Below are 144,179 nucleotides of genomic sequence, written 5' to 3'. Positions count from 1 at the left end.
AGGGGGGGAATGGTTTCTTTGGTGCAGCTTGCGAGCGCTACGCTCGTGGTCAGCTTTCAGTGGCATTTTCGACAGGAGGGCGCATGCACAGATATAATCGGCGTTCAAGCACGCGCACCCGTACATCTGACTGCATAGCCATAGGACGTCCACAAAACGCGACGACTTTACCGACGCCGTGCTGGTTGCAAAGTGATACTCGTTCACTTCGTTTGATTATGCTGTTTTGTGTTACATATAAGTTAAATCGAATGGTTTACTTTTTACGCGCGGGGCGTACGCTTTACTTCTTGATTCGCCCTCTTTTAAGCTGAGGTAACGGTCAAAAACATCGACGCGTATTGAGTAAGTGCAGCCATCTTGAGATCTTAGCGATCACGCTAAGGACGCTGAGGGCAGTCCGCTCTACAACTTGTGAAGCAGAGCGCACGCTCACTCCGCTAACTATACGCTCCAACTCAAAGCGGGCCACGCATGCGCGGTGGGGACGATGCTTCCCGCAGAGCGTAAAGTAGTGCAAAGAGGGCTCATAAAAGTGGCCTACTAATACTCATAGATTACGAACGCGCTCGTCGTGACTTGTCCTGACACTGCCCATGTACACCTTTGGCGTATAGAAAAAAGTAACTTTTTACCAGACCGAGCACCTGTGCTAGAAACAATGGAAACGCGAAATTTACACAAACCATGCAGGGTCTCACCTGTGAGCACTGGCTCTAGTTTCGCCAGGGTCAACCACCTATGTATGTTCATGTCAGCGAGTAGGTGGCCGAACCCCTCGTTCATGTGACCCACGATGAGGTTCACAGAACTGAAGAACACCGACAAGTTCCGTCCAAACGCTCATCCAAGTACGAACAGACTGTTGGGATAGGCCAGTCGAGGAAGAACCATGCAAAGCGTGTCGCCAGATTGGCAACACCCTGCGCCGATCTGTCGGGTGCTGGTATTTGGAGGCCCCTTCTTTAAGCAGGATAGCTTCCTGAAGGGTTTCGTTTCTATGTTGGAAATATCCAGCAAACCGCGTTCGGAAAGGAAGCTTCGGCGCTTGATGGCGCGAGGGATACGAATCATAGATTCGATGTCTCGCCAGCTTAATCTCGTTAGTAGAAGTCTCCTTCCTTGAGAACAGCGGGGATTCATCGTCCAGATACCTTGCTAGGCTTGAGAAACACTGTACTCGTACTACGCAAAAGGATGTACTCGAAATGCGCAAACTTTGTTCTTTTCTCTTATTTTTCTACTTCGAATAAGTAAATCTGTTTCAGTTTTAATTCGAGTGGAGCAGAAGCTACAAGAGCGAGTGCCGGCCTTTCAGCGTCCTTGATAAGCACGCGCGCGCGTGCAGTGCAAGTACCGTTTAGAGCAACATGCTCATGCTTATACCTTCGGCTTCACTCGCACACAAGGTGGAACGATTATATTTATATTTTATAGCTTAATATTTCTTCAGGTGTGTGCCTACTCTTTTATGTTCATTACTGTCGCCTTCGTTTTTACTACCTCTACAAACACGCTCCCTTTCACTCTCTTGGTGTTAACGCTTAGGTTTTTTTTATCTTGCTAGTACTATAAACGTCCACTTGTGGGGCTACGCAAGCAAATTTTTTGAACCCGCTCAAAATGCTCTTACGCTGAAGAAAAACGCTTTGCTAAAACACGTTTTTGGACCTCCACTTTCCATTCCGGCGAAGCGGGCCGCGCATGCGCAGTTTGACACCCTCAGAGCGGAGCGGAAGATGAAAACGGTCTACTAAAACTCTCTAATGTAACAAGGTAAAAGAAAACCGTTACTAGTATTCCGTCAAGGCAGACGAAGATGAAGACGAGGAGTACAATGGTGCCTTTGTGAACGTTAAGTGGCATTCCGTCAGCCGCAACTGAAGTTGATTTCAGTGAGCCTGTAACATCTTGGTGGCAGCGGTGGGATCACTTCTAAACTTCGATGGCGAATCCACTGCACGTTGCGTCCCACTCCGGCGACACATTGCAGCGAGCAGCTGAAAATGGCTTCTTCATGAGCGTTCCAACGCCTTCAAACTGGCTTGAATGTTTTTCCAAGTGACATCAATGGACCACAAAGTACCGCTTTGGGAATTTCTGTGGGTGAACTCAACACCTTTCCACCGGCTTTGGATAGAGGTGAGATCATTTCAACAGCTAGCCCCTTGACGAATGTGAACCGAGGTAGCCGTGCAAGGACCAGTCCGTCACTGAAGTTAAAACCCTTCGACGGCAGTGTACCAGTTCAGCTTTATCCGTGCCAGGCTGAAAATATTGCACTAATCCAACGGCTGGAGGGGAGACGATGAAGTTTACGCGCTCGTCTCCCAGTTTCAAGTACCCAGCTCTAAACGTGCTTTACCAATTCGATGGCATCCACCTATCATTCTCGGCCCTACGTGAAGGACTAGAGCGACGTTTTGGAGAAAGGTATCTTCAACAAGTGCATAGCTCGAAGTTAAGTTTACGCCGTTAGCGCTCTCATGAAAGCCTTCAGGAGCTGGCTGCCGACATTCAGGCTTGATTTCAAGGCACATCTTGGAGCCCCAACAGACGCAAAAGATAAGATTGGTGCGTCCGCTTTTGTAGACGGAATAGCTGATCTAGAGGTTCAAGTATTTGTGTTTCTTTCACGACCTACATACATCAAAGGTGCCCTCGATCAAGCGTTAAGAGCGGCAACCGCCCAAAGGGCCACAGATTTCGTGCAGAGAACTAGGCATCTACAGGGCGCCATTATCGCCACTTTCTGCCTTATCTTCGGCGCCAAAAAGGCGGAATGGTAGAAAGAAATACAATCCTCCACAACATCCAGCCCGGTCTGAGGGCATTGATCAAGCTTCCAAGGTTAACGGTGGAGCGAGCACGGTGCTTTCTTTAGTGACTTCCCTAAAAATCCCTCTGACATCAGTGGCAAGCAAGCAATCGTCGGTTCCACCATTTACTGTTTGAATCGTTTGTTTTAAATACCAAGATGCTCTTCTTGACACTGGAGCAGCAGAGAACGTTCTCGCATCATCCCTGGTTCCAGCAAACGCACATCTTCGTCCGATGTCACTTGGATTGTTCATAGTGAACGGTACTGCAATTCCCACCCTGGGTATTCTCAACTTTGCAAGTGAAAACAGTTGAGAGTACATCACTAGTGGAGTTTGCGCGCTCTGTTTGTCCGGTAGTGCTTGGCTACGAGTGGTGCCGTAATAATAACTTTCTTACTAATGAGTTTCCGGATTCAAGAGACAACAGAACTGCAACCTCGGCAATTGATCACAGTAAGTTCTTATCAAGGCACAAGCTACATCTTGGTGCGCTCGAATTATCTTGAACGTAGGGAATGACACAACTGCACTTCTAATAGCGAATTCCACTGGTCGTTTTGGAGCGCGCCGGGATCGACTTTTCTGGAGTCGCCAGTTGCCCGGGCTTCCCGGGCTTCGTGCATGACGCTGTGCTCGCCTTGCCCGTTGTTTACTCATGTTGCGTTTTTACGTTATGGTTGAATGCATAGGTACTGATTGAGGTAAGAATTTCTTGTAAAATAAAAAGAATGTATTTGATAACCAACTTTTTACAATTCAATTCTAAAACACTTCTTACCGCTTGAAGGCCTATGACACATGTTGCGATGATTCAAGCCCGTGAGGAACTTTGGCAGTTTGATGTTTTAGAGCCATGTTATGGATAAAAAAAAACAGGAAGCGGGATGACCAAAAAAACATGTTTTTCGTTCAAGGCTCGTCAAATTATGAGGCGCTCGAGAAATGCAGCCTTCTGCGTTAAGTCCTTATTTCGAACTCTTTTTGTTCGCCTTCCGCCCATTGAAAAGTATGCGGGAAGAGCCTTAGAACGCACCTGGTATCGCTGCGCCGCAGCGTTCTTCGGCAACATAAAGTTCGTGTGCTTTTCTCGCCGTCACCATGGCAACGAACGCCAAATGAATGGAAGCACGCACGGTACCGCCGCGTGAAGCCAGCAACAGCTGACGCCATTTTACCGTCAGCAGTTGTGTCCGTCAGCATGCGGATGACGGACACAACTGCCAACAGGGATTATGGTGAGATTTCAAACCAGAGGTACAGAGCGCGACACTGTTTGCGCAAACAAGCGATCGCCGGTTTTTCCCTTTTTTTCTTTTTGGAAACCAAGGGATGTCATCCAAGTTGTTATTGCTACGGAAAAAGCTCATTCAGTTCTATAATGTAAGCGATAAAATTTCGTGCTCTCTAATACTATTTAGAAGTAAAATGCGAAAATGCGACGACGTCGCGTTCGCGCTAACAGTGTCCCGTTGTGTACGTCACTTGAAACAACCCTATAATATTAACGCCCTCCCAAAACAGAAAAAAAAAATTTGATCAATGCATATGTTTATTATATATATGCTGCATAAATTCTCTAGAAGTACTTGTGGGTGGCACAAAAAAAAAAAGAAACGGGGGTGATGTATGTAGTAATCGTTTATTTGTATACAAATGAGCGGGGTATGCATAGCGAGGCGATACTCTAATCACTGCGACGTTGTCTGTGTAACCTGTTCGATGACGCTTTTGTGTTTTACCGCCGCCCTTGTCAGCAGGCGAAAGTTCAACACACCCACTTGTCAGCTTTCATTTAGTTCCTTTCGTAATTAATCCAGGTTAACGAAATGTGTTAGAAATGTGCGGAGCATAGACATAAACATAGTGCATTAATTTCTTCCATATTGGATAAGCGGTTCAGAAGTTGACTGTTTTGGGGTAGTTTTCCCGCCCCGCACGACTCACGCGAAAACAAACCAACGGCATGCGAGAAAAAAAAAACAAGAAGAAAGCAATTTGTAAGCATGATGACCTGTGAGTCTGATGAGCTTGAGGGCCGTGAGGAGCTGTGAGTGTGAGAACCTGTTAGTGTGATGAGCATGATGACCTGTGAGTGTGAGGACCGTGAGGAGCTGTGAGTGTGTGTGCCGTGAGGACCGTGATGACCTGTAAGTGTGAGGACCCTGAGAACCTGTTAGTGTGATGACCTGTGAGTCTGATAGTCGTGATGACCTGTGAGTGTGATGACCGTGATGATCTGTGAGCGTGACCACCGTCATGATGACGGCGAGTGACTTTTGGCTTGTTTAAGGGGTAAAAGCGCTAAAAACAACGGACGAGTAGGAGATACACACGCCACAGGGCGCTATGGCTTTGTGTTGAACCGCAAGGGTGAGTCTGGGTGATGACCCGATTTTGAAGAAATCGTGATCGTGAGTGGGCGTGAATTTGTATTGCGGAAAAAATAGTGATCGTAAGTTTGATTGAGGACAGCTTAAAATCCCGACCTATGCTATTAGGTTGCTATGGCGGCGCTCTATTTGCTCTATTTTCGCCCGCGTGTCCTTCACCTGACGTCTACGAGGTGTCCCAAAGAGCGCTGGACATTCGGCTAACGCAGCGGGAGAAATGTAGGGGCTTCCGGAGGACATTTGTTTAGCCTGAGCGCTGTTCGAAGCTCTCGTTTCTAAAAATAATAACAAAAAGATTCGTGTTTAGCTCCTGCACCGAAGGACCCAGTTATTGCTAGAGTCATATAGTGAGCCTGAGGGTGCGGTAACTGCTTTCATTTCGCTTCTCACTCTTTGATTGGACAAAGCCGCTGTGTCTCTACCAAACACATTGCTCCTGTGTTCAAGTTAAATACGCTGATTAGCGTCTATACTTCGTCTCAACGTAACAGGAACTGTCACACAAGCTTCAATCAAGGCACTACTATGCTGATAGATTGGCATGCACTGTTCCACAAGGTTTGTCAAAGGAATTATTGTGTTTTCAACTGCTTTACTGTATGTGTAAATACCCTCCTGTTTAATCGCCAGCAAAGAAAAAACATTGTTTTTTTGGCGGCGTCTATAGTTCAGTAGATTATTTTCCAAATTCAATACTACCTAGCGGTTCAGTAAGGTATGTACCTGCTGCCATGATAGCAGCGGCAACAAAATATTGTTTTTACTTCATCAGCACCATTCACCTCTAGGTTTACGATAGACTGCAATACCTTTTTCGCTAATCAGAAATTTATTATTGATTCCTTTCAGTGCACACAAGGGTCCTGCGCATCAGTCATAGGTGATCGACATTTCGTGTCGATCACCTATGACACGAAATGTATGTGACAGAATCACCACGTGTGACGCGGTGATTCTGTCTTCTCTTTTTTCTAGAGCTTGTCAAAGAATGTCTCTATGCTCAAGCTTTTTGCTTTGGCTGTTGCGATGGATCTATTTTGTGCCACGCTACTGCTTTGTACTTGTTCTTGTGACCGTGAGCTCTTTGCATGGGGTACTACAAGCACTGCCCATTCCCTCACAACATCGACGCGCCCCAGTGTTAAAGGAAAGAACAGGCTAAGTCATAAAGTTATCAGTGCAGATAAAATTCTCTGATTTTAGTTGCACCTACATATTATTTTTTTGAATCCGGGCCCGAGACTATCGCTGACACTGTGATTGCTCTCAATGGGTGCGTCGTGTTTTGCTCATATCTGGAAAACACAGGCTTCGTGCAATTCACTTGGCGACATGCCTTCAACGTTGTTTCTTATGAGCCACCGCAATGCCTCCGTTTGTATCACGCATACAACGTACATTTTGATAGCGATTAAAATCAAAATTGTTAAAATAAATTTTATTCACGGACTATTCAGTTTGTTCATTTTCTTTTCATTTTGTTTTACCACTGCATATGCTTATTTAATGCTGCCCTCAACGTGCCTTCAATTTATCATTAGATGGTCAGTATCCTTCCCGCCGACGGGAACACTTTTTATTACCAAAAGATACGAGCGTGAACACTGAGCGGGCGCCTTAGCTTCACCGTTTCAGAAATCGGTAACTGCGTGTGCGGACTGTGGGCACAGCACGCTGTGCGCGCTTGGGAACGCACAGAATTTTCAGCTGAAACGTCGAAAGAAAATTGTATTCCGGCTCGGAATTTCGCCCAACCAAAGTGTCAAAAAAAAACAACTAAGCTTTCATCGGAAAAAAAGCCTGAACAAAAGGTGTAATAACAGCAAAGAGTAAATATATAAAGACACATATACGTGACAAGCAAAGATCGATACAACAAATGTATATATATAAAAAAAAAAGAATCTATGTGTGTTCCTTAAACGGTGGCTAGAGCAGGCGTCTACTGAGCAGCGCGATGTTGTTTTGTTTCTTCTCGCCGCGAATAAAAGCAGGGGGCTCTGATGAGACAGGAGCGTACAGATTAGCAAGGCGCGCTTCGCTCTGTGAAATATGACTTCGGTCACGTCGGATTCGGAGTACGGAGAAAGCCCGGCTGGCGGGGCAGCCGCCGCTGCACCCACCTAGGCTGACAAATGAGCTTTAAAATAAAGCACATCCAAAACAAAAACGAGGAAAGAGAGGCAAAGGAAGCTCGTACCACATACGCGGTCAGACGTTTTTCTCGCGAACCTTCGAACAGGCATTGCTTTCCGAATCCAAGATATGTTTTGATCACTTTTTATTAGAATCTAATGTATGTTTTTTTACTTGCTCCTTCCCCCTTCGTGGAAAACTCTTAAGATCAATAAATAATAAACTAAAACCTCTCTGCGGGAAATTATGAGGTTCGAAGCAGGAAGCAGAAACCTCGCGAGCGTGACGAAGCCTGCAGAACCAAAGTCAAGCATTTTAAATTTCGTTTAACTACGCCGTAACGCAAGACGGACGTCAATGTAACCCAGTAAACAAAAGTAAATTATGAAACTAAAGGTGCCAAAACTCGGCGGTGCGGCGAGTGCGAAGAAAGAAGTATAAAATGCGAGACGGACGCACTAAAATGAAATCAGAGAAGGAAAGAAGGGAGGAGGTTAATCAAGAGGGATTAATTAATAACGCATTTGATTAATTGAAGTAGTCTGTATAATGTCACAAATTTGTTACTCACGTTTTTATTTCAAACTTGCATTTATTATTTTTGTATTAATTAGTTACCGATTCACTCTGAAGGGTTATTAGAAGGCTATGATGCCTGTAACACTTGATTAACCGTTACAAATTGTATTGGGTATTGAGGCATGCGCGGAGATGTATTTGTGCGATGTGTCAAGACCAAATTGATGCCACGCACACTCTCGCAAAATAAAACACACACACACACAAAAAGAGAAGGTGCCTGCAGGCGTGCATGCGTCCGCGTGGGGTATCTGTGTTCTCAAGATTTATGGTCGCGAGACGCAGCCCACTGAGGTGAGACGCGATAAGGTGCGGGAACGGCACTTTGCAAGGCTCCAATTGGTTGCGTAACAAGCCAATAAGAAAAAAAAAAAGAAGAAAGAGAGAGTGTTAGTGTTTGTTTGTTCTGCGTGATGACGAGAATGATTCATTTACGTCGGCGCACCGTTACTTGTATATAATCCGTTCCAAGTAACGAATTTACTTTAATCCCTTACATTTTTTAGTAATTTAGTGACGAAATAATTACATATCTGCGAGAATAATTGTAAAGTGATTGCTTTATATATTTACGTAACGGATTCGCTGTAGTCCCTTACAATTTTGCGCCCCCCCCCCCCCCCCCCCCCCCCCCAAGGAAAGAGAAAAGGTTGTTTTTTATTTCGATAAAGTCGAGCGCGGTCACGCTGTCACGCGCATTGACCAGCGCAAAGGGAGGCTTAGCATGCTTCAGTTCCCCAAAAGCCTCTCCTTAAAACACCAGGCCCCTTAATTTATTAGAGTTCATATTCTTTTAAAAACTAACAACAATGTCAGAAAATCCAGATGGGTATTCCTACAAAAAAAGAGGGTGGAGGGGGGGCGCAAGCCATATCCGCTTTTCTTAGTCCCTTTGTTCTTTCTCTGCGATCGAAGACGGGGAGGGGAGGACACCAAGTGATTGTGTGACTTTTCGAGTAGCTCGAGGGGGTAAGTGCACAGAAAATAATTAACAATGTCCTTCTCGGTTATAGTGACTACGACCATTTTCCTAATGTCACAACAGGAGAGAACCCTTTGTCTACCCTAAAGTCCACTAAAAGAGAGGTGATAATATGTGAAGGTATTATTGCCACATACACCCTAGTTCGTTGCTGCACACTTCTCATCTTCTCTTAGGACTTAACGCAGTTGGTTGATTTTGCACAGCGCCTAATATCCTGACGAGCATTACACAAGAAGTGTGCTTTTAGCTCGCAATTTAGACGAGGTTTGTTGTGCTATCACATGGCGCTATGCTACCGATATGCCGGAGAAGGAACACAAGTTGACTGTAATGCAGAGGCTTGTGACTGCTCTCGACGAGAGATTAACCCTAGAAGCTTGCTGAGCGCAGCTCTTAGGCACCCGTTTCCAGCTTGAACGGCGTCGGCGTCGGCGTAATCTCGAGTGCTTTATGGGAAATGTCCCACAATGCAACGCGCGGGAGTCGTGACGTCACACGTGACGGCACGAGGGTCCCGCGCGATGCATTATGGGAAACATCCCATGATGCAACGCGCGGGCAGGAGGAGGAGGGGAAGGAGCAGGAGGGAGAAGGGGAGGGAGGTGGAGGGGAGGAGGAGGAGGGGAGAGAGGATGATGAAGGAGGGGGAGGGGAAGGATGAGAAGGGAAGAGGGGAGGAGGAGATGAGGAGGAGAGGAGGAGGGGCATACCCTCTCGTCAGTACCCTCCCCTCCTCCTCCTCCTCCTGAAGAGCTGCGCTCTAATTCGGCGTTACATAAAGTTGTAAACGTCTTTCATTCCTTTATATTCGTGTAACTAGAGCGAAGGTTTAGCAGTGTTTGCAATATCAAATCTACGTGCTCCTTATATATACCACCCAATTATTCATTGAAATATGAAGACCTTGGTGCCCTTTTTAGACAACTTTCCACATCAATTTCTTATTCTTGGTGACCAAAATGCCCCCAGTTCCTCGTGTGGAAGTACCAGACGGGACACGCGGAGAGTAATAATAGGATTCCTGCTCTCATCAGATTTTTGCTTGATCAATAAAAAAGATTCCACGCACTACATTTTTTCTTCAAACACTTTTACGTGTATTGATCTTGCTATTGCTAATCTCAGCGTATTTCCTCTCTCTTTACGTGGTGAATTATACAGAATCCGTACGCAAACGGTCACTTTCCAGTCCTCTTTCAGCGTTGACTCCCACCTCCGACACTGTCATTAAGGGCACCGCGTTGGAAGTTCGACAAAGCTGATTTGGTACATTTTACCCAGTCCTCACTTCTAGCTTGCAAAACTGAATGAGATCTCAATCTGCGAAGTAAACGAATTACTCGCGCAAGGTATTATTGCTGCAGCCACGCAGAACAAGTTAATAACATCCACGCCTCCCCGTGCGCCCATAGCCTGGTGGAATCAGGATTGCCGTTAAGTAAATACGAACCAAAACCGAACATGAGGATAGTTTAGATGATATCCTACTTCAAGTAATTTAATTTCATTAAAGAATATGATAGCCCAACCTATTTTTATTCAGAGGCAATCAAAACGTCGGAGTTTTCAAAAGTACGTTTCCTCAATTAACAGCACCAAAACACCCAAGAAAGTGTGGAACAGAATTCATAAAGAGAATGGCACCTATCGTGCACTATCTGTTTTACTCCTGACCAGGAATGGGTGCTACCCTGCAAATTTGAAGGAGGAGGCTAACATTATGGGGGAGCACTTTCAATTTGTCTCCAGCTCTCAATATTATCCAGCAGTATTGCAAAGACATAAGCTCCAAGCAGAAAGAGAAATTGTAAAGGCGGGTGAGAAGGTGGGTGAGAGGGAACCTTAGAATTTTCTTTTCCCATTACATTAACTCCAGCTGGTATTTAAATATTTTGAACTTGATATTAATTGCAAGTTACTGAACTATTTTCATCTTTCTACAGTATAACTAATTTTGTACCCTTTTAACCAAATCCTGAACGAAGGGCACTTTCCGCTCAAATGGAAAAACGTTTTCTACTTCAGTAATAACATCATTCCTGTATTAAAACCAAGAAATGATGGGCTGTGACCACTGCAACCAACGATGCAAAGACTACAATGCTGTGACGCTACGAGAACTGCGAGCGAGTTGTGGCTCTTCGAGGTCCCTTGTTCTCGTTACCACCGTGCAGCGACTGTGATGTGTGTTTTTTCTGTGCCTCTTCTGTGCAACGTTCTGAGTTTTCACCCCTTACCGTTTATCAACCGACCATCACCTTAATTCTGTGTTTCCGGAGCTGCAGCTGGCAGTGCTGCTGTTGTGAACAAAAACGCGAACGGTCGTTGACGTTTCATGTGTGCAAGGGCGCCCGGAGTTGCGGGTGCATGGAGGGGTGTGAGAAAGTTGCAGAGTTTTACTTCTGGAAAGGACGCACGAAAACAAGGGGGTTTTCTTTTCTCCTCCGGCCCCTGTGGTTGGCTAGCAGACGCACAAGCGTACGGGTTCTCGCCTTTCTGTTCTAGCCGAGCAAGCCGCTCGGGGTAAATCTTCTCTGCAAATAAATATTAATATTATTATTATTATTATTATCCTTCCTCCAGGAATATTTCTGTGGGCGCTCATGACTGTGTGCCGTGGTATCCGGCCAACTTGTTGAAAGGCAGTTGGTCAAAGGACAGTTTGTCGATAGACAACTGTAAAATAGGCCACTGCATCATAGGCCAATATGCAGATCCCAACTCGTCGCAGACCAGTTTCTTCAGTAGAATTCAGAGGTTTTAAGAGAAGCCCTCTTATTATTGTCATTTCTTGTTCCATATTTTTTTGCCCTCAATGCTATTTTGCACCCTTTGCATGTCCAAGTACAAGGTACTATCGGGAGAATGATAAATGCGAAGTGCGGAATATGTGGTTTTCGATACACACTGCGTCACCTTGCAGATCTCTTGGGAACTCATGAAAATGTGTGTTAGGAGTGAGGGTACGACACCTATTCACCCTATTATCTACTGGGAAGTACTATACCAAGGCTGTACAACTAAAAAATTAGGCGGGCCAAAATTACGTGTATTCAAACTGTGCAGGGCAGCACATAGTGTGACGTGTTGCATATTTCAGCTGCGGTCAGACCTCCCATATCAGGTGTCATCGCACTCCGAGGTCCCGTGACGTCAATTTCCCCGCTACATTTAGCAGTAAAAGTGACGTCACGTGACCTCAGCATCAATTCAGTTCCCCGCTAAATTTAGCGGGGAAACTGTGACCTCCCATAATGCGATGCGCGCGGTTACGCCGACGCCACTCAACCAGGAAACGAGCGCCTAAGAGCTGTGCTCTAAAATACGTGAACACGTGCTGAAGCGAGGCGGACACTCCCTCGACCAGAGAAGCAAGATCAAGCTGGCTTTATTGAGCTGATGCGACCTAGATCATTGGGCTCCCCCAGAGTCTCCTTTCCGGCTTATCCTTTCATGCCCCGGAGTACATTCTCTTAAGACGCTCCTTCCTTCTCCTTTCTCATCCGCGAATTGTTCGCGTATTCTGTACCAAAACGTCTTGAACCGGCAACTTTCTGAAATTGTCCATATAGACCTATGGCAAAGTTCCCAAAGGACCCCGCGCGAAGTCCTGCGTGCTCGTGTTTGCAATGAAAGAGAGAAAGAGAGGGGTAGCGCGGTTACTCGTCTGCTGGCCTGCGTATCCTCCATCGTCTCCCTCACTTCTGTCGCCCGCTACAACCTGTTCTGTACCTACCGCCGTTTCCGGAACTCTTTTCGGCACCGCGAACGGCGCTGCATGTTTTGCAACGGGCCTGATGATGACTCTTTGAGACGTTAGCGAGTAGGAAGAATGACAGAGGCGAGCTGTGCGAAGAGGGCGCTTCTGCCGTCACGCATCTTGCACCATCAAAGGCCGCATCGGGCCCTGCGTCGACTAAGGAGCATTTATCGAGGGGAATGCATTCTTATCGCCCATAAAAACGAGAGAAATGGGAAAACGCAAAGATTAGATAGAAAGAGGGGAAAATGAGAGAGCTTAGGGCTTGGGGAGTCGTGGGAAAGAAGAGATTGGTGGAGCGTACGGGGGAAAACGAAGTCCCGGAGAATGGAAAGTTTAGGAGAAGACGAAAACAAATAAAAAAAGAGAGGGATCAAATCCTAGTAAAGATAATCAACGGAAGAAATAGGAAAATTGACGTGAAAAGGAATGTTGGGGGGGGGGGGGGGAGGGAGGGGGGGGAGTGAGTTAAATCTTGGAAATGATACCTAAAAACGTTTTAGAAAGGTAATAAATATCTAAAATTACTTGAGGCGAATAGGTAAAGTTTAAAGATTGCAAGATGTCTGGAAAAATTAATGCGAGCGGTAAAGATCGAGTAAGTAAATAAATACAAGAATGATAGAGGAATGAACGTTCACGGGCGAGGAGTTTTTAAACTACAAGAAAAAAAAATGAAGTGAAAGGGATAATTGGAGTCAAAGGTTTTGTTGTTTTTTTTTGGCTGGAGAGAATTGAAAACAGGGGGACACGAATATTAGACCTATGTGCGTCAGGATTCGTCCCCATATTTATGAATAATCCTTCAACTTCTTGCTTGTTTTTTTTTTTTTTCTTCTGAACTTTCCTTTTTTTTTGTTACGATGAATAAATAGATGAGGAAACAAATTTACTTCTTTGCCGAAAAAATGAGACAAGTGCAGGGTTAAAAATAAATTCTTAATAAATTCATAAAATCTTCGGGCGAAGCGTTTGACATGCATACAGGATGTTGGGAATACAAAGGAAGACGCGAAAAAAAAAAAAGGAGACACAATACGTAAAGGGTATGTGCGGCGTAGGAGAGTAAGAACAAACGAGGGAGACACTTGAGGAGATGGAAAAAGATGCGGGTGGTTCGTTCGCGTGGATGTGATGGGATTTCTGTCGCCGTCCAGCCTCTTTCATCCCAAGAGCGATCGCGTCTCCCGCGTGCCGTCTGTGATGCGGCGGAGGTGATGATCGCCTCTTGGCTCGCGGTGTGGTGCCTCGACGCCGCAAAGCGCGATGAGCCTGTGGAAAATGATGGATGGCGTTGTATCCGTCGGCATCATGCGGATATATTGCAGGCGGTTGTTTTATTTGTCTACTCTTTTTGTTCGCACTTCGGCCTCTCCTTTTAATTTTAACATCGCTATCAATACATGAAAATAAAAGCCGCGTCGATGTTGTGGGCAGCGGTTATATTTCCCCAATATGTAGGATACATTGGAGCGAACTTCTGCATTTGTGTGCTCTCGGCAAACGCGCCAATGATTTTGTGGAGGTTCGATGTTTCGAGACCTTTCTTAGATTCGATTGATAGGATTTGAAAAAGATAAAAAAAATGTTTGAAGTTATTTTGATTTTGACGAATATCAGCGTCTTTGTTCATGCTGCCTTGTGGGGCGGATGTCTGGCATTGAGGATGGAAGTTGAGTCTCGTAAGTCGTAGAAACAGGAGCAGACTTCTTTATTATTTCCCACTGCTTAAGAAACACAGGGTGGGTGAAACCTATACTGTTCGCGGTTATTGCTTCGTGATTGGTTGTTTGGCGTCCGTAGGGGCTAATGCTGCAATCCCATTGGGTACGAAGTGATAATTAGACTCCCGGAACTCGCTACGCCCTGCGTATTCTTTAAGCTGCCGTCGACTTTATGCATGATACCTTAAATTCGCATTATGCGTGGTTTAATTTGGCATACAATATTAGTTGAGACATCGAAACTACAAATTTAGGTGCGGTTGAAAATCAGAAAGTCACCGATTGGCGCATAACCAAACTATATACCTCTGATGACAGAACAAATACATATTGAAAAAGTTTGAAAATAATCTCCTAACCGGAAATTCATTTAGAATCTACCCATTCCTGATCTTTTTTGCAACTCTTCTTACAAAAACCAAACAAAAAGCTTCTGAATCTGAATGCATTATTCCGAATAGGCATCTAACCCTTATGTAGAATCGAGATTCTTCAACATTCGCGACGGAGGAGTTAATGATCTCTCATGAATGTGAACATAAAAACTCCGGAATTTCTTGCGTCCAAATGTCACGTAGACTCAGTTATTTTCGGACAGTTCGCGTGAAGGTCGTCCTCGGCTTGAAACATTCGTGTTTTTGGAACTCGATTAGCAAACACTGAGGCTGTCTGACGGTTTCGGTTTCGAGGTAAGTGTCGCAGCACGTACTGTACAGCAACGGCGGATCATTCCAATTAAAATTATATAGTTGCCACAACAAACCCTCCTTTGAAAAAACTTAAGTAATTTTGTTTTTGTTTAAATTTGTTGGCGACGGTGATCTTCAGGTCATGAAGAAGTGAGGTTCGCCATAGACTGACGCAATTCAAAAGCTTTTTAAAACATTCATCGCGTAGATTTTGATTTTTGTACATGTATCTACCTGTTTAAAGATGTCTTTGTGTATGAATTTTAGTATGTACGTTGGCATGTGTGGGCGCATGCAAACGTTTGTATTCGTATGTGTGTATGTGTTTCTGCCTATGCGTGCGAACACACAAACAAACTTGCGCAGGCAAGTCGCAGGCAGCGATATCGGTTTTGCCGCACCAGTTCCCGCTTGGAGAGCCATGCGCCTTGTGGAGTGGCCACGAGCATTTTTAGCTTACTGCCTTCTCAGCACCGCCTGTGTCGTCACCGGCGTAGTGTCGTATACTACTCGCATCTTGTATAACGGTAGCTACCTTGCACATACATACGCAAGTACTGCCCAGTAGACATTAAATGACAAGAAAGGCACCTAAAGGAGGGAAAGAAAAAAGAAATTAAAAATGTGATACAAGAAGTTGGGTGGCTTGACGTCATTTACGACTCAGCCCCGTTAAGTTATACTATCATCTCTGCGGCTGTAAAAATAAAATGGAAAGGATGAGCCAGACCCGATAGGACCGAATAATAAAAATGTGCACTGCCTCTTCTTATTCATGAATTAAAAAAGAAAGCGGTTTCAGTTCTATGCGGGGTGCATGCAGTGAAGATGCCACAGACAGCGACTATCGATGCCTGTTCCCCGTTTTTATTTACTCTTTTTCTCGTTCTCTTAAGCTATCTCATTTACCTCTTGACATATTTATATTTCCTTCTGCTGCAGTTCACATTTTTATCGCCGTCAATGATGTGACTCTTTCGCTGCAGGACGGCAGCGAAATGCAGCACAGGCGTCGCGGTAGCTTCCTTATGGCCTGCTTCCATTTACGTCTTGCAAAGTCCAAAGTCGAATATCTCTGGTCGCGATATATATATATATATATATATATATATATATATATATATATATATATATATATATATATATATATATATATATATATATATATATATATATATATATATATATATATATATATATATATTATATAGATAGATAGATAAATATATATAATATCGAAACTCAAAGTGCGCATCACTCGCAAATTTTTATTTGCTTTTTTTATTAACGGTTTCATACTGTTTTTTTTTTTCTGCTCACCGGTGTACGCATCCAGTCCTAAACAAAAATTACCAATTCGGCCTTTCCAAAGGAAAAAATAATGAGCGTTGTATTTCGTGTTGCCTTTTTTTTATATATATAAAACTGTTTTTCCGCAAATTTTTTTTTTAATTCTTACACTTTGAATATTCGACTTTTTTCAGTCTTACCCAGCGTTTTATTTTTTTTTAATTATTATTAATCATGAGAATTCGGTGTACACCATAGCTAAGCCAAAATATAAGATGCGCTTCTCAGCATGCACACTTCAGCCATTGCATTTAACTCCATTGCATTCTTTGGCTTCCACATGGTTCATCTAAGGGTTTAAAACAATTGCTAACAGTTATCTATAGCTTTATTTGAAATCAAAGAAAAACGCGTTTTCTGTCCTTTGAAATTATTTTGATAAAAGGTTCACAACGAAGCAAAATAATATGTCGCCTACGCATTCTGACAGCTTATTTATATTCCAAAAACCCGTTTTTTTTTATGTTTTTTTTTTTTATTTATGACGCTTGCTACTGGCACTTACCCTGTACGGATTAAGAAAATATCGGCGCGCGCGACAATATTTAGGAATGAAGTGGGGATCCACTGAGCGTCTCCGGCGCAAGGCTGGTGGCGCACAAAACGCAGATGTTAAGATTGTCACCACATTTTCACAGAACCAGCCTTGTGCCTGTTACACGAGTGGTAACTTTAGATCACCCCCGCGCTTCCCGTATACCTGCTTCGATTGTTTCTAAAACTCATCGATTTAGGAATTTTCGATGACGGTCGGCAAGATTCTAACTGGAACCATACCTTAATTTCTCTAATTTAAAAGTGAATAATCGTCCTTTCTATTGAGACGATTAGCTCTACCGTATTATGTCTCTCTGGCCGTGTAACTCGACTACACAAAACGCATTAGCTTTGATTATATGGCTTTTTTACAAGAAAAGTTTCTCAAGCCGAGAAAAACACTCGGTATAATATTTTTGTGATCTGGAGTCAAGCAGGCCTTAAAATCTATTGCCCCGGTGAAAATTCGAGAAGAGACGAAGGCCCTTGAGTGCGATGAACACTGAAGTCACCTGCTTCCGGCTCGTATTGCAAACGCTGTTTATAAACTATACGTGACTTCGATCGGGCAGTCGGAAACATCCTGGAATCTAGGCAGACCACTTAGACCTACATAGCGATAAAGTAAAAAAGATTGTCGGAGACTTGTGCATAAGAAGCAGATTACTTACTTGTTGCTGCAGACATGCGGTAGACCGTTTATGTGTTAATTATTATGTGCGAATTTCGCGAGTGCCACAGGCTGCAATGCAAGTTTAAAAAAGAATACAAGGAGCGTCTTTGACATCTAAAAATTTCATATTATGATACAAATATTTGAGCTTTTTTAACAATAAACAGCCCCACAGTTGAACAAAAAAAGTTTGAGTCATAATAGTGTTTTATACCTGAAAATACCATCGAAACGTTTTATGTAACTCGAGAGTATTGAATAATTTATTTAAACATAACTCCTAGATAACATATGATCATTGAGCAGTGTTTTGCTGCAAAACGTCTATTATCGCAAGCCCGGTTTAAGTATTGCTTTACATAATTTCAACGTTGTGTCGGTTTTCGAACTTTTGTACCATCCTGTCTTCACCAGTATTTTACGAAATGTGCAAGTTGTCATGCATTTATGAGTAGAAGAATTATTTAAAACAATTGATTCGCCTAAAAAGTGATTTAACGCCAAGGGCCGTTTGGCGGCGCACGTTTGGACAATGTGCGGTGTTTTTAAACTGTTTACTAGTGAGTTTAATATCTAAATGCTTATTACATTGTGTCACGTTGAGGTACACAGTGCAAGAACCATTCGAAGAACGTGGTGTCCGATCGCTCCTGTGATCGCACGCGAGAGTGTGTGACGTCTTCTTTATTTTCTTTTGGTCCCCAGTGCTGGTATATCCAGATTGGAAAGTGATATACACACACCGACAGTATCTGTTAACGGCGGGCTCTCGAGCGTTTGGACAATGTGCGGTGTTGTTAAACTGTATACTAGTGGATTTAATATTTACATGCTTATTACATTGAGTTACGTTGAGGTACACAGTGCAAGAACCATTCGAAGAACATGGTGTCCGATCGCTCCTGTGATCGCACGCGAGAGTGTGTGACGTCTTCTTTATTTTTTTTCGGTCCCCAGTGCTGGTATATTCAGATTAGAAAGTGATATATACACACCAAGAGTATCTATTAATGCTGGGCTCTCGAGCGGACACGACACCACTTTACCCAATGAGGAGCTGCTGTACCTTGCGGGTGGGCGTCTCGTCCTTATCGATTTAAGCAACACAGGTTCTGCAGATGACGTCAGGTAGTTACTTTATTGTTCGTATTTACACTTCCGGATCTGGTTGAAGTGTTGGCGAACTGTCCCTTCCTATTACTGTGCCAGCCATGAGAATCGAGCGAATTTCCTACTAAACTACCGTGAATCCATTCAGGTTTCTTCAGGAACTGTCGAATCATGATCTGTTCTCCCGCCTGTAGCTGGCGATGTCTCAGTAGCTTCTCCGTGGCTACTGGTGTCGCTTTGTGGGTACGGTATGCTCCAGAAGAGTCGGTAAATCGCTTACAAATATTTCTTCGGCCGGGGTGATGTGAGTCGTCCGGTGAACTCCGCAGTGCTGACGGAAAAAGGATCGCGACAGCCGGAAGTTCACAAACCAAGATTGCTCCCGTGCTAGCGCCTTCTTCAGTTCGCCCATGTAGCGTTCTGCCTCCCCGTTTGTGACAGGAAAAGAGGAAGATGTTACGTGCTGAATTTCATTGTTCTTGTAGAACGTTTCAATCTCGCCAGAGACGAAAGTTGTCCCGTTATCCGACACTATTTTGTGGGGATTACCAAACTCCTCAAACAGAAACCACAGCACATCGATGACTGCCGCTGACATAGGATGGCTTACTTGATGGACCTCTACACATTTGGAAAAGGCATCTACAACCACTAAGAAAGTATGTCCTTCCACGGGACTCGCAAAATCTACATGCAGTGTGAGCCACACTGCATCTACATGCAGTGTGGCTCAGTCCACAACGGAATCGGGGATTTTTCTGAGTTACTCTGTGTCCGCTGATATGAATCACAAGATTTAACAGTTGTCTGAATTTCTTCGTCCAAGCCTGGCCACAACAATAAGCTTCGCGCGCAAACCTTGATCGCTACAAATCCTCGATATCCTGCGTGGACCAGGTTCATGGTTTGCTCCCGTGCAGCTGTAGGTATGACGACGCTTGTTCCACAGGTGATGCGACCGCGAAGAATAGCCAGCTCCGCGGCGCTTCTGCGGTATGGCTAGAATTCATCGTCTTTTATCGGCTGCCCCGTACCTTCTTGTATCGCTGTGTGGAGCTTTGATCAGTAGGACGTCCGCTTGCGTTGTTCTCGCTATAACGTTTGCTCAAAGGGGTGGTTGTGACAAGGCCTCGAACATTACGATGTCGCCGGGAACATAGTGTTATTCGATGTGGTCTGGTTGTGGCAAACTACTGAGTACGTTATCGCTCTGGTACAGCTTCCCGGTCCGGCGCTTAAGGTCGTAGTCGTACGCTGCAAGCTTCAGTCACCAGATCGCCATGCAGGGGAAAGCATCTGAGTTTCCGGTTATCGAGGTCCCAGAATTCCCAGTAATGGCTGATGGTCCGCAATGAAAGTCACGTAGCGACCCGTAATATACTAGTGGAAGTGATTTGCTGCGAACATCATTGCAAGGCCTTAACGGTCCAGATCAGCGTAATTGCGGTCTGCTGCACCTAATGCACGTGAGGAAAAAGCTATGGGTGCGGTACGGTGTTAGCGCAGCTGTCCTGCTGCACCAACACCGTACCGGGGCCATAACACGAGGAATCACACGAGACGACGAGAGGCTTTTTCTTATCGTAGTAAGTCATGGTAGTCTTCTTCAAAATCAGCTGTTTTAGCTCGTCAAAACCTTCCTGATGTCTATCTTTCCATTTCCGAGGCTTGTCTTTCTGTAGTAACTCATATAGGCCTGATGCTACTGTAGCTTTTTGTTAAAGAAAACGGTAATAGAAGGCTAGTAAGCCGGGAAAGGTTTGCAGAGTTTGCTTACTTGTTGGCGCTGGTGCCTCCACAATGGCTCGCACGCTGTGTTTTGTCGTGTGTAGTCCCTCAGCACCAATCCAGTGGCCCAGGAACTGCGCTTCCAGTAGGCTGATACGGTACTTTGCCTCATTCAGTCGCAAAATCCGCTTCAACAGGTCGATGTAGCACCTTTTCAGCCTTTCTCTGTGCTCCTGCCCCGTCGTGCAACTGACGATAAGGTTGTCGAGGTACACACAGAGCCCGGGCATCCACGTCATGAAAGTTTGGTAAATGGCTATGCCAGCTCCTACACCAAAGGGAAGTCTCCCTATCTTGTAAAGCCCCGTGAGTATGCTTACGGTGAGTACTTCGGTTGTAGCTGAAGTCACGTGAAGTTGCTAGTATGCCTGTGCGAGGTCCAGCGTGCTGAATGTGGTCCCTCGCCGTAGACTGCTCAACACGAGCTCTCTCTTAAAGAAAGAGGGTAAAACGTTGCAGGAAAAGCGCTAAAGTAGACTCACTCACCCTCACATTCACACTCACACTCACACCAGAAAAACGGTCACTCACGTCGCGCTCTGAGTGACCGTTTTTCTGGTGTGAGTGTGAATGTGAGGGTGAGTGAGTCTACTTTAGCGCCTCTCCTGCAACATGTATATCCAACTCGCCCAAGCATCCATTCTAAGGGTAAAACGCCTTCTCTGTTGCTTCATTTACGGTGCTCTGATAGTCGCCGCAGAGTCGAAGATTTCCGTCCTTTTTTTTCGCAGCAGTACTAACGGAGTAGCCCAGTCGGAGTGTTGTATACGCTCCTGAAGTCGGCCAAGCTACGCTTCAACTTTAGAACGGAGGACAAACGAAACATGCCGTGCTTTGAAAAACTTAGGCCTCGCTTCTTTTGTCAACACCAGGTGTTCGAGTGCTCCCGCATGGCCCATGATCTCTTCGGAAAAGACTGAGTTAAAATCCTGTAGGAACTGTGTAATGTCGGAGCCTTCTTTCGTCCGGTCACTACCACTGACCTTGATGCCCAGCGTTCCAAACCAGACTACATCCAAGTAAGCTGCATCCAGAGCCTTTAACCACAAAGAGAAGTAGCTGGTACGTTTTGTCTTTGTGCCGAACAGTCACCATTGTTGCAGCGAGGACTTGCAGTGAGTGCCGGACCAGGCGCGAAGGTGAAGGTAGTCCTGTTAAAGCTTCGGTGAGCTGGTGGGCCATGCTGCCAGAAATGTTTCAATGCTGACCATTGTACAAGCGGCAACTGAATCACCTTGAAATGTCACAGGTTTGTCGTTTGCGTGAAGAGTCATTGTGATCCTGGAAGCGGTGTACTCATTTGCTACCGCGTGGACGTCATGCAGCGATGACACCTTTCGCTCAGCATGGTCCGCTCCTTGAATTTCTCGTGATGTGTCAACGTGGTTTCTGCGTTGGGACCCTTCCTTTGCAGTTACCTTCTTTGAAATCCATGTTTTTTTTTTTGCGTGTTTTTTTTTAATGTGGCTTTGTTTATAGCAGTTGTGGCACTTTGCTGTCGCGAACTTGCACGTTTTCGGGCTGTGATGTTCGTCACAGCGCCAACAGCGTTGTTCCACTTTTGATCTCTTGTAAGATGTCTCTCCCGAAACCGCGCTGGTAGACGCATTGTTTATCTCCGGTGCCTTGGACACTTCTTCGATTGCTGCCTGCTGCTTGTTCGCATATTACGTTGCCAGGGTGATGTTCTAAGCTCGTTGAAAAGTCAGTTCTCGTTCAGTGAAGAGTCGTTGTTGCAGGCGTTCATCCCGGACGCCATACACCTCCGTTCTTGATACCACTTCTCGCCGCCAATGTTTGCTACCTGACTTAATATTTTCTTGCCTTTTCACACTGTGTTACGCTGAGGTACACAGTACATGAGTCGTTCGAAGCAGATAATGTGCGATCGCCCCTGTGATCGCACACGAAAGAGTGCGTCTTTTTCATCTGATTTGGTTCCCAGTGCTAGTATATCGAAAATGGAAAGCGATATACGCATTTCGACGGAATCTGTTGACGGCGGACTGTCAAGCGGAAACAACAGAAACATCATTGATCCACCCTTAGCCGGTGGTGGGTTAACGGGCTTACAGTCTTACTCGTTTACAAAGTCATGTTCAGCGACTTAGGCAAAACATTTGCAGTGTAAAAAGCCTTTGAATTTACCTCCAATATTTGATGTGTTACAAATTAAAACCTGATGATGTAAGAAGTCATATTTAGCAACTTAGGAATGAGGTTTACACTGTAGAGAGTCAAATTATTTATCTCAAATATTGATGCGTAAAAAATAAAACCAAAAACCGAAACTGTAACCTTCTCAGAAAATTTAACGAGAAATAGATTATGGTAGTTGGCAGATCGATAATGGCAGAACAAACTTCACACCCTCCCTCCCAACTTCGCACCAAATACACTCTCTTTCATCAACAGCTATGCTCATACATACTTGAATACTTGAAGGTGAAGAGTGTGGAAGAACTGATTTGTAAATATTACGTGTGTTGCGATTCTTCCAATTAAACTTTTGACCACAAAGCCGGTTTTCAACCATTAGCTGTCGTTTGACGTAGCATAAATCATTTGTAATTTTTTTAAATTACTCTGACGGACAATTTAGCTTACTATGCAAGTACTTTCACTGACGTAATATCTTTTTTTTTAATTTTAAATCAATTTAAAGTCGACGTCAAAAGCAAACCGTCAGCCAGGAATTTTTAGTTTGACAGCTTTGTAATCGTTTGAAGGGATTTAAAATATAATTGAAAGGAATGGCCTAACTCTAGATAAAAAAAAAAAGGCTCGTGGTCAACCGGAATGTCCTCCAGTGAAGTGATTCTATCGAAAATGCATGGCTCTTCTCAAAAACAGTCTTCAGCCGCAGGCACTTTTACTATAAATGAACCAGCGTAGTCAGTCTCAAGTAACACAAAAAAAAAGATTTGAAACATGATCTTCTTTTTATTTAAAGCGAAAGGAACGAGACCATCCTTTGTCTTCGCACGACGTAGCGAAGAGTATGCTACAATTCTCGTCAGCCCGTCGCGCTTCGCCCGTTTTACCCAAGTTCCCCGAAAAAAATTTCATTGTACCAAATCAGGCGCCAACGCTGACTGGAGGCCGAAGCTGACGCGGCCGATGCATATTTAAAGATCGTCTTCGCGTAAACAGGCGGACACTTGCTCCTGCGATCGGAGGTACAGAAACTCTCTTTTTTTTTTTGTTATCATGCGCGAAGACTGCCCCTGTAACATTGAATTAGTGTCTTGCTTACCTTATATTAAATGGCAGTTTTTCTTGTAATATAAATAATGAGCAGAATGAAGGACGTTGACAAATCTCTGCAATGCGAAATTAGAGCGCAGCTCTAGAGGAGGAAGTGGGGAGGGTATGCCCTACTCCTCCTCCGTACCCTCTACTCCTCCTCTCCTACTAATCCTTCTTCTCCTCATCCTCATCCTCCTCCTTTTCTCCAACTTCTCTCCTCCTCCTTTCCACCTCCTCGTCTCCTTCTCCTCCTCCCCTCTTGCTCCCCTCCCCTCCTCTCCTCTTCTTCGTACCCTCCCCCTCATCAGCACCTCTTCCTCCCCTCCTTTCCTCACCCTCCTCCCTTACTCCTCTCCTTTCTCATCTTTTCCCTCCTCCTCCCCTTCTCTCCTCCTTCTCCTTCCCTCTTCCTCCTCTCCCCTCCTCCACCTCTGTACCCTCCCCTCCTCCTCCATACCCTCACCTCTTCCCACAGTTTCCCAGCAAAATTTAGCTGGAAAATTCATGCCTTGTGACCTAAACACTAATTCAGTTTCTCCGCTAACTTTAGCGGAGAAAATGACGTCACATGACTTCGTGTCACGTAACCCATGAACAAATTCAGTTTCTCCGCTAATTTTAGTGGGAAAATTTACGCCCCAGGACATCAACTCCAGTTCAATTCCCCGCTGCACGCCAATTCAATTTTCCCCGTATAGCGGTGACGGCGATGCCGCTGTACGCTGGAACGGGCGCCTAAGAGCTGCGCTCTAAAAAGGGCGATTATTGGAAAGGTCGTGGGTCATGGCCAGAAAGAAAGGCGTGAAGGTAAAACGTTTTCACTCTGGAGGGTTTCAAATGAATATATTTGTGTTCCTTTAGGATATAGCTTGTTGCATTTTGGGGTGGCTGCACAGTGCACGCCAATTAACTTTTCCGGCTCAAGCAATCAAAAGCAAAAGTTAAATATTTTAACGTCACAGGTATATAGATTTATATTATTTCATCAACATCCATAGGTTGCATAACTCGTGATTTTTCTAAAACTCAGATGAAAGTGACTGGAGGTCTAATTTTAACCTTCTATGGCCTTAAATTAAATTAAATAACCACACAAGGTATGGCTGAGTAATGGAAAGAAAAAATAATATATCAAAAAGTACAGGGGTCACTTTGGCCAGATGGCGCTCTTTGGCTGCCCTGTGCGACGACTTAATATGCTTCCATACTAGAAAATATACATAATCGGGAAATCTTTTGGAAAACATTTAAATCCGACGCTAACAAAATATATTTAAACGTACACAGCAATACCGCTGAGTACAAATTACAAAAAGGAGGCATATCAAAACAGCTCAAATGATTTTCCTCCGAGCAGTTTGTAAGTGTAAATTGTGTTCGGTGAGAGCGATGGGCCCTGCAAGTAGACTTCTGTGAAAAGAGACTGACTGTGCATTACACCTTCTTTTGCCTTTTTCTTTTAGAAGAAAAATGGCTCTTTCCGGGAGTGAACAACAAAACGAGCTCATTTTGTTATTTTAGAGCAATGCAAAACAAAGAAAATTTTATATTTTACTCTTTTTGTTTCCGCCGTCAAGAATATTGTTTTAGAGCCCAGCTGTAAGACGGTCCTTCCTGTGTTTCGTGGCGTCGACGTCGCCGTTGGCGTAATCGCACGCATTGCGTTATGGGACGTCACAGACCTAGTCACTAATTTAGTTCCCCGCTAAATTTAGCGGGGTAAAATGACGCCACATGACTTCGTGTCATGTCACCTATGGACAAATTCAGTTTCACCGCTAAATTTAACGGGAAAACTGACATCCCATGGCCTCAACACCAATTCAGTTTCCCCGCTAAATTTAGCGGGAAATTAAATTGGTGTTCAGGTAACAGGACGTCAATTTTTCCACTAAATCTAGCGGAGAAACTGAATTCTATCAAGACCCTACACCTCGTGACAGAAAAGCGTCCCTACACAAGTAAAGTTCCAAGCTCAACATACATCGCACATACGCTATGATACAAATGATGATGGTCACACAAACGCATGCACATACACAGTACAGTCAAATAGTTGCACTACTACATCGGAGTACTTGCTTAAGTTTTTTTAGTGAGTCCACTGTGCAAACATCGTCCGGTAGGCTATTAAATATGGAGGGAACATAAAAATTCTAATTCCGCACTTTGTCACAACAAAAGGCACTTTATAGCGCGCGGTGTGCTGAAACGATATAGTCTGGACATGGTGGTACCTTTAAATTATCGCATCAAAAGTGTTTCGTTACAATGGTCTTAACCAATAAAGAGTTGAACAATAGCAAGCCCAAAACTGCTATCATCTCTTGTTCAGGTTGCGATATTGAACCATAAACAATGCTTTTAAATATTTATTTTAAGATTGAGTAAATTTTTTGACCCAATCGTCCTGGGCTGTGACCAAAAACGGTTATTCCGTAACGCAAAACACTGTATGCCAAACGGTGAGCTATTGTCTTTTACGTTGAATAAGATATTGGGGACCTGGTTTTATACAGTAAACAAGATACATTTCTGAGTCGTTTACAAGGTTTTGACAAATGGGAATTCCACGACATATCACTTTCAAATTGAATTCCTAAATATTTAATATGATCTATGTAAGATATGGGAAAACAGTTAAAATATGTAGAAAGAGAGGTATGCATGTAGAGAGGATAATTCGGCGTTAAGATTTTAAGAGGATTACGAAAGCAGGCAAGCTCAGTTTTATATAAGTTTATTGTAGGACAATCTGTCTTAAACCAGTCATGAAGTCGACAAGTGTCATCTTGGGGTAAAGCAATTGCTACAGGAAATAATAATAATATTAATAATAATAATAATAATAATAATCAGTCAAGAATCAATCAATATTCTGCTTTATTTGTTGCTTAAGAACAACCTTTTGGTCTTAGTACTAGCACGCCCAAACACTTTTTATACATAAACCACATGAAGTAGTAAATGCATAACCCAATAAAAAATTAAGGCAAGAAATGAACACTTTTACAATGGCGTAAAGTCGCACATCGGCAATACAATCAGTGAAGAGATGTGTGCCTGGAAAGACAGCGACAGCTTCATATTCAGCAGACATAAGAACAGCATCAGCGACAAACGTCCACGGAAGTATTATCTGGAATCGTACAAAAGACACAAGGGTTTTTAAAAAAAATGTCTTTACGTCCACAAAAGATGTCCAGGCGACTGGCAAGACCATTGTAGGTCTTTCCCATACGAAACACTGGACTGTGTACACTTGACGCGACTGGAACATAAAAGGCATAGGCGCGCGGGTAGCTTTTTGTCAAAAATCGAAAGGATATCTGAGCACTCAAGTCAGGACAGTCAATAAAGCTGTGAATGGCTTTAAATAAAAAATGAAAGATCAGCTTTTTCACGGCGTTGATGTAAGCTAGACAAATATAGGGCGCTCATTAAACAATCATTGCGTAACAAACATGAGTTATCGCGAAAGTAACCATGTGTATAGATTCACAGGAATTTATTTTGCACTCGCTCTAGCCTGAAGGATCTGATGGGACAGATGCTGTACCAGACCCCCGAGGCGTAATCCAGATGGGATCGAGCCAACGCACAGTAGAGAACAAAGAACGATTTCGGGTTCAAAAATACTCTAGACATCCTTCAGGCAACACCCAGAGTACGCAAGTTGGACATGAAATTTTGATCTATATGGGTGTCAAAGCGGAGAGAAGAATCAAACATCACACCAAGGTCTCGAACTTCGCTAACACGACTTAGAACCTCTGAGTGAACACAGTAGGACATTACTTTAGTTTTAGCCTTATTTAAGATGAGGTTATTAGTCGTACACCAATTATAAAATGAACAGCAAAACCTCCTGATGCATCTTATAATCCCTGACACTGCGAATTTCACGAATGATCTTTTTTTTATTTTTTCCAGTAATTCCTTCTTTTTTTCTTTTTTTGTCCTAAGTCCTGCCAAAGGGATTTCCCGGTAGAGGTTATAGATAGTATTGTCACGAATGACAATTGATGATGCGATGATAACAGAAGAAACTAAATGTTTAATGGGGTGAACTTGTGCCCAAAACAAAGAGGGAAGAGATGAAAACAGCAGAGCGTCGCGGGCGTCCATGTCGGCGAAACCGCAGGATCGAGCGCTGGGGCGAGACTGACTGCGGCTAGCCACGCGGAGTCCCTTTTGTACACGCGTGGGCTTCTCGAATAATCGGCGTAGAAAGATCGCGCATAGAACATTCTAACCTCGAACATGCAATGGAGTTCTTGAATTTAGAGGAAGAGTAAATTGCAAGAACAAATAAAAGACGCGTCGCGCCCAGGGATCGAACCCTGGTTCTTTGCGTGGGAGGCTAGCACGATAATCGTTAGGCCACGGCCGCGCTATCCACTTGACCAGCAACGCGCGCGGCATTACTCCCCCCTTTAAAAGTGCATCGCCCCGATGCAACGCAAAACAGAAGCAAATAAAAGCAACGGCAAACCAAAGAGTCATTTAGCACACATAAGGCCCACAGTCCTATCGCGCATAGTAGGGTTTCAGGCGCACGACGTGGACGACTTCAGGTCGTGGTGGGCGGCGTGATAATGTTCTCGTTCCGTCGAGCATCACCTCGTAGTTCTGATCCCCGAGTCGACGAAGCACTTTGTGGGGTCCGAAGTAGCGCTTCAGGAGTTTCTCGCTGAGACCACGGCGGCGGATCGGTGTCCACACCCACACCCTGTCTCCGGGCTGGAAGTGGACGTCCCGACGACGAAGGTTGTAGCGGCCAGTGTCGACACGTTGTTGTGCTTGAATACAGTGTCGGGCGAGCTGGCCAACTTCTGCCCGTTGGGCAACCACCTGGGCGTCGTCGCTTCCGTCGACAGCCGGTTCATGGGGTAACATCGCGTGCAGCATTGTCATTACTTTGCGACCATGAACCAGTTGGAAGTGTGTCACTCCGTTTGTCGCTTGCACGGCCGTGTTGTAGGCAAATTTTACGTACGGCAACACCTCCTCCCATATCTTGTGCTCCACGTCGACATACATGGAGATCATGTCGGCGATGGTCTTGTTGAGTCTCTCCCTCAGCCCGTTGGTCTGCGGGTGGTACGCCGTGGTGCGACGATGGCTGCTGTGGCTGAGACAAAGGATTTCTTGCGTGAGCTGGGCCATGAATGATGATCCACGGTCTGAGATCAGAACTTCGGGAGCGCCGTGCCGGAGCACGATGGACTCGATAAAAAAACTTGGCGACTTCCCGACGTGAACCTCCAGCGCCGCAGTACCCCCGACGCCAGGACGATCGGGCGCACGTCCGCCCAGAACAAGCTGCGCCAAGAAAGACCGACGTGTGGAGGACGGTTGATCGACGCCCGTTGTGCTACCACTGCGGGGAAGCCGGCCACATTTACCGTCGATGCCCCTACAGACAACTGGGGCTGCGCGGGTTCCACCCGAACGACCCGCGCCCAAGATACGACGAACGCCCTCGTGACATAGAGGAGCACCTCCGACGTTCGCCATCGTCAACGCCTACTTTTTTGCCGTGAATCCCGCTAAACGTCGCCCAGACGTTCAGCGTCTCCAGCGCCACGACCCCGCCGAGAGAGCCTGTCTCCCCTGCGTCGCCGGGAAAACAAAGTGCGGCAACACCTGGAGGTGGCGTTGCCGAAGACGACCGAAGTAAAGAGCCTCCAAGAACCACGGAGCGCTTCCACACTCCCGACGCTACGCACTACAATGAGGCCCCTGCCATCAGTGTCTAACAACCTAAACGTTATTATCGACAGCCACGACGCATCGGCACTCGTGAACACCGGAGCAGGCTACTCAGTTTTGAGTGGGGGGGCTCTCTCGCCGCCTACGAAAAGTGACAACGACGTGGAAAGGCCCTCAGATACGAACCGCCGGTGGGCACCTTATCACACCAGTGGGGAGATGACTGAGTAGTCTGCTCCCGACTGGTGCGATGAGGCGCCCACCGGCGGTTCGTTCAATAGTTTCAATAACATCACTTGCAAATAACGTGTTACAAATATAGGTACGTGAAAATATTTTACAGTCCTGCAAAATTGGTTGCCGAACAAATGCACACATCTACATAATTAAAATGTGTCGAGCACTGAACTTCCATAATTTTTGCAAAATATAAACGCCATCTGGTTCAACGTTCTTAGAAGTTTTCCTTCAGTTTCTTTCAAAAACGCTACGTTGACCTTTTTTTCTAATACGCTCTGTTCGTACCGCGTGTTGTGAAGGTTGCTTCAAAATCACCTTCGCGTTATCTGAGTGATTTCGGCATCCCACCTGAGATACAATCGCCTCACCAATAAACAGAAGGACTGAGAAGAGCATACCCACGAACCAAGCTAGAAAGAACGGTCTCAGATCGCCGAAGTTCAGAACCAGTTCTTGGACGTGCTCCGAACTACCCTCGTGAAAGAATCTACTCTTGTAGTCGGCAAGGGCAGCATACCTTTCGTATATGCCCGCCTGAATCGCCCAACTCAGTGTTGTACCGAAGTCATGTCGGTAGACCGAAGATGATCTCATTTCTGGTCCTACTGGGTACGAGAACACGGTGCCTTCGGTTTCGATGTAACCTCTTCGGAGAAGCTCTCGCCTCAATGCCTCGCTGGGACCCGTTCGCGAGTTGTAGGTGAAGAACGTATCCCTTCCGTCAGCGGATATTTTAATCGAGCGAGGACTCCGCGATGCGAAGTTCGATGATTTGTAGCATTCATATTTTGTCCGGATTGGTCCACCCTTTTTAAAGAGAATTTGCGGTTCAATTGTACCAAGGATGCCAGGGTCTTCAAGGAAGCAGAGACGACGTCCTGTTCCTACAAGATGCCTAAAAGACACGAACGGAATGGCCTCTCCCTCGAGAGGAAGGTCATTCAGAAGCGAAGTGAGACGGCCTTTGAATGCTGTTGACATGACGACAAACATTAAGGCCATTACACCACACAACAACCGGTACGGAGACGTGTTCAGCAGGCTTGTGTGGAGCTCAATGCTCTGCTGAAAAAATGCCGCCCCCATGTAAAAAACGAATAGGAAAAGATTCACATTTGCCCTCAGCATAACCTTCGCAATGAGGCCATACGTCAAGGCGAGTAACAAACAAGATGCGAGAAATGCTACCCATACCTCCAATGTAAACGGCAAGATAAATATTTTCTCCTTAGAAACTGGATCACCCTTGCGAACATAAAATGAAAAACCGGCCGATCCGAAATGATGAAGAGAGTCATATATGCCGAGACTATCTTTATCTGCGTAGTAGTTAAAGCTGTTTATAACTCTGCCAAAAATCAACTCCGAAGTGTGTTTATAGCGATTAACACTAACCGAAGCATTCCGGTGCGTCAACAGGTCTAAGGTAACGTTGAAGCTTGGGTGCTGACAGGCGTAAGGGCTCAAACATAAGAGGCCTATGACGCTCTCATTCAGCGTCCGTTGCCGTTCTAACAGATCCCTCGTAAGAGTTTGGTGTTCGATTGGTTTTCTTTCGAATTCGCTAGTCAAGAAGAGACTGCCGTTGTCGAAACTCATTACGTATCTACCGCTGGCTCTAGGGTACGGTGGCTGAAATGGATTTCTAAAATAAATTTGATAATTGTCCGGAAGGTTACTTTCGTGTTCCGCCACGGCGAAAGCACTAATGAAGTAAAGTGTTTGGAGGCTACGCAAGAGGTTATCATTATCATATTTGCCGCATATAAAATAAACTATTCGAAAAAACGACTTCCTAAATGAGTGGCATATCTTGCGCATGCAAAGATTTGAGTGCATCCTGCCGTCTGTCCATAACGTGACCGGTTTCGCTCGGGAGTCCAGGAAATCCTTGATCATCGCAGTGTTGTCCTTGAGGCACTCTGCGGGCACGAAGACGTCCATGAAGTCGTTCCAAGACCCAAAAGAGAGGATGAACTCGATGGGTATGTCTTGGATGGTCTTGAGGACATTGCCTGTGCTTTTTGACCTGAAACTGTCCGAGGCCGTTGGTTCCTGCAAGAGCACAAGCAGCAATACGATCCCGTGTAATGATGGAAACATTTCAGGATGAGCCCTGGACATTGTCAGGGTCCATGTTGAAGGGACACGGGCGTAGGATACCCTAAACTCCAAGGAACAGAAACGTGACCCGAACACTTGCAAATCGTTTCTGTACCAACAAGATAAGAAAACAAGAAAAGGTGTGTTGTGCCTGAGGATTGAAGCAGCGTCGAGTCCAGTTCAGTCTGAGCTGTGTTCCCTGTCAACACAAAGTAATGCTCAAGCAAGAGATTTCTTTCTGGGTAGGGCGAAATTTCCACATTCAAGGGCATCTTTTACTCTGGGTTTTTAGGGTGCTTTCGATCTTGATAAATCCCATTCGGGGGTTAATTTTCATCGTATTTCTGGGAATGCAGAAAGATAAAGCTTAATTATGGGCCACATGTATCTTGCGTTGACGACTTCGAGAGGACGTGGTTTTGCAGAACTGGGTTATGCAAAAGTAGATTTCCGTTTTTCCAACTCCAACCCCCTCCCAACTTCAACGTCCTTAAAGTAGCATGTTCACCACCGCGGACGGCTGGTTGTGTTGTGCATCGTCACGGCAACACTAGGTCAACTGTTTACCGAGACCGGAGAGCCCCGTCCCCAGTGGACGGCGGGGAAACACCCACGGAAGAAAAGGCAAGGGTAGGGTTTCGTCGCACAATTCTTCCCATTCCTTTATCTTGTTGTTTTTTTCGTGTTATCTACTAGCCAATCTACAAATGTGAGGAAACAATTTTGTTGTTTTGAATTTAAAAAAAAAAGTGCATCGATCTTTTTTTTTTTTTTTTAATGTTGCATTCCGTTGTTATTTTGCTTGTTAGAAAAGCTACATTCACCACTCTTGCTCCCCGAGAAGTAGATGCAATCTGCCTTGGGAAAACAAGTACTCTTTCGCGTTACTTTGCCGACGCCCATGAGATAATGGATCACACATTAAAAGGGAAGCTCCTTAGGCGAAATCCTTTATTCGTTCCGCCCAACGACGACACGAACCCGGCGTACAATTTCTCGAGATCGAACTTTACTCTCCCAAGCTAGCCTCGGCGACATCGCTTCCGAATAAAGATAGCGAATTTCTCACATATGCACCAATACACGCAAGAGCCGTTTTGCTTTTGCATATTCGATTTTGAGCACAAAATCTCATTATTTGTTACACACATATATATATTGCAATTAGCACTATTGAGCAGAAAACAACTTCAACGATCACCGGGAGAACACAGTATAGCCTAAGTAAACAAAATTTCGATAATAATTTTTTTTTTCAATCTGTAAATTGTGACTGTACCTCTGAAGGTATAGGGTCTATCTGCTAATTCCTCTATGTGGCTCCCGATTCTACGTTTTATCTTTCGGCTACCTTTGTGTTTCCGACATGTTATATCGCCTTTTCCAGAAAATGGGCTAGGACGCATATTTCGACGATCACAGTAGAACACCCTGAACGCCACAATCCTTCAGAACTACATGGCTCCAGAGTAGCGGTAAACTGCTTCCATTATATTGAGAGCCCAAGTAGAGAGAGTCTGAGAGACGCAGCACACATTGGTACAGCGACCGGCAGACATATCTTGTAAAACCTAATAGTCACAGGAAAGGTGAGAACGGTTGGGAGGACCTTGGTAGGCCCGCCTCTAGCTTGTGATGCATGGTTTATTTCCCCGGGGCCGAAAAACACGGTTCCCGTTTCTCGGAAACTCCTGTACTGGCCTTAAGGCTGAGGCCCTACGGCGGCCATCTTAAAGAAGCTTAAAATTTGACCTCTAGATGGTGACACTGATTCGTGTTGCCGAGAAACTGTTGTATGCTCGTGACATTGGTGTTCACGGTCGCCTCGTGCTCTCGTCCGCGTCACGTGGTGCCAGCGCTGGCCAGTTTCCTCTGCTGCTAACAAGCTAGCGGAACCTGCTTACCTATCGGAGGATGTTAAGCTGCGCACATGCTATTCTCTGATGTGGGCTTTTTGTGCATGACATCACGAAGTGAGAAAAATATATTGCAGCTTGAATTGTTAATTTTTTACTGACAAAAAGTATTAATTACCGATTATTGGGTGCGCTATTGGGTCATTCCATGTCAAACGTCCCAGGCGTCGCGCTCGACCTCCTTCGATTTCTAAAAAAAAAATTCATGGCCTTTTGCCGCATTGTACGTAGCCACGCCCTAAAATATTTTTGATGATAACATGTTTTTGTATGGCATGAGCGCGGTTTTAACTTTTAAAAATTGGGTGAAACTAGGTGTCACTCCATAACTTATAAAAAATCTGCTCTTTTATGAAACATTCAACAATTTTTTTTCTTAAATCTGCATGGCTTTTGACTTGGAATGTGGTTGGGCTCGTGCAGTTTTGTTTAATTTACAAATTGTTTTTAAACAGAATTAAAAAAAAATCATATTTCTTATTTTATTAAAAATGGTTAATTGATCCGCGGACTAATAAAACGTTTTGCCGGCTGCCCTGCAGGTATGTAATCTATAAAAAAAATGTTTAAAACGCCCAATTAAATGTCTCACAGTAAAAAAAAATCCCGAAGTTGCCAAAAAGTGCGTTTTGACGCATAAACAGCCGTTTATTTCACCCTGAGTTGGTCCAAGTAAAAATACAAAATATGGTGGGTTTGGAAGAACAATCGAATGTTTTTGTTTTGTTTTATTCTGACAGTTTAATCCAAGTAGTTTGTGTTTAAAGCGAGAAAACAATTTTTGAAGTTGAACTCTCGCACCACAACCTGGCGTCGCTTCTTAACGCCTCTTCGCCGCACAACACGCAACCTGCGACGATAGCTGACACGAATAGGTCCAAAGAAAGAACGGAGTTTAGTGCCACTTCCCCTGTCTGTCCTTTCAGCTGCAAGGGAAGAAACGGCGGGCACCGTGTTGATAATCGGAGGTGCCGCCAGTGCGTAGCCATAGCAGGCCCGTTGCGCCCTTTGTATCCGCGAGCGGCTCCTCAAACTCCGAAACGCGATGCCTAATAGACGGGCGGCATCAGCTGACGTGGACTTCTTCTAAAAGAGAAACGCGACAACACCGCCACGAAATCTAGCCGTCACGCATACTGCGGTTAAAAGCGGAACTATTCAGCGACGCGACGCAAGAATGTGTCGTTTCAATGCCGATTTAAACACAAACGCGGCGTGAGCCTCCAACGGCACGCATTCGTTACCACCACATCGCCTCGTCGTTTGAGATTGCTCGTACACTGGGCTTTTGTGTTGCTGTTTTAAATAGTGCCCTGACGTTGACAATAGAGAGTGATTGCGATGTGTACTTAAGAAACAGCAAGCTTACTAGTGGATGCTCTGATCCGGCAGCGCCAAGCGCTGATATCAAGACAGTGGAAGACCGCAGGAGGACACCGCCGAGCAAAACAGTTGAAATAGGAAATTTCATAAAGCAACAAGAGTGGAAAATAGTTTCTTCCCACCAAGATGTACCCGACAACTCAAAGTCCTGCTGTCTACCTGCGTGCGCAAACCGTGGCACCGTCGCACGCTTTGCCATGTTCGACGGTGGCGTGCTGTGCAGAGAAGAGGCGCAAGAAACGACGCCAGGTTGCGGCGCGAGAGCTCAACTTCGAAATGTTTTTTTTTCCTCTTTAAAACAAAATTATTTTATTTAACATTTCAAGAACAAAAGGCAATAAACACTTCTGTAAAATCACCACGTTCCGTTTTCTTTTCTTTTTTTCTTTTTTTTCTTAAGGCAGATTTGACGGCTCTTGAGACGGCAAAACGCAATTTTGCACAAATTTACTTGTTTTTCTGCATGATATTTAATTGTAAGGCCTGAAACCTTTTTTTTTCTTTTGTGCAGTATACCTACAGGGCTGTCAATAAGAATTTTTACGGTCAGCTGCAGCAACGAGATAGTTTGTTTGTAACAAAACAATCAAAAATGCTAAAATTCTTACATGTTCATTTTTTTAATTGCTTCAAGCCAATATTCCTGATGCTTATTACATAGCAATCCAAATAGCGTGTGGTTTATAAAAGAAATATTCCACCTTTACATAAATATATCTTACTTTTCATGAAGAAGTAAGATATATTTAAGGAGAAGTCTACGTCGCCTGACACATTGAGAAGTCCACGTCAGCTGATGCCGCCCGTCGATTAGGCATCTCGTTTCGGGGTGTGAGGAGCCACTCTTGGATACAAAGGGCACAACGGGCCTGCCGTTGCTACGCACTGGCGGCACCTCCGATTATCAACACGACGCCCGCCGTCTCTTTTCTTGCAGCTGAAAAGACGGGCAAGGGGAAACCGCAGTAAACTCCGTTCTTTCTTTGGACCTAATTGTGTCAGCTATCGGCGCCGGTGGCATGCTGTGCGGCAAAGAGGCGTTAAGCGACGCCGGGTTGTGGTGCCAGAGTTCAACTTCGAAAATTGTTTTTCTCCCTTTGAACAACAATTTGTTCAATTAAACTTTGAGAATATAAAGACAATCGATTGTTCTTCTAAACCCACCATATTTTGTATTTTTAATTGGAACACCTCAGGGTGAAATACTCGGCTGTATATGGGTCAAACGCACTTTTTAGCAACTTCAGGATTTTTTTTTTACTGCAAGATATTTATTTGAGCAGTTTAAACACTTTTTATAGATTATATACCTGCAGGGAAGCCGGTAAAAATTTATATTAAGTCCCCGGAGCAATTAGATATTTTATAATGAAATACCAAGTGCTAACATTGAAAAAAGTGTTTTTAAAAAAATATTTAAATTAAACAAAACTGCACAAGCCCAACCACATTGCAAATCGAAAGCCGTGCAGATTTCAGAAAAAAAATTGTTGCGTGTTTTATAAAAGAGCTGATTTTTCACAAATAATGGAGCGATACCTAGTTTCACGCTATTTGTAAAAGTTAAAAACAGCGCTCACGCCATCAAAAACTTTTTTTCGACAAAAATATTTTAGGGCATCGCTACGCACAATGCAACAAAAGGCCATAAAACTTTTTTTTTTATAAATCGAAGTTGGTTCGCAAATCGCAAATGCGGCACATTACGCAATAACCCCCTGGATTAAACATTTTTTTCTTCGTATCTATAAAAGTTAAGGTCTTCCAAATTTGCCAGTGTGTTGCCCTGTATTTAGTTTATCTGTGCGTGAAATACTGTTGTCCTGGTTAGCGGGAGAAATTTACAAGAATTGCTCACACAGGGGCATTTAACTAAATATGCATTACTTTGAAATTCATTTAAAAAAAGGCAATCTTTAACATTCTTTGAACTCTTCGAAATTGATGTCTACAATATATGCTAAAAAACTCTGTAAAACATAATGCAATATGTGCGTGCCTTTGAGGTTATAAAGCGGAAAATATGGCCAAATTAACGCTAAGGCGGTTGCCATAAATGGGGCGTGCACATACCCGTTCTTCACGATTTCATTATTATTTAAAAACGTAAAAATGCTACGGGGTGGTCAGGAAAAGACAAACTGACAGCACGGAGGTGGACGGCAGTTTTGAAGGGAAACTTCGTAATACATCTTTGTACAACCGACCCAAAAATGCCCATGGGCCGGCGCGATCTCCTGTAACATGCTTCGCGGTGCCTGTTTCAACAGCCGGCGTGTAGCGTCTCCGTCTACGCGACGCAAAGGAAGCAACCGGAGCGACTTTGCGAAAAGATCAGCCTACAACCTTGACGGTAACATGCTATAGGAGGTAGGGCGCGGCAGAACCTGAGCATGCGCCGCCTGTGAGTGCCAATAGATCCGCCAAAATAAAAAACCGCACAACGCAAAAAAAAAAAAAAATACTGCAAAAAAAATAGAATTGCGATTGAAGGAAATTGTCTGTAACTTTGTTTATATGACAACGCTTTGGAGAATCGTGAAATTCAATATGGGTATGCTCATGCCACCTACGTTAGTAATAGTGCAGCAAGCCACTTTAAGAACAAGTACCAACTACACGATCTGCAGAGCCACAAGTACACGTCAGCGAGGTGTATTTTTTCCGCAACTGGACATGGCAAGAGTGCCTGTGATGAAATCGGGGGTCGTGCCAAGCACACGGCAACATTGTACAACCTCCGACGGCCCACCATGTTGGTGATCAAGTCGGCGTCAAAGATGGTTCCCAACTGAACACTAAACTGCCCAACGTGAAGCTAGTACACCCGCCGAAAGCTGATGTCAAAGCATTCAGTCACATGAAAGCAAAAGAGTGGTCCTCTGCTTCTGTTGTGCGCGGAATTCAGTCATATCACTTGTGGCAGTGTACGCTGGCCGACACTTCACAACCTCAGCTGTTTTAACAAGAACAGTAGACAGAAGAAAAGATATACAGGGTGTTTTTTTTTAGGTTAACAGATTTGTTTTAAAAAAGCCGTGAAATTTACACTTATGCCGCTTGTGGGGGTGAGTTAGACGGCCAGGGGGACATATTATAGGGGGCTAATCGTAACGATCAGTCGTCTAATTAATTATAATTCGTTAATTAACCTTTTAATTAATGAAAATAGACATATGGTTCTAATTAGAAACTTGCTCAGCGTCATCGAAAACCACTAAATCAGTCATTTTCAGAAAGACTTTCGGCGCGTGAGAAGCGTAGTATTGTACTAAAGTTACCTCTCGTGGAGCAGGTACAAGGCTGGGGCTAGATAAGGGACTGAAAAATCGCGCGGGCGCCTTATCGCAACCGCTAGCTGTGTACCTGCTCCACGAGTGGTAACTTTAGTGCACTACTGCGCTTCTCACGCGCTCAAAGTCTTTTTGAAAATTACAGATTTAGTGGTTTTCGATGACGCTGAGCAAGTTTCTAATTGGAACCATATGTATATTTTCATTATTTAAAAAGTTAACTAACGAATTTTAGTCAATTAGTCGACTGATTGTTACGATTAGCCCCCTATAATATGTCCTCCTGGCCATATATCTCACCTCCAAAAGCGGCATAAGTGTAACTTTCACGGCTTTTTTTAAACAAATCTGCTAAGCTTAAAAAAAACACCCTGTATATTTGAAAGTAAAGTCTCCTATAGTTGTGAAAAGCAGATCGAGGTCGCGAGCTTGTGGTGCCACTGAGAAGAAAAGAACGGTGGTCGCTACAGGCGAAACGGAGAAAAAAAATTTTCCTCCTCGGAGTGCCAGGAGAGCGCCGTGACCGACTCAGGTCAGCGTCCGGAAGAAAGAATGCACGCGACAAGCTCCGAATGTACGCTCAGGTTCTTGATTAATTAAACTCGCGTTTAAATTGTACCACTTTAAACATTTGTTCTTTCTTATCTCTATTTAAACTGGTCATCAGCAGCGTAGCCTCCCTACGAAGGGTAGGCTATGAAATTCACTGAGCCGAGAAATATGTACCTAAATTGTTGCCTTGTGCTTCAAACTCGCCTGTAACCTTTTGTAGGAATTCTTAATTTTTGCGAACTCCTCTCACAGTGCTTTTTCTTCCGGCCTTCATTTTTCGACTTCTTTTTTTTTTTTTTGCCCTTGTTTTAAGTTGGCAAAGTTCTATCTTTCTCTTCTCCCGTAACGGCGATTCTTGAAATAGTTTCACAGAAATGCGCTGCATATTGGTTAACTTGAAGGGCCTAAATAAAATCTCTGCCTAAAGACAACGGTATTTTATGAGGTGCAAATTAATTAGATAGTTTGTGTAGATCTTTGCCCTAACTCAGGTATGTACTGAATACTTCGTCGCGCCTTTGCTCGAGCATGCCACATAGTTATCAAAGTATATAAACTATCTGGATGTTTTCATCTCAATTCGAGCACGGTGTTAAAGACTATAATTAAATTTTTAGAAAAAATATTACCGTATTTTCCGGTGTATAAGGCGCACCCCCCACTTTTCGCAAGTTTCTATGTAAAAATTAGTATATAAGGCGCACCTGTGTATAAGACGCACCGCAGAAAATTGTGGAAAAAAGTCCGTTTTCTACACCGGAAAATACGTTATTTTTGTGTTTCCCCTTCAAACGAAAGAGAACGCAAACGGTAAGTTTGGCGAATTTTGTTGTTTTTAACTTACTTATCATTAAAGCGGCCGAGGATAGAACTGTCTTTTCTCCGTTGTCGAGGATCGCAAGCTTATCCGGTCGATATTTTGTTAGTTCTCAAGCAATTACGCTATAGGGCTCTTCTCTGACAATTTCAAAATATATTTCATTAGAATACCTTATTTTTTAAGAAAACGACAGCCATGTATTTTAAAGTAATGGGAAAAAATGTCTAGCAATCTCCTGTTCGTGATGTTCGGCAGTTTTCCAAGTTCTTACGTGAGGCCTACTTAAAATATTTTAATTACCTTGGTATCACGACAAAAGTCAAACTTAGCTACATTTATTTATTATAATTTTAATATACGTACAAATCATTAATTTTATATAAAATATCTTCTTTTATATCAATACCAAGGTATGATCGTGATCTATCAAAATATAAATAGAATATACGGTATTTTGTGTGTATAACCAGATATAAAGCTTGAATCTTATTAAACGTGCTTTCAAAAACGGCAACCATTGCTGCAGAGCAAAACAACTTACTTGGGGTTACGCACAATTTCAGGTGATTTAAAGCTTACGTCTCAAGTATTTGAGAAAATTAGCCATATTAATGCCGCACTACCGTCCCGAATATACCGTAACCGAGGACGCCGTCACAAGGCGCTATACTGATATGTTTCAATCGCAGTATAGACACAAAATACGATACTCTGTATTTATATTTTTTGATAAGACACAATCATACGTTGTTACTAGCAAAGTGCGAGGCAAATAAACCGTTTTTTTATTATGAAAATAGGTTTTAAGTTTGCTAGGTTTTCGAAACATTGCTCATTCAAGTCACAGCGTGTTGCCCCCCCCCCCCCCCCCCTCACCCGCAAAAAAAAAATATTTTGTTATTTTTATTGCAAAAAGAAACTACGCGTTTAGATAGCTGTTTAAAAAGAGCAAAGGACTAAGGAGAGAAGGATGGGACAGGACAAAGCGCTTATTTACAACCTTAGGCGTAGACTATGGGGGGGGGGGGGGGGGGGCATGCGCCCCCACTGGTGAGATCCGGGGGGGGGGGGGGCAGAGCCCTCTCCGGGTTCGTGCCATGATCCTTACCAAGACGCTGTTGAAGTGCCATGTAACGGGTCTCTAGTAGTGGCGTGTAAACAAAATAATGCCCACGTTGCCTTTATTGACAAAATACATGGGAAATGGAATCCCAGCGTGCCTCCCGGGGGGGGGGGGGGGGGGGGGGCGGAGAGCTTCTCAGCCTGCCCCCCCCCCCCCAGAAAATGGAAAGTCTACGCTGTTTACAACTGTCAAATTTAATAGATCATCTCAAGAACGACAAGGTGGAAGTGAAAAAAGAGAAAAGAAAGATAAAAACAAAACTCACTGCTGCTACAAAGAAAACATATTTAGTTTAAAGAATCGAGATAAAAATTATTTTAACTTCAGCTAAAAGCAAAGTACTTGTAACGTAAAAAAAAACAAAAAAACATTGTCTTTAAAAAAAATAAAAAGAAGAAAAAAAGAAAGAAGGAAAAAGAAAAAGGGACTCGGAGCGAACGGCTAAAACGTCGTCAGGGACGCGTCGCACCTCACGTATTTTCCACCCAAATGTAGCACTCACGGTCCGAACCAAAGGCCAAACTTTCAGCACTAACTGTTATTTTATTCAAAAGTTGTGTGATTTCTAAAACATTTAAAGAAAAAAGGGGGCTCATTTTTTTTTTTTTTTGCCGTTTTTAGGGACACTCTATACACGCTGTGCGACGCGACCGATGCGTCACCACGCGGCCGTTACAGAAAGTAGACAGTGAGAACCCCAGCGGAACGAATCCACGCCGCGTACATTAGTACGCATTGAAGTCGGAGCGGTGCGGTTGCGCTGGGTTGACAGCATGAACTGCTACGTCGTTAAGTGCTACAATAGTCATTCGTAGTATTTCCTGGGGACAAGGTTGCACAGTCTTTCACCACGCCGATGTTTGGTGAGACAGCGACAGCGATGGACCCGTGCCGCATGACGCGAGAAATTTGGTCTCCCGATCTTGTCTGCCACTGTCGGCACGGCTGACATATTCTACACCGCCGCTTTGCGCTCAGAGTTTGTTTTTGTACCAGTAACGCCCACATATATTAGCGCAGATGCGACGAACTGAAATACTATCCCACACTCGTGGGGGCCCATTTAATTGGAAGAATGCCCTCCAAAGAAGTTTCGTCTCCATTATACGGGCACACGTCGAACAGTGGCGTGGGCCGGAAGGGGGGGGGGGGGGGGGGGGGAGGAGGTTTGGGGGTTCAACCCCCCCCCCCCCCCCCTCCGGTGCCCCATTGGGCCCGCTCGCTACGCTGCTCACGCAGTCGGTGTTGCATAGGGCACGGAGCAAAGGGTGAGCGTGCGTGGACTATCTCCAGCTTATATGCTTTCAGATGGAAGGTTTGTGGGGTAGAAGATGCTCAAATAAATAAAATAGTCAATATTTCTTCATTCATGCTTATTTGATGGGATGCGGAACTTGATTTTAGATATATAGAGAACGGATATTTAGAAACATTTGCGAGGTGAAAGGTGGCAACTTATATCATTGACGCAGCAAGGATTGCACGGCTTAAAAGGGTCATGATACAATATCCTGTTGGAGTGCTCATGACTTTTAGAGGCGTACTTGTACAGTCGCACAGATCGCCACTGATTCAGACGCTTCTTTGTTGCGGTGAAATTGCGAGAATAAAAGGGGTCTATACCCTTCAGTCTTGCCTTTGCCAAACTTGATTACCTAACTGTGTGATCGAAACAATTGATTGACGACTGTCGAGTGCGGTTCATGGATTGGTCAGGAGAACTGCGTAAGCACTCGACTTCGGCTCGTAACAATCAATGCCTGGGCAGACACTCGTGGCTCGTGTCCAAGTACTCCGGTGATGAGAGACGCCGAACTCTTAACAATGAATGGAGCTCAGCACGTGTTTTCTACTTTAACAATCCCAGCGCATGTCTATGATTAACGTTGACGGCATAGTATAGGCACGAGGCCACATGGCCGATTGTCCTGGCTCCAAGTTGAAGGGACGAGCGACGCTCATATTTCTCGATTTTTTCTGGCGACTGCCATTGCCCAGAAAGAAAAGCTAACACATGTGTATCTTGGTATAAACGTTATGGAGTGATTTTAAGTGGTATTTAGCCAAAGACAAAACATCGTTTCATGGCCCTTTGAATGATGCGCGTGTCAGTGCCACACCTTTGACGCTATCAAACAAATAGCTGGAGTCTTTGGCAAAGGGAGTGATGAGACGCCAGCGAGACACGGAGAAATATTGTTGCACCTCTAGTGAAGACGAAGAATACCAAGCAGTATTGCTATCCTTCTCGTTCCTCGAGCAAAATAACCCCAAAATACAATTGAGTTGTACGTCAGCGCGTTGTGTCTGTTGGGCGTATGTCCTGTGTGTGCGGTGTTGCCTTGCGCCGTTGTTGTATTGATGCTTTACCAATTTCTCCAAGCTCCCATCTTTACAAGAGCCGATAAGTGCATCAGTGAGCCGTCTGTGGCCCTGTTAGAACAGGAAATTTCGTTTTTAGAGAGAAAGTGAGGTGGCTGGAAGTGGTGTGGTTTTGTTAAGGTATATAGGTCAGAGTGTTTTCTAATAAACCTTCAGTCTTCTAGTGCGGTCTTTGTTGTCGTTACATTCTTCACTTTGTCCCTGCACCAGAAGAGGAAATTAAAGTATCCTCACTCTGGGTTGTGAAAATATTCCACCAGGCGGCGATACTCAAACTTCTCGCCGCGAATACAAGAAATGCACCTCAACATTGCGTGCAGCTTGACATTTGATTGACGTATGAGCAGTTCAAACGCTGCTTTAGGAAAGCCAATCGCCGCAACCAACACAAAAAGTGGGGGAGGAGAAGGGGGAGCACGGTGAATTACCTGGCTGTACGTTCGAAAGTCAAATTTGGAGTATTTTCCGTGCCAAACCAACGAACAGCGTCTGGCACCTCCCAGCGGAGGACTGAGGCCTAACTCGACCACCTTAGGATCTTTTGACGCGCAACTAAAATCTCAATTGCTCGGCGCATTCTCCACAATAAGCCTCCGTCAGATTGCGAATAACTCGGCCGGGATTCGAACCTGCCACCTGGGGATCCGTAGGCCGGCGCTTTGCCTTGGAGCCGCCGGTACGGCTAGCTGGATATTTATCGAACTTCTTTTTTTTTTCGCTTAAGTTTTTGATGCAAATGTGTCTGTTGAAGCATAAAAAAAAAACAGTGGTACTGAGCCACTTCGAGAACTGCAAGTGGGTTCAAGTAAAAACTAATTCATTTTTTACGAAAACCTTATGATGCATCTGATCACGTCCGTCGTTGAGTTCGGCCAGGTTCAGAGTCGAACCGACTGAACTGATGTCAAGGTATGACGCATTCACGGCCGTACCCGCTGACCTTGCTTCAAAAAAAAACTAATACAGGGACAAATGCATGACTACACTGTTAAAAAGTCGGTCGATAATCTCAATTGATAATCTGCTGAATCGCTAACAGATTAACTCCAAATTTTACTGCACAGTTATTTATTTTCGCGGACACCGACTTCTTGATAACTTGGTAGGCTTGAAAGGGCTCCCATAGTGACGAAGAATATCTCAAAAAGAAGTGATATTGTCTTGACCTGTATTCTTTAAGAAATGAAGTAGTATAAAAATATTTGCATAGTTCATCCTAGGCCGAATACGAAACCGGCCTTGCTAATGTACTATTAAGAGCATTTCACAATGCTCGCCAAAAAGAAAATAAAGCACCAACCGTGCTTTCTTTTCTTATACAGACCTTTACTTACACAGACCTTTACTTTACAGACCTTTACTTACACAGACCTTCACCTACGGCGTGCTAAGGATATAAGTGGCAGGCCAGTCAAGCGAAGCCTGACATTTGTTTTCTTTCAAAGTTGCCTTATGAAATTAAAGGGCGCAAAAGAAATTATCTCCTGCAAATGCCAGGAACAGGGCCTGTGTAGACAGATCATTATATAGTTATACAGAGAGCTTTGTAGATTGGAATTAAATCCCTATACCGCATCGACAATGCTGCACTCTGATGATTTCTATAGACACTTCTTTTTGGCGTCACATTTTGCGAGCCCCAGGCGCTCTTAAACCGTCTCTGACAACCATTTCCGGTTTCTAGACCGGAAAAAAGAAGAAACGGTTTCTCAAACCGTTTCTTTTTTTTTTTTTTTACAATGGGAGCTCGGATTTTTTCCTAAAATCAAATAATTTAATTTAAAGTTCATATCCTAAAATAATTATTAAATCCTCCGAACCATAGCAGATATGTGACCAAGCTGTAAGTGTACAGTTTCTTTAAATATATAAATAAACCGATCAAGCGAATGTTTCTGTCTCAAGAACGATGAACATCGATAAAATACTTATCTACCTTGTATATCCAATATAATCAAAAGCAGCTGCCTTCAATTTCTTATGAAGCCAAAGCGTGATGCTTTCAGGGAACAAACAGAGTGGCTTCATGCAACGATTAGTTTTATTACCTTCCCGAAGATGCTTATAACGCTCTCATAAATGAGCCTGGCGCTTGTTAATGCGAATCTTCCGACACTATCAATGTGCAAACCTGAGTTGTCATAAGTGATGGACCTTTGAACCCTAATGCTGTCTTAGTCACCTCATACATACTCAACCTGCCTTAATGCTAACGTTGATTCCTCTGCCCCTCAAACCTGCTCACATGTATCTGGTGCGCCGACGGTGAAAATAGTCAAAGCGTGTTGTAAACTTAACCAAAGAAGTTATGCGCATAATGATAGAATGCGGTTAAGTAGTAAAAGTAAACAATAGACTACGCTTTACAACGTGATGCACGATTTACGTTATCCAATTTTATTTGCGATTTCGCAGTTGCGACGTCGCTAGTGCGGCAAAAGAAAACTCGGGGTGGAAGCTGTGGGGTCAAACGTCGTAACTGCAAAGTCGCAAGCAAATTCGCTGAAACGCGACGAAAAACACGAATACAAGGCATTTGCCAAGGCGCGGAGGGGAGAGCGGAGCGACGAAATGTAACCGGCTCATGGCTGCCGCGTAATGTGATACCAATATGGCAGCGCCCATGATGAGGCATTTCATTTTTGTTTCAGGTATCCACCTCTCCCAAGAGAGACTGACTTTCTCTGCTTGAACCATCATTCCGGCGAAGGGGACTACCGAAATATCTGGAAAGGGCAGACTTTTGAGAAAATGGCTTGGATGGCCTATCGCTAAACATAAACCGTTAGTTTTTTTGTTTTTTTGTTGTTGTTTTTTTTCAATTTAGAACGCGTTTAAGGGCTCGATTTAGTGCGAAATGTAACGCAAAACAGTTTTACGCAGGCCGAGACAGCACAAAGGATTCAAAGCCCACAGCAGGCTATGCGTAAGCACAAAAAAGCACAGAGGTAATCTTCCTCCTAATTATTTCTGTGTTATCAGAATTAAACTCAATTATTTGTAATTAGCATGATTTAGCAAGTGGCACAGAGGGAATTAACTCTGGCTACGGATCGTGCAATCCGTAGCCAGACGCATTTCTCAGCCCTACGCCACGAGGACGAGGCAAACGAGAGCGCAAGCAGCCGGACTATGACGACTCGCAGAAACCTGCAGTAGCAGTACACTGTAGTAGCAGGCTCCCGTAAGCATACGCAGCTGGCTCCCGAATGACGCAGTGTAGCTCTCCCACACGTAATCTCACGACCTCGCCTGAATCAAATTTGAGCTTGTCTCAATCAGCCGAACAAACTCGAAGATCGCATGAGTGTGTCGTGCGTGCAACGCGTCACCGTGACCATCCGAAACATTCATTAACTATGCATAAAGCCGCGGTCGAACTGTGCTAACACATCATACAAAAGACAGTCTGCAGATGATGTCTGAGGCGTGTCTCTTCCTCGTATGAACGTAACATCGGTGATACAAACTCTGCCTGCAGCCACGTTCGAAGCGTATATGAAGCAAAGCATGCTTCGGACATTTCTGAGGCGTATCCGCAGATATTTCTGTAATCGTGTCTGCGGAGAAAGTCCGTGTCTCTCGTACAATGTAGCGTGATTGCAGCTTCAGGAATCACAACGGGCAGATGACGCATGCACGCCACTCTCCGAGCTCCCCTGGTGTGTCAGAATGATCGAGACAAGTTTAATTTTAATCAAAATTCGAATAGCGATTTTGTTTCCCCGTGGCAATGCTTAAAACTACAATGCTGACATAATTGCCAAGTCGCGCAGGCTAATTGTCAGTTTATTGCACTATATTCAATCGCGTCAGACCTTGCCTCGTTGCAATGACTTCTGTACTGGCTGATAGCTTATTAGGGGGATGTTGGGCTTTAGAATAATTTTCTTATTTATTAAAAAAAATACTTATAATATTATACGTTGAGATCACACATCTTGCACCTATTTCAAACATGCTATCAGATATTGAATGTATTTACTAAATCCCGAGTTATATTATGGGAGATCAGTCTAATTTAATTAGGCCATTTTCTACGGGTCGTTAAAAATGATTCGTAAATTATTAAAATGTTTGATGCAACTGCATTTACAAAGGTGTAATTTGCGCGTTGATGCTATATTATATCTAATCCGAGGGGTTATGTTACTAAAAAAACTGTTGGAATTATTCCGTAAAAGACATGCTTTCTCGTTATTTAAGAAACTAATTAATTGGATAGAGCTCTTGAGTTGTAAGACTATAAAATTAAAATTAGAATCACCGCGCAGCTCAATTCTTCCCAATTAAAATGGCACCAAACGTGTTAATATTGTCCAAGACAAATTAAAAAGACGCCTGTAAGGCATCGCTACTTGTGACAGAAAAGATTGTGCATTTATATTGAATGTTTATAGAAAATTAAGACTTCGTATTTTCTTTCATATTTGAAGATTAGATATAGCAATAATATTTTGTACAAAGCTTGGTGGGCATGTCTAAAAATCAGAAACGCCATTTTCTCATAAATGACTTTTCCCCAACTTTTTACCATTTAAAGACCAGCCCCCTCCCTTAAGAAATGCAGGACGTGGTTTATTACGTTCACACTTTATGCTTTTTACGCTATTAACAGCTAATGTCACAATTTTATCGGCTGTGGACTGATAATAAAGGGATCAGGACTTGCCACGCGCACTGTTAAGCCGTCAGTTCACTAAGCCCACTTGGCATCAAAATCCGCCAACGCTTTTTTATAAATCTTGCTGTACACTTTAGCTTCCGCAGTCTATTGTTTTCGTAGGTCGGTGACTGCACGCACTCCGAGGCTAGCAAAAGCATCATATTTCAGGAAGCAAACCTTTCCTGACGTCATCTACAGGGTCATGAATGGTCGTACATTCTCCCCTTGAGAAATCCAAGAGGCAGAGCACCTGTCAGAGTATTTCATTGCGGTGAGCCTCGTGAAAGAAAGTTCACCTAAAATTCAACTTAAGTTCAATTCGTCCTAGCATTTACATCCGGATGCATAGCGGTGCAGCACCTAAACCAATGAGAGACTCAGTTGCAAGTTGAAACACTCATGTGGAGTCTTTTTTCTGCGTTCTACGTGGCAGTTTTATAGACGCAACAGTAAGCTACAAGTTTGAGAATCAACGAAGAGGATCATCACAGCGTTTCCCGACACAGCGCTTGCACTCGCAGCTTCTAGTCGTCAGAAAACAGTATAATACGCGAGCTTAATTAATTTAAGTTGCCTCAGAAATGAGCCCGGTTGGTATGACAATTACTATTTTGACATTGCTAGTAACTGCGAGTCAGCTCGTATGGGCACGAGAGTCGATGCCATCGAGTATACCAGAAGGTAAGTCTAGTTGTTCTTTTGTGTAGGACTAATGGCAGCAAAAAATACCACAAAGTCTATTGCGCGATTAACAAGACCTTTTAACTAAGCATGTGGTATCCACGTCTTCAGATATTCAGCTTTTGTAAATAATCAATTAATTTTTTTTATTTTTTATTTTTTTCTTGGTATTCCGGCCCTACCAAAAAAAAAATTGCGCACGCGCAAAAATCACATTACTAAAATATAAAAAAATAACATCGTGAGTGGCATCCCTGGAGTCAAACTCGGACGAAACTGGTATAAAATTAATTAAACCAGCCACAAATCCAGGATGGGTTCCAAGGTTCCCAAGGTGCCGTGATCGCTGGCTAAGTTTAAAAAAAATGTTGATCTTGGCACTTGCGGCGTTTTTATTCCGTGGTCGTGAAAAGGTCTACCGGCCCTATTGAAAAAGCCCAATTAGATATCGTATTATAGAAATTGTAAATCCAATACAATATAGTTAATTGTATTTGGGATACAATAAGTGCTCTTGGTGGCCAATCAATTACTGTACCCAATAAGTGTATTTTATGGTTTTTAGCGAATTATGGAAAATGGCATTTCCAGTACGTACGTGGCAATTGCGATTACCAATATTGTAGCCAATAGGCATTGGTTACAATATTGGTAAACCCAGTCAGCACGTTCTGAGATTATCAATACTGGTAACCCTTAATGTTGAAATTCCGTTCCGAGCCACATCTCTTAGAAATGTCGAGGTTCTTGTTTCTTTTGTTTGTCAAGTTAGAAAAAGAGTCGAACTGTCAACTCATAAGAGAAGCACTGGACTCAAGTAAAAAATATATCGAATATGCAGTAAAAGGTGAAGATCAAAGAAACTAGAAGAGATTGTTAGGTAATTAGAGTCTGCAGTTTTGTGCTCAAAATGCAACTTACCTTTCAACAGGACGAGGCTAACTTGCGGTGGAATCATGGGAACTGTGGAAAAAGGTTAACAATCAGGGTTTATGCAAAGAATTAGAGTCGCTAGGTAGTAATATCTAAACTACATTTTCAAGACAGTTTCCCGATTATTTACAAAAGTTTTCGTCCATTAGTGCAGAATGCACACGTACACAATCGAGCACATTAAAAGTATGTTAGAAAACTCCGATCAAGGTTTAGTCTGTCGTTCACCACGAAGTAAACAACAAAATACCCACATGCTCATTTGAATTCATTACCCTTATTTCACAATGGAGTAGCAGGATATGAAACGCTCACGTAATTCTTGAAACAACTAAGTTACAGACCCAGCTGTCATCTGAGGTACTGCAAGAAAGGTGTCCAAAAGGTATCCAATTAGTGTGTGCGCAAGACGGTGTCATATTTTCGTTTTGGATTGGGGGACATAACGCAACAGAGATTTCAAATTCAAACCTACAAGAGAGTGCCCTCACTAGGGGGACAAGACACATGAATCCAGGCACGTCGATAAAATATTGACCGTAACATCCTGACTTAATGACTATCCCTAAATATTCGGTAACCACCCTTTCAGAAAACAATATAGATTTTTTTAAGAAAACACCGAGTCATCGCCCACTCCTACAAAAGCCTGAACCAAATATACTCGTACCGTGGCCTGTTTGCCCCCTGCTGCCCCCGAGTTAACTCGGCCTGACAATATTTTTTTAATGCACCCACGTTTTTAGTTTTGGTTCCACTTGTTGAGGCAAGTGGATACTTTTGTAAAGCTTCCTCCCTATGCGATACCGAGTCAACACTTTTGCAATGGCGAACCCCCGGGCTTTGATTTCGCGCTCCTTGACGAATGCTGACACTCTTATAGGCGGGCTATAGCTAACCTTGAGAATACTTGCTCTTATTGGCCGAGAAAAAACTCGTGTACCTGATTGGCAGTCACTTCCTGCCAAGAATTGCTTCACATATCCGAAAGAACCCAGTCTTAATCTAATACAGACGCTTTGGCCAGACACAAAAGCCTGACATAAGACCACTATTAAACAGGAAATAGTGTCTCTGAGGAATGAAATACACAACTCAGATAGGCATCAAACACTCAACTTGAAAACAATTGCCATGAGCGGCATAGAGCAAACTTCTGGCCTTGATTGGCTGGTGTTTGCCACCAATACATGCATGTATAAGAAAGAACGCGGTCTTAGTAGAAGTTGGGTGTTTTTGCGGAAAAGAGACAACAAGATACTAATGCAAGACCACTACACATAGGAAACAGCATTCAAGAGGAATGCTGTTTCCTATGTGTAGTAGGAAACAGCATCAAACACTCATATAGGCGGGCAATAGCTCACTTTAAAAATACTTGCTCTTGGTAGCCGAAAAAAAAACCCGTCTTTCTGATTGGCAGCCCTTTGCTGCGAAGAATACCTGCACATATCCGAAAAAACCCAGTCTTAGTCTAACACAGATGCTTCGGCCGGACAGAGACACAAACGCCTGATACAAGACCGCGAAAAGCAGGAAGTAGTGACGAAACTAATCCGTGGCGAAGGTGAACAAGAGGGACAAAGGACAAACACAAATCTCCAAACACAGCTAGGTGGCTGGTGAGCGACCGAAAAAGTCTGCCTGGTCCAGGTATCGAACCCGGGACCTCCATTACAGGTGGAGCGCTCTACCTTCTGAGCTAACCAGGGGTTGTACGTCGGTAGAGCAAACAGGTTTTATCAACTGCCACCAGTCCAACACCAACAAGGGGGAAGCTTGCAATTTAAGGTTATGATTATAATGCAATTAAATGCAAAGGTGCAAGCGAGCTGGACAAGAATGACGAAAATAATCCCTGGAGAAGGGGAACAAGAGGGACAAAGGACAAACAAAAATCTCCAAACAGAGCTAGGTGACTGGTGCCCGACCGAAAAAATCCGCCTGGTCCGGGTATCGAACCCGGGACATCCCCATTACAGGTGGAGCGCTCTACCAACGTAGCTAACAAGGGGTTGTACGTCAGTAGAGCAAACAGGTTTTATCAACTGCCACCAGTCCAACACCAACAAGGGGGAAGCTTGCAATTTAAGGTTATGATTATAATGCAATTAAATGCAAAGGTGCAAGCGAGCTGGACAACAATGACTAAAATAATCCCTGGAGAAAAGGAACAAGAGGGACAAAGGACAAACACAAATCTCCAAACACAGCTAAGTGACTGGTGCGCAACCGAAAAAATCTGTTCTTGTCATCCCATGCTGCCATCCCATGCTGGAGGCGGCCATCCGGGCCGCCGACGATCCCAAGCTGCGGCGCACGAACGTGACGTCAACGCCGACGGCCCCGAAGTACGCAGATATTACTGTGACGCGGCCGCGGATTCCGAATCCGGATCTACTGCCGCAGCAGCCTGTTGCCTGTCCTTGGGATCGACCACTGGTGTCCGGCTTCCACCGGGCCTTGACTCGCTGGGGGCTGAGCTCCGGGCGATCCTGCTGGGAGCGGAACTGGCGCTCCGCGACACCGCCACCAGAGGGCTATCTCCCACCGAGATCATCCTGCACACAGACTCTGCGGAAGCGGTCAAGGCATGTGTTTCTTCGGCCCCCCCTCGCTCTCCAACGGTCTGCTCCATCCGGGCGGCTGTAGCGGGACTCGAGTTGGTCCTGGGATCGGCCGCACACATCAGGGTCGCTTGGGTTCCGGGCCACGCGGGCATAGAGGGCAATGAAGCGGCGCACCGGCTGGCAAGGGCGTTCTTGTCTCTCCCCTCGGCCGGTCAGCCGCTTCAGAGACCCTTGGATGCGCCGTCTGGCTTCGACGCTAGCACAGGCCCTTCACCGCCACAGCACCCGCGCACCAAAACTAAGCGGCGCCTGTCCACCCGGCTGCCTGAGTGCCCGACCTCCATCCCTAGGGGATACCCGCGGGCGGCCGAGGTCCGGCTACGCCGAATCACAACCGGCTGTGCATGGACACCGTATCGCCTGGCCCGCTTCGGGCTACGTTCGCCAGAGTATGCAATATGCGACCGGTGTAGTTCGACTTCTACATCGCCACCTCAAGCCAGTCAAACCGCCGGGCTAATCCCCGATACTTCCATTAACACCCAGTCTTCAGCGCATCTCGCCACCCTACGCCACCTGCTCTGGGAGTGCCCGGCAAGGCGAAAGGAAAGGGACATAGCACTCGCGCAGCTCGGTCCACCGCCAGGAATGACGTTCGAGGCCTGGACGGCACCGACAGGCCCCACAGACGTCAAGAGGCGCGTCTTCAACTCACTCTTGGCTTACGTGAGGACGGCCGGTCTGGCCAGCCTTCTGTAAGCCCTCTCCCCCTCCCGCCCTCGCACCCCCTCTCCCATTCCTGCATCCTTATTCCCTTCCCCTTCACGACAAGGCATGAAACCGGTCGCGTCGTACCCCTTCTAAATATGAATAAAACGTATCCAACAACAACAACAACCTAAACCTGTCCCTTTCTCTGGAAAAGATGTTCCTTGCATGTATCTTGGAAATCAGGCTTAACAACCGCCTGTATCTCATTGCCGTTGACGTAAGAAACGGACACACGAAGCGAGGGCTGCTACTCTGCACGGTGCTCTGTGGAATCAAAGTCAGAGCGTATGAGCCTCTTCCCAGACATTGCGCCACAGGTGTAATCAGGGACGTAGACATCACGCTGACTGACGAAGAAATCGCCAACAACTTAAGGTCCCCTGAAAACAGTGTTGCTCGACTTCGACGACTAGGCAAAAGTTCAGAAGGTCTTCTGTGGATCGACGTTGCCAAGCTACGTTAACCTCGTTCATGTCCGGCATGCAGTTTCACAATTCAAAGAAATTCCACGCACGAGGACAGACTTTTGCTCTGTTCAAGAAAAGTGCATTAACTGCGGTGACCCACACTCGGCTACATCACCATCCTGTTCAAAATGCCACAAGGAAAAAAAGCCAAAAAATTACGCCAGACAGCACGCAGTCGATTTCCGCACTGCCAGAACTGCAGTTCATGAATCCGAATGGCGTGAGCTGCCCAGAAAAAAACGAAGGGCCTTCTCTAAAAGCGCAGGACACCTTGGCTACCATGACCGAAAACCAGGCGCCAGAGAGTCCTACATATGCTGCACTACCAGAGGCACCTCCGACTAAGCAAGGGCCTATTTCACGTGACCTAATGCGACTCGAAGATTCGACAACGTCAGAAAACACACCCGCCGATCCAAGAAAGCGAAGTACACCAAAGCGTAAAACTCCGTCCGTTTCAACAGACACATCTTCAAGCAAGGAACGGATCCCGATGCGTTAAGCAGCCTCAAACATAATTGGCAATCTTTTGGAATCTATTGACGCAGAATGGGCCCGTAGCAAAATTACACTTCTTCAAATGGCACTTCCCCTTATTAGATCATTGTAAATGCCAACTGCCGCGCCACACTGCTCATCAGAACTTGCGGTGTGGGAGTGGAATTGTAGCCTCCGAAAAAAGCGCGACAGCCTCATAGAGTATCTTCAATCACACGCTTCCCAGCCCGACATCATCTTTCTACAGGAACCTCGCACCCTTCCTAATCTTCCTGGATATGTGACACGTATGGCACATGACGATCCCAAATAGGACCACCTTCTGGCCACCCTAGTCAAACGCGTTCACACCGCGGTCGACTTCACTTCAGACAACCAGGCCGTTCCACATGTCATACTTGAACTCCTCCCGACTCCCCCCGGAAGCGTAATACCCAACATCTACGCCTACTCAATGTCTATTGCCGCCCCCAACACCGCTGCCCACGGTTTTATACGCTGTTTGAAGCCGCACGGCGTAAAAATTGCGCAATATTCATTGAAGGCGACTTCAACGCTCCTCATCCCACTTAGGGCTACCCTCGCGACACACCTAAGGGGCGCAAGCTTCTCACTTTGATCCAACAACACAATATCAATCTACTTACTGATTCATCGACACCTACACGTCTTGGGACCAGCGTTGCACGGGACACGTGTCCTGACCTCACCCTGTACCGTGGAACAAAACCCTGCACCTGGCACAACCCTGAGGAACAGCTCGGCAGTGACCATTCCTTTCTTGTCACCCATATCAACACTAAATACTTCGCGCGGGACGCACGCAAAATCCGCATCACGGACTGACCTGCCTTCCGCGCATCTTCCTCTTCTACATCACCCGATACACTAACTGATTGGGTGCAGACACTGCAAACCCGGTTAGACCAACGCACGCGCACCCTTACCACCACTCCCGAAGCACCAGATATAGACGCCCACCTTCTTCACCTGTAGGAAGCGCGCCGCGGTCTAACCAAAGGGTGGCGACGTCAACGCCACAACCGGAAGCTCAAACTACGTATTGCACAACTCACTATAGAGGCAGCTACCTATGCTGCCAACCTCACTGGTCAAAACTGGTATACGCTCTGCTACAAGCTCAATGGTACGCTCGGTACTGCACGAACATGATCCCTACTCCGTCATCTAACACAACCAGGGCAAGCCGAATCCGACAGGGCCAAGGGCATTTACAAACTGCTCCATTCCACTAACCTAACAGACTCCCAATTCCTCGCACAGTTACGACAGCGTTACCTTCCTCGTCCTGACACTCCACGCTACGCGGACCCCCCTGCACGGGTTCCTGCCCCCTCCACAATCTTCCTTATCTTAACACGCCCATCACGGGTATTGAGATTCGCGCTGGACTCACTGACATTCGCAACAACACGTCCCCTGGTCCTGACAAGATTCGCTACTCTCTTCTGTAGAACCTCTCTGATTGTGGTACCACACAACTTACTACCTACTTAAATGAGGCGTGGGAGTCAGGTACTCTCCCCAAGGAATGGAAGGAAGCCACAGTCGTTCTGATTCCAAAGCCAGGCAAACCCCGCTTACTTGGAGAACTTGCGTCCGATTTCCCTTACCTTATTTCTGGACAAACTGCTCGAGAAGGTTCTATAGCTTGGCCTACACAATTTTTTCGCCGACACCTCCACCCTTTCCCACACCGTCTATGGCTACCGCAGTCGTATTTCCACTCAGGGTGTACTGCTCCGCCTCAAACACGATATTCTGGACGCTCCCAGCACTGCCCAATATAACGCTGTCCTTGCCGCAGACGTTAAAAGGGCATTCGACAACCTGTCCCACAACCTGGTCCTTGAACAGTTGGCTGCCACTGGCTGCGGAGCGAAGGTGTACAATTACATCTGCAATTTCCTCCGCGACAGATCTGCCTACCTTGTTATTTATTTATTTATTTATTTATTTATTTATTTCAGATACCCTCAGGGCCAAAGGCATTAGAGAGGGGAGTGGGTACAATGTATAAGTATAAAGTTAAAAAATGCAGTGGTTATTAGTACAGTAAATTGACTCTTATTTATACAATGTTAGCTATGGCGTTCTTGAACTGCTGGGGATCTTTGATTGTTGCTGTCGGGGCGGGAAGGCCATTCCACTCCACTGATGTGCGAGGAAAGAATGACTGAAAAAAAGCATTAGTTCTACACGATGGAATCCCGACTTTATGAACATGATCTAATCTAGATGAGATGTATTGGGGGGGTAAAATATGTTCGGCGCGCAAGGAGGGATGAAGAAACAGTTTGTGAAAGAGACAAAGACGAGAGATTTTGCGGCGGGATGTTAGGGATGGCAGATCAAGGTTAGATTTCATTGTACTGATGCTTGCAGTTATATTATAGTTAGACAATATGAAACGAACAGAATTATTTTGAACCATTTCAAGTGAGTGTATCAAGTTTTCGTGGCTTGGATCCCAAACCGAAACGGAATATTCGAGTTTAGAGCGAATGAGGACCTTGTAGAGTAGTAGTTTTAGGGATGAAGGTGCTTTAGCAAAGTTACGTCGAAGATAACCCAGCATGCGGTTAGCGTTATTAATGACGTACGAGGTGTGAACGCTCCAAGTTAGGTTAGATGAAATGTGGACACCAAGGTATTTATAAGAAGATACGGCGTCCAAAGGCACATTATTAAGAGAGTAGACGGGCGAGTTAATATTTTTTCTAGAGACACGCATAAGTTTACATTTGTTAATGTTTAGTTCCATGCACCATGTTTTGCACCATACAGAGATGGCGTTAAGGTCAGATTGAAGAGTGGTTATATCGTTATCACATAAAATTTCCCGGAAAATTACACAATCATCTGCAAACAAATGAATATGGGAAGAAACACAAGAAGAGAGGTCATTAATGTAGATAAGAAAAAGGAGAGGGCCAAGCACAGAGCCTTGGGGCACGCCGGAGTGGACGCCACTTGGGGGAGATGTGAGGCTGTTAGCTGAAACGAACTGAGAACGGTTAATGAGGAAGTATTCGAGCCATAAAAGTCACCTTCGCTCCCCTTCCGCACCGGTGGCGAGCCGTGGCACTCCGCAAGGCTCTGTACTCTCTTCCCTCCTGTTCAACCTTGTTATGCGAGGTCTCCCTTCCCATGTGGATAAGATCTCGGATGTCCGTCATGCACTTTATGCGGATGATATTACTGTCTGGGTAACGACAGGCTCCCTCGGACACATCAAAGCTCAATTACAAGAAGCTGCCACTACCATCGAGTAATATACCCGGCGTGGAGGCCTCACATGCTCCCCCACTAAGTCGGAGTTACCAGTCGTGACAAAACACACTCGCGGACAAACCGATTGTCCCCTTTCTATCACACAAGATGACAAACCCGTCCCGCGTAAATCGGCCATACGGGTGCTTGGCTTTACGTTGCAATCCAACGCTAAGGCAACACAAACGCTTCATCAACTCACCATTCAGTGCAACCAAATAATGCACAGGCTACGCCACGTCTCTTACCACCGAAATCGTCTTAAAAAGGCAGATGCCTTACGCCTTGCCTAGGCATTGATTCATACACGCTTACTCTACCACCTACCTTGCCACAATCTCACCCAGACCGAACACAAATATATGTGTATCCTACTACGGAAGGCGAAGAAACCGGCACTCGGTCTCCCCGTTCGCACAGCGACCGTTTGCCTAGAGCGGCTTGGGGTGGCCAACACCCTGGAGAAACTTATAGAAGCGAATCAGGCTGCCAGTAGAAACACTTGCGCTAGACGGCTCAAGGACAGAGCCTCCTTGCCACCTTTGGTTTCCCACCGTGTACTGCTTCCCTTACAGCTGCGGGTTTCTCCCCCGCGGCCCGTGTCAAACTTATTGTGGCTCCTATTCCCCGCCATATGCATCCTACCTGTCACTCGGCCCGGCATGACCATCGCTCGTGCTACCTCCGACGCGCGTATCCCGAAGGCTGAGATACCGTTTGTGCCCTTTTTACGGACGCCAGTCCGCAGGATGCACGCGGGGAGTCACGGAACGTGATCTCAGGTTGTGATCTCAGGCCGGTCCACGCTGCCACGGAACGTGGTCTCACCGACGTGCCCCTCCTGGAGGAGCGCGCGGTTGCCAGGGCAATGCTTTCAACCTCCACTCCCTCCTTTTCCACAAACACTCACATTCTGTCTGACTCCCAGACGGCCGATCGCCACTTCCTTTACAACAGCCCACATCCCTCGACTGCGTTCCTACTCGACTCTTTTCTATCCTCTACCTCCCACATTTTCCGGTTGGTCTGGATGTCTGGGCACGCAACCATTCCCGCTAATGAGTGCGCTCATGCACTCACCCAAAACCTATCAAACCGGGCAACCGGAGAGGACTCCGCCACCATTTAACCAGCCCCTTTTTCATACTCAACTCACCTAGCTGAGCTACACTTCGCTCGACAACATTATTTTCCTCCTCAGCCTTCCCTTACTCGCAGACAGAACGTCCTATGGCGGCAACTCCAAACCAACACCTTCCCGACGCCGCTTTTCTACTCTTACGTGTACCCCTCCCGCGGTCCGCCTGAGTGCACGCACTGCGCCGATCGTCCCACCCTTCTTCATATGATCTGGCAATGCCAAGCCATTCCCTCTGTCTGGCTTTTTCCCAGCCCCTCCCCCACCTTCTGGGAGGAGCGGCTGACCGATGACACGGTCACCGGCCAGCAATGGCTGGTGGACCATGCGGAGTTGGTGGCCACTACGTATGGGGCCCGGACTAGGGGCTCCACTTGGGTGTTCTGGAACCCATACCTGCAATAAAGTTCATTTATTCATTCAATGCGTCTTCGCTAAAGGGAAGTAGAGATTCGTTTCCCGGCTGGACGTGCTCCGCATGGGCTCCGCTTCCACCTGGTTAGAGCCTTGTACCATCGCAACCAAACCAATTGAATTTATACGAAAGTGTTCCTATACGTCACCAGGACCACATTGGTGCCAACATCTTCGCCCACCGATACCGGGTACGTGAATTATCACCGAATCACCACCGACCACGCCGGCACTCCTCGCTAAGCCTAACGTTGCCTTCGCCCGGCGAGGTGGCCGCCGCCTCGACGTCGGCCCATAGCGATAGAGGCAGAACCACCTGCGCAACTGCGGTTCGATCCACTCAACGCACCGACAAGAGCGCCTCCCAACCAGCCGCCGAAGCGGGAACTTCAAACTCTTCGCCGTCGCCTGCCCCCAACTCGCCGCCGCAGCAGCTCCGAACTTCTCCGGCTAACAACTACATCCTAATCACGCCAACGGGTGTCGTATACATGGTTGAAGGGGAAGAAATTGATCCCGATATCCTGCGTGAACAAGTATGAAAGACAATCCGCTCCCGCATTGCAGCAACAACCGCTACTTCAGCCTCCACCACACCCGTTGCTGACCTCACCAAGCCCATACAAAAACGCCGACATTATCGCAAGAAACCTACCACCCCACAAAAAGACCCGCTCCCACCTGGTGACTTCAAGGCTGTCATTCGTCCTCAGGGCGGTCTAGACCTCAGCAAAATTAATGCAGCCCTGCTAGCCGACTGCATCTTCCACCAAACCAAGATAACAGACTTCGCTGAAGACCAAGTACGGATAAATAGCCGTTCAAACTTCATCGTAGTAAGTAGTCCTTACTACGATGGCTGGCCACAGGCGAGATGTCTGTCCCAAACCTTCACCGAAACCCCATTGTACTATTTGTGGTACACTGGGCCCCACACCAAATCACCCCTGCCAGCCTCGCTGCATCTTCTGGGGACAAGATCACCTGACAGGTGCAGCGGGATGTCCAAAACACTTGCAGCCTCCGCGCATTCTACCGAAAATCCTACCCAACATACCCACCACCACTTCCGGGACCGGCCCTGACCGCATCACCACGACGTTCACAACACCCGAACTCACCTACAGCAGAGTCGCTCAGGGCCAGGTACACGCAGCTCTGCTCTTAACTCCCCCAATTCACCCACCCCGACCCCCGCCCTCCACATGGCAGGACAAAATGCGGCAAATTTGCCAGGAAATGCAGCAACTGCGTACCACTATTACCCTCGTTCACGCAGATAATGAACACCTACAAGCGGAAAACCGCCTCCCTAAACAACAACTCCAAACCACCCACAAACCTCCAGCTCCGTCACCCGATCAACTAACCATCCCCCCCCCCCCCCCCCCCCGAATAAGAAACGAGCACTGCCCCCCACTACTGACCCTCACCCCACATTCTCAGGCAATGTAGAAATAGCCACCCTACGCGCCGAAATAGAAACGGCTTTCAATGACCACCGCCAACACATCTCTGCCGAAATCAATTCAATCCAGGAATCGGTACACTCCCTACATCAAGAAGTCCTTCAATGGATGCACCTTGCTGACCTAACTATCACCCCCCCCCCCCCCCAACCTATAACCCCCTAAAAATGACCCGGAACTCTAACCCACAATGCATCTGGCAATGAAACTACCGCGATTTTCGAAATAAAAAAGCCAACCTCCAAGCACACACTGCATCCATACACAACCTCCCCATGCTCATAGCGCTACAAGAAACATACCACTCACCCAAGCTCAAAGACAATGCATCTCATTCCCCATTGGATTTCCCCCAGATAGCCACCCTTGTACATCGCAATATTGCCCTCCCAGCACCAAACTTTCGCCTCACCGATCCCGCACATACTCACCACACTTCACCTTCCCAAATCTTCTGTCACACGCCTGCACGTTCTTAATATCTATAGCCCCCCTAAATCCAAACACATATCCTTCAAATACATCCTTCAGCAGGCCCTCGCTCTCACTAAACGCGACCCTCTAATAATTGTAGGTGACTTTAACGCCTCTAACATAAAGTGGGGCTACTCTTATACCACTCGCAAAGGCCGCCTACTTTCTGAACTTACCCACTCCCTGCACCTCACACTCCACAACGACTTTTCCTCCCCCGCACGCATTGGCAACAGTGCCCAGCGCGATACCACTCCCGACCTCACCTTTAGCACCGGACAACTCACCAACTCACCCATCACACTTCCACAACACCACACACACTTGGCAGCGATCACTACATCATCAGCACGTGTCTTACCCTCAAAGGCATCTCCACAACCCCCGCCCCCCCCACTTTTACCACCAAAACACAGATTGGGATATTTTCCGTACCGAATGCCCACTCCCACCCACCACCACCTGTGACTCCACCCTAGAACAATGAATGACCGGCCTTCTCTCAGCTAAACAGGCTGCAACCAAAACTATCGACCCTGCTCCCCTAGCGGAATATGTAGATAGCCACCTCCGTAACCTCTGGGAGGCCTACACCAGGCTAGCGCGGCGCTGGCGGAAACATAAACACCGACGCAACCTTCGCCTCAAGCTACAAACCCTCAGCAGTAAGATAGAGACGCACGCACTGACATCAGCCAGGGACCACCGGAACAACACTTGCGACGAAATGCGAGGTCAGCTCTCCACTAAGAAAGTCTGGCACATCCTCCGAGCCCTAGTCGATCCGCGCACTACTAAGACCCAATCTCGCCACCAAACCACACTAATTATAGCGGACACTCAACTCTCACCCACCGCCCTATGCGACACCCTCCGCTCCATATACATACCACCTCCCTCATCACACCCTGTTGGTCCTCTAGAATACACTGGCAACCCCAACCCACAGCTCGACGCCCCCGTCACCTTTGCAGAATTACACGCGGCGGTGCAAGCCCTCCCCTGATGCGCTCCTCAGGAAGACATATAGACATGCACTCCTACTCCCCCCTCACGCCCGAACTCAGCGCCTGCTCGACCATGGGATAAACAAAACAATACGCGAACACCTAGACGCCCACCACATGTCCCAACTAACCCGCCACATTCCACCACACATACGTAACCGCATCCGAGTCCACCCAATCCCTCGCCACATGCACCCAACTTTCCATGTAGCCCGGCGACTAGCACGAGCCAACACCCACTCCAAACTACTGTAACCGACTTAATTTTCGCGAGGACTTAATTTTCGCGAATTTCGCAAATCGCCTAGAATTCGCGAAAAATACATCCCGCGAACAATTCGGGTAAAATGTATACACATTGGAATCTATATTGAGATCCCACCGCGTCGCGAAAATTAGAACCCGCGAATGATCCCAAAACTTCAGCTTTGAGCTAAATCGTGAAATATTGAGCCCGCGAAAAATAAGTCGTTTATACAGTATACCCACCATCACCATGCACCCTATACACTGATGCCACACCCTAGCCTCACAAACCTGCACACTGTGTAACTGTCCTGGGCCAACACCCACCACCAAACATCACGGCGGCCACCATCCTCACTGCGAACACAACTACGGCAGAAAAAGCGGCCATTGCCCTTGCGCTCGCCCAGAGTCCCGCCCCAAAATCGTCTTATTTGACTCTCAGCAGGCCATCCGCAACTTTATTCGCAGCAATATCTCACCTATGGCATTCCAAATTCTCAACACTAACCCTCCATCCGACACCGTGACCCTGCTGTTGACACCAGCCCACACTGGCGTAGGCGCTAATGAGGTGGTGCACGATCGTGGTGGCGAACTTATCGACCGAGCCGCCATTTCAACTACGACTGCACACTAATCCCCTGAAGGCAAGCCTACCTCCCTCCTGCAATACAGGAATATTAACCTGCACTGCCGCCTCCTCCGTAGCCAATACCCACCCCCGCACCCACAACTCTCCCAGGAGGAAGCACACATGCTGCGCCTCCTACAAACACACACTTTCCCCCACCGAACACAACTAATACACACTCACCCATTCCTATTTACCACCCCCGCCTGTCCTGCCTACGGGGCACTCGACACTCACCATTCCCTTGGCGAATGTCCCGCAGACCCATAGCCCCCTCTTCCCTCCTCTCACCTCTGGGAGCAGATATGCGACACGGAGGAGTCAGGCAGTCCTGACCACCTCCCGGGCCTCCACCACCCCCAATACCTGATATCGGAAGACCAATAAAGTTTCCTCCTCCTCTTCGCAAAAAGATGTATATGTTGCCCAAGAGTTTACTGCCAAGGATGCCTGCACACCAGAACAAGTAAGACTTAGTCAGTTTTTTTTTTTTTTCTTTTGATGAGTGATAACAGAATCCTACACGGGTGATGAAACAAAATTTAAGCCCAGCAAGCCAGGCTTGTTCACTTTAATGCAAGCACAGTGCCTCGGCCGACAAACGAGGTTCTATTCTTGGTCACTTGTCATATTTGGTGGGAATAGTCAAGTAAATGACAATAAGGCAATCTTTCCTGCAGCCGAAAGCTGCAAACGAAATTCATATACCTTAATAAATGACCTGGAAATAATATTGGGGTGGTGGCCGAGTGGTTTGAGGTCTCAAATTTTGAACTTACAGACTGTGTCGTTCTGGTTTAAGTCCTTTTGGTGTATATTTTCATCCTTATTTATTATATTTAACTTGCTTTTTGCTATTTCTAAGGCACGACTACATAATTTATACGATAATGCACCTTTAAAAGTGTTTTAATTATACTCTGCGGCTTCCTAGCGCTCGTAATAAGTTCTCGGTGAGGGCGGTTTTAAATTTTCTTTTCTTGCTGTAGCGGCTTGCTTTTTCATCCTTAAAAGGTTGACAACTCGACAAAAAAGTAATAAAAAATGTATTTCAAATGTGAAGAACATCAGCATTTCCAAATTCCACCCCTGCTTCATGCCGACCATGCCATCGTACCGTAGCTGAGTACAGTGACGAATAGTCCCAGGAGCTGCGACCTGACCGTATATGGTCCTACGGTGTGGCACAACTCATGCAGCACCTGTGCTTCGTGATGGAGCCAGTGAGCGAGGTGCGACCTGCTATACCCTGTTTCACCTTATGATGTACCGCAGGAAAGGCTACAGGCGCCAGCTCCTTGCTCCAGGGCACATCTCGGCGGCACAAGCTCTCGTGCATTAAGAACAGCTCCCAACTCTAAGAGCTCGCGCTTCTAGCCTTCTCTGTGGTAAAACAGAAGGTGAAACGGAGTATAGAGCTTCGCAAGCCACAGCTTTATAGCCTGCGAAGCGTGGGAATATGCCACTCCCTTTGCAAAGCTTGCAATAGCTCCCCAAGATGCTATTACAAGCACTAGGGAGCCAGAGAGTGTGAATAAGAGCGCTTCTGAATGGGGGTAATTAGTGTGTAAATTACGCGTCTATACGTTAAAACAAAAAAGGTGTAGATATGTATATATATATATATACTAAACAAAAAATGAAAGCCGTTTACAAATCCCTGTAACGCCGGGCTAGAACGCAGCTCTTGAGGAGGAGGATGGAACGGTACTCAGGGGTAATTGACTCCCTGACGTCAGGTGACCTTAGAAGGGTTACGGGACCTCAGGGGGGGTTACGTGAGGGTAACTCTCACAACCCTCGTGACTCTCGTGAGAGTAACCCTCGTGACCCTCGTGAGAGTAACCCTCGTGACCCTCGTGAGGGTAACCCTTTTGAGAGTAATGAACCCTCGCAACACTCGTGAGGGTAACGCTCGTGACCCTCGTGAGGGTAACCCTCGCGATTCTCGTGAGGGCAACCCTCGTAACCCTCGTGAGAGTAACCCTCTTAACCCTCGTAACCCTCACAAAGACAACCCTCGTGACGTCATTATGGGTAACTACCCATAATGCAACGCGCGGTTACGTTATTGCATGCAAGCTTCGCATGCGCATTGCATTCAACGCGTGGCTTGCATGCAACACTTGTTCACGCCGCTTGCACGCAACGCGTTGCATGCAAGCTTTGCATGCGCGTTACATACAACGCGCGGTTAGGCCGACGCCGACGCTGACGCCGACGGTGACGCCGCTCAAGCCGGAAACGGGCGCCTAAGAGCTGCGCTCTAAAACAAACAAGACGGTGTTTCTAGGTGGGCGTGAACCCAGAGCTCCACGGCCCTTTAATTCAGTTCCCTAAGACACCCTATTCTCAGTCATATATTAAGAGAGTCTGGCTAGTGGGAATGTCGACGAAGGCGGTGGAGAGCAGAAAAGTGAAGGAAAGGTAGGAGAGCGCTGAAGGAGCGAAAGAGAGAGAATGAAGCAAAGAGGATAGGACCGCCATTTTGATGCAACCCTGTCGGCGCCGAGCACTGTTGAGGCTACGCATCTTCTGCTACAGGCCTTTTTTCTTTTAGAGCGCAGCTCTTACGCGCCCGTTTCCGGCTTGAGCGGCGTCGGCGTAACCGTGAGGTCACGTGATCCCCCCACCGAGGTCACGTGACGTCGGGGGGCGGGGACGTGACCTCGCCCGTTTCCGGCTTGAGCGGCGTGGTCGCACCCCCGAGGTCACGCGACCCCCAAGTCGGGTGACCCCCCCCCCCCCCCCCCCGAGGTTACGTGATCCCCCGAAGTCACGTGACCCCCCAAGTCAGGTGACCCCCCACCCCTTGAGGAGGAGGGAAGGAGGAAGGAGGAAGAGACGAGGGGAGGAGGTTGAAGGATGAGGAGAGGAGGAGGAGGCAAAGGGAGAAGGCGGGGGAGGAGGAGTAGCAGGCAGGATCACGAGGTGAAGAGGGGGGAGGAGGGGTATACCCCCCCCTCAGTACCCTTCCGTCCTCCTCCTCAAGAGCTGCGCTCGAGTTCAGTGTTACAGGGAATTGTAAATGGCTTTTATTTTTTTTTTCCTTGAATAGAAATTTGCGTTCAAACGCGGAGAAACTTCAGTCTTTAGCTTTTTAAGCCAGCTAGGTATAACATTATATCATTTCTTGCCAGAGCGTGCCAAATAAAAAGAGAGATCCGAAATTTGGATATCGATTTCATGCATTCCGTTATAAATTCCGCCGGGCGAATGAATGAAAATGGCGGCCCTCTCGGCTCAGCTGGGAGCAGCTGGGAGATTATGCGCATGCGCTCACTCCTCTCACTCTGCACCGCGGGTTGATTGGCTCACTCGGGTTACGGCAGCGAGGTCATAGACTGGTCAAACTCTCTTCTTATACGGCTGTGCCTATTGTCTGGTATTGGGACCATTGGGAACGTTCCGTTGTTTAAACGTTGTACTACCTTTTTACAAAAGAGAACGCAAAAATCACACATTTTAGAGGGAAAAGTTAAGGAAAGGGAATTTACTATTATGTTCAGTGAAGTTTGCTGACAAAACTCGGAACTCGAGCAGGAATGCCGTTGTCCTTGGTGTGACCCTTCATTCTGTCTTGAAGCAGCCAACGCAGCGACGCAGCCTCCAGCTGCGTCGCTGCTGTCTTGCTGCCTTTGCTGGGGTTTATCTAACGGAAGTACCTGCACGAAAAGTAGGAGAAACATGTGTGCATAACAGTCATTATTCATGAGACAATTTGTCAACATCCAAAATGACTCACGGAAATATTATACAAGGAATGTTTCGGCCACGTTGGCCGAGTTATTGTAACTTTAATTTTAGTGAACAGTTATAGGGCATATTACGAAGTGCAATTTGGTTTTGTATGAAACGACAACACACAAAATGGCACTCTAATATAGTATGTTGAGGTACTTTGAACAACCTCCAGGGTGCATGGTGCCTCCTTCAGATACCTGATGTTAAACATGAAATAGGTGCAGCAAGGAGTGAACAAACAGTGACTTCCAGTTTGCTTGTCTCAAGCACCAGCTGTGGTGTCATCCTGACCGCATCATCATAATATTGCTGTACCATCACTGACTGTCATTCACTATCTGACCTGCGTACGTGACTCGCCTCGCTCTCCGCTTATCAGTGATAAGGCGGTTGGCGATATATACGCGTGGAATAAAGGCTGGGGGTTGTTCCGCTGGGAACTACTTGGTTGGCTGTCACTTCCTTCATCGTGCCGCGAGACACACGACACCAGCGACATGTTGCACAAGGAGTGAAATGTGTAGAAGGTTATCTAGAAGTGTGTATCTAAGATGAAAAAGCAAGATTTAACGATCATCAGAATAAAATCACACCAAAGAGGCTCCGTTTTAGTGAGAAAATCTACAATCTAGGCACAGTAATCGGGAGTCACCCAAGGTACAGTCGCGATTCACTTTGCATTGACAGAGGTAAACCATGGCAGACAGGAAGATAAGAAAACGCGTGCTGTTGTCTTCACACCATTCGTTCTGCGCAGCCGATAGCAGGGCAGTTGGGCGGCGTCACGAAAATCTGACTCACTCGCTAGCGTTTCTCAACTTCCGTTCGGCGCCAGTCGGCACCACAGATCAGTGGTCGACACTCATGGTCTACCCCAGAGGAAAAGAGTACGAGCTCAGATCCGAGCGTCCATCGCGACTTTTGTAAAGAGAAGCTCCGGTAACACTTTGGCGACTCGTGAGCTTCAAACAACGCCTCTTTGAACGAGCCCGCGCATCCAATGCGTCGAACAGTTGCGGCGTCAAGCACGCCGGAAGCTAGAGGGCTGGAGGCGGAATATCCAAAAGAGACGCGGCGGCCTGGGTCAACCTCATTTCGCACTTGAGATAACAAGATAGCGAAGCTAGCCGAGTGTGAACACTGATTGACGTTAGGTTAAAGTACACGCAGTCGAAATGATACCTTACGCCTGCAACAGAGCACAGCTAGAGCCTTTCAACAGGGGACAGATGCGTTCAAATAGGCTGCGATTTTAAAATCCGCCTTATTCAGATTCGCGCGCCATCTATCGGAGGTGGCGCCAACCTTCCTTCCGACGCCATCTTTGAGGCGACTGGCAAAGCGCTGTGGCCGGTTGCGGCGCGTGAAAGCGACGCGCAGCGACCGCACGACTGCTTTGTTCCGCTATTGTATTCAACGAGGAAATAAAATGAAAAACAACCGATGTAAAGATTCGAATCGTATTGTTTTCTTTTCAAGTTGAAGGTATTGTAGCCAACGTTTTAATAACCGTAGCGCTTTCCTGCACTATTCATGCTCCCAACAAGAACCACCCGCGCGTTAGTGTTCTGTGGTTTTACGAGGATTTTAAACCGCTTTTAATATATGACACTTTCCACAATGGCATGAAGGGCTATGATATTTGCATGTAACAACAGCGAGCATCTATTATTGTATGTGATTTTTTTGGGAGCGCGATGTTGGCTAGCATCGTAGCTTCGCTCGCGCAGAGGAACGGCGAGGTCCAGTCAACATCACTCAAATACACTGGTTCGAGGTTTTTTGTTTTTTTTTTTCCGCTTAAGTAAGGCTTACATTCGATTGAAGGCTGATGCAAAGTACAGAAGAGCTTGGCAACTTAACAACTTCGTTTAACACATGAATGATAAAGACAAGGGTGCCAAAAAGCAAAGGTGAACGCTCGCTTACTTTACGCTGTATCATTATTATCACGCGACTCTTACATTTCGAGAAACATTTTCGAGATGTAGACGAAAGCATAGAAGCGGGCTCTTCTTGTCTGCTAACGTGGACCTGTTGGCCAGTTCAATAGTCGCGCTTGCTCGCTTCCCAAACAATCGGGCTCGCGCTGCGGGAGAAGCTTTTTTATTTGGAGCCAATACTGCAAGCAGCCACTTTTATGAGCACTGGTCATATCCTATTGCGAGTAAGCATGAAATTGAACTCTATGTAACCGCGCTACCAGGAGGAGCACATTAAAATGTCGCTGACATTTATTCATGCACTTTCTCTCAAGGGGCCAAGGAGTATATAAGCGCTAGTACTGAGTTTATTTTTTAGTATTATTATTATGATTATAAAAGAAAAATGTTCCAACTTTCCGTAAAATCTTTTTTTTTTTTTTCATACGTTATATTTCGTATACTTGCATTGCCGCGATACGCCGGTCATTTCCTTCTACGCTTTTGTGCCTCACATACGCTTTGGTGAGCATGCTAGTATAGATCTTCAACTTTTTTTTTTATACTATTATTGTAAATTCGGGATTTATCACGCGCACTCCTTATAATGATGTTTTGAGCTACCATTCGATGATCTCCCCAAAAACGAAATAAAAATCGATATAATATATTTATTTTCGTGTCTTGTGTGTGTGTGTGTGTGTGTGTGTGTGTGTGTGTGTGTGTGTGTGTGTGTGCGTGTGCGTGTGCGTGTGCGTGTTTGTGTGTGTGTGTGTGTGTAATCGTATCTTCAATATTCCTAAGGTTAAGACAACGGAAACCAAAATTTAATGTTCAACGGCGCAATCATAGAATTCTGCAATTCGGGTCTGTACACGCTGGATAAATGCGCACTGGGTGAAGAACTCCTCGGATTATTTAGACCCGCAGCCGCAAATCCCAAATAAAAACAAACTGCCACACACTAGCTGACGGCTCTGCTAAATATATCCTATAAATCGTCTTTGTGCGAACAGGCATAATCGGCTGATCAGGCAACTTAACGCACGATCCTAAAACAAGTGCGTGAGTCGGCCTGCTCTGGTGCTGGAAGGAAGCTCATTTTTATAAAAAAGAGATTCTAAGTGAAACCGCTGAAAACAAACTTGGGCTTAATATTCGCAAGTTATTCTCGAGCAACTAACACCGTCAATATACAAAAAAAAAACAAAAACGCAGGAACATGCACGAACGCAACGCGGGGAGAGGGGTTTGTACTGCGGCGGGCGGCGGGGAGGCGAAGCCTCAAAGATGGCTCCGAACCTCTGATAGTACCCGTGGCCGCCGAGAGATGGCGCTAATAATGAATAAGGTCTATTGCATGTTTGCTTTCTATTTTTCGGTGTTTACTTTGATCCGTGTATACCAAACCACTCAATTCTGCAAGTAATAAAGTCGTGTATACGTACCTTTCGAAGCGATTGAAAGTGTGCTGGTTTCGCCTGGAACCCACCAGCAAAGAGCGCAACCAGAGGCGTACCGACTTGTTTTTGAGTGTGTGTGTGTGTGGGGGGGGGGGGGGGGGGGGGGCCAAACCAGACCCCCCCCCCCCCTCCCCCTAAGGTTTGGGAAGCGGTGCTCTTGGTATCCCTTGGGCGCCGCCGGACAGTGTTTGCCCTGCCCAGTGGTGGCCGTTTCGGGGGGGGGGGGGGGGGGGCAAAACACATGCTTTGCCCGCTCCCACTCTGAGAACTGGAGGGGCAAGCGCCCTCCTTGCCCCCCACCCCCGGTTGATACGCCCATGAGCGCAACGAACTGTCAACAAAGCCACAGAGCTGGAGGCTGCGTCGCTGCGTTGGCTGCGTCGATCCGTCGATCGCGCAACGAGGGGCGCCCACTGCGCATGCTCGGCAAGGCTCGGCTACGGCGAATGCTTGGCAGGCTCTCTGCTCAGCTCCGTTGGTGAAGCGCGAGCTGGCGCGCGCGAGGGATGACGATGGGAACTTATTTTCTCAAAAAACGAGGCTGCAACGTATCGTTTGATGGCGCAAATGCACGTATATTTCACGTCGTTTTTTCACAGTGTTTAAATCTCGCGAAACAGGCGACGAAGAGTGGTGGGTGAAATGTGCTTGCATGTGTTCATGGATTTTGTGTACGATGTAGGATTACCCAGAAAGGTGGGTCAATGTCGTTAATTGTGCGCGTAAGAAGCAACTACATGCACATGACTTGTGAAACCTGTTCACTCTCATTATCTTATCGTGCGAATCGACATTGTCACGTATCGCGTTCGATTTGGGTCCCAACAACGGTAACCTCGTATCGTATATCGTGTTCGATGCTGTGTCCAATACCGATAGTTTCTTATTGTATTGCGATGTTGTGTTACAACATCGAATTGTATCGCGGTACGTTGGGTTTATCGTTTGCCAATCAACTTTTATTGCATTACAGCAACTGCAATAAACATTTGTTGGAAAACGATCACTTCAATAAGCACGTCGTTATTGAACTTTTTCAATAGGGGGTAGGGAAAAAGTGAAAATATAAAACCGGCCTTTCAAGAGGCAAGTCAAGTATTTATAATTAATTTATTTACACATACTGCGACCTCTATAAGATCATTGCAGGGGTGGTATAAATTCAAAAACAAAATAGCAGCCAAACAATACAACACGCCCTTGAACGTAACAGAAATGAAAACCGATTACGTCATGTTTTAGTGAGAAGACATAAGCAGAACTGTGCTAATAAAATCCCCATAAGGAAGAGTAAATTCAATACTACGTGGGAAAAACGAAAATTTAAAGAAGTCAGTATGAGACTGAAAAGGAACAATATTTAATGAATGAGATCGTCTGTTGCGTGTGCTAGTAGAGAATAAAATATATTTACTTCGCTCAATATCACAGTCCTCATTAACAATTTTGTGTAACATTTTAATTTTATCAATTGTTCGCCTTCTAGACAAAGGCTCCAGCCCCAGAGATAAAAAAATCCGAGCAGGGTTAGACATTACGGTCATACCTATTCAAAATATACCTAACAGCCTTGGACTGGATAGACTCAATAAGATTAATGTCTTCCTTAAAATAAGGATCCCAAACAACAGATTCATACTCCAAAATGGGACTAACAAGGGTCTAATAAACACAATGTTTAGCATCTTTAGTAGAGCGCTTAAGATTCCGTTTAATATAACCTAATATTTTAAGAGCGCGAGAGCAAACTAAGTCGACGTGCTTATCCCATTTGAGGTTGGACGTGAAGAAAACACATAAATATTTGAATTCTTTAACTTCATTTCAAATTACATCATCGATGCCATAGCTAATAACTAAAGAAGATTTCTGATGCGTAAGTATTATAAACACAGTCTTATCAAACTTAATATTCATTTGCCATCTCTTGCTCCAGTTAAAAAAATCGGACAAAGTATTTACAAATGTAACAGTTGATCACTAAGAGACGAAATGTTATTATAAAGAATGCAGTCATCTGCATAAAGACGAATTTGAACTCGTATGTATAATTTATATTTAAAATAAATAAAAGAGGCCCTAACACTGATCCCTGAGGTACACCTGAGCTGAGCGAAACTTCCAAAAAGAAGGCATTTGCAAGTGAAACAAAACTGCGACCTGCAATTCAAATAATCAGAAATCCAATCGAGCAGGAGAGAGTTTTTAAGAATTATTTTAACTTTAAAAAAAGCTTGGGGTGTGACACTTTATCAAACGCCTTCGAATAGTCGACAAATATAGCGTCCACGTGTGCTCTTTTATCTAATAAGGAAGCAATGTCATGAGTAAACTCCAGAAGCTCCGTAGTGGTTGGAAAAGGACGACGAAAACCGTGTTGTTGTGGACAGAGTAAAGAAGTACTTTCGATATAATTCGAGATATTCTTACACACTATGTGTTCGAATGTATGAGCTTAACCTCAGGCTCGAACTGGAAGCAAAATTACGCCATATTATCAATACTGCAGATTGGGCGAGTTGGTAAGGCATAATTACGAACCAGCGCACAGGTAGACAGCTACTCAAAATCCAAACACACAGAAAAATACCCCACAGGGCGGAACCATCACCTGATTTGTATTTGAAACTTCCTCTTCTTCGACCCCAAGAAATAGGTTCCCAAGGAAGAAAAGGGGAAAGACAAGGCAGAGGGAGAAAATGCGAAATAAAAAGAAAACAAAAACAGAGATGAATAGAAAAAGAAAAATAGAAGACAAATAAAAGGAAAATAAAGGAGAATAATAATAATACAGCCGAGTCCAAGAGTTACAAAAATTACAAAAATAATTACAAAATTAATCACGAACGTATATATAAACCAGGTGATATGCTGGTCTACTGTCGACTACACTCTTGGCGTAAATAGTTTGTGTGATGCAAAAAGTCCAAGACTTACAAAATTAATTGTTAAATAATAACAGAAGTAAACACAAAGAAATAAACTAGTGGTTATACCGGCTTACTGTCGAAAACTCTTTCTGTCTAAATAATATAGTTCTTCGATAAAGCTAAGGACGTAGTACTAACGCACTGGGCTTCCCTTCTTGCAATGTTCTCCGCAAGACGGGAAGCCCAGTGTGTTAGCACTCCGTCCTTAGTTTTATCGGAGAAAGTACTGTAATATTTAGACAGAAGGTGTTTTCGACAGTAATCCAGTATAACTACTGGTTTCTTTCTTTTTGTTTACTTCTGATATTATTTAACAATTATTTTTTGTAACTCTTGGGCTCGGCAGTATTAGTATCATTCTCCTTTATGTTCCTTTTCTTTGTCTTCTATTTTGCTTCAGTTCAGTTCAGAAAGCGTTTATTGGCCATAAAATAAGGGTAAGGGATGGGGGAGTGCGTCGGCGGCTGCGAGGTCTGGACGCTGGCAAAAAAAGAAAATATTAAACTAGGCTAAATAAAGATATCCAGGTTCGCCTCGTAGATGAAATCTATGAGACTTCGGAGGATGCTTCTCTTGTCCTCTTCGCCTGGCGGGTGTGTCCAACCTTCCAGAGAGGCGACGTTACTCGGTCGGTGCTTCGACCTGGTGATCTTGTATTTGCGGCATTCCCACAACAAGTGAAAAGTGTCCGCCTTGGCACCCATATTGCACTTGGTGCAGGTGCCGGATCTCTTCCCGCGGCTCCAAGATGCTATGCGCGCTGGTGTTAATGTTGTGTCTGTTCTGACCCTGGTCAGGAGGACCTTGGCCCTTCTTCCAAACCCTGTTGGCAGAGGAGGGTTTCGTGTTGGGGGAAGTTTCTCCCAGAGTGTTGATTGGTATTCTTGCTTGATTTGGGCACGTTCCTCTCCTGGATCGTACCCTCCATCGTTGCAGTCTTCCTCTCGTGCTCGACTAGCCGGTGCCCGATCGCGGACGGGAGCGTTGCCGTGGTCGTGGTCTTGCAGTGAAGGTGTATCGTCTCGTTCACGGGGAGCGAGAAGGGACGCGCGGGCGAGTCGATGCACCTCTTCGTTGCCGGGTATTCCTGCGTGTGCTGGAACCCAGGCTATTCTCGTAGTCGTGCCTCTTGCTAGTAGCAGTGAGGCGAGTTTCTTGATATTACGCACGTCTACGCTAGGGCTTCTTGATTTTCTGCATTCTTTTACCACTTCCTGAGAGTCCGTAAATATCCGGATATGCTCTGGTGGTGGTTCAGGTAATGCAAGGGCCGTCTCGAGGGCAAGGCGGACTGCTGCAAGTTCTCCCCCTTTGACCGAGGTGCGGGCTGGAAGGTTCTTGGTTGCGCTTGTGCCTAGTGTTGGAAAGATAACAGCCGCGGTCTTTAGAGTGACTGGGCCGTCTATCGAAGCAGTGTCCGTGTATGCAGCCACGATCCCGTTCGTTCCTTCTTCCCACGCCTCCGTCATCTTGATGTGTGCCCTAGCGAGGCGGTCTTGTTGCTTTTTGTCGCCCTTCCGCGTGCTTGGCTTGTTGTCTGTGATTTCTGCGTGATCTTCCCATGGCGGGAGTTCCTGTGGTAGCTTGGGTAGGTCTCCGGTACATCTTAATAGGAGTTCCAGGATCCTTCTCCCTTGTCGTGTGTGCTTAAGTCTCTCCCCGTGCGCGACCGTGCGGGCAACAACGGTTTCGTGTAGGGAGTTAATCTGAGCGTGTTCGTTCAGCTTGCCCAGGGGGCAGAACTTGTGCAGGCCCGTGATTATTCTTTTTGCTTGGTTGTTCAGAGCTTCGAGCTTCTGCCATTGCGCCTTGGTCAGCCAGTAGTGTCGAGCCCCATAGCAGACACGCGAAACTACTAAAGCTTTAACCATTCTTCTGGCAATTTCTTCTGACGCTCCACCCCTTGCGCTACAGATGCGCCGAATGGCATTAAGGGCAGAGTTGCAATGTTTAAGTGTGTCCTGGAGCCAGATGTCTGCCTTACCGGTCTCCTCAATAGTGATCCCTAATATCTTGACAGACGTGGATGGCTCGATTCGCTTGCCTGCAAGAACGAGGTTTAGTTGTTCTGCAATCTTGGCGAGACGGTGTCTTTTCGGTGCGATTACGGTGTAGTTGGTTTTCTCCGGAGAGGCTTGCATTTTCACCCTGCATAGGTGGGCTTCGATTGTATCTAGGCCAGCTTGTAGAGTGTCTTGCTGTCTTGCAATGTCGTCGTTCTTGGTCCATATCGAGACGTCATCCGCGTACACGGTGAAGCCCAAGTTGGGGATCTTTGCAAGTTCGTGAGGCAGGGCTGCCATCGCGATATTAAAGAGCGTTGGTGACAGCACGGAGCCTTGTGGGACTCCGACTCGGTTCACTCTCGGTTCGCTGTCGTGCGAGCCGCAGCGTACCGAGAACGTTCTCCCTTCAAGGAAGTTCTTGACAAAGTTCAGCGGCCTTCCGACTATGCCGAGTCTTCGGGCTTCGTTGATGACTGATGCGTGTGGGACCGAGTCAAAAGCTTTCTTGACATCAATCGCCACAATTGTTCTGATGGTTGCGCGGTTGGAGTTGATCAGCCGATATGGCCGATATGAGGGCGAGGCTTTCTTGCGTTCCGAGACTCGGTCGAAACCCTGTCTGGGCGGGGTGGAAGGCGTCCGTAGATTCCAGATGCCATACGATTCTTGCAAGTACCATTCGTTCCATCAACTTGCATGTGCATGACGTTAGAGAGATTGGCCTGTAGCTGGAGAGTGCACCTTTGTCTTTGCCCGGCTTGGGAATTGGAATGACGAGGGAGTGCTTCCACTGCTGGGGAAGTTTGCCAGTTTCCCAGATCTGGTTGATCATGACTAGGAGTTGTTCTTTCGTGTTGTCTGGGAGGTTTTGTAGCATAGCCATAGTGATTTTGTCTGATCCCGGTGCCGTGTGCAACTTCCCTTGATTCAAGGCACACTCGAGTTCTCCGCGCGTAAAGAGACGGTCCATCTCGTGATCGGGAGCCAGAATTTCTTGATAGTAAGGGGGGTCGCAGCCGGTTAGGTCAGGTTGAGGAAAGAAGAGATCTCCCGACATTCTGGCCAACTGTTCCTCAGACTTGTTCAGTTTGAGAGCTAGTGTCTGCGTCGCTCCTTTAGTCTTCTTTTTTCCGAGCAAGGCTCGACTCGTAGCTTAGAGCTTCGTGATCGAGGTCTTGTCGGAAAGTGAAGTGCTCTAATCTAGCCAGCGGCGTGAGTCTAGTTTTTGGGCGTACACCTTTGCTTCCACCGTCGCTCTAGTAATAGCTTGCCTGCCTAGTGGGGTTTTGTACCCCTTTCGGTACTTCTGCACCGCTTTCAGTCGCTTGGCCCAGAGGTTGAGAAGGAAAATATCAGGGTTAGGAGCGTCTTCTTCAACGTTTGTCTTGATTGTGGCTGCCTGCAGGGCGCTGTTGAGGAGGCTCTCGAAGCTGGACTCTTCTGATTTGTCTTCGCTAAGGACGTCCCTGAACCTGTCCCAGTGAACGGTCTTGGCCACTCGTTTCTTCGTCATGTTCTTTACCTTCTTTGTGGGCGAGAACTCAAAGATAATGGGGAAGTGATCGCTGCCCCATGGGTCTGGGAGACACTTCCATTTTTGATGCTGTATGTACTGATTTGTCGTCCATGATAGATCTGGTGTCGTGTCCTTCTGTCCGGCTCCTCCCAGTCTTGTCTTGGTTCCTTTCTTGTTTGCCAATTGCAAACGAAATGTTTGCATCTCAGCTATTAGATCTTCCGCTCCGTTCGAAGACTGTGCGTAGCCCCACGTTTGGTGTTGGAGGTTGAAGTCTCCGCCGTAGTGTTTCTGCTCTCGGGGGTATACATCGTGCAGATGAGCGATCCATCCCTGGTTCCTTGTATGCGTCTTGTCTCTAAGCGGTCTGTAGTAGATGGACACAAAAATGTGGTTCGTCTGCTGAACCGTTGCGCGAACTGCAACCACTTCTTGGTGTTCATCACAGTATGGAGTAAGGTCGACCTGGTGTTGATACCAGTCGCTCCTTGCGTAGACAATAGCTTTTCCCGGTGGAGAAGCCGAGTAACCTGGGCGCTTGGATGTGATTGATGGGCCGGAGTAGGCTGTGTAGCCGCTAAAGTTGATGCTTGACGTGTTAGTTTCCTGAAGTAGCATTACGTCGGGACGTTCATCGGGCTTGTCCAGGAGTCGTATCCGAAGCTCCGCCGCCCGTTTGCGAAGCCCCTGACTGTTCCACTGGAGTACCTTAATCATTTTTCCACAAAGAATTGGGCTGCGAGTGCCCGTTGATGATTGGCGTATTCTTTATACTTCTTGTTTTCCTCCTGTAGAGACTGAACGATGGTGTTGAGTCTGTTTAGCTCTGCCTTGAGGAAGTTGCACGTGTTGCGCAATTCTTGTGCTTCTGCCGTTGGCGATGGTAACGGTGGTGGCGAGAGACCCTGCTTGACCTTATTGGCCCACAGGTTCTCACTGGGCGGTACCGGGGTCTTGACTGGTCTATTTCATATCTCCTGTTGTTGCTGTTGCAGCTTGTGCTGTTCTCTGAAACTATTGATGTCTTTCCGCATCCTTTTGTTGGTTTCCTGCCATGTGGGGCATTTGCGGTCGGTTCCGAGGTGGCCCTTCTTTTTACATCCCTGGCAGTAGGGTGTAGTGTCGGTACATCCAGGTCCCTGGGTCGGGTCCGTTGGTCTTGGATGGTCGGTTCCGCATATAGGGCACACTGCCGTATTCGGGCATATATCGAACTTGTGTCCTAGACGGTGGCAGTGCCCGCAGGTTACTGCTTTCGGTTTGAACGGGAATACCCGCATGTACCTCTTGCCGTAAAGAACAGATCGAGGCGTTTTCTCTCCATCGAACGTGAGGACCGCCGTGTTTGACTTGCCTAGTCTTCGAGCGGCTACCACGTGAGGCTTTTCTGACTCAATTTCCGAATTGAGAACGTCGTCTTGCGGGTCCTCTTCCTTGGGATATATGTCATAAATGACACCCTTGCTGTGTGTACTCCCATAAGTCCTGAAGACTTGTATGGGTATCTTGCCTTTCTCTTCAGTGCCGATCTCTGTGATCTTCTCAAGAGTCTCGGCTAACTCTTTCGAATCTGTGCGGACCGAAATCGTGTTAGCCTTTTCTATGAGATGCATTGTGAAGGCCGTAGAGATGTGAGTGCCCGTGAGGTGCATTTTGAGTAGTGGAAGTAGGGGCTTGATCGAGATTTGTGAACGCGTCAAACGGATCTTATACTCGTACTGCCAGCGCCGGGTTGACTTGGCTTCCTCGGAAGTTTGCTGTGTCGGGTCCCCTCGGACCCGTTTCCTTTTCTTCTTATACGTCACCTGGGTCCAACCAACCGTGTCCTCAGGTTCCTCTCGTGTAGCAGGTGGCATCTCGCTGACCGCGTTCGGTGGTGGTGCGAGTGTCCCCGCAGGTATCGAACTGGCGCGCTTGTTCTCCACTGCATGCGGCGTTGTGTCTGGTATGGGCGTGGTGCCGGCTGCGGCCGGCGCTTCTTGCGTTTGTTTTGTACCTAGAGGGTTTATCGGAGCTTTCTTTGAAGCCGATTTCTTCTTCGCTTTGGTTGGCACAATTTCATGGGTTTCTCCAAGTATGTCCTTGAATATGTCTAAAAGGTTCTCCCTCGGGATACTCGCGAGAAGGGACCTTACAGCTTGTTCAACTGAAAAAGCCGTGTTTGGAATCGTGGAGGGCTCACCGAAGCATACAACGGCGGGGCACTCCATTGTTGGCTTTTTCAGTGTCGGAGTGGCAAGACTTGCCGGTCCCGCCTCGATAGGGGCGGTTTCGGCGTTGCTCGCAATCTTCGTGTCCATGGCTTCGGGCTGACCGCTTACATCGGTGGCTGGAACGTTGCTCGAAGTAGTGGGCCCAGAGCCGTTTATACTGAGAGAGTTTGGCCTTCTTAAGGAGATTTTAACAGTCTGACAACCACAGCAGCGTAGTCTGGCAACCGGGGGATGGCTACTTCCGTCCGCCATATTGTGGATCTGACTCATAGGAACTCTACGCGATTTCTCAGGAATGAACAAGACAAAGAAGTAACGCCATATTGTGTTATCGCGAAATCCGCTTGTTCTAGCGGCCAACAAGCTCCGCCCATCGGCCAAACTCTCTCAGTATAAACGGCTCTGAGTGGGCCTTTCTTCTGGTCCTCCTGGTGAGAAAACCCCTCGAGGAAGGCCGAATAATGAGCCCGAATTTGGCAGCTCGGTGCTGGTCATTTTGTTCGGGTAGCTCAGAAAATCGCGTCCGATCTTGTCGGTAGCTTCTTCTTTCTCCGCTATTTTGCTTTTTCTATTCATCTCTATTTTTCGTTTTCTTTTTCGTTCGCCTTTTCTCCCTTTTCCTTGTCTTTTCCCTCTTCTTCCTTGGCAACCTATTCCTTGGGGTCAAAGAAGAGGAAGTTTGAAATAGAAATCACTAGATAGTTCAGCGCTCTGTGGTATTTTTTTGTGTGTTTGGATTTTGAGTAACTGTCTACCTGGGCGCTGGTACGTAATTATGCCATCATAGTTCCATTTTATTACAGCCAGAAATGATAGCTCCCGGCTTTAGGTTAGCTTCGAGTCAGGCTTAGCTTCGTCTAAATGCGCATGAGACAAATTAAGCTGGGGTCACACTGCTCATACATCATACAAAAAAGCAGTCTGCGAACGCGAGTCACTCCATATTCGTGGTTCGAATGCCGCATGCCAAGTTTTCCTCTGGAACTCATTGCCATGCGGCATTCGAAGTGCGAATCCGACGGTGACTCGTGTTCGAATCTGTACGCAGACTCTTTTAGTATAATGTACAGGGTGCGGCCGTAAAAACTTTCACATTTGGCAGGCCTAGCAAAAAACGAATTTCAAACGTACATACCTAAAATTGGGCACACGAACGTCGTTTATTCCAAAGTTTTTTGCCTATTTTTTTCAGACGTCAACTCTGGAGTAGCGAATTATTAGAAAGATAACAAAAATGGCAGACGTGCATTTCCTATGGCCTATACCCGCCCGTTCGCCGTCTGCTATCTAATTCGCGACGCCGCTCCCAGATGGCGTACTGAATGCAAAAACCTCGGGAAACGCCGCACGAAAGGCTGGTGTCGGGCGAGATAATCGCGATAAAAAGTGATTTTACCGAAATATGTGAACGATTATGCCCTTTTACTTAAAATTTAGAAACTGGCGGACACCCTCGTTTAATAAAAATATGTTCTAAAGCAGACGAACGTGTGTCTTCCTTTTTCGTCTGCTTATCTGTTGACGGGTCCGTTCCCAGTGAAAGCTCAACTTTAGAATCAAGATTGCCGCTGCTGAGGAATCTTGATTGTTCCAATTAATTGTTTTTATTGCACTATCCTCTGCAGTTATTATCAAAATATTTTTCGCGCCGCCCTGCGATGCCGCAATACTCGGCAAGTGGGTGTGCCCAGGCAGTCAAGTGGTACGTGGAGCGGAACTCGGTGGCCACAGCACAACGAAAATTTCGCACTGCATTTCATAAACGCCCGCCTTCACGCCCGACTGTTTTGAGTTGGGCGGATTGTTTTGTGAGCGGAGAAGACTTTAAAAAGAAAAATCCAGTCACTGAACGTGAAAGCCTGCTGAAGAATGAGGAGCTCATTGAAGCAGTGCTTGCTGTCTTCGAGAGCGACCCGCAATTTTCAACAAGACGAGCAGCTTTAAATAAATGATCTCGTCGCATCATGGTGTCCTCTTGCTTGCATGACGATCTGTCAGAACTTGACTTGAAACAGGTAATTTCAACAATCGTTCATATATTTCGTTCAGATCACTTTTTATCGCGATTATCTCGCCCGACACCAGCCTTTCTTGCGGCGTTTCCCGCGTTTTTGCGTTCAGTGCGCCACCTGGGAGCAACGTCGCGAACCAGATAGCAGACTGCGAACGGGCGGTTATAGGCCATAGGAAATGCACGTCTACCATTTTTGTTATCTTTCTAATAATTCGCTACTGCAGAGTTGACGTCTGAAAAAAATAGGCAAAAAACTTTGGAATAAACGACGTTTGTGTGCCCAATTTCAGGTATGTATGTTTGAAATTCGATTTTTGCTAGGCGTGCCAAATGTGAAAGTTTTTACGGCCGCACCCTGTATAAGCTGTGTGACTGTGGCTTTAGGGGTGGGAGGAATTTTCGGTGTCACCTAAAGAAGGCCAACGCTGGGCACACATCAGATACGAGTGCCGCGTCATCGTACGGCCGAGACTCGTGACCAGTCCGTGACTACACGAGTTTCGGCCCGAACGGTGTCACAGTACTCGAACCCAATCTGCGGCCCAAAAATGGCCTTCTTTAGGTGGCGTTGAACGTGCGTAGTTAGGGCCTTGTTTGCTTGGAACTGATGAATTGCCAATCATTAAGAACCTCTTCTTGGCCAGTTAAGACATTTGCGGGTTTTAATAGTGGCGAAGCAAAATTAAGTGAACAAGACGCTCCGCTAAGAAGTCTCAAATGTATTCACAATTTGTTCAACAGCACAAGTAACGCACTAAAATTACTTCTTAATTGAAGCTTTTGTGTAAACATTTGGTGGGGGCAGTGGAGTTGGTATTGGTTTTGCTTTAGGCTGGCTGTAGATCCTTCCGATATTCTGCACTTGTGGTCTCTTTTATATCATCCTTTTCTGAACTTCCTGTTGTTGTTTTTCTGCCACCGTGTCGATCTCGGTTTTCTTATCACTGAAGTTTCACTGTTGTTTGCATGTCTCTCTACAGTGAACCTGGCTGTACATATCGTCTACGACCGATATTTTGAAGCGATCTCTAAATTCAGAGATGAATCTGGAAGATACCTCGACTACTTCACTACGTTTCTAAACATCGTACGTTGGTTCTACGGTTATTATGGCATGCGCTGATCCACCCAATCACAATGAAGATATTTCTATAAGATAAACCTCGATTCGTTATGTTTTATTAAAGTATTCAGTTGACTGTATTGTCACTGACAAGATGAGAAACGGTAGGGCGTCTCTTTCGAACGCCCGGCCTGCAGCGCGTGCTCATTGCCTTCCGACGCGCTTGGGCCGCCCGTGCATGCTCGATGCTCACGAGTCGCCAAAGCATTGTCGAAGCATAGCCTCCTCTATATTCACAATCCTGGCAGTTTACGACGGAGGCATAGAGTGCCCGGTCGCAGATATAGAGCGCGAGGATCTGGTAACACAGCATTTCTCAGGGGAACCTGGACGTCAGCGCACAGCTTTTGCAGCGGCGAGGACTCGACAAATGGTTTTCAAACCCGACGAGAAAAGAAGCGGTACGTAGCGCGAGTAACGCGAGGAGCACGAGCGGACATTCCATCGCTCGGGAGAACTGTGTTTCGCCGTCTCGCCGCAGCCTGGCGCCCGTCACTTGGCTCTCCTCACATCCGTTGTCTGCGCTTAATCTTTTCAATTTCGGTGACGCTTCTCGTTGCGATCTGCCAGGCTTTTTTAGTATAGAAAAGGCTATGGCAGGACGCTCGCGCTGGAGGTAGAACAATTGAAGGACCTCTCTGCCTATCTCATTTTGTCAGTAATTAAAATGTACGACACCCCCCCTCCTCTGAAAAAAAAAACAAAAAAACACCACCAAACGTTCCGCTAGCGGCTTGCAGACGACCGACGTTTCAGAACTATTATCTTTATTAAAAATTATAGGTGCTTTTCTTAAACTTTCAATAGAAAGTGGGGTCTGTTAGCGGTAGTCACTGCTATTCAGCCTCATCAATTCGTGGTCTTTGTAGGCCACCATTTTCCAAAGAAAATTTCAGAAGATCGCTCATCACTTCTGAGTAAGATAACGGTTCGTTCTGAGAGTATAGCATTTGGTTCACTGCTAGCGTTAGATTGGGAAGAAAGTTGTTCGACAGTGCGTAGTTATTTTTTTTATATTAAAAATATTACTTCTTAAGGGGCGGGGGGGGGGGGGGGGGAGGGACGTTTAGTGTCGTGCGTTTTCTTCTTGGCGAAAGAAAACATTAAATTTTGATAGAAGACTTAAAGATAAAGCTTAGTTAAATATAACACTTTTCAATTAATTTGCTGTCTTTCTAAAACGCTCTCTGATATCGTTACCACAAGGAGGATGTTGTTGTTACAATATATTGCTTATTTTTTTATGCCTTTTACTAACATTTTTGAAAACCGGAGACGACAGACGAAGAAAGGGACAACAAAAAAAAAGTCTCAAAATTCGTCTCCGGTTTTCAAAAATGTGTAACATCAACCAGCTCACCTGCCTACTTACTTTATCGTTTTTACTAGCAAGTTGTTTGACTAAACAGGTAGGCAAGCTTTGAGTGTAAATAACTTAAGCCGAGTGCATGCTTCCATCTAGTTCCTCAGAAATAATGCTTTGGCGATCGTTTGATCTCGACGTTGATTCGAGTGAACCAGCACAAGTCAAAATCTACAGAATTGCAGATACCTTGATTTCTAGGTAGAGTTGTGGTTCCGAAGTTTTCAACTACCAAACATCAAACTGACGCTGCACGCTGCTACTGAAGGCCCACTAAATGTAAGTATGCCTTGTGCCATCTTGTAGAGTCATAGCTTTTGACAAGTCTGAGACAGTGTTGAAGCCACCCCATCACCTAGTTATGGGTTCATAATCCGACAATTAGAGTATCTAAAGTCCCGTATAATTCTCGAGAAGTTGGACTTGAATAAGATCAAACACCGTCGTCCAAAAACAAAACAGATGTTACAGGGGGATGCCAAAAAAACAGTTTTCTAGCGTGGCCGCCCGGCGGCGCTACATCACCTCGGCCGCCATGGTACGTGCCTCAAACACGCACGAATGCCTATTCTTAATGTTTTGTCTCTTAGGTATGGGTTAAGGGGTGAAGTTTAATTAAAACACTGGCTAGATGGGCGAAGCCGCCACCTGATTCAATCTGTTCAGCAGCATACATGGAGGATCGATTCATGGTGGTCATCACCAAATCGCAATGACAGACAGTTTCTTCTGAACTTCCTTCACTGACAAAACAATCGACATTAGGCATTAACCAAGTGACGCCGCCATGATTTGCATGCCAGCGCCATCTTCTGTCACTTTTTGTACATATGGAGTTCTGACACAATTGAGAGTAGCTAAATGGCCGAGCCATGTATCGTTTTCCCCTTCCTTTCACCGCCAAATCCTCATTGGTAGAGATGGGGTCACATGCGCCAAGTTTTACTTCTTTCTTGAGGGGAAGCCGTCTTGCGGAGCGCTGATTTTGGGGCGGGACATACGTATATATACACGTAGGTTTCACTTTGCGCTCGTGAAATGTAGATGTTGCACTTAAGTACACTCTAAAAAATGCCTGCGCATCTACTCACACGCAAAACAATCAAAGGCCCAATCTTTGCGATCTACGAAATTACCTCAGCGAATGATGAGGCGGAACATCCGTTTAGACCTAAAAGGGAAGTCTGCGCTATGTCGTTACGCAATGCAAAGCGTCATGCTTGCATTCTGCAACGCCACAGCCCCGGCTTAATTTCGATGTCTAAACAGATTTGCCACCTGCGCCAAGAGCCAAGACATAATGGCCGCCGTCTAAAGGCCTGTCCAAACAGGACACTACAAAAATTGTCAGGCGACACGACTCCGACAAAATCGTTCGGCGCTCCGCTTCCGGCCTTTTTTATATTGCCGGGGGAAAGTTACCCCCGTCTAATCTCGCCCGTGCCCTCCACGGCGGCCTTGATCTGCAAATCACGTGAGTCCGGAGGGCCACTCACACGTTTTCTTGCCTGTCAGTCAATCGCTCAAGGCATCCGCCGTTTTGCAAGTCGCAAAAACGGGAAAAGGATTGACAAGAAGGTGCCATTCCCTTTCCCTGCGGGAAGCGAAACGCACGCTTCGACACAGGAATTTCCCAAATCCACCCGAAGCCAGACCTCTTTGGCCTTCCAGCCGAGGCGACGGCGGTAGCGAGGTCAACGAGCCGCGGGAAAAAACCAGTGGCAGGTGGCGTGTCGCTTCAGTTTTGACGATTTTTGCAGGACCCTGAATAGGCCTCTTTTTTGGACTCAACAGTTATTTCCTCCTCCTCCGTCTCATTCGCTGAGCTGATCTCGTATATCGCAGGGATTGGCCCTTCGAGTGTTTGGCGCATAAGCAGACGCGCAGGCATATTTTTTAGTGTATGACAAGCTAGACGCTTGAACTCTCGGGCATTGTGTGTTCCGAGTAGATATCTGGAATTTTGTTGTTTTTACAACGTTGGAGAGACAAATTTCGAACTGTTGCGATGTTGGGCTGCGCAAGAGGAGCATATACAGTTATTTCAACTCGATTGAACACCATTGTCCCTTCACTGGCCCCTAGGCATTATCGTAAAGGTTTTCTGTTGGTGGCGTCAACCAGTGCCCTCGTTTGTTGCATTCCCAAGACATCTCGTGGCGTCTCTTTGCATGTTTGGGTCGCCTACCTAATTATCGTAACCTGGTGCAACTTGTATCCTGAAATACTGGTGTTGGGGGTATATTGTTCCGGAAACTCTAGCGTGAACAGTAGCAGATTGTCATGCCAACATTTTATTATCTTTGTTAAAGGATATAGACAACGAGCCAGATGGGGACGAAGAAACTGTTGAAAAAACAATGAGCGACGAATCAAGCCAGGAGGAAGACTTTGACAAGTCCAAGACGCCATTCCAACCTTGCCGGAATAGATCGGTAACAACGAAGAAATTTAGATACCACGTTGAAACTCAGGATGCCTACAAGGGGGCGGACGTTGTCATTTTTGTGACAGGGTAAGATTAATAAAATTATCGCCCATTGAAATATTTTATACAACAATTTTTACCTCTCACTTTCAAATTTATGTACATACTTTTTATTGCAGATATTATATCTTCGTAAATTAAGCTATAAACTGTAATTTTCGAGTAACCATAACGAAATGCATGTACAATCTAGTTTGTTTTGATGAGCTCGCAATTGTGTCTAGAAATAAGCTTCTTAAGGCAGTAGCAACTCTCGCCGCATGGAGATAGTTGCAGTAGTTGTGTTAACAAATTTAAAGACTGATTTTACTTAATTTATTTTACTTCGTGGTATTTCAACTGGTTATACGAGAGTTACTTTTCCAACCTTTCGAGAAAATACTAATACGAAGTTGAAAAAAAAACATGGCAGGCGAGCAAACTACTTCAAAAATACAGAGTTGTCGATGATTTTTAATACACTTAATACACATTGAACTAACTTCAAAAAAAGTTCCAGAAGCTCAAAGATAAATGTAAAAAGTACTAACTTTCGAAAATGTACCACATCGAATTGCAAATTATACAATAAATGAAGTGGCGAAGGTTTTGCCGAGTGGACTAGATGTGTAACTCACCCAACCGATCTCATATATATATATATATATATATATATATATATATATATATATATATATATACATATATTACTTTTTGTTGGTATATTGGAACAAAAACACTATATCTTGTCGTCACCAATCTTGGAATCCTACTAAATATGCCCTGGTAGAGGTTTCAAGGTTCCACACTTCTTATTCTACATTGTACATTCTCTGTTATTCAAATTTGGATAACTTTTTCTTCCTTAGCCTATGTATCAATCTTGAAGCTGACGTCAATAAAAAATGGGAAGGTGAGCGATCACTTGTATAGTTTAATATTGTTTGGTTACCTGCTGGTAAGCTTCGCAGACCCGTAAACACTAAAAAAACAATTATGCGCTTTAGTCAGTTGCATCTTTAAAAAACGCAGGGCGTTGCTTATTATGTTCTTATCGTGGCAACAAAGCGCTTCTATGGGCTCATGCCGTAATTTCATTGGCTGCGGAGAGATAATAGAATGTCCGGGACTCAACACGACCTGGATTTCTTAAGCTAGTTGTTAATAACTATCAAAGCGAGAAAGAAAAGAAATTTCACGGGGCTGTCTTTATCTCGAATATTCTATATTTATAGACCAGTGTCCGATATCCTATAGGCCCCAGCGATAAAAATGGGAACCAATAATCTCAAACGCAGGCTCTTGTAAAGAGGGGGGCTGCGCATAAAACAATATTTTTGCTTATTAAAACACCCATGGTGTCGGTGTGGTTCTTGGAGCTTCGTGACTGTGCATTTCTTACGTTCTTGCACTATACTTCGTTTCACCTTATGTCCGAGCGCGGACGATGCTATGAGCCGAAGGGCCAATCAAACAGCGCAAAAATCGTAACGTCATGGCCTGCTCTCTGCGCTTGATAGGACTAGCCGGCGGAGGAGCACGCACAGAGAGACGGCGAATACCGGCTGGTCCTATCAACTGCAGAGAGCACACCATGACGTTGTGCCTCTTTCGCTGTTTGATTGGCCCTTCGGCTCATAACATCGGCCGCGCTCGGACCTAGGCTGAAACGACGTATACGATATGGGCAAAGGTTTCTAAAAGAAACTGAGTCTTTCAAAAAACGCAGCCCCCCTTCTGTGTCATGACGTCAGCATAAGCAAACATGGCGGCGCCCACGGAACAGAGCAGACACTGCTCTATACTGGCTGGAGGTCAATTATACACTATGTTTTAGGCTTTCCAATGGAGCCCTATCTGGTTTAGTAGAAGAAAGTGTAAGAAAAGGAAACCGTGTTCTTGTTCTTTCAAATATGCGAATATTCGAATGTTTGAATTATCATATATTTACTGACTGAAATACATTAACACTTAATTGGTGCACTATACTTCGTTTCAGCTTCCGTCCGAGCGCGGCCGATGTTATGAGCCGAAGGGCCAATCAAACAGCGGAAAAGGCACAACGTCATGGCGTGCTCTCAGCAGTTGATAGGACCAGCCTGTATTCGCCGTCTCTCTGTGCGTGCTCTTCCGCCGGCTAGTCCTATCAAGCGCAGAGAGCACGCCATGACGTTGCGCTCTTTGCTCTTTTTGATTGGCCTTTTGGCTCATAACATCGGCCGCGCTCGGACCGAAGCTGAAACGAAGTATAGAAGCATTTGTGAAGAAAATAAATGTTGTTCTTGTTGTTTTCTGCAGTATTTGAATATTTTGTGTACAATCTTGAGCTTCATTATACGCTTTTTTTAAGATTTCGAACCCAGCCCAAAGCTAGTTTAGTAGAAGAATTTATAAGGAAAATAAATCTTGACCTTGAAGGCTTGGCAGTTGCTATGCTGTCAAACCGAACTTTCGACGAGGTGCTGCAAATTGCTAGTATCCTTAAAGTTGAAATGAACGGACAAAAAACATACAAAATAAAAGAATATTATAGAACAACAGTAAACTCCACTTAATCTGGTAAAACAATGTCTCTACACCCCTAAATTCAAGAAGCACGATGCGAAAATAAACGTGAGATGACCTTCTAGTTTCTTTTCTTTTCTTTTCTTTTTTTTTTTTTTTCGAGGGGGCTGCCAAGAAAATTTATTGTTGTGCTTTTGTGCAGGACTTCCAAAAACCGGGCCAATATGCCCGGCATCTGCCGTGGGTGTTGTCCACGATGACGGCAAGACGTTTAACGGCACAAGAAGCGCGGCTTTGCAGTTGGCACTTATGTAAGCGCAATTTCAATCTGAACATTTGCTTGTCTCTTAAAGGGGTACGGAAACTAAATCACCTGAGTGCGAGCTCTCTACCCCCCCTTTCGAAGTTGGCCAGCGAGAAGTGCAATGCGTATCGCGCTCGTGACGTCAATGCAGTTCTGAGCCTTGTCGCGTCGTGGCGTCAACGCATGACAGTCTCGCCTAGTAGTAATGTCCGAGGACTGTACGCCCTATGGGCAGAGCCGTGTATACAGAGAGTTCGGTCAATGGGAGGCGCGGGCAGAGTTAGGGCGTGCACCAGACGCAGAAAGTGGACTTGACACGCTCTCTTGGCCAACCAGAAGCCTAAAAGAATACCCCTAGCGGTGGTAGCGAGAAACTGTTTTAATCAAAGGTATATGTTGGTATATGCATTTAATAAGGGCGTAAGGGTGTAGTAACTCTTAATGGTTGAAAATAGGGTGCGCGTAATTTTTCGATCATGATCATGCAGAAAGATGTAAGAAACAAATGCGGCCGCTCAACTCTGTCCTGCTCGGACAGAGTGTGACCCCTCGGACGGCAGACTCACGGCCCTCAACGCTTGGCGTACGGATTTTGTCGATCGTTCCGCTAGTCGCACTCTTCACCATGATTTTGGATGACCGTGATTGAACATCAGGTGCACCATATTTTCAGTCACCGAGAGTTACTCCAATGCACTTATCAAGTTTGTTTCTCGCGACCACCGCCAGGGTATTATTTCCGGCTTCTGGTTGGTCACATTCGAATTTCTAAAGACGCCCTGAAACACGCCCAGCCCGCTTTCGGCCAATGGCGCCACCTCATTTGTCTCCTAAACTTCCCAACGAATGGCAAAACTCTCTACATATACGGCTCTGCCTATGGGCTATACCTAGATTGCGTGTGACTCCACAGAGCTTGAGGTCGCTGCTTTGAAGCGTTCTTCCGCAGAACGAGCGCTCGCGCTTGAGATGCATGTCCCAAAGCCAGGAGCGCGAGCTGGCTCGCGCTTGTAGCGTTGGGTGCAGTCTCAGCTTATGTGTGAACGGAGTATAGTAAACGCGTTAGCATCCTTCCCCCAAGTCACATTGAAAACTATGAAACTCAACGGGCGAGCCATATTGCCGCACACTGGCGCTGCTTCTTAAGAACTTATGGCGTGGCGGCATTCCAAAGGAGCTTTTCAGACTGTCACCAGGCACAAATTTGAAATCTATTATTTCGTTTTAATTTTTTTTTTTTTTTTTACTTTTTTGCTTGCAGTTTAGAAACACTAGTGTAGGCTACAGTTTCTGGGCTGCCGGCACAACGAAGACCACATTTAGACAAAAAAAAAATAAGAGGCAAACATTTTGTTTCCGTATCTGTTTAAGAAACAATTGTGAGCCGCCTTCAACATGTCTGTGTTATCCGTTTCAAGGCTGGGCGCAAATGAAGATGCCGAAACGAACTGTAGTGATAAGGAAGGATACTTACTTGCAAATATGACCAGTGAAAGCCTCTACGAACTCTTCTTGTGTACCAAGAACGCGATCTCGAGGTTCTTCCAGAAACAAAGGTAAGTAAAGGAAACAGAAAACCTACAGGGCTTCGGGAGAGGAAAACAAACCGACTTTATCGCATTGCAGAACTAAACTGCATTTGGGTGAAAGCTCGAAATTCGCCAAGATCCGACGCCGAAAATTGAAAATTAATGGTTACTGGTGTAGACAGTTGCGAGCGAAAAAGACGTGCGAGCGAAAAAGAGGTGCGAGCGAAAAAGAGGAAAAAAGAGCCTAGATTTACGAGAGGGAGCAACTACAGCGCTGTGTGAGTGTTTTGTCTGCGGTGATTGTGTTACTAGGTGTGATGGCTTTTGTGGCCGGTGGTGACGTGTGTTTGAGTGTAACCCCATACTTGCGCTGTCATTTAGAGACAGAACACCGTTGATCAGCTGAAGCATGCGTATTGCGCACATTTTCCGCTACATCTCCCAGATGGCGCATGTCGACGGCAGGCCAAGGAAGCCTAGATTTAAGAGAGGGAGCAACTTAAGTCACTAAGATGTTGAGAACAGCGGAAAGGGCTTCAGTTTTTCTACCTCAAGCACGAACGTTCTACCAAATGTTCCTACCCTCGATAACTCTTTGGTATCTCCTGCTCCTCTATCGCGCGTGCGCAGCCAAAGCACGGCCATATGGCACGGCGCATAAGAGGATAGGCACGGCGGCATGGAGCTGACGCTGGTGGACGGGCGTTCATGAGACGCGCCCTACCGTTTTCAGTTTGTCCCTTACAGAATCATGGGGAGCATTGGCAACAAACGGCAGACACTTTTTGCGGATGTTGGTTGCATGTGCGCATGCCTACGTTATCCCTGAAAATTTGACGCTCGTCCTAATTAGGGTCTAGCCAATACCACCTGGAAGACAAGGCCTGCGCGTTTCCTCCTGTAAACGTCATCAGTAGTAGATCCTCTCAGTGCCCCCTAGGTGGCCCGGATGAGCACCATCGTCTGCTACATCTTCCGCGACGTCGTCGGTTCCATCGCCTGCTTCAGTGGTCATGAGTGAGTGAGAAAACGTATTTATTGAAGGAAGGGGTACATCACGATCTTTTGATAAATCATCCAATCGTGACGGGGGAAAAGGATTATGAGAAGGGTAGGGGGAGGAGGCTAAATGTAACAGGCGATCCCCGGTGATCGGAGGAAACTAATCAGGGAATCGAGAATGTGTTTGCGGTACGGGTTCTCAAGCCTGGGGCGAGTCCAGTCCTCGTACGTAGCTGGTCTTGCCTCTTCAAGGAGTGAGTTTGTGGCGTTGTTACGATGCCCTGCAACCCCCTCGCACGTCCAGACGAGATAGACGCACGTAGCTGGAATCCCGCAGTGCCTGCAGAGCGGATCAGGGCCGACGTCTTCGGGTGCGGACGGGCGGTAAAACCTAGCCAGTCAGATGGGAGTAATTGCCGTCTTCGTTTGAAGCCTGGGTATGCAGACCCGTTCCCACCTGCTGTAACCAGGAGGAACAGGGTCTCCATCGGGAGGGAGAAGGGCGCCGAGCCTGAGCTTCCTGGCAGCCCTCTTCTCTTTTCTGATCTCTTCAATGTCAGGTGGGAGGCCCGGGTCTTCTTGATTAAAATAAGAACACCGACCTCACATAACAAGAAAAACAACTTCATTAAACGTTACGCCTCCCATGCGGGAGGCATCATCAGTACATACACAGGAATGAGAAAGCTAGGGTCAACGCAGTCCTATTTATCGGGAAGGTCCATATAAGCTTCCGAGAGGGGGCCACGGTTCTTGTTGCACGCCGTCTTATCTCCGCGGATGAACCATGACTCAAGTAGTTTGCGGGGGCCCCACCTATCCTCCTTCGCCAAGGTCGTCGCGGCTGTGAAGTCAAAGGTGTGTCCTGTGGTCCACGCGTGGTCGAGCAGCTCCGTCTTGAGACGGAGCTGGTCGACCACGCGTGGACGTCAAGTATTCGTGGAATACTTGACGTCACGTTGGTGTTCTTTCATCCTGGTTATCTTCTTGCGTCCGGTCTCCCCAATGTACGAAGGGCCGCAGTCCTGGCAGGGGATCTTGTACACAATGCCTTTCTCCGTATCCGCAGGGGTGGGGTCCTTTGGCTTAGACACAATACTTGCTATAGTTCGGTACGGTTTATACACAGTTCGAATACCTACAAGTTTTAGGGCGCGGCTTAGCGACTCCGACACTCCCTTAACGTACAGAATGCACAAGACATTACGTTCTTTGTCGGCTGCATTGGAGTGCGTTTTTCGTTTCGTCTGGTTGATTACCTCATCTACAAAGCGCCCGGGGTAGTTTCGCTTTTGCAGAGACTCTTGTACACGTGCGAGCTCATTAGCGCAATAGGTCGCGTTAGAGGGCACAGTGTTTGACCTGTGAACAAAAGTTCGTACAACAGACTTCTTATGCTGTACAGGGTGGTGCGAAAGAAAATCTAGAAAATTACCACTGTCACATGGTTTACGATACACCTTGGTTTCCATCCTGTTGTTCGGCTCGTAGTTCTGATCACACACACATCTAAGAAGGACAACATGTTATTTTGTTCAGGCTCGTAGGTAAACTTAATCGCGGGGTGGACGCCGTTTAAGCATTGGTGAAAATCATCAACAAAATTCTTGTCTAGGATAACGAAAGTGTCATCAAGATACCTACGATAAAACTTGACAGGAAATACAATCTCACCGAAGACTTTCTCTTCGATATACTCCATTACAAGGTTAGCGGCAGTGACAGAGACAGGGCTTCCCATTGGACAGCCATTCACTTGATGGTACACCTCTCCACGGAAGGCAAAGAAACATTGGTTCAGACAAAAACGCAAAAGCAAAATGATATCATCTACATGCAGAGACGTGCGAGTAGAGAGCGTTCGGTCATCAAGTAAGCGTTGTCGGGCGACATCAACTGCAAGATCGTTGGGAACATTCGTGAAAAGGGAAACAACGTCAAACGAAATCATGCTTTTGTGTGGAAGAAGAGTTTGAGCGCGAATCAATTGTACAAACTCTTGGGAATTTTTTACACCAAAGTTATTGTTCCTTGTCAGGGGTGTTAGCAATTCTCAGATACTTTGACAAATCGTACGTGGGGGAGCCAATAAAAGATACAATGGGACGAAGGGGGCATTCCGGCTTATGTACCTTTGGGAGACCATAAAGTTTAGGCGTGCTATCATCGGAGGAAAAAAGGCGACGGTACAACTGGTCACTAAGCCTACCTTTCTTACGGAGTTCTTTGAGATGATCAACTAGCGATCGCTCATATAAGCTTCCACGAGGGGGGGGGGGGGGGGGGGGGGGGACCGTGGCTAGGTGAGGGCATAAAACCTGCATGTAGCTGCGCCCTCGGGGCCTCGTTCGCCCTCTCGTTCCCCGGGACACTTTCGTGTCCGGGGACCCACGAAAGCACAATGTTGACTCGCGGACGAGATTCAATAATTATGCTCTTGATTTGTTTTACCACTGGATTTCTGCTGTTGCCCCAGCCACATTCTTGGAGAGCTTCACTGGAATCGGGGAAGATGCGTGCTTCAGTGACTGTTCCGGGTAGCGTATGATCCGCTTTTTGGATGGTGTGAATCAGCGCTAATAGCACTGTCGTTTTCGGGCTGGTGGTTTTGTGCGTGATGCCACTCCATATGGTGTTTCTGGAGACAGAGTGCCATGCAATCGCTGAGCGGCCCGCGCCGTCTCTGGCAGCATCTGTATTCACCGATGTTTGTTTGCAAACAAGCTCACTACCACCCCCTATCGGCGGACCCCAGCGCGCTTCCGGTTTTCCTCTTCTTTTCTTTTTGTCTCTCCGCCTTTTGTTATTTGCACTACTTTGTACAATGCACTAATGTTCTTACAAAGATACTACAGAAACTTCTCTGAAGGAAATTCTTCTTACCCGACTGCTGTGCGTTGCTGAAGAATAAATAAATACACTACCGGAAGTCTACTGGGGCACCAAATACTGTGGCGCCCTCGTGGTATCAACTCCCACCGAATGTGGTGAATACATGACATCGGCGCTGGTCAGTAAAGTGATCTCTTCGACGTGCTTGTCAGCCGCGTGCTTGCGCCTTCCTTTGTGTTCTTTTTCTTGATTCTTAGGTACTGGTTTGATCGCGACGACAAGCTCGTTCTCCCATGGCGGAGATAAAGTTGGCATTGCTGCTGTTTTACGAGAAGCTCATGTTTCTCGAGTTTGGTGAGAAAGATTCTGCCCGGTGGAGATATGTATAGGCGATTTTCCTGCCCAAAGACCATCTCCTTGGCAATGTCACGCAAGATTATTGATCTGTGCGGCAGCTTCAAGCTGTTCAACCGGTGTAAACTTGGGTAAGCCTGTAATGATTCTCATTGCCTTTCTGTTGAGTACGACCAGCGCTGCTTCTTGGGTCTTGGTCAGGCGCAGGTAATTCAGACCGTAGACAACCTTGGACAACGGAAGGGACCTGACGAGTTTCTTCAGAAAATCCTCTTGGGCATAAATAAGCCCTGCTAGTAATTTTCCCGAGAAGGTTGACGCCTTTGCTCCACTGAACTTTGGTGTGTTTGAGACAACTTGACACGCATCCACATCGGTCGAAGGTGACGCCAAGAATCTTTAGGGCGTCAGTAGACTCAATGTTGGCGCCGTTCAGTTGGAGACAAATGGGGTGCCTGGACTTGCGTCGTGTCTTGGAAACGACCATATACGCAGTCTCCTCGGTGGAGAGAGTAAGCCCGGACTGCATTGCGAATGCGTTGGTAACGTCAAGGGCGCGCTACATACCCCGCTGCTGGGTTTTGGCAAGGCCCTTGGTAGTCCAGAGTGTGACGTCATCGGCATAAATGGTACAACTGACGTCCGAAACATCTTGCAGGGTGAAAGCCAGATCCGCCATTGCCATAATAAACAGCGCGGGGGAAATTACCGCGCCCTGCGGGACTCCTACGTTATTGTGCTTCCACTGGCTTCTGGTGCTGCTAAAGACGACTTGGAAGAATTTGTCATTGAGAAACGTCTTAATGAGGTTGAGGAGCTTTCCCCGAATGCCCCTTTTTTGAGCCGCCTCGATGACCCACTTATGTGGTATATATCAAAGGCCTTTTTCACATCTATGGCGATGACAGTGCGGGGTTGCGCCTTGAACTGTGGTTTAATGAAGAGGTCGTGGTGAAGCATGGCGAGGCTGTCCTGCGTGGACAATCCCGGCCTGAAGACGGTCTGCATGGGGTAAAGCGCATCTCGGGTTTCGAGGATCCACGAAAGGCGGGCCTGAACCATGCGCTCGAAGATTTTACATACGTTCAAAGTTAGCGAGATGGGTCTCAAATTTTGCACGGAGGTAGGTGGTTTTGCGGGCTTGGGTATGAGAAGGACTGTCGATTTCTTCCAGTCGGCCGGGATCTTGCCGCAATCCCACGCGTCGTTGTACATCTGCAGGAGTTCTTTCATGTCCTCCGTTGGCAGGTTCTGAAGGGCGGTGCCAGAGATGCCGTCTGGGCCAGGTGCCGTGTGGGTCTTGGCAAACTCTAGAGCTTCGATGAGTTCATCCAGCGTGAAGGGGGCGTTCTCCGGTTCCTCAATGTTGACCAAAACCGGAGTGTAGATCTCAGTTCCTGGTGGCGGGGATTGTTGTGGGAAGAAGAAACTACCGGCTTCGTTGACTAGGTCAACTTCCGACACTCCGATCCGCAGGGCTAAGTTGCTGCCAGTGTTGTGAGCCTTGGTTTTCACCGCAAGGCCCTTGTAAGTCCGCCAGGCCCGGCGCAGGCCAGTCCTCTCATTGAATGAGTTGCACAGTCCCCTCCATTGGTTGCGGAAGAGTTCCAGAGTGTAGCGTTTGGCCCTGGCGGTTGCCAGGTTCAGCTTGACCTTGCGTCTGAGTGTCCTATTTGTCCTGTATGTCATTAGAGCCGACAGTCTCAAGCCCAGATATTCGTGAGGGGATTATCCGGCGTCGGTGTATCCTCCTTGACTCGGTACGTGGTCTTGGAATAATTTACCGCTTCCACGATTCTGTGATCAAGCGGAAAATCTCTGTGGCTGTCCATGTTGGCATGAAAGGCATCCCACTTGATGAAGGTGACGGGTCTCTTGGAAGACTCTCGTAGCGGGAGGTCTATGCGGATCGGGGGGTGATCACTTCCCATGGGGTCAGGCAGCGTCTTCCACCTAACTTTGAGGTTCTTGGAAGATCGGATGATGTGTCCGTTTCGAAATCGTGCTGAAAGAGTCTGGTGTGAGCCCCTTTGTCGTTGTATAGTTGTAAGCGGAGTGCTTCGGACGTGGCCTTGAGTTATTTGCCTCTCGTGTTTGTGATTTCATACCCCCACCTATTGTGCACTGCGTTGAAGTCTCCAGCAACGACGGTGGACGTCCTTGTGTTCACTGTTCTGCGCAACCACAAGAAGTCGTTTTCATTCACCCCGGGTCTAATGTACACGTTGATCACGTCCACAATTATAAATTCTAGCTTGAGTCACACCGAAACAACTTCGCGGTTGCCACCGAAGTAGGAAACCATGTCGAGTTCTACTTGCGGAATTGATTTCCTGACAAGAGTAAGCGTTGTGCATCGAACTTCGCCCAGTCTTAACATGCGTGGTTGAGAGTAGATATTATAATTGCGGACCTTGACATCCTTGACGTAGGCCTCCTGTAGCAGAATTCCGTAAGGGGCTTCCTCTCAGAGAAGTTCGAGTCTGAGCTTGAGCACCGCAAGCTTGGAATGCAGGCCCCTTCAGTTCCACTGCAGGAACCATATCTTATGTCGTTTCTTTCGCTTTCACAAATGCCTCTCCGGGATGTCTACAATGTCGGCGTTAGCGTCCATGTGGGTTGGCTAGAGCGTAGACGAGTCCGCAAAGATGACCTACCTTATTTTCGAGTTTCGTGAACCTTGCCTCAAAGTCCTCAAATTCTGCCCTGGTGATAAGAGGCCCAGTGGGTTCCGAGATCCTCAGAGGGTCGCTCCATGCGTTGGGGTTTTCGTGTTTTGGCTTCAGTGCAGGAAATTGAAACTGGGACGTCAGTGGTGGGGGAGGAGGAGCAGCCGGCTTTTCGAATTGGGGTCTAGGGCTCTTGGAGCCTTGTTGGTTTAGGAATTCCCTCTCAGCGTCGCGCCGCGGCTGTCGTCGCGAACTGGGTTGATGTTGCCTTCTGACGAGAATCTTGCGTAGAGGGTAGTCATTGCTCGTTGCTACATGATCACCACCACAGTTAATGCATTTAGGTTGGAGCTTGCATCCCGCGGCAGGGTCGTGCTCGTGGCCACAGCCGCCGCAACTGGCGGCATCCTCAGGGCAGATGTCGGCCTTATGGCCCAGCGTGTGGCACTTGTGGGAGGCGAAGGGTCTGGGCCTGTATGACGACACCTTGAAGGACTCACAGGCATAGCGTACATATCTTGGAAGGGTCTGACTCTCGAAAGTAATGAGCACAATTCTTTCAGATTGGCCGATAATCCTGCTACCGAAATTTGGTGAGTTCTGCACTCTAGCTCTTTCATCAGTGACTCCGGAGTTTCGTCGTTATCGTGTCCCCTGAGGTAGATGACCCATTTCGTTTGGGCACTCGACCTGGCGACGTAGGGCTTCATTTCCAGCGCCTTTATTTTCTGCTCAATGGTTCAAATCGTGAGGAGCTTATCAACCGCCTGCTGATTCCTGGTTGTGATGGCAGTCATATTCGATTTCTCGTTGACATGAACGGAACATTCTTTGTCGTCAACGCTTGTTCGAGTGATGGCGTCTCTAATGTTTCTAGTGACGATGTTGAAGACGTCTTATCTACAGATGGGTTTTAAGACGACTGTGTAATTTGGTGTTGATGGTGTAGAGTCGCTTATCTCGTAGTATCTCTGACTTTTGCCGGGTCTGCGCATTTGATACCACGATCTAGCCGCACCTGTTTCTTGCTCCCCACCTTCGTACATGGACGCTATGTGTTATTGACTCGCTCCGGCGCTGGAACTGCCTGAGAGAACTTCGCTAACACCAGCCGACGAGTTTCCCGTCGAGTTTTGGCGCTTGTATTCTTGGAAAGTGGCTTTGTTCTCCATGTACTCACTGCTCAATAATTGCAGCCTTGTTCTGCTCATACTCGACAGTAACTGCTCGGTTCTGCACATACTCGGCAATAGCAGCCTGGTTTACTTGAATTTCAAGGAAAGCTGCCTTGTTCTTCATGTATTCCGTAAGATTCGGGAGTTCTTGCTTATACGCAGAGTAAGCTTGCAGTTCCTCGTCCGGTACAGTGGAAACGAGTCCTACCTTCTTAGCAGGTGTCCCCTTGGGGTTGCTTTCGGGCAGGTAAGGGTCGTCTGGACTCGCCATGCTCTTTCTTCTTGGTGGGTTCTGGATCTTGCCAGAAGTGTCGAGTTGCAAAAGTCCGTGGGGGTCTACTGTCCTTCCGGAAGCGGGAAAATCCCGCTCCCAGGCTGGGGAGGGTGGCGGTGGTCGTTGAGTCAGCTGGCCCCGAAAACGAGGGACCGGGGCCCAGAATTTATTAGAAAACGCTTTACAAGGGGAGGAGGCTTAGCAGAGACGGAACGGCCAGTATTCGAAATCGAACGCTGCTCAGCTGGCGAGCGCGTGCCTCCCTTCCGTTCCTCACTAGACCCCTTCAACGGTCATGCTCAGAACGAGCTCACATTAATAGGCTGCTAAGACCGGCAATCTTGAGGGTGTCGCATGCACGTTTCAAATGAACTGTGGAAGCTCGCTGTCAGCTCGCTGTCAGCTCGCACCAACGCTCGCGCTTAGCAGTCGCAGCCGCACGTGGCCTTTACTCTCGTCAAGCTTCAACCTGTTTACCGCTTGGGGCGGGTCGGGGATCTACTAACGAAACGTCATGCGCAGGCCCTTTCTTCTAGGTGGTATCGGGCTAGCCCTGACGTAAATTTTTCAATAAAACATTCGTAGTGGGCGGACTTCAAATCCACAAAGCGCGCCCGTGACCTTTACCTTTCCGCTCTGGGATTGCGTAGCACAGCTGACGTCACTCTGGGCGCGCTCGCGTGGGTTGCGGAGCCGGCGCAGAGAGGAGAGATGGACGTCACGTCGACGCTTTTCCAGCATAGTTTCGGCTTAAAACCGTCTACAATAATTAAATTTGTCGTCCCGTAATGCGCACAACTTTTAATCTAAATGCTATGTCACAGCTATATAATATTTTGAGATCGAGAGCCGATTTTCCAACCATAATAAACCCAAAAAGTAGAAGATTTTAAAAAGCTCTCTTCTTCAATTAGTTAGCTAACTAATAAACCGATTTGGATTTTTTTTTTCTTTGCTTCTGGTTTCTGCGATTCTTAGTTTAGCCCCAGAGTTTAAAAAAACCCTAACAGAAGTTCCCTTTTTTAGCTCTGGTCCCACTAAAATACAGTCAGCCCGTATGACGTAAGAGTACCCATTATCTAAAATTATCCTGTAATATATTCCTCCGGCACTCACTAAAAACTGAAATTCGGCATTTATTTTAAATACGCACGTAACATTATTCTTCGAGGAAGTCGGAAATCGTGCTTTTCCGCGTGAATGGTGTGATCCACATGCCGCCGTCTTGATTTATGAATCACGAAATGCGGCGTGAGCGAAGAACACGCATACATCAAGTCCATATGATTTTTTCCAGAAAGTGTGCATATTTTGTATATACTTCATAAATCAACATTAAAATCGTACAACCTGTCCTTTCAAATGATGGCATGGCTCGCATGACGTCGTATCAAGTACACCCAGCTTTACGCTTTACACATTACACAAATCACTATCTTATTTTATTACAGAAAAAATAAATGTTGGAATAGGACACCAACTCCTGCAAAGCACAACGAAAATATGCTTGCAAATGAGTATTACAAAGCAAAGGACACGAATGAATGTCAGGTTTCTTCAACAGACACTCAGGAGGTTGAAAAATGCGAGGTAATATTACCTTGCCTTCATGCTATATTCAGTATACATTGTTCGCGCCAAGTAACGTTTTGTGCATAACACTCCAAAATTTTCAATACTACAATGAATTGTATGCATCACTATTCAGAGTGTCTTATTTTGTTTGAACGTGCATTAATCAATTAACAGAACATGTCCATTGTATTTGTAAATATATAAGCCTATCCTAATTTTCACAAGCACAGAAAATTGTTACCTTAAAAGTTTTATTGCTGGAGGTAAAGTGAGTGAGGAATTTGAGAACTGCGTTATGGGGGTGGATAGAGAACATTCGAAGTGATTGGCAGGAACCAAAAATGTATTTTTACTTAACATGACATTTATTTTAAGAGATTGTGAGGGGACACTTTTGATGTCATTTGAAACATCAGAAAAATGTATCAAGTATGTGCCTTGCGAATCACGTAATCTAAAACAATTATCCACAAAGGTAAATGTTTTGTGTGTACGTGTGTGTGTGTGTGTGAGTAATTTTGTATTGTCCAGGTATAAAGCCAATTTATTGTAGTTTATTTTTCTTTGCCTAGAATGAAATAGTGTATACTTGGTTTTTAGCTGGTTAAGGTTGAGTTGATTACTTGTGAACCAATTTAGAACCCTAATTAATCCTTCAATTCCTTTAGGCTGTACTTCATTGACACTATCACCTATAAAATTAAAGCTGTGTCATCAGCGAACATTAGTGAGTCTGAGTACTTAAGGATAGACGAGAAATCATTTACATAAAGAGAGAATAAAATAGGTCTGAGGACTGAACCCTGCGGAACATTAGTTTGCTCACTTTTTAGGAAGGAAATAAAGTCATCGATTATTACGCACAGTCTTCGGTCCGAAAGATAGCTACAAAGTAGTTTAGATATTTTGCATCTAAATCTATAATTATAAACTTATTCAATAAGATAGTATGATTAACTGTATCGAATGCCTTTTTTATATCTAGATAGACAACTATAACAATCTTCTTGTCGTTGAGCGCCTTGTTAAGGAGTTGAGTCATAGCTAGAACTGCGGTGGAAGTAGATCTATTTGACCTAAATCCATGTTGGTTAGGAAAAAGAATGTCGTACTTATTTATAAATTCCTGAAAGCGATTGCAAAGTATTTTCTCAGAGGTTGTATTAATTACACTTAAAATCGAGATTGGTCTATAACTTGATTGGTCGGATGAATCCCCATCCTTGAAAATGGGCACTACTTTGAAAATCTTAATATCATTGGGATAAGTTCCGCTCTCTTAGGAATGATTGAACAGATGTAAGAGATTAGCACTTAAAATATCTATATTGTCTTTAAATACTTTTACGGGAATAGTGTCGAGTTCAGACGCTTTATTTTCGCTAAGGTTTCAACTGTTAACATAAATTCATACATTTCTGTGTTCTGCATGACAAAACTATTTGTAAAAACTTTCAGTGAATTTGGGGAGTGGTACACGTGTGGCAGTTGAGCAGCCAAGATAGGCCCTATATTTGTAAATAGTCATTAAAATGTTCACCGTATCCTTCTCAACTACGTCAGGAAATACACAACTCCTTGAACCATGATTTATTGCACTATTAACTACGTCCCAAATATTTTTAGTATCCCACGTCATGGGCTCCATTTCCCCATAGAAATTTCAAGAAAAGCACTTATAATTCTTGAATAAAGTATTGGATCGGGCTGAGACTTTGGCATCTGGTTGTGACCTCTAGCTCTACCTTTGGGCGGAGGATGAGCGTTCGGCGATGCCTAGTTTATCTTTGCGGTAAAAAAAACTCTGTAAATATTTTTTGTGACACCTTGTACATCGCCGGCGGCCGCAATTTCGGCAGTAGCGAAATCTAGCCCTCCACGCCAGTACACCGCAGACGAACTAAGGGAGCGGGAAAACGACATTCTTGCTTTCGCATTCACAACTCATAAGAAGTGCTTAGGTAACCCCCTTTTTTTTTACATTTTCGGTGTTTGTTTGACGTAACCTTTTTTCTCACTTCTTTCGGTTTTATATGTTGCATACAGTCGGATGCAGCTCATCGTGTTAAAATTTTTAAGCAAGTTTTTTTTTTTTTTTTATGGTGCATGCCAGGCATTTTCCTGTCTCAGCGTTATGTTCATGTAGTGTTTAGCCATTTTCTCTAATTGTTGGAAAGCGAAATTGTCGAGCCTTTCCCCCTTATTTTTTTTTTTTTTTGACGTGTTTTTAGCACCATTTATTGCTAATTTGAAACAAATGTAATTTTTGGTCAGGGGGAGAAAATGGGGATATTTTCAATTAAATATATCAGATTTTCAATTTGAATAAAACTAGCGTGAATTAAATCTCTTCAGATAGAAATTAGAGACATTTTTTATCAATAGATGTGTGTGTGTGTGTGTTTGTGTGTGTGTGTGTGTGTGTGTGTGTGTGTGTGTGTGTGTGTGTGTGTGTGTGTGTGTGTGTGTGTGTGTGTGTGTGTGTGTGTGTGTGTGTTTGTCTAATGGCTGTCTGATATAAACATTTCCTGCTTGATCATTATTTACTTCAACTAAAAATAAATACCCATGGGAAGCACACGAATAGGCGAACGGTAAAATAAAAAAAATATATTTTCAGTAATGTTTTGGGTAAAAGTGTCTGATTTAATTGCTTAAAGCCGAAACGGTGCGACTTAAATTCTTATATCTAAAGTATTCCAATTTAACTAATGATTTAAATCAAGATTTAAATTATCTTTTGATTTTTATTACCCACCCCGGCGTGGTACAATTATATCAACGCATGTAATGAAATTCGTTGTTGTTTTTTTGCTATCGCAAAAGAAGTAAATGTTTTCATTTGAGTTACGGTTCCGGTCAATAGAAGAAGAAGAATTTCAGAACACAAACGTTAAGCAACTTCACCATATACGAAGAGCAGCTAAGGAAACCAGGCATAGCTTGGATTTCTCTCCCCAACTTGCATGCCAGTCCGCCAGTAAAGTATATGAAACTGAAGTTATATTGGTGGATCTGTTCTTTTAATATATCGGGCAGAAGTAAACTGGAGAGAAATACCAACCGTGTTTTTCTCGCTACAATAAAGAATTACCCATCACCGAACCTTCAGCGTCTCTTTCTGCTTGGAGCGGGCCATTTTTTCATTGAAAATTTCCGGACATCGCTCATAACTCATATAACGCCCAATTTTCTATCTTAGCACCTTATGCGAATCTTTGGAACTACATTCGAGTGTAGACTGAGCTGACTGAAAATTCACCTGTAGTATATTTTTGTTTTAGCGGCAGAGGCGTGTAGTGTTTCAAGCTTGCTACTTGTGTCGTGTTGAACACAAAAAACACATCGCCACTGCATGACATCTTCCAAGCATTCGAAACACTCTTTCGTTAAGTCTGTAGACCGGAGAGCTAATAAATGGTGAATACAATTGCGTGCTCTAGTAAAAACATCTCTAGATAGGGCCGCGAGCATGTAGCTGACGCCCCCATCTTGCCAGCGCTAATGCTCGGGGAAACTACGCCAGCGCCACACAGCGGCATCCGCTTCGAAGGCCTTACGGAGTTCGCGCTACATTTCCTACTAGAACCCTTCGAGGACACTGTGCCTACGTTGCAAATAGCCGCCGCTAAATATCTTTACATCACTGGGATAAAAAGTGAGGAAGACTGGTTGATTTGTTAAAAATAAGGAAGGCCGGATAGCCCGGCGGAGCCGACAAATTTCCATCCTCGAAAGAAAAAAAAAATAAAGGTAGATAAAAATTGCAAAACGAGTCAAGAAAAAATAAAAATATAATCAGAGGTATACAAGCTATTAATCAAGAATTTTCATGGTTTTCTTCGTCGCATTTCTATAAGCCTGTGCTCGATACACTCGGGTGGCTTGGATGAAATTCAAAGATGTCCATTTCAAGTAATTTCCCCAAGCACGAGTACCAGAAGTAAATATAACTTCTCCTGTGCCTGCAATTTTTGAATGAAGACTAGAAGTAAACAAAAAATAAAAAAGCAAAGGTGAAGAACTGAAAAAGATATGCACTGACTGTCAACTAAACATTTCATGAAAAACATCCAGCACATCGCCAGTATTGCCGTGGTTTAGGTGAAGTTGCTCTTTTCCACAAATATTCACTTGATAATCGACACTTCTTTCATCCACTTTTCTCTGGTATCTTAGCGTTGTTATAGCTTTTCTCAGTCCTCAATCAACTTGCCCAAATTATTACTATGCTCCGTTTCACCTTATGTAGTACCGCAGCGAAGGCTAGAAGCACGAGCTCATAGCGTTGGCAGCTGCCTTCAAACACGAGAGCTTGTGGCGCCAAGTTATGCCCTAGAGCAAGGAGCTCGCGCTTGTAGTCTTTCCCGCGGTGCATCATAAGGTGAAATAGAGTATAGTGACCATCCTTGCTAAGAAAGAAAGAATAAGATGCGCTCGTTCAGTTCTCGAATTGTCTCAGTTGAATCAAAAGCGAAAGATGCTTGAACATTCTATTTAAATTTAAATAAAGACAATGTATTACGCATCAGGTAGTCTGTTTTTTGTTTTTTTTTTTTACAGCCCAGCGAAGTGTCAGATCTTAAAAGTCAAAATTGGAACACTTGCAAAGTAACATGTTGTCCCAAAACGAGCGAAACGGATCGAAGCTACACTACAAATTCAGCTGATGGAACACAGTGCCAAACTGGAAACGTAATTGTATATACCCAGCCCCTATATGGGCGTGTGCCCTTTAAATTTTTTGTTTCATAACATCTGTGAAGCTCCGTCTTGACTGTATTTTATTATAAAAACTCACTGCAACTGGCAGTCAGCAATTGAAAAAAGAAAAAGGTCAGTCTGTATACTAGAATTCTTCAGCCCACCTCCGTGTAGAATAATAATTTTTAAAAGCTAAGTAAAATACAGTAAAACGTTTGGTGATATATTGTGATTGTGCCTTGTTATGTTGCTGTGGTTTATTATTTTGTATGTGTGTGTGTGTGTGTGTGTTATGTTGTGCAGTGCTTTTCGGACTCAAAAATGATTTTGCAGTATTGATAAATTAATTGAGAAAAGTCAGTCTTGCGCACTGAACATTTTGATACTGAACAATATATCATTAACGCATGAACCATGACGAAAGCTTCAGAAAACAAAACTGGCACATTACGACATTGTGAAAACACTGATATAAAACTTCGTAAAGCCATGTTGGATTAACCTAAGACTGGGGTAGAGAAGAAACATCAAAATGTAGAAGAGACAGAAAATAGACAGGACGACGTCGTCCTCTTTATTTTCTGTATCTTCTACGTTTTCTTTCTACCCCAGTCTCAGGTTAATTCAGCATGGTTAATATTCACAGGCTCCGCTGTACCCTTACCATATTTTCTTTTTGAAGCACTTTTTATAAATAGTTACCAGTTGTCTTCGAAATTTCACTTGTAAAAGCTTTATCCAATTTAGTCCCTCAATAAGACATCGCATTTTATATTTCACTTTCTTAAGCGTAAGTTTACTTTTAACTGCCAAATCAGCAATACGTCAAAACATTTCAGTATAGTACGTTACTTTACCTAAACTTTTACCTATATTATATATTTTTTCCAAATAGTTATGCATAACAGTTGGATATATGCTAGGAGCATTTCACCCGTGCAATATTTAAGTCTAAAGTATGCCGTGCTTCTTTTGGAAGAACTGTTCCATGCTTATGCAATATTCATTTTCTAAATAATTTTCTCATGTATTAAAACACAAATGTTTATATTTTTCTCACTGCGTATAGATATGTCTCTTTGGAAACTGCATACGTGATCCTAGAAGTAAGACACTCAAGACTAAAAGAAGTGAAAACAAATAAAACGTGTTTTAAAAAACTGACCCCAAGATATTCGGTTTCGCAGCATGTTTCATTTGTCTTCTGAACAGTGACTAAATCTCAATTGTCCTAGATAGCTTAAGAGCGGCGGGAAGGGGCAATCATTGTCACATACTTATCACTAAACAACCTAAAAGATTGCAGGATATTGCCCAAGTAAGAACAGAAAAAAAAAACAATTTAGAATTGATTAACCAAGTCAAACGTTAATGTAGAGTCGATGACTAGATATACAGGGTGTTTCACAAAAGGTGGACAAATTTGATATTGCAAAAACTGCGCATCATACCAAAAAAGGCCTGTGTCGCTTTTGTCCTAGGCCAGGGGCCTATTTCAAAAAAGAATATTAAAGTTCGAAATAATTAAGTTGTTAATTATTTTCGTGCAATTATTTCCTTTTAATATTGAGTTTAAAGGGGTATTCCGGCTATTCTTTGAGCTGCCTCAAGTAACTATATGTTCTGACTCGCCGGCCTTTACCCTTTCCGGTATGCTATTTTTAGTATCTCGTAATTCATAATAGTTATTGTGAAATCGGCAAATGAAAATGATGCAAAAAACCAACATTCAAATATACCCGCACTTTTCAGTACCGTCACGTCAGTGGAGGGCAGGCTTGCCAGTCGAGCGAGCAGTCTGAAAAATAGAATATGCCAATCATTTGTTCTGTGCTGGAGCGCGAGTACTGGAGCGAACTTCAAAAGCCTTCATTTGACACCATGAAACTGCTTTGACTAAATTGGGAACAAATTCTATAGTCCAAAGAGTGAACCCTGCCCTCCTCTGACGTCACCTTTTCGTTGTGGCCAGTAGAGACTCAGTTTGAGCAACACGGTGAGGACCAAAATTGTAAATTCAATACCTTCTCGAAAAAAAAATTTAGACTAATAATTGCGATGATATTTAAAGGGGTACTCCGCCGATTTCTTCATGGTCCCCGATTTGCTTGAAATTTTGCTAAACTCGCCAAACAACATCGCCAAAATAGTATCCCAAATATTAGGTTATTTGGTCCTCACCGTGTTTTTCAAACTGAAAGTCTCTACTGGCAACAATGAAAAAGTGACGTCAGTGGAAGTGCTGGGGTTCACTCTTTGGACTGTAGAATTTGTTCCCAACTGATTCGAAGCAGTTTCATGGTGTTAAATGAATGCTTTGGAAGCTCGCTTCAGTCCCCACGCTCCAGCATGGAACAAATGATTGGCATATTCTATTTTTTAGACTGCTCGCCCGACTGGCAAGCTTAACCTTCCTCTGACGTCACGGCCCTGAAAAGGGCGGGTATATTTGAATGTTTGTTTTTGCATTATTTTCATTTGCCGATTTCGCAATAACTATTATGAATTTCACGATACTAAATAGCATACCAGAAAGGGTAAAGGCCGGGGAGTCAGAAAATATAGTTAGTTGAGGTAGCTCAAAAATCGGCGGAGTACCCCTTTAAGCACTGTTAGTTGGCGAGTTTAGCAAAATTTCAAGCAAATCGGGGATTATGAAGAAATTGCCAGAGTACTTCAAGGACATGGTTTCATTTAGAATCTTTCTGGGCGTCATTGAATAACACTAAATCAACAAATTGCAGAACGATAGAAGGCACGTGCGGTATTTTATCGCATATAACATCATCTTGACGTTTGAATCTGTGAAGCTCCGTCTCGACTGTATTTCATTACAAAAACTCACTGCAACTGGCAGTCAGCAATTGAATAAAAGAGATCAGCGTTTATGCGAGTATTCTACAATCCACCTGCGTGCACAATAACCATTTTTAAAAGCTAAGTAAAATACAATCGACAGTTTAAGGGGACCGTACGCTATAGCTTTGCGTACGCAAGGAAATTGCGGGTCATGAGTGCGCATGCGCAAAACGCGATAAAGTGGCTAGCGTATTGCGTATGCACGCAACGCTGGGGATTTTGCGTTCCTGGCTAGCGGGCCTTGCGGGAAGCTCTCGAGAGATCTGGGACCCAACGAGAGCGCCAGTTTCAAGATGGCGGTTACCTCGACTGGCGCTGCAAGGGCGACGTGATGTTTTCGAAGTTCTGTTACGTGAAATTGCGTGGTGTTCAGCTCGGCGATTCTTTCTGGTACCTACCGTGGTCGAATCAGATCGCCGTGCAGCTGAAGGAGTGCACAGTGAAAATGTTCGCCGCTCGGAATGTGCGTCGACGCTGCGATCTGCTCAACGCTAAGCCTATTCCCCCAGTTCATCGCCGACGGACGAACGACTCTAAAAGAAATTTCCGAAGTTCCCGCTATGCACTGGACATCAGGGTCATGAATTTCATTCCCCGATAGCATTGATAAAAGGTGCCGCTTCCACGGGACGAGTGACGGAGGCTCCGTGATCGAATTTGGCGACGCACTCGTACTCGTAGCCTCTGTACCCCGCAGAAAAGCGCGCTTTACGAGGCAGCTGTGGCTTGGTTTAATTTTATATAAAATGATTGGACACGTTTTTATTTTCAATATTTCTTTCCAGGAGCATGGTTGCGCTATAAGCACGCGGAATTCTACGGCTCTAGCAAATTTAACCAAGATCATGCGCGGTGTTCACTCGAAAACGAAACGCACAACTAAATTCGATCCGAGCAGGTCATTTTTAGCGTACGCTTACGCTATACTATTGCGTATTGCGTACGTAAGGTCCAGCAACGCTACACTAAAACTGTCTAATAAAAAGGCTGGGTAGTATATTGTGATTATGCCTCGTTATATTGCTGTATTTTCCTTCGTTTAAAAACCCCATCGCTGGAACCTGTTTCACATAAAACCTGCTACGAAAAGTTGAAAAGTATCTGACCAAATTTTTATAGTATCTGTTTTCGGATATAGACCATGAGCCAGACGAGGACGAAGTAAGTGAGGTAACCACTACAGACGAGGGCGCGCGCTTGATCGCCACAAGCAAGGACGTGTCCTTTCAAAGCTCCGAAATCCAACCCAGCGCCCGCAAGTTGATCATGGTCGACAAATTTGCAGCCGCATTTGCTGCAGTTCTACGCCAGTCTTTGGCCGAGCCACCGGCTCAACCAGGACTTGCGACGCCCATCAGCACGGCCTTTTTACCATGATTCCGGCCAGCTCCAAAGCCGGCCTTATCCACCGCCATGACAGCATCCCAGCGCCAGCCCGCCCAGGCCCTGCCGCAAGGCATGCTCAACTCCTGCAAATCGATGTTTGGTCGATACCTCGAACAAGTGTCTCAGGCAGGCATACACGCCGGCCCCGAGACGGCTGTTTCCGAGGTCCGTTTGAAACACAGCTCGAAACCCGGCCTGACTGAGGATGCATCGAATCAGGCCTCGTGCACTCCCAAGCCTACACTCTTAGAAAAAAGGGTCAGTATAGTCCTCCCTAAAGGGAGGAACGCTCTTGACACATATGTTCCTTCAGAAAGGGAGAAACTTTCGTCCCTTAAGCAGGGGAGGAAAAGTTCCTCCGTCGACTGCATCTCATTATGGCGGCCACGAATCGAGCAAATCGAGCTCGGTAAGGCTTAACGAGAACACTAAGTCTAATGCACGAAGCGAGAGGAGCAGGAAATAAAAACGTAACACGAGCTTTCCGCGAACTGTATTTATTTCCGAAGTTTCTTTACCCCTGCAGGTAAAGAAACTTACGTTTTGAAAGCATGCAGTCACTCAGTCTTCTCATCGTCAGCACTGCGATGTTCAACGGAGACAACCGGCACTCAGTTCGCGCACTTTATGTCCTACCTTTGCTATTCCTCGAGCCACAATTCCTTCGTCAACCGTAGCGTCAACCGCACATCACGGAGGAGTGAAAATCATTCGCCCGCAAAACCAAACGCCGCTCTCAAAAAAAAAAGCAAATCCGAAGCAACCTCTTGGCTTATCTCAGCACGGTAACACGAAATTATGGCGTAGCCGCGTAGCGTAAAAGGATGTTAAATCGCTTGCCACCCAGGGGGGTAAAGGTGGGTGAAAAGGAGTGGCAAATCCCGTGCGCCGACATCCTGGGTCCCGAGTGAACGATCGCGAAAGAGAGCGACAGAACACGAGAGAAAGAAAGCAACGTTGCCATGGTAAACGCGGTAAACGCGAAGAGTGTAAACTCTCAGCAATATAAACGGTGATAATTTAACGTTGTAAACTAAATTCTGAGCTATTCTAACGCTTATAAAAAGCAATAAAGTCATTACGCTGCATTAACTTCCCTTCTGTCGAAATCTCGGAAATCTGGTGGTTGCGCAGTTTCGTATTCCTCAACCGCGCCCAGCCGCGCCCCACCAGCGAAGCCGGGTATATGGTTTAGTTTAGCGTTAACGCGAGGCCGTACATCTGCGCGCTATGCAAAAAGAAACCTTCGAAAGGAACGCGAGTATTTTTCCACCGGTAAGTTCGTGGATTGTTGAAGTTCACGAAACTCCTCTGATGATGTAACCGTGTTTGGGACCCAGAGGGTCTGCCTGCATGGTCCGCCGCTAGCGGCAGCCAGAATGGATGGGAAAACGGCGGACCTTTTCCTCTAGATTTAGTATATGATCTCTATGTTGCCACCAGATGGCAGGGTCAAGCAGAGTAATCACACGTAGCTAGGCTAGGTGGCGCTAGGTACTGCCCAATTCATGTTTTACAAAAAAATATTTTTATTTTCTTACGCCACAATTGCGTTTCCTTTTCTTCGGAATCTCTAACACATGTAGACACGTTGCGCACACTACAAACATCAGGTCAACATATATTGAACGCATACACAGGCATCGCACATACAAACATCAATACAAAAGCACACTACCCCGATCAGTACTAGCGAACCCTGCGTTTCCGTCTTTTATAGTGGTCGTTTTGAACGTGCGGAATTTTTCGGTGACTCCCTAAGCAAAAAAAAATATTCTGAACATGTTCATTTTTTTCCAGCAATGTCATACATCTGAGGCTATTTTTAATGGTTCAGGGGATGAATCTCTTATTAAAAAGAAGACGCTCAATCATGCCATAATTATTTGAAAGCCAATAAATCGAGCCGCTCCAATGTGGTTCCAAGCCATGAGTTTGTTTTCCCGCATGGCCCTTCGTAGCCAGTATTTATATTGTAGTGTTCGTTTTTCTATTTGTGCTGTTCGCGCAAAGCTGCAATTGCCGTCTTGAATTAATCTCTGTAGAGCGGATATCCACTCAGCTGGAAGTGATGCTTCACGGGCACAGAAATCGCTTTTCGATCAACTTGAATGCAGTCAAAGCCGCGACTTCCGACAACTGTTAAGTGTACGGAGCTGCGCCGTTGCGAGCTCGAAAACTTCTAGCGCTCATCCCAGCGCGCCACTTAGAGGGCAGTTTCTACAGGAACCGTAATATATTTAAACAGTAAAATAAAGGATAGCGTTTTTTTTTTTCGATTTTGCCTGTCTTTTTTTTTTATACTAAACTTCCATTATAAATATACGTACTTTCCGTCATACTTTCGTAGTGTTGTCTTTTCCCCAGAGCGCAATCGCTCTCGGGGACCGACAGTCACATTGGCCACTGTACGATAGGAGCTTACCGTTCAGACCACATCCACACGTCGATCGACTGCACCTAATCCCTCAAGTGGTTTTAAACTCTTTAATGTAAAGCGGAATGTCATCCTGCGACACCCCGGCCCCTCCGATAACGGCCCGACCAGCGGCATCAATGCCCGACAGTTTACGTCATCTCATCTTGTTGTTACGCCACTGATACGCGAACACACGGTCACATCGGCGATAATTCCAGTCTTCTGTTCACAACCCACAACACTGCCATCACGATGTCGCTGACACGAAGAAATACAGAACCACGTTGACGATGTTGCTGACACGCAGAAGAATCACGTTGAACGCCGGTTGGCACTCGGCACGGGACAACGGAACCGAACTCAGCACGAAAGGCACCCAGGCAGCCGGCAGGAAAACCTGCCTTCCTTGGACGCAGTTCCCACGATTTCCATAACGTCGAAAACTTCGACACAGTTCCTCGTGGTTTCGCTGCTGTAGTTCCGCGTGTGTCCCGCAAATTGGAGACGGCCGTCTTACCCAGTGTATGTAGCACTGCTGGCACTGCTCCGGAACTTCGCTGTTTCTAGCGGCTTCGTTAGCTCATTTGATAAAATTAGTGGTAAAAACGTCAATGCAACCGAAATGTTCTGCACGTTTGGACTAGAAGACGGAATTACAGGCGGCCTTCGCTGCCGCTGAAGCTCAATCAACTCAACATTAATTTATTAAACAACGTGCGCGATGTGCTCGAAAAACGAAACCGAAAGAAGATGGGTCGGGAGGGCGAAAGCTTTCTCCGGTCTGCCTGGAGGAGGAAAACGTCTCGGAGAATAATAAGGACTTTAATTTTCCTTTCATCGGTCTGGGTTTGTTTATGTGTGTTTTGGTAAACAAAAATAAAAGAAAAACTTTACAAAAAAAAGGAAAAAAAAAGAAAACCACTTTCCTGGGGATCGAACCGTTGACCACTTGGTCAGTAGCGCGATGTTCTACCCCTGCGCCAACTGAACAAGGAGGAACTCACTCTCCTCCTTTCATCTGAACTGTCGTTCCTCCCTTCTCTGGGCAACTTGTCCGCAACAAGGAGGAACAGTCGCTTTTGCTACCTTTCTCCTCCCTTTTTTCTTAGAGTGTAACGCGGGGCAAACCACCACCATCTCACCACGAAAACCACCAGAGAAAAAACTCAAAAACGCCGACGCCACGATTTATCACCGCGCGCCCGGTGACCAAGACATGAAAACGAGGACGTTAGAAATGACCCCGTCGGCGGTAATAGCTGCCCAAAATCCTGTTCACCTTCACAGCTAACAGAGAAGTAGTCACCAACAACGTTCACAACTCGTCCTACCCATGGGTGACGAAGCTTTCGAAAAAAGCGGCCTTAGCTCAAAATCCAACACGCGCGCCGGAGACTCCCCGCCTTCACCCATGACGCAAGAACGCCACATAGTCACATTGCGCCCAAAGACCAAGACACACGTCACAACTCTCCCAAAAAGAGGGGTAATGGAGGCCATCACCGCCTCCGTCAAGCTCACACCGAGCGCGGTCTTCATTAAAACCAGGGTGGCCAGATGGGGCCGAGCGAATAAGCGAATAGTCGTTCCCAATTAAGCCCAAAAAAAAGCGGCGTGACCTTCGTGAAGAAGCCCAAAACAAGCGGAAGTTCATTAAATGTGCACATTCTTGAAAACAGTTTGTTAATAATAAAACGACAAAGAGAACTGGCTCAAATACGAAGGCGAACTCGCTCGAATACGAAATAAGCGTGCCATGTTACCGTTCGCCATATAGTGGCATGGCACGCTGAGTAATATGTTATAGCTTGAGCTCCAGTTTTGGTATCGTTCTTGGAGGCGACGACTTGTTGAAGCCCATGGTAGTCAAACGTGCACTGGAAAGTGGCCGAGAGTTCCTCACGTGTTTTTCTGTTGCTATGTGCTGAACGAGGTCGCCATGATGAGCGCGGATCTCGCACTTGCAGTACTTGCACGCTGCATTTTTATCGTCTCTGGTGACTGGGCATAGCCAGTCCTTAAGCTGTGTTTCCTTTTCCCACTCTTCACAATGTCGTTTGCCATACTTCGACCACTTCGAAGCCATTTTGCGCAGAATACAATGGCAACTAGACACGACGACCGCAACTGCCGACTGGTAAGATGGGCAAGGTGCTTAAACATTTGTGAATGAATAGTAATAGTTTTGTATTTTGTGACGGTCGGTAGCTTGCGCCACTACGCCAAACGGTCATGCTGTTTTTCGCTTTTTTGACGACAAATGCGCTGTCAGTGAGCACGCGACGAGCACTAAAATAACAATATTTGCAGGAAAACCCCGAATAAGCCCAAAAAACGCGACAAGCGACTAGAAAAATCTACCAGCGACTCGGTGAAAAAAGAAGCCCAAATCTGCTTATAATAAGCGGAACTGGCCACCCTGATTAAAACCATCAAGAACACTAACACAAAAACCGCCATTCTAAACTCCCAGGCCACCGCCCAAACCCTGCTTGGCGTTACCGAAATCCATACCGCTGGGAAACACCCTCTACCCATCCAGACGTACGAGCCAGTCGGCGACAACCAAATCCGTGGTGTCATCTATGGCATCGACCAGGCAGAACACAATGTTTCACTGATGGCAGACCTGGAGACTGAGGGATCAGTGGTTGTACCAGCTTGGCCGATGAGCAGGGAAGGCAATACTGCACTCATCACCTTACAGGGAACCCATCTACCCAGACACGTCTGGTACAGGACTAGCGTACTGCAGGTATACCCGTACAGGGCACGAGCTGTGACCTGCAACAACTGTCATAAGATCGGCCACAAGCCGGCAACCTGTCCTAAGCCCCAGGTCTGCTCCACGTGCGGCAAGCCCACCGAAGAGACCATGGACGACCAAGGAAACGTGACCTGCCCTTCCCCCATCGCTTTCTGCTAAATGTGCTGAAAAAATGGACACCTGGCTACACACAAATACTGCCCAAGGAGACTCGATATTGTCCGCAGAATTTAAAAGGCGGAGCTACGGCGCGCCACTTCTCCGGGGTCTCAGGACAACCCAGAGCTCATCCGACAAGAGTAGCGCAAGAAGCGGGAGGCGGTCAACGGCCCGCGCTCCAGCTCACTCCTCCTACAACGACGTATACCATCGACCCTGCCTTGCTGTTCCAGCTCTTCACGGCCATCGCTGCTCAGATGGGCACTGCCGTGCAGAACAATCCTGACCCCCCAGCATAAACGTAAGCGTTACTCAGTGGAACTGCTGAGATGTGCGGCTACATGCCGGAGAACTCAAAGCCAAGCATCATAACAAACCAGAGGAACGCCCTGCAGGGAGTATATTGCACCACCGTCAAGCTGACGGGCCATACGTCCTACGCAAATCCCTCGATACCGTCCGTTAGGGTTGGCCAGTTCGGAGGCCGTGAAGGACAAGCCATGGTCTACCTCAAGACACACTGGCGGCAGCACAAGATCGACCTTCAACAATGGTGCACGGAACATCAGGAAGTGGTAGCCGTCCGAACCACCCAGCAAGACATTCCTGTCATCCCAGTGTCCACGTATCACCGACCTCGGGCTTCCGTCAAGGAACCCAGGGACTTCGAATGGATTGCGCACCTCGACGGCCTTTACCCGAAAAAGCAGAAGATAGTCGGGGAGTCGGGGGAGACTTCAGCCTCCATCACACAGCATGGGGCTACGCCCAGGACGCCTCGGCAGGCCAAAATCATTTGGATGAGATGACCTACCCCCGCTACAGCCTGATAAACACCGCAGGCATGAAAACACAGCTGAGCTGCAACGCTCAGAAGAAACACACCTTCCCAGATCTCACCTGGACACAGTCCACACGCCAACCACACCAGGGAGCCGGAGGCCAACGCTCGCTGGAGCGGTCACCTGCTCATCAGGATAGTCCTGGCTCTCAACGGATCGGCGGCCTCCAAGCCTGGGGAAACGGTTCGCACATGTCGTGAACTGTGATCTATACCGTAACCAATTCCAAAGCAGCACAGCACCAACGGTCTGCGAGTCCATGAAGGAGACCCTCCTGGCCGCGACCACGAAGAAACAAATAAAACTCAACACCCCCCCCCCCCCCCCCCCCCCCCCCCGGACATTCACCTGTTGAATCTCTGGGCTCGGCGGCTGAGGGCTCTACAACGCTACAGAAGAGGCCCGAAAAACCCGAGAGCCCTGAGGGAGGTCGCAAAAGCCACGGTAGCTGCCCGGAAATATGCGGTTCAGCTCGATCGGCAAAAGTGGCTGGAATTCAGTGCCTCGCTCTCGGAAAAAACATCCGCTCGAAAACTATGGGCAGACAGCAGAGCCATGCTGCGCAAAACAAGGGATCGCGCAGCTACCCTCACGCTCGCACTCCCGACAAACAAGACGGTTGAAACACTGGCGCAAAAGGCTGGAGACACGCTCTTCCCCCAGCCAGCGGTGACCAGCACCCCGCCGGCTGTGGGAGCCCCATACAAAAAGGTAAAAGTCAACGAGAAGGACCCTATTAACCAACCTTTCACCAGAGGAGAAATGGAGGAGGCTTTGCACCTCGGAAAGCCGAACGACTCTCCAGATCCGGACGGAATCACCACCGCCATGCTCTGAAGCCTTCCCGAAGCCGCAAAAACTCGGCCTCTTTAAGACATTGAAGAATTATGGCGCACAAACATCATTCCAGTGCAGTGAACACACTCCACTGTTATTCCAATTCCTAAGCACGGCAAGAAACCGACCAACGTAGCCAACTTTCGTCCAATCTGTCTCACCTCCTGCGCCTGCAAGCTAGTGGAGAGAATGCTACTTGGTCGCCTCTCCTGGCATCTGGAGCGGATGAAAGCCCTTCATCCGACGCAGACAGGATTCAGAACTGGCCTGAGCAAGCAGGAAAGCCTCATCCTACTCTCCAAACATCTCATACCAAAGCCCATTTCACAGAAATTTAAGATCAGAACTGTCGTCGGCGATCGATGTCAAAAAAGCCTTCGACAGCGTCCCACACTGGGCAATTGTCCAAGAGGCGCGCGCCCTCGGCATTGAAGGCCGCGCCCTAAATTTCATGAAGTTTTTCCTCGAGACTCGCACCTTCGCGGTTCGGATCGGCAAACACCAGGCAGCGCCAAGACCGAACAAAGTAGGAATTCCACAAGGATCAGTCCTGTCCCCACTCATCTTCATTTTGGCCATGGCGCGTCTCCCCAGTTGACTGCAACAGGTATCCAACCTATACCTCACCATCTATGCGGACGACGTTTATTTCTGTACAGTGCGCGGCGACGTTCTGCAACAACAACGCATCCTCCAATGGGGGATCAACATCGTGACAAGTCAGCTACAAAGCATAGGATTAACCGCCTCGCCTGATAACACAACGTGCCCCTAGGCGTAGTCACATCCCCTAGGCGGAAGAGGGACGCGAACATCAGCTCAACTCTTCACTTGACTCTAGCTGGCCAACCGATCAGATCAGCGCCTGAGGTACGCATCCTAGGACTTCGATTTCACGAGGATGGTACCGCAGAGGTTTGGCTAACAATGGTCACCCAACAGTGCCAGGCAGCACTAAACGTCATTAGAAGGATTAGCGGCACCAGAGGAGGCGCTGACGAGGAAGTTGCTACGGTGCCCCCACTACCGACTTACCAACACACAGTGGAAAAAACTGGAAATCCTTACCTACAACGCAGCTCGAATTTTCACTGGCCTCCCCCGATATACTCCGCTAGACAAGCTCAAGTCACACACGAAGCTCGACACGGCTCGAGAAACCGTAGAGGAGAGAGCACGAGCTCATCTCAAGCGACTCCAACACTCAGCCTCCGGACGACAAATCCTAGAGATGATCGTCTCGGATATCAAAACCCTTCCCCCTCTCCCTGAGCTTGACCCCCCCTGGAGCGACGACGTGTGCATCGTGGACGACCCACCGGAACCAAGGGGAGCCGGGTACCAATCGGTTTTGTCGTTGTTTTGCATGAGGAGGTTACCAGAACACAAATATTGCTTTGCATTTTTACAGGACTTCCAGAAACCGGGTCAATGTGTACCAGACTTGTACGTAGTTCAACTGCGCCACTCAAGTTACTGTAGTTTAACTACTTTTCTGAGTAGCTTAGTAACTTTCAATTACATTTCTAATTCAGTAATTAGTAGTTTACGTTACTTACTTTTTCCAATTAACTTCTACTCAAATTACAAATAACTTTTCAATTTTAATGGTAGATTTGCCTACCAAGAAACATTCCTGCCAAAAAATATACGATTTGGGAAGATCAGCTGATATTTGCAAAGAAGGGTACGCATCTGGTGTAGGCAGGAAAGGGGGGGGGGGGGAGAATGGTTTGGAGGGTCTGAAACCCCCAAACATTTTCACGAGCCCCCCACTGCACCCATTGCAACAACCCTGCTACGAAGCGCGGAGAGCAGACAGATACTTTGCAACTGAGGACGAGTAACTTCGGGATTAGAGCCTAAGACTGGCGTTCGTTTGCGTCTCGAAGCTGAAGGAGTCTTGACGCATTTCATGAAAGCGCTTGTTCCCGCTTCTTCAAAACGTAGAAACTCTCGCCCACTACGGGTGTACACATGTATCCTCACTCAAAGGAAGCAACAAAATGCAGCACCCGCACTGAAGCTCATCTGGTGCTCCCGTTGTTCGTGCCGTACTTCAAGAATCGCCTCCTAACGGGCAACGTAAAGGTGACCTTTTTGCGTTGTCTTTCCTTCTAAAACTCAGAATATAAAGGTCTTCCAAGATTCGAAGATGGTTCGAGAAACCTCAGTAAATTCCCCAACCGTTTTTACAGAAAGAAAAATTATAAACAAGCAGTGTTGGAGAGTACATTAAGTACATGGTACTTAACGTACTATTTTAAGAAGGTCTATAAACCTTGTACTTTACTTGAAGTACATTACGTAAGTATGTACTTGTACTTTACCAAAGTGCTTATTGTGTTACTTTCCGCGGAAAGTTCAACTTTCGAATTAAAAAACAGCGCGGAAAGACGAGGACCAGACAAAGAAGTGACACGGACGTAGCGCTGCGTCCGTGTACAGCGCTACGTCCGTGTCACTTCTTTGTCTGGTCCTCGTCTTTCCGCGCTGTTTTTTTAATTCCGAAGTATGTACCAACTCGCCCAAGCCTCAACTTTATCAACTCCCGACTTTAAAGTACATTCCCCAAATTCGAAAACAAAAAATGGAGTATCGTCTTGTGAAAAAGCACTATCGTCTAATGAAACGTAATCTGGTCATTTCTTTGAGTGAGTAATAGCGGCAGTAAGACCGATACAAAGAAGTGCCTTATGGGTTTATTGTTAAATACTTCATCAGCAAGAGTAAAGCAACTAATATGTGGCGACTTGACCTAATCCAATATTTGCCGCCATTTTCGAAAAAAAAAACAAAAACTGATGCACCTCCGATTACCCCTTGTGCTTCAATCTCACCTGTAATTTTTTGCATGAATTCTTATTTATCACGAACTCCTGTCAGAGTGCTTTCTCTTCAAGAAATTGCCGCATTTTTTCACCCCTTCCTCGCCCTTGTTTAAAATCGGCGATGTCCTCCTATCTTTCTCTACTCCCGTTACGGCAATTCTGTATATTTAGCGTTCTGTAAATTCAAGAATACGAAAATATGGCAAAGCATTTTTGAAGGGCTAATCGGACAGATCTGTGAAAAGTAGAAGAAAAATTAAGATGGCCTTAATGTCAAACTAATTTTCCTGTTCTTGCAAAATCAGTAACCTGTCTACATTTGAGTCTTTTTTTTTAGAAAGGTTATCGTTTTTACGTTCAATGATAATTTATGCGAATATTGAACAAACGCGTACAAATCACGTTAAACAAATTGAATATCCAGCCTTTTAAGATCCGGATCTATAAAGCTCTGAATCGCTTAGTAATCGATAAGACATGTTTACCTCCTTTTATCTTATTTAGAGTCTCTGCACAAAAATATTAAACCTAAGGCGACAACAGTTCTTTTATAAATATTCAAAGGGACGGTTCGCAAAAAAGTCGCAAAAATGTGAGCGTATACCGACAGTGACTTTGTGCGTTTTTTTCCTCAAGAAAAATTTTGTTTTCCGCGAAAAAACATTTGAATATGTTTTTGCGGTTGCGCAAGTAAAATATATCTTTTGTTAAAAAAAAATGTCAACCGGACATGGTCGTTCGATCCTATCTGAAAACGCCCAAAACAAACAATATCACACAATCGAAATTCCTTTTTTTTTTCAGCATCTTTATTTTTTTTTTTTGCGTTGTGTGGCTTTTGAAGGCGTCAAATCTATTGGCGCTCACAGGCGGCGCAGGTTTTTCTTATTTTTTTTTTTTTATCTTATCTGAAAACCCGCAGCTGTGAACCGCGCTTGAGATGTTTATGTCCCCGGCTTTAAGGCTAGGAGTGGAGAAATATGCTGAACAAAGCTGTACAGAAACTGATTCTATATCATTTTACCGCCGAGGTTGTAGGCTGATTGGTTTAGAAAGTCGCTCCGGTTGCTTCCTTTACGTCACGTGGACGGGGACGCTACACGCCGGCTGTTGAAACAGGCACCGCGAAGCATGGCACAAAGTGGCACCCCTCGATCGCTCCGGCCCATGGGCATTTTTGGGTCGGTTGTACGATAATGTATGAGGCATTGTTCCTTCAAAACTACCGTCCGCCTCTCTGCTGCCAATTTGTCTTTTCCTGACTACCCCGTAGCATTTGTACGCTTTTTTTAATAATAATGGAATTGTGAAGAACGGGTATGTGCACACCCCATTTATGGCAACCGCGTTAGCGTCGATTTGGCCATATTTCTCGCTTTATAAGTTCAAAGCCACAAACATATTGCATTATGTTTTTGCAGATTCTGTTAGTACATATTATCAACGTTGATTTCGGAGAGATTAAAGAATATTATAGATGGTCTTTTTGTTTTAAAATGATTTTCGAGATACTGCATATTTACGTAAATGTCCATGTGTGAGCGATTCTTGTAACTTCTCCCGTTTGTTAGGACAATAATATTTCATGCAAAGGTGAGCTATATACAGGGTAACACGCTGGCAAAGTTTGAAGACCTTAGCTTTCATGGATAAGAAGAAAACAAATCTTTAATCCAGGGTGTTATTGCGCATTGTGCCGTATTTGCGATTTTGTTTCTCAAAATAACAACCGTGATAGTTGGGGATTAATACTTTTTTACAATCGTTTTTATGCCTAATTTGTCAGTAAATATTTCTAAACCCGTAGCCAGAACAGTTTTTTGGGGGGAAGCCCCCGAAATGGCAACATCGCGCGATATGCAAAACGCGCACGTGACTCAGAGGGTGCTTGCACCTCTTTTTCATATAGTTTTTTTCTTTACAAAACAAAGATTGGTTTTAATTTTCTGGGAATCAAGCAAGCAAAATATATTTCTCATCAAACTTAAAAATGGTCACCGGACATGGTTTTTCAATCTTATCTGAAACGCCCAGCTGTGAACCGCGCATGACATGTTTGTGTCCCCGGTTTTAAGGCTAGTAGCAAAAAAAATATACTGAACAAAGCTGTTCAGAAACTGATCCTAGGGATGGCTACTTACTTTCCAATATGACCGCGGTGGAAGCCGCTCCGAACTTTCTGAGTGTAGCAAAATGGCGATCGCAAAGTTCCTTGAGGACAAAAAGTAAGTAGCGAAACAAAACAAAAAAAGAAAGAAAACATATACGACTGCATGTTTGGAAAAATACTATCCGCTTTTACCGCATTGCAAAATTAAACTGAGCATTGTCGGAAGTTCAGATTATTCATAACCTGAAAAGCCACGTGGTAGCAGATCGGTTATCAATAAATCAATATAAAAACGGCACTTCGAAAAATTCGCGAAATATCGAGCTCACGAAAATAAAGTCGTTTACAGTATACGAGTATACGGGGACATTTTCAATGCTGGCCTAAGTCCCTGTAGCAAGCACTTCGTCATATTTATAATAGGGGCCTTTTCATACAAAACATAATGATAGTCGGCATTTTCACAAGATTCATAAATGGATGAAAATGAACGCGGTAAAATTTGCACGCAATATAGTCGTCTCTACCAGCCAACTCAAAATTTAAATGGTCCTTGAAAAGCAAAACGCTGGAGTTTTTCGTTCCTACCAGTAGCTTGAGCTGAAATACAACTATTGTGCGACTTGTAGGAAAACAGTGGAAACGAGATGAAAGGAATCGGAAATGTTTAATTTGTTGGGGATCAGAAATGTTTCCGTTCTTTCCGCACTCGGCGCGTCTTTCCACGCTTAGCGCGGAAAGACGCGCTAAGCGTGGAAAGACGCTTAGCGCACACCAACGGTCTGGCGGACAACAGCTCAGAGCACGTGGAGCGAAAGCTCGCGCTGCAGAGGCCAGAAATTCTGGGCTCGATCCCCACCCCTGCCTGTTTCGATCTGGATGAGCATCGTACCGGCCTGCGGTCGTGCATCACTACTGCGTGATGCGCGTTAAAGGCCCCAGGTTAACAGTCGTACTGCACTGGCAAAATTTCTTATCTAGAGTGTAAACCAGTGTCGCCCCATCCTGGCAGACCGACCTTACGCTGTATAAATCACTAAACGTCCTATCAAAGTTTTTTTTTTTTTTTTTTGCTCGGTTTTGTTTTTGAGGCGCTTTTGAATACTGGGGCTGCTATTTTATTTATGTGAGACGCTGCCAATGAACTATGTAAAAAAGAAAAAAAAGAAAATTTCGTTTGTCAGACAAACGTCTGCAGCTAGCCTCCGGTCCAACAAAAGCGGCGGGCGGAGCCATAAGGCTAAAAATTTGATTTAATGAGAAGAAACGGCTTCAGCACTTTCTTTATCTGCCGGGACTCGCCGTACCTGCGATCTTGGGTAGAGATTTTATTGCAGGCGAAAACATGGCGCTCGACCTCCCTGGTCGTCTGGAAAACCAGGCGAACCTGACTCCGTTCACCAGACGATATAGAATGCACCACTGGGCCAACCTACGGAGCCTTCATGTGCGCTTTGCTAGGGTGGTGCCACCCTTTGTAACACCACTCACCGACAAACCAGCAGCCATTTTGGTCTCGGCGATAATCCGTGGGGCTTATAACCCTCCCGGAAACAAGCATCTTATCTCACAAGTTCGGAGCAGCGTTGTGGAACCCACGGAGGGAGGATTAGCATTTCCCCCCTTGGATGGGGGGACTGATGGCCACAAAGGCCACTTTCCGGCGCACGGGAAACGCACGGGGAAACAATGAGGAACAAAATGGCGGCGGGGGAAAGGGAAACAGGCAGTTGGCATCACTCTATGCGAAGCGCACATGAAGGCACTCTAGGCCAACCCTCCCAGCCGACTTCACCCAGCCCTTACCATCCGAAATCTCCGCTACCCTGCACAAGTGCCTGGGCAATGGCCTCGAAAAGAGACAGCTGAAAGACGTCCTGCGGCCGTTCTTTCCTATGTTCACAAAGCGACCAGGAAAGACAGACATCCTGCTGCCCCGCATTGAAACTGGTGACACACCGCCTTGGAGGTGCTATCCACGCCCGATCAGTGCGCACAAAAAAAAACACCTGGACGCAGCTCTTCAAAATATGCTTGACACCCGGCGCAGTACGTGAGTCAAAGAGGCCTTAAGTGTTCCCTCTCGTTCTCGCTCCGAAAAAAGATGGAGCTGCCAGGCTCTGCGTAGATTACAGACGGCTTAACGAAGTGTCAGTACGGGACAGTTACCCTTTTCCCAGCATTATGTCCGTAATGTACGCGCTCGGTAACGCGACGGTCTTAACCACGTTCGATTGCAGCCGTGGATTCCTTCAGATCGAGGTTCATCTCTTAGACAGGCAGAAAACCGGTTTTATTTGCCACAGGGGACTGTACGAGTTCACCCGCATGCTATTTGGCTTGTCCCACTCGCCAGCGAACTTTCAGCGCTTTATGAACGTCGTGCTCGGAAACGCAAAGTACGAATTCGCGATGACATACATGAACGGCGCTCTTGTTTTCTCGCGTACTTTCGATGATCATCTCAAGCACTTGACTATCGTGCTTGAGCGGATGCGGAACGCGAACCTAACAATCCACCCGGGGAAAGATCAATTGGCCAAGCCCAAAAATTAACCTCCTCAGATTTGTTGTACATAGCGGCACGCTCCGTCCCAACGAAGATACATTGCGGGCACTGAGTACTTATGCCTCGATTACGTAAGAAGTTTACAACGATATTTCGGAATGATTGCATTCAATAGGCATTTCCCTCCTGGTGCTTGGAGATTTTTCAGCCGCTTAATCGCTTTCTTCGAGAAGGCGTCAAATGGTGTTGGAGCAAACATAAACAAAGCGTATTCATATCCTTTTTAAAGGCAGTGACAAAAAACACGCGTCTGCACCTTCCCGACCTAAACCAACCATTTGTTTTGCAGACAGATGCAAGCGGAGCTGCTCTGGTGAAGTAACATGATGGTATACTTTGGACGGTTGCTTTCGCAAGTCAAACTCTCAGTTCCGTACAGCGAAACTACAGTGTTGAAATAAAATAAAAGAGAATGGTTTGCCATAGCGTATGCGTTAAAGCGATTTGACATGTATTTAGATGGCGCTACATTTCAAATTTATTGTAATTATTTAGCGTTGTTATGGTTGAACAGACTTGAGAACATTGCTGGTTTCCTCGCTCGTTGGGCACTTAAGCTACCACAATCCGACTACACTATTGTGTGTAGGCCGGCTACTACGAACCAGATTGCTGAGGCACTTCCCCGCGCTACTTTTCCTGAAAAGCTTTTGCAGAAAATTTTAGGCCTGGTTGTAGTCGTTAATGCAACACAGGGACTACCTGACCCACGGTAGGGAACACTGGTCTGAAGAGAGGATCTTTTCAAGACCCAGCACGATGATGGGCTCAGCCAACAAGTGACTACCTGCCAGGCGGCGACCAGCCCGGTACACAAATGGTGATGAACAGTTCGACTCCTACTTCTTGCTGGGTGACGGACTCCTGTTGCGCTACATCTCTCAGATCGATGACGACCTGAGTAGGTACGTGTTTCGAGCAGTGATACCTCGGAAGTTACGTAAGTCCTTCATCAGATACATGCGCAACGCTGCCCTAGCCGGACACAGCAGTGGGAGCAAAACTTACGATAAGTTGTCCCAGATTGCGACTTGGCCCTGCATGCGGCAAGATGTACTGATGTACGCGAGTAGTTGTCTATCATTCCAGAAACTGACGCCCCGTGGCATGAAGCCTGGTCAACCGCCAGGTTTCATTCAACCGCTCGTGAACCAGAGCCCTTGGCTGATCTCTTGATGCGACGTCATGGCTCCATTTCCACGTGGCCCGTGCGGAAACCAGTACTTGCTCGTAGTAACAAATCATTTTACCAACTGGGTAAAATTGCTCCCTTTACCAAAATTTAACTCGCAAAAAAAATATATGGGACTGTCTGCTTCAAGTTTTCGCACGTTTCGGTTTCCCGGCAAGTTTAATTTTTGATAATGCGACATATTTTATGAGAAACTGTTTGTCGATGCATGCGCGGTTGTGGGAATTTAACATAAACGGACTTAGCTGTATCATTGACAGGCAGTTATAACCGAAATAATAAATCAAAACCTTAAGATGATGCTTGTTGCTCATACGGAAATGCTCATACGGAAATACCGTGGTGCGTGTGGCGAAGGCCCAGAAATGTTCTTCGCCACACGCACCACGGTTAACCGGTCAACTGGCACCACCCCTGCCCAGCTCAATTTTTGCAGAGAGCTTGCTTGTCTCTCACAAACAGACTTTGTTCGACAGAGGTCAGGGCACAGGAACGCAGCTACACGAAGTTCGCAGACGACCCGCGAAAGCGTTTCTCTAACATTCTCAAAGAAGCCCGGGAGAACCTCGACGTTGGTAGACTGCAGCAGTCCGACCAGTACAACCAGAGACGCCAGAACGTACAGTTCGAGGTGGGAAACTTGATACTCAGGCGCCCTCACTCCCTTAGTGACGCGGCGAAAAGCTTTACGGCATCAGTGACCAACAGAGGGGATGGTCTATTCTGTGTAGGCAAAAAGCTTTCCCCGCTTAAATACACGCTAATTCGCCATACCAGTGGTGAGTCCACAGGACCAACACATCCCACCGACCTTAAGCAATTCCACATCCCGGAAGATGGTTTTTCGCAGGATCGGATCGAGGCCGACGACGGCCTTGTCCTGGACCCCCCTTACCACCACATAGGCGGTACAACCTGTGTCGTCGGTGACGGCTGAGAGAAAAGTCATGTAGCGGTGGACAAGATTATTTTTCTTTTCTACTTTCTTTCAAGATTCGATCGTTGCACCTCGTATAATATCCTACGGATCTGATCGCCTTTCTGAAAGGGGGGTAGGGGGGGGAGGATATTGCGCGGTTGTGTGCCCACCCCAGATCCCTTATATTTTTTATGCATTATAAAACGAGTGATTACACACGAAAGTAACCAATGACAATGCCTTCTTCTGATCCACGAAGATAGATCACAGTCAACGCCACCACCAGACCCGTCCATCTGGACGCCAGGGGTCTCAGTCACGTGGCGGTTCTAGTCACCGAGGGCGGCAACCGGCCAGGTCAACCCCACGGAACCGCGGCCAGTGGGCAAGACGTGCCAGGGCCAGCGGAAACGGTCTCTGCCGGTGATGCCGGGAACGGCCGCGAAGGTCGGTAGCGACTTGGACAGTACTCGTTGGGGCGCCTTCAAGGTAGGGGATCGGACTTGAGCTGGAGTGACCACACCAGGCCAGAGCGCGCCGGCCCCTCTGCTGCAGTACCTGAAACGTTCCGGGTACAAACGTTGGAGGAACGCCACCCCACCGAGCCGGCCGCGCATTACACTTTGGAGGAGACGCGCCTCTTTCGTCCACGCTGTGGGGTTCCTGAGATATGCCGGGCGGCCTCCTTCCGATGTACTCTGTACGGGGAGTTGGAAGACGCGGACCGGCATCGCGCGCATAAATCGTCTCGGGGACCTCGACCTGGAACGCGCCATAGCGCTCATACAGCGCCGCCGTCCACACTTCCTGCGACGACAACCATCACAACAACAACAACGACGACGATGACGATATGGTCATTGACATGCCGTACGCTCAGGAAGGGGGGGAGGGGGGGAGGGTCTGCCACCGTGCCCAGGGGCCGCTACCGACCGCCCAAAATCAACACCCGAAGCGTGCAATAGCGCATGAAGACTAGGCGTGAGAGGACATAAAAAGGGGACGCGCCCATGAAACAGGTAGGGCGGACCGAGAGCACGGATGCGTGTAGGTGAACGCCATGGCTGCGTTCACCAACACGCAGCCAACCTAACCATTCCTGTTATACTAATAAACGTAGTTTCTTGTTGTGGAAACCCTCGGCTTCGTGTTATTCCTCCGGCATGGGCATGCAGCAAGGCAACCCTTCCACAAACTCAATACTTTAATATTATGAACTGCCAAACAATCACCCCGAAATATTCTGAAAACATTCACTTCTGCAAGTGACACTGCTCCTTGAAAAAATGCCTGAAAAGAAAAAAAAATGTTTTTGAACAGTCTTGTTGGGACACGCGTGTAATAAAATAAATTGTACGCGAAAAAAAATTAGAGCAATATTGACGGCGAGAGATTTATTTGAAATCCTGCGTAACAAGTTCATGACGTCACGGGTCATTTCAAAATGACCATCTCGGTTGTAAAGGCGAAGCCGAGTCACCTCTCCTCCACGCGCTCGAAATGCCGAGAGAGAAAACAAGTGGAAAGGAGGTGACTGCCATCTAAATCATGTCACGCGCCGTCAATATTGCTCTATTTTTTTTTAATTATTTTTTTACACGCGTGTCTCAACCATATTATTAAAAAAAAAAACATCTCTTTTTTTTCATTTTAGAGCCTCTTTAAGTTCGCTGTTCTTCCGATCAACAGCTGGACGGGAACAACCTTGACTGCCATGTATTCAAATAGAGACCCTCATTTTCCTATCTTGGATCGTTTTTTTTTTTTTAATTGAAGATTAACCTACCACCAATACCAAAAAGTGTAAACATGGAATAGTACTGAGCGTAATTACTGAGCCTATCGAGCTAACCCAGGCGAAATAACCCAGGCGCTCACCCAAGTCAACCGCTGCACCTAACACTCCGGTGCAAAGCGGAGAAGCTCGACACGCGCGTGCTGGTGAGAGGCGGCACGGAGGCGTGCATCAGACATGATAATTAAATGATCTCATCAGGAGTAAAAGACCCTGGTGCTGTCTTATCATAGTAGCCGCCATTCTACAATTTGGCAATGTTTTCTCGCAACTTTTAGCCCCTGACATTGCCGACATTGCCTGGAAATTGAGACGATGTCGGCGATCAATCCGCCAACGCATCACCCAACATGCGCGGTTGACGAGCAATCTCAATACTTTGTTTCGCCTTAATTAAAAAAGCAGCCGCTGCTACGAGCCAATGGAACCAAAACACGTCAAAGCGCGACATCATGGCATTCGTTCATCTTCTTGTGCTTGGTCTTTCGTCGACTAAACGAACCAAGTGCATGTCCTGTGACTTGCGCTTTTATTGTGTGTTTGTGGTTGTATATGTTCAATTTTTCGACTGTACACTCACCTAAGGTAAAACAAACTATAAGGTGAGTACACTCTAAGTTAAATGCCGCTTACTTGACGACTTGAAAAAGTTTCCCACTTCCTGCGTACTCTATGCGGGCTAAACTTCCGTCCGCATCATCACCCTTCGGGGCTGTTTCCTCCTTAAACGGCCTTGTCGGCATCTTTACTAACAGAATAAAAAACGTCGTACTTTTTCCGGCTTTTTTTTTTTTCGATGGGAAAGCAACATGGCGAGTCTCTCAATCCATGATGATTGTTGGGCGAGTTGGTGCTGAAACTTTGATAACATGGCAGCGCATTTAGACACGGACGGGAGGGGAAAGTGTCCGGTTCTCCCCTCTCGTACGCTTCTAAAAGCGCTACCATGCCCTCAAAGCGTCTCTTGAACCACACCGTTTTCCCTCACTGACGGACTTAAAAGTGAGGATACCTCCCTTCACACCCTCTACGCTCCGAGTTCACTGCGAGTTCACTTTCCTACAGAACACGAATCGAGCCAATGGCACACAGTATCCATCTAATGTCAAACCTCGGAATGAGATTAGGGAAGAAAAAATGGGCCGAAATCTCTACAGCCACCACGCTGATTCTCAAAGAAAAGCGTTAGAAATGCGTTAGAATGCGTTAGAACGTTAAAAATCCGTTACAATTAGAAACCTCTCTTCTTCCAGGTGCAAGCAGATCCGGTCACTCAGTGCGTACATGAAGGACGCGCGCATGATGAGCGTGAAACGACAGAGCCATTTGGATGTGCATACACCCTGCGCTTACGGCCCGGTGACATGGTAAGACGACTGCGCGTCAAGAAGGGCATGGCAGGCCGAAGAACAAAACCGCAGCTCGTGTGCGACCACGGGTCTCCAGAGCCGGGGCAGGGGATCCAAGGAGGTCCAAAGCACGCACCCGAACCCCAGCCGCGTGACGTAACACCTAGCAACCGAGGTACAGTGGGGGACAGTGGAGCTAGGGCGTACCACGGTATTACTTCAGCTGCCGGCAGGGCGTCGCGGGGCGGCATATTCGGGTAGCCCAAGCGGTGTTAATAAAATAATGGTAAATAAGCGCCGAAAGAACATGGACCAAGAGTAGTATTCATTTATTTATTTATTTATTTATATACCTTAAGGTCTCCCGTAGGGGGTATTACATAAGAGGTGGCATACAATAAACATCAACAAAAGGGTACAAATGTCACAAAAGCAAATTATGCATATAAAATAAAATAAAACAAAAACGTCAAGACAATTAGTATGCAAACAAAAAAAAAAACAAAAAAAAAACAAAAAAATACCTAGAACGCGATTGCACGTATTAATTCTTTAAATTCTAATGAGTCATGAGTAGTTACAATGTTCTGGGAGAGCCCGTTCCAATCAGAGGCTGTACGTGAAAAAAAATGAGTTCTGAAATGTGGTGGTTCTTGCCTTTGGACTCTGTACATCAAGATTGTGACCCGTGCGACGGTTGCGGCGTACAGAAAGAACGATGTATGATAATCGGAGGCACGGGCTATAAAAAACATTTGTGAAAAAGAGATAACCTAGCTAAACGGCGGCGTTCAGAGAGGAGGGGGAGATTGGCACGGGTTCGAAGAGATGTGACGCTAGTAAAAGAAGAATAATCTGAGTAAATAAAACGTAATGCTCGACGCTGAACTGATTCGATGTTATTGATGAGGTAGGCTTGGTGCGGATCCCAGATAGCAGATGCGTATTCCAGTTTTCAAATTGCTTCTTAAAAAACCTAGAGAGTGATTAGCAGAAGATATGTTGTGACTGATATGAGTAGCCCAGGAAAGATCGGATGTAAGATGAACTCCGAGATACTTGTAAGAATTAGTTTTTTCCAAAGGAACGCTGTTAAGGGAGTAGGAAAAGATAGAGGGTTTAGAGCGACGTGTAAACGACACAAGCTTGCACTTATTGACGTTGAGACACATCTGCCATGTATTGCACCATGCTTGGATGCGGTTGAGGTCATCTTGGATGAGTACGTGATCTGGTGGGTTAGTCACTTGGCGATAGATGACACAGTCGTCAGCGAAAAGACGAACATGCGATGTTATTGATATAGGCATGTCATTAATGTAAATTAAAAATAGAAGGGGTCCGAGGACCGATCCTTGAGGAACACCGGAAATGACTGGAGCAAAAGAAGATGATGACTGGTTAGCGGTAACAAGTTGCTGTCTGTTAGTTAAAAAGTTAATGATCCAGTTCAGAATCGAGGAATCTAAGTTGAGTTTAGAAAGCTTGTATATGAGTCGTCTATGAGGAACCTTATCAAACGCTTTGGCTAAGTCCAGGAAGATAGCGTTAGTCTGAATGTTTGAATCAAGGTTAACATGTATGTCATTAGTAAACGATGCAAGTTGAGTTTCACATGAAAAATCTTTTCGAAAGCCGTGCTGGGATGGGTTGATAAAACAGTTGTCTGACATAAATTGAATGATGTTAGTGTAGATGATATGCACCATTAGTTTGCATGATACGCTTGTTAGGGAGATGGGTCGATAGTTAAATGGGGAGTATTTGTCACCATTTTTGAAAATCGGGACAATCTTTGCCACTTTCCAGTCATCAGGCAGAAGACTACAAGAAAGAGATTGCGAAAATATTTTAGCTAATAACACGCCCACCAAGTCTTTCGTGTTTTTTAGAATTGTTGCATTTACGTTATCCATGCCTCTTGGTCCGTGTTCTTTCGGCGCTTATTTCCCATGATGTACCAACTGGCCCATCTAAGCATTTTATTAAAATAAGTTGGTGGCCTAGTTTGTTGAGCATCATGAAATATTAGTGCGAAAGACCAAGGACAATAGAGGGCATGACAGCACATGGTTAAAGTCAGCGAACAACGTGAGGAAACTGTAGAAGCATGCAGAAGACAATATACACGCTGCGTCTATATGCGTCTATCCTGCCTCCTGCATTCTTCTACAGTTTCATAACGTCGTTCGCTGACTTTAATTATGTATAATGCTTACTAACTAGGCCAGCTCACCACCCTTCTACATAACAGGACACTCGCTTCTCCTGTCCTGTCTTCCCTTGTCCTTTGTCTTTCGCGCTAATATTTTATGAGGTGGGTTATTATTTTGTAATGAGCCATCCGCAGAGTTTCGCCGCGATGCGTCGTGAGCGGGCGACCGGGGTGGGTTAACACGCGCCCTGCAGTGATACAACCGCTTTTCCCCCAATGGGTGGTGCCAAAATAGGCGGATGGGAACGTCGCTGGTGATCTTCAGTTGCTAGGTGTTACGTCACAGCGTCGCTCCCTATAACCACCCAATCCACTACGGCCTTCTTTGTTATGCGTCCAATCGGCTCTAGCCCCTTGAAATATGCACCCGACCCCCACCATCTGTCCGCGCTTGCAAACGGCGTTTCCTAGCCAGTTTTTACAGATGATGATGATGATGTGGCTATTCCCTTTGAACCGGGCGGGCCTGAACCAAGTTCATTCCCAAGCCTAGGGTGTGCAGGTCGGCTCTCCGATGTGGATCTTCCTCCACCAATCCTCCAGTCTTCCTCTAGTGCCACAGGATGGCACCACAACCAGTGGGGCTGTGGTGCCATCCCGTGAGGACGTTGCCAACTTTGAATACCCGTGCTCCAAATCAGTTCAGGGTCAGTGCATGAACCAGGGCTAACGCATTACGAAAACAATACTGCTGGCTGTAGCTCCATTTTGTCGGCGTCGTTTACGGCTGGAACAATTAATTACGGCGCAACTGATCATTTTAAACCGTAAGTGAGCGGACAAACTAAACCGTGAACAAGGTCCCAAACTGCACAAAACAGCATAACAGCGACGAATGCTTGCAATACAGTGTTCTAGAGATTTGTAGTGGTTATTTATTTTTAACGTTTGTATATTCTCTTTCTCGACAACCGAAGCTGTATACCCAAGTGTTCTGTTTTTTAGTCCTTTATTGAGCGTATTAATCCCTGGGCTGTACCTGCTATAAGGCCGAAGTTTCGGCGCTGCAGGTTTTCCTTTGTAAATAAAAAAAAAAAAAAAATCATTGTCTCCGGCTGGTTCCGGCGAGATTTCCTAACCGGAAGTAGCGTTGCGTCGTGGTCTCGTGCAAGAGCCCTATGTATACCTATGTTATGAATGTTACTGGATAGGCTAAGTTGACAAGCTCCGAGAAAAAAAGCGACGCGCTGCCATTCCCTGCCACATAGCGCCGCTCTGTTTATAAAGTGCATTACCAACGACTGCGGTTTGTGTGATAATGCCCGGATTGAGACTTTTCCTGGGACTTTTGAGGTAAATTCACGACCGCCGGCCCTTCATAGCTTCGGCAGTTTTCGACATTCGGCACCAAGGCAAGCAACTAAGAGAATGTTTCCGGACTGAAATACCGTGGAACTTCCTTCTTCTTATTATAGACTTGAGCGTGTTGGTAATCTACATTGACTTAAAACGAAAGAAACACACAAGAGGACGAAACAGACGACACAGCTTTCGACTTGACACTACAGATTTACTGGGGCGGCTCGCCGCTCAGAGCTCGACTTGGGGAGGCGATGGGAAAAGGGGGGAAGGGGGATGAGGGGAGGTGTAAGAAACACAGGGAGACCGTTGTGGGGGCGAACACAGCGGGCGGTCGGGAGTCTTTTGGTGATTTGTGTTTGTGTCAGAAGTTCAAGCATGAACTGCTGCACATATTCCAAAGCCGCATTAGGAAAATATTTCAATTTGAAGACGTCTTCGTCCTTTGAAGGAAGCGAGCTGTTTTCGTTTCGTATTCGGCTACGTCGAGGCCTACTACTAGAACATCTGAGGTGGTAAAAACGGCTGAGTTATTCCTCTCGTGTGTTCTTTTCTGACTGACTACCTCGGTCCCTCGAGTGTGCGTGCAATTTCGGAGACGTGTGAATAGGAATTTTAAGACATCACTTCCCATCAGCAGATCAGCGCGGAATCATTGTGTATACTTCGGGCATTTACGTGAAAACGTGTGGTAGATATTAGAGCCGTTATTTTACCGTACCTGCTACAGCTGCGCGGCAACGGTGCACGGATTGTGAGACAATCTCGATGTCTATGTGAAACGAGTGGATTTGTGTGCCTGATACAACAACATGCTATTTGAGGTGTTTTTGTTGAGCGAATTAATTTAAACTCGCTTTATGTTAACTACTATTTTCTTAACGTTGCAGCTGTGCGGAAAATAAATTCATGATAATGTTGTTTTATTGATCTCACGACGCTGATCTAGGGTGGCCCCTAAAAATATTTACAGGGTTTTCTTTTTTTTTTTTTTTTTTTTCGCCGCAAAAGTAACCTACGCATCGTCGACCGCTCATTCTCCACCCGAAGGTAGCGCTAGAGGTCCGAAAAAGATGCCGAATTTTCAGCACGAACCGGTATTTTATTCAAAACGTTATGAGGGATTTTCTGAAAATGTCAATGGGAAAATGGTGGCCCACGGAGCTCTAGAATATATACAGCTCTATGGCCCCAGAAACTTAAAACGGGCAAAAATAGGTTCCATTTTCCCATTCAAATTTTCAGAAAAGCTCTTATAATTTTTGAATAAAATATCGGTTCGTGCTGAAACTTTGGTATCTGGTTGGGACCTTCAGCTCTACCTTTCGACGAAAAATGAGCTTTCGGCAATGCATAGATAATTATTTTTCTAATAAAAACAAAAATAAAAAAGCGTTTTTTGTTTGTTTGTTTGTTTTTTTGTTTTTTTAGCAAAAAGAAGGGTGGACATTTTTTTATTTTTTTTTTTTTATTTCAGGCCAAAATAACGACTATTTGTGCTACCTCACTGAGGTCCTGAGAATGCGACATAGGAAGGCTGGGGTGAAAAGGCCACTGCGAAACCTTCCCTGCTCAACTATTCAGTTTCTTTGTTTTAACGCGAACCTTATTTTACGCAATATTCACCAAGGCAGTGGCAAACAAGAAAGCTCAGCTCCTATGATCCCTAACTACAGGTATTTTCAGCCTTGGCTATTTCGGTTCTGGTCGCGATCTTTTTATGGAAAAAGAAATGAACGTTGCACAACATTCATTAATAATTTTACTTTGCCGAAGATTTGTTGTGGCAACAAATAAAAGGCGCAAAACATATTTTGTTCGTTTTCCTGTAGAAAATTATGTAGGAGCGTTTATCGAGAACTGGATACGACGCTGACAGCGCATGGTCCTAGACGCTGGATGCTGGTCGACTAATATGGGGGACATCAACCATGAGATAAATTCAGCTTTACTTTAATATTACACGAGCAGGGAATCGCACTCGGGAACACGACCCAACGCTGGACACCTATGATCCTATCCGATCCTATCCGTCTAAAAATCGAATAAATCGTAAATGTGCATATTTTCAATCATGTGGCTGCAGCAGAATCTACTTGCAGGCTCCATTTTTTAAAGAGAAGTGCGCAAGGGCCGCCGACCACGTGCCGCCGACCAATTGCGCCGACCGCGTGATTTCGCAATCAAACTCCAGCGTTCCAAGCTTGCCCAGAACGTGGTCGGCCTTGCGGACAGGGCGGGCTGCGACGACAGCGCCACCACGCTTGCGCGAACGGAGGGAGCCGGCTTTCCGATGCGCGGCTAATGCGGAGCATCTCATCTGAGTCGGTCTAGTAACGTTGTATCTGATCAAGCAATGGCGGAAAGGCGATAGCGTGGGCTTTTGAAACGCTCTTTTGGGAACCCTACGTTTCGATGCCTACTCGGCTCTTCTTCTGGAGTGACTGTGACAATAGCCGTTGAAGAGCAGTGTTTTCTTTTTCGTCTTCTTTTAGGATGTTGCATTTCTCTTTGAGTTGGTCATGTCTCAAAGCCCGTGGACGTACGCGGATGGTAAAGCACCGAGAGAGATATTTATGTTTTCTGGCATAGTTTGTACGTGCCACGACTACAAGAAAAGTCGATGTCGGTTGTTTGTTTCAACGTCGAGAATGCGGGTGCTTTTGAAGTCAATAGGTGGTCTTTGACGTCGGAGTGTTCAGCAACCGCGCTGCGCTCATGGTCGAAGTTGCGAACGTCCTCTAGCAACACAGATGTCATATACACATCCACGGGACATCCCTGGAATGTCGGGGCATCCTGAGGATGTCCGGAGGACCATGTATGCTGCTTGGGTCGTTTTGGGGTTGTCGGATGCTCTCGTGAAAGTTCTTGGTTTCGCCGATGTATATTTGGCTGGCAATCTGCGCATGGGATCCTATAAACCGCACCTCGCGCTCTCTCTTTAACGGGGGGGGATCTTTTAAGGCGGTTGCTCTTGAAATCAATACAGGGTGATTCAAGGAGAGGTCAGGTTCTTTAAATTGACCGCAAAATTCGGTTTCTTAACCTATCGCGCTACGACTTTGTGCAGCGTTGCCCACAAATTGTGAATTTTCATTTATTTTTTTGTAAAATTTGCAGAGAGCGAATTTACCTGAGGAAAAAGTAAAGAAAAAAAAAGGCTTATCTCCTATTGAAACGCAGCGACGCCACCGGTCTTCATACAACACGGTGCCGTTTGGCACGGGAGACAAGAGATGGCGCAACGAACGCCACCAACGAACGCGCATACGGCGCCGAGAGCCGGCGTCTTTAGCAGACAATCTTTCGACTCAAAAGCGGCGCGCGTTCCGCAGGTGGCGAGAGTCGCAGAAACAAAAACAGGCACGCCGGCTCTCGGCGTCGTTTGCTCGTTCGTTGGCGGCAGTTGGCGTCGCGACCGCTTGCGCCATCTCTTGTCTCCCGTGCGAAACGGCGCCGTGTTGTTTGAAGACCGGTGGCTTCGCTGCGTTTCTATAGGAGCGAAGCCTTTTTCTTTCTTTACTTTTTCCTCGGGTAAGTTCGCTCTTTGCAAATTTTACAAAAAAAAAAAAAAGCACCATCTGTGGGCAACGCTCCACAAAATCGTAGCGCCATAGGTTAAGAAACCGAATTTTGCGGTCGATTTAAAGAGCCTGGCCTCTCCTTGAATCACCCTGTAGATGGTCCTTGACGTCGCAGTGCTCATCAACCGCGCTGCGCTCGTAGTCGAAATTGCGAACGTCGTTTTGGTGTTATCGGATGCTCTCGTGAAAGTTCTTGGTTTTACCGGTTGGACATTCTGCGCACTGGATCCTATAAACAACACCCTGCGCTCTGTCTTAAAGGGGGGTGGGGGGGAAAGGGGGCGGTCTTTTGGTGGTGGCATATGCCGTTCCCGTTGTTACTGGTTTATGAGTCATCTGGATCCCCCCTAGCTGGCTGATGCGTGTGGTAAGCCGAAACCGCGTACTTAGTTGTGGCTGCAGGTGCTGGTGACTTCTGTTTGTACGACGGGCAGTACGGTGGATAAAACTGCTCCTGTAGCCGTTCTTCTTGAGATTACAACAAATTTGGCATTTTCGAAGACGCGCTCCGAAGCAGACGATGGGTAGTCCGAGGACCAAGGTTGTGGCGCCATCTGGGGATGGCGCGCCAGAAAGCAGACGTCGGCGCCGTTTGCTTTCAATTGAGTCTTGGGGCGCCTGCCGGGAGATGACGCCACCAGCCCGACTCTCGATAAATAGCCTTTGTTACAGAGACTCGTTTTCTTTCTCAAAGGTAAAAGGAAGACCTTCACTTTTTGACTTTTGACACACAAATCAATGTTCGACTCATAGAGTTATTATAATGAACGCTAGAGGCTCAACTAGCGCCAGTGTCTATGCGATTTTCGCGACGCAAATTGAAGCAGACAGCAGCCAGTCTACTTTTGCGGTGCTCCTGTGCATTCCTGTAGGAAAACGCGCGTGCATTTTGTCTCTTCGCCGGAAAATAACACGAAACACTTTAGTCATTTGGGTCGTACCGAATAGTATGTACTTTGATTAACACTGTAAAGGTATAATTGCTTTAGTTAACGCATTTTTCTTCATCAGTGAACGACGTTAAACTTTGCTAGATTTCAGTCCCAAACGTGTGTTCCGCAGCAGGTGTGTAAAAACAAGCAACGATCCAAAGCAAAATTACAGTCGAAAGGAATATAGAGCGTTTTCAAGGCTCACCAGCATTTCGGTGTCGCTTATATATTGATAATATGCCAGTCCTGTCACTATACGAAAATGACCCCGTCGTGCATGAGCGTATAAAAACATTCAAAACGTAGAGAATAAAATACATGGGCTATGAAAAGTGTCTCTTTGTATTGTTTTCTCTGCCGGCAGCTTTTATCGGGCACTTGTTCTCGACGATTTCGAGCGTGCGTGTGATATTTTGAACTTAAAACAAGCAGCTTCGCTCGGAGCAGAAAGAAAAAAGCGGTGCTACTTATTTAAAGTCGATTATATTGCGTGGCCTTCAATTTATTCTGATCCTACATGCACGGGTAGTTACTGATCCAATGTTACTGCGTAGTTCTTGCTGTCTCCCTTTGTTTTCCAGGCGTCCTTCTTCCGTTTGGCACGTCCCTCATGTTGAAAAGCGCCGACGTCGTGTTCGCGCTAACAGTGTCCGACAGTGCACATAAATACACCTGCGAAGCCGTTTCAGCACAGTGTTTAAAGGAGCTGTGCAACAATTTTTGTACTGTGCACAAATACCGCTTAAAACGGATCCCTAACGTTAATGACCTATGAAACACGCGTTCGTTTTTCACCCCACACAATACCGGGTGAAACAAGGAGACGGTAGGCTCTTTAAATCGACCGGAAAATTCGGTTTCTTAACCTATCGCGCTACGACTTTGTGCAGCATTGCCCACACATGGTGCATTTTTTTCGTAAAATTTGCAAAGAGCGGACTTACCTGAGGAAAAAGTAAAGAAAGAAAAAGGCTTAGCTCCTATGGAAACACAGCGACGCCACCGGTCTGCAATCAACACGGCGCCGTTTTGCACGGTAGACAGGAGATGGCGCAAGCGGTCGCGACGCCAACTGCCGCCAACGAACGAGCAGACGACGCCGAGAGCCGGCGTATTTAGCAGACAAGGAACTGCAGTTCCTTGTTACCGCGCCTGTCTTCTTTGTTTCTGCGACTGTCGCCGCCTGCGGAACGCGCGCCGCTTTTGAGTCGAAAAGATCGTCTGCTAAAGAGCCTTTGAGGAATACCTCGGCCGGCTCTCGGCGCCCGTATGCTCGTTCGTTGGCGGCGTTCGTTGCGCCATCTCTTGTCTACCGTGCAAAACGGCGCCGTGTTGATTGCAGACCGGTGGCGTCGCTGCGTTTCCATAGGAGCTAAGCCTTTTTCTTTCTTTACTTTTTCCTCAGGTAAGTCCGCTCTTTGCAAATTTTACAAAAAAAATGCACCATCTGTGGGCAACGCTGCACAAAGTCGTAGCGCGATAGGTTAAGAAACCGAATTTTCCGGTTGATTTAAAGAGCCTACCGTCTCCTTGTTTCACCCGGTAGAAGTCCCAGAAAAAAATTTAAGAAAAACGAGCAGCGTTCACCCTCTCAACTCGCAGCCAGAACAAGCGACCACGTGATCTGGAGCCGATTATATGCCGCCAGTGTTGATCATAGCCACACGCTGGGGTTGGCAAAGCGCAGGACACGCGCTGAGTTCCAGACATTGTTATGGCTCGGCTGTTGTCGTCGCTGCAGCCATTGGACACGGGTCACAACCCGAATGCTTCTCGAGCTAGCAATTGTCACGAGCCCAAGTCGAGTGCCCACGCAATGCTGGGGTCCAATCTATGAACCGCATTCAAATATCGTCACTTGGGTGTACTGCGATCCCCGAGTTACGTCATCAAAATTTGCAAAGGAGAGATTGAATGAAAATGATCGCTTTTGTCCTTGAAATTACACCGCAACAAAGAAGTTTCTTGGCCAATGGCGTTGCGTGTGAGTATTCTTGAGTCCCAGGTGTGCCAGTAAGCTCGTGTAGAGAGAAAAGCATTCCAATTGAATATCGTTGCACAGCTCCTTTAATGCGATGAATTTGAAAGAAAAACGCCGTAACTGACCAATTATTTCGTCGGCCTGACTGAGAAATGTTCCAAGTTACCTAATACGTACGAATTATTTGGGATATTTGTTCTTATGATCGAGCGCAAGGAGAAAATGCACTTACCTTTTCCCATAGAAATGCATTACCGGAAGTCAATTTTCGACTGGTTGCTGTCTGCTTCATTTTGCGTCAGCACACTAGCGCCACTTGAACCTCCAGCGTAGATTATGCTAACTCTATGGTTCGACTAAACGCTGATCGTTTATTGGCAGAGGAGTTGAAATGCTATATATTCTTTTCCCACGCTTCGGGCGTTCTAGCGGATTTAGAATTGCCTTTTCCGGATTTGTCACAAGCGGGTGTCATGAGCTGAATAGGAGCAGCCCCTCTTATGGCGAATTCCACTGGGCGTTTTGGAGCGCGCCGGGATCAGTTGACCAGATCCGGATTGGAGCACAAGATCCGAACGGGGTCGCGCCGCCTACGGCTCCTCAGTGGAACATGACCACTGCTCCGGGATCGGCGAATGCCTTCCAGTCATTCAACTGCCCGGGAATCCCCTTTTCGCAGCCGCCGCGGTCGTTTCGAAGACGTTTTCGCTACGCGGAGCTAGCACGTGTTCGACGCACAAGTCGCAGGAATGGCTCAGGCGCTTCTAGCAACGATTGCCGAAATGCCCGTAGCGCCGGCAAATACCTTCTCTTCTCCTTCCTGGAAAACGAACCGGCTGTCGAGCCAATGGGTAAGCAAGCGGCCATTAGAAATTCTTCTGATGTCGAGACAATCTAGGAGCCCAGCCCGTGACGTGCTTCTTCTTCTTCTGAGGCGAGATGGGCGAGATCAGGCGAGATGCTCCACGAGAAAGGAAGTCACGTGTGTGCGCCGAGGGCTCCGAAATCGTGGGAGCGACTGTTCTCGTGGCGAATTCCACGGGTCGTTTTGGAGCGCGCCAGGATCAATCTTCCCGGAGCGAGCCTATTTGGGCGATCGGGATCGAGACAAACTTGTTCCACTGGTCGTTTTGGATTAGCTCCCGCTCCAGATCTCGATCTGGATCCGAGAAAAGTCGCTCCCCCGATTTCGGCGGATTCAACCGGAAGCCAGCCGGGTCAGCCCTCGGCGCACACACGTGACTTCCTTTCTCGCAGGCATCTCGCTTGATCTCGCCTCAGAAGAAATGGTAATGGCCGCTTGCTTACCCCTTGGCTCGACAGCCGGTTCATTTTCCAGGAAGGAGAAAAGAAGAGAAGGGTTTTGCCGCGCTACGGGCATTCCGGCAATCTTTGCTAGACGCTCCTGAGCCATTCCTGCCGCTCGTGCGTCGAACACGTGTTAGCGCCGCGATCTCGAAAACGTTGATGCTTGGAACTTGGAACCAGCCGCTACCAGACACCTGATTTGTTTAAAAAAAAAAAAAAAAAAAAACAGGACGTTTTGGGGGAATGAATTGATCACATAGCAGGCGGTAGACAAGTAGACAGCGTTGAAAACTATTTATTCCACCGATTGTTATGAAGGCCGATGGTGCCGGTGTCGCAGTTTTGAAGCACTGTCAGTTCAGCTCAACACCACGTTACAAAAGACGGTTTGGGGTACTGCCGGTGCTAACGCAATTTCACAGTAGAAATAGGAATTGCATGAAAGAACCGTACAGAAACACTTTATACGGACATATATCAGCGATGTCAATTTCCTCGGTTAGGGCTATCTGCATTGTCAGCGAATGAAGAACATCTTGATAAAATAAAGAGCGGAAAATACTCCCCGTGTCAAGTTTTCTAATTACAGCCACTGGTTGATGTCGTACCGTAGTAATTCCCGGCCCTTCGGACGCACTAGCGCTTTGTAGAGTCACATTTCCAGCGATTCCGCGCCGCACACGAACGAAGGTAAACAATCAAGATGGCGGAGCGTTCCCCGTGCTGTCCTCGCCGTCAGCACGGTTTGACAGGGTTGTCGGACAACAAATCGGGCAACACTCTTGCCGGGCGGCAGCAACATGTTGCCCGACTGTTGTTGAACACGTGTTAGCACCGCGATGGCGAAAACGTCTTCAAAACGACCGCGGCGGCCGCGGAAAGGGGATTCCCCGGCAGTCGAATGACATGAAGGCAAATGCCGATCCCGGAGCAGTGGTCATGTTCCACATGGGGATCCATCGCCGGCGCGACCCCGTTCGGATTGTGAGCTCCATTCCGGATCTGGTCAACTGATCCCGGCGCGCTCCAAAACGCCCCGTGGAATTCGCCATCGGATCCAGATCAAGATCTGGAGCGGGAGCTAATCCAAAACGACCAGTGAAACATGTCGGTCTCAATCCCGATCGCCCAGTGAAATAGGCTCGCTCCAGAAAAGTCGATCCCGGCGCGCTCCAAAACGACCAGTGGAATTCGCCATTAGATAAGTTTGGGAAATAAATTTTTACCCAGGATTGACCCAATCCCGAAGAAACTAATTCCCACGTTGGGAAATAAAACAGCAAAACAGCCCAAATTCACAATGCTAAGAAAGCAGCTATACGAAATGAAAACAATTAATGCAATGCGCTCTTCAAAGCGTGACAAATAGACCCAATGTGAAAAGCGCACGCGTATTGCCCCTGTGCTCCTGAGGGTAAAAATATGTTCTCAGTTTGATCGCTATAGAAATTAACACTACATGTTTTCTTTAGTTAAACCTTAAGTGTTTATTGTTGCAGCCAACTAAAAAAAAAATTAAAAAAAAACATCGCATCTCCCGAGTCGTCTAAAGGCGCGTTCACACCGGCGAATCATACCTCGGCAAACCTCACTCATGACTCATGAGGGCCCTCACTCACCCTCATCTTCACAGGTGAGGTGAGGGTGAGTGAGTTTCTGAACCAGGAAAATTCATGAATGTGAGGGTGAGTGAGGGCCGTGAGGGCTGTGAGGGCCGTGAGGGCGGCGAGTGCACGAGGGGTGTGAGGGCCATGAGTGCGTGAGGGGCGTGAGGGCGGTGAACGGTGTGAGGGCCATGAGTGCATGAGGGGTGTGAGGGCGGTGAGTGCGTGAGGGGTGTGAGGGTCAGGAGTGCGTGAGGGGCGTAAGGGCGGTGAGTGTGTGAGGGGCGTGAGGGCCATAAGGGCCGTGAATGCTTGAGGGGTGTGAGGGCCACGAGTGCGTGAGGGGTGTGAGGGCGGTGAGTGTGTGAGTGGCATGAAAGCGTGAGGGGCGTGAGGGGTGTGAGGGCCGGGAGGGCGGTGAGTGCGTGAGGGGTGTGAGAGCCATGAGTGCGTGAGGGGCGTGAGGGCGGTGAGTGCGTGAGGCCCCCTTCAGACGGAGCAACTTTCTCAGCAATTTTGGTGTTTATGGCGGTGGAGAAAAAGGAAGTTTGTGTCTAAAATCTAAGCTCTGACTGATGAAGAAGAAGATACCTTTTAGGATAAGGTTGAGGAAAAGGAGTGTGGTTCTTTGTTCTCTTCTCTCCGTTGCTTTTCCTAACGTTCAGCTTTTATTCAAGTAGGCATGTCTAACCAATTGGCTCAGCTCCAGGCCATCACTGTCCCCTAGCGTTCCCCAGTACGACACAAATTGCTGAGATCGGGTCCTGCTCGAAACAAGCGAGCAACTCGGTGCAATTCGAAGACGTTTGAAGCGGCTCAAGGCCAATCAGGGACGCGATATTTTCACGTGATACCTTATACCGGTGATGATTACAACAAAACACTTGGTTCTGGTTTGAAATTGATCGTTTTTTTTTGGAAATAAACTGTTTCAGAAAGATGCATTATTCTCAACGAGATTTAAATGCGTAAAAACACGTTTATAGCGCGTAATTGTGTCTAAATAGTGCAAGAAAAAAATTACATGATGATGATGGCAAATTGCAGCAATTGGTTCCTGCGTGTGAACGCAGGCGACCCGTGTTGCAGGTGTTGCAACGTCAAGTTTCTCGGCGAAATTGCTCCATCTCAAGCGGGCCTGAGTGGCGTGACGGCCATGAATGCGTGAGGGGCGTGAGGGGTATGAGTGCGTGAGGCAGTGAGTGCGTGAGTTCTATGAGTGCGTGAGGGCCGTGAGGGCGGTGAGTGCGTGAGGGGCGTGAGGGCCATGAGTGAGTGAGGGGCGTGAGGGCGGTGAGTGGTGTGAGGGAAATGAGTGCGTGAGGGGCGTGAGGGGTATGAGTGCGTGAGGGCAGTGAGGGGCGTAAGGGCCGGGAGGTTCATTGAGGGTGAGTGAAGGGCTGAATGTGAGTGTGACTGTGAGGATGAGGGTGAGTGAGGGGCTGAAGGTGAGTGTAGCTGTGAGGGTGAGTGAGAGGCTAGGGTGAGTGTGTGCGGGTGAGGGTGAGTGAGGGCGACCTAAAATGCCGACCTCTGGAGGGGCGCGAGGGCCATGAGTGTGTGAGGGCCGTGAGTGCGTGAGAGGCGTGAGGGCCATGACCAGACTTGTACCGTACGCATTACAAGTAATCATATTACTTGTAATCGATTACTTTTTGGAGTAACTTTGTAATCAGTTGATTACTTTTATTAGGCAGTAATCACAAGAGTAATCTGATTACTTTTTGAAGTAATAAAGTTACTTGTAACCGTTACAATCTGTCCACGGGACGCCCCCCTCCCCCCCCCCCCCGGGCACACCCTTTATTTTATGAAATAACAAAAATAAAATTTTTCTTTTTTTTTCGAACGAAAAAAAAAAGATTTTTGCGGAGCTGTAGGAAACGAGGTCAATGTCTTTTTTATGTACAGTATCTGTGGAATGTCCGTTTTTTTTTTTGTTTTTTTTTTCAAGTTGGGACTGGGAGTGGGAAGCCCCAGGGAGGCCACAGTGCGTGACAAAGGCCATTCAGGGCGAAGTTTGAGGAAGCAGAATGTAGCTTTGTGAGTCCTTCGTTCAAATTAGCCCCCTCACGCAAGCACACACAGAAATAAAAAAAAATCTTGCTTATGGTACCTACTCGCAGCCCGTAGGAGAGCCACAACCGATGAATTCCTAAAGCGGATGCAAAATATAGCAAAAACAGTTGAAATATTACCCATTTCCCCTACGTCGTCTTTGTGACAAGCAATGTTTCGAGTTGAGAAGTGGTCGGGGCGATCTCTACCGCTAATGGATACTACACATGATCCGTTTCAAATCCTGGAGCTGCTGCTCTTTTGTATAACATGCGAGCTCATCCACATGTGAATAATAAAAAAGCGACGCAAACTTTGAGCGACATCCCTTGCTCAAGCTTAACAAGATCTAGAACCCCCTCCGCTCCCCCCCCCCCCCCCCCCCCCCACACACACACACACTCTGGCGAACGCCCAAATCATTAAACGTCTTCAAACGAATTTTATGCTTGTGTCCGTATTGTGAAGGTGGAACGACCACGAAGAGGGAGCCAGTTTTTCTTCAATACTTGTGCAAATGTGAAATATAGGTTGGAAGTAGTTCATTGTTATGAGCGCTAAAGATGTGTCTTCACACAATAAAGTAACCGGAAAAGTAACGATTACTTCTTTAAGTAATGTCCAATTACTTTTGCCGTTGAGTAATCAAGTAATCTAATCGAATACTTTTTAGCCAAGAGTAATAGTAATTGTAATCGATTACTTTTTTTTAGTAACGTGTACAACACTGGCCATGAGTCAGTGAGGGGCGTGAGGGCGGTGAGTGGCGTGAGGGCCATGAGTGCGTGAGGGGCGTAAGGGCCGTAATTGCGCGTTCACACTGGAGGTGGATCCGCAAATGCGAAGCGGATCCGCACGTTCTCAACCGCAAAGTGGCTAGGATCGAGCAGTTGGAG

General features: G+C 46.2%; 1 protein-coding gene across 1 annotated transcript; it reads left to right on the top strand.

Annotated features, from left to right (window-relative positions):
* Positions 1–48,566: 48,566 nt before the first annotated feature.
* Positions 48,567–105,409, top strand: LOC115314120. The gene is made up of 10 exons (XM_040217665.1): positions 48,567–48,666; positions 81,370–81,476; positions 83,077–83,154; positions 85,188–85,390; positions 86,212–86,255; positions 88,050–88,158; positions 89,570–89,707; positions 99,438–99,576; positions 104,125–104,256; positions 105,335–105,409. The coding sequence occupies exons 1-10, from the start codon at positions 48,567–48,569 to the stop codon at positions 105,407–105,409; spliced, it is 1,125 nt and encodes a 374-aa protein (XP_040073599.1).
* The last annotated feature ends 38,770 nt before the right edge of the window (positions 105,410–144,179 follow it).

Source organism: Ixodes scapularis, unplaced genomic scaffold, assembly GCF_016920785.2.
Source record: "Ixodes scapularis isolate PalLabHiFi unplaced genomic scaffold, ASM1692078v2 PGA_scaffold11__112_contigs__length_91849675, whole genome shotgun sequence".
Classification (NCBI taxonomy): domain Eukaryota; kingdom Metazoa; phylum Arthropoda; class Arachnida; order Ixodida; family Ixodidae; genus Ixodes; species Ixodes scapularis.
Note: the sequence above shows the minus strand (reverse complement) of the source record. Positions and strands in the feature narration are given on the sequence as shown.

Coding starts and splice junctions, on each gene's coding strand:
- LOC115314120 (XM_040217665.1), top strand. CDS start 48,567: ATGAGCCCGGTTGGTATGACAATTACTATTTTGACATTGCTAGTAACT. Junction 85,391..86,211: donor GTTGTCATTTTTGTGACAGG/GTAAGATTAATA, acceptor TTTCTTCCTTAG/CCTATGTATCAATCTTGAAG. Junction 89,708..99,437: donor AGGTTCTTCCAGAAACAAAG/GTAAGTAAAGGA, acceptor ATTTTATTACAG/AAAAAATAAATGTTGGAATA.